Source organism: Heterocephalus glaber, unplaced genomic scaffold (genome assembly GCF_053883595.1).
Source record: "Heterocephalus glaber isolate CG9 unplaced genomic scaffold, H.glaber_assembly_v1.0 deba00000331, whole genome shotgun sequence".
NCBI lineage: Eukaryota > Metazoa > Chordata > Mammalia > Rodentia > Bathyergidae > Heterocephalus > Heterocephalus glaber.
In genome coordinates this window covers 27,342,743-27,486,921 of record NW_028258142.1, presented here as the reverse complement: position 1 = coordinate 27,486,921, position 144,179 = coordinate 27,342,743, and the positions used below count along the sequence as shown (strand labels likewise).

General features: G+C 36.5%; 4 protein-coding genes and 3 pseudogenes across 13 annotated transcripts; 4 read left to right on the top strand and 3 right to left on the bottom strand.

Annotated features, from left to right (window-relative positions):
* The first annotated feature begins 6,620 nt into the window (after window positions 1-6,620).
* On the top strand, window positions 6,621-6,787 carry LOC147830076 (U2 spliceosomal RNA; annotated as a pseudogene).
* A 30,252-nt stretch (window positions 6,788-37,039) lies between these two features.
* Window positions 37,040-72,394, top strand: Poli (DNA polymerase iota). 7 transcript variants are annotated; one of them, XM_087192439.1, is made up of 11 exons: window positions 37,040-37,179; window positions 38,607-38,732; window positions 41,244-41,408; window positions 51,173-51,325; window positions 53,883-54,119; window positions 55,950-56,128; window positions 56,967-57,058; window positions 65,374-65,501; window positions 67,154-67,359; window positions 69,342-69,393; window positions 71,177-72,394. In XM_087192439.1, the coding sequence occupies exons 1-10, from the start codon at window positions 37,140-37,142 to the stop codon at window positions 69,360-69,362; spliced, it is 1,347 nt and encodes a 448-aa protein (XP_087048565.1). In that variant the 5' UTR covers window positions 37,040-37,139; the 3' UTR covers window positions 69,363-69,393; window positions 71,177-72,394. The 7 variants fall into 7 exon arrangements, 6 of the variants coding, with proteins under 6 accessions (XP_087048565.1, XP_004855232.2, XP_087048562.1 ...); XR_015443471.1 differs by lacking the exons at window positions 69,342-69,393; window positions 71,177-72,394 and adding an exon at window positions 64,775-64,842; XM_004855175.4 differs by lacking the exon at window positions 69,342-69,393.
* On the bottom strand, window positions 64,491-82,147 carry LOC147830075 (transport and Golgi organization 2 homolog pseudogene; annotated as a pseudogene). Its single transcript, XR_015443479.1, has 2 exons — window positions 69,608-82,147; window positions 64,491-68,507 (listed from the first exon to the last, which is right to left on the bottom strand). The product of XR_015443479.1 is annotated as a transport and Golgi organization 2 homolog pseudogene (transcript).
* A 9,483-nt stretch (window positions 82,148-91,630) lies between these two features.
* Window positions 91,631-105,673, bottom strand: Stard6 (StAR related lipid transfer domain containing 6). Its single transcript, XM_087190791.1, is given in 5 exon segments — window positions 91,631-93,770; window positions 96,053-96,170; window positions 99,495-99,624; window positions 104,923-105,016; window positions 105,652-105,673. Coding segments are annotated over 5 exon segments (462 nt in total). The 3' UTR covers window positions 91,631-93,672.
* Window positions 93,905-109,221, bottom strand: LOC101708461 (uncharacterized). 2 transcript variants are annotated; one of them, XM_087192481.1, is made up of 2 exons: window positions 106,951-109,221; window positions 93,905-105,016 (listed from the first exon to the last, which is right to left on the bottom strand). In XM_087192481.1, the coding sequence occupies exon 1, from the start codon at window positions 108,678-108,680 to the stop codon at window positions 108,198-108,200; it is 483 nt and encodes a 160-aa protein (XP_087048607.1). In that variant the 5' UTR covers window positions 108,681-109,221; the 3' UTR covers window positions 93,905-105,016; window positions 106,951-108,197. The 2 variants fall into 2 exon arrangements, with proteins under 2 accessions (XP_087048607.1, XP_087048609.1); XM_087192483.1 differs by having other exon boundaries at window positions 107,622-109,221.
* Window positions 105,753-105,906, top strand: LOC147830073 (U2 spliceosomal RNA; annotated as a pseudogene).
* On the top strand, window positions 108,499-135,513 carry CUNH18orf54 (chromosome unknown C18orf54 homolog). 2 transcript variants are annotated; one of them, XM_013075914.3, is made up of 9 exons: window positions 108,499-108,657; window positions 109,232-109,324; window positions 110,998-111,311; window positions 112,423-113,190; window positions 113,496-113,646; window positions 116,813-116,915; window positions 122,383-122,514; window positions 124,345-124,415; window positions 129,549-135,513. In XM_013075914.3, exons 3-9 carry the CDS (start codon window positions 111,014-111,016, stop codon window positions 129,607-129,609), a joined length of 1,584 nt encoding a protein of 527 aa, XP_012931368.2. In that variant the 5' UTR covers window positions 108,499-108,657; window positions 109,232-109,324; window positions 110,998-111,013; the 3' UTR covers window positions 129,610-135,513. The 2 variants fall into 2 exon arrangements, with proteins under 2 accessions (XP_012931368.2, XP_021092302.2); XM_021236643.2 differs by lacking the exon at window positions 129,549-135,513 and adding an exon at window positions 126,190-129,542.
* The last annotated feature ends 8,666 nt before the right edge of the window (window positions 135,514-144,179 follow it).

Here is a 144,179-nt window from a genome sequence, read left to right as displayed (position 1 = left end):
CTAAGTCTAGATCCCAGTTTCCTGTCCCCAAGTTCAGAGCTCTGTTTGCTTGAAACTGCCCTATTTTCCCCTTGTTTCTTTATCCTCGCACTTACTGCACATAAGAGAAAAAAGCTTGTCTGTTTCTACCCCTTCCCCTACCCTAACACCTTTCCCTTTTTTTGTGTCTTTTTTTGTGATGGTCTTGCTGTATAACAGGCTGGCCTTGCACACACAATCCTTCTTCCAGTCTAGTCCTGGCATAATAGGAATGCACCGCTATACCCAGCAATTCCACCACATTTCATTGGGTGATTCCTACTTAACCCTTCCACCTCACCTCCAACCAAGGGACCTTTCCTTGCCTCCCAGTCCCCAGTATCTGCACCAACACCCCAGGAATGTGTGCCATGTTACCATTAGGTGTTTCCCCCATCCATTTATTGTGCTTTATTTTAGTTAGTTATTTATCTTTTGTCTCCTACTAGCCCACAGGGCCGGTCTTTATTGTCATCATTGCATCCCTAGTACCTGTTGCCGGACCTGTCTGGCACTTGATGAGTAGACCAAAATAGCACTTCTTGTAAAAATAGCATACTCTCCATGTAATGAGCTATACATTTTCTTCTCACTGTGACATGAATTGCATAAAATAAGAATACTGGGCCAGGGATTTGGCTCAGTGGTTCTACCTCCTGCCTTGCAAGTGCAAGGTCCTGAGTTCGATCCCCAGTACCAATAAATAAATAAATAAAAATACTAATATTGTTTCTAGTGTTAGAAAATGTGGGTAGTGTCCATGCCTCAAGAGACATTTAACAGCACATTTCACTTGATGTTAATGAAAAATGAGCCTAAAATTCATTTTATAAATGTTTATTTCACAGTTATAATCTCTTCTTTAGTCTCTTCTACATCCACTTTAACTTCAGCTATCTATCAGTGCCTCAAAAATGTTATATATATATATCTATATAGATACATAAATATCATGTGTATGTGTGTATATAATAAAAGATAGTCATAAAATAAGGTTCTAAATAACCATTCCTGAATTTAAATGTCTGCATCTGTTTCTATTCATTTGACTTTAAATAATTTGAGTGCTCCTACTGTTCTCTAAAATTATATACAAATATATATTTCAACATCATTTTGTCTGTTTTAGAATTTCTTACACATTTCTTCTCAGCATATTTTCTTTTCAGGTTAGCTAATTTCTAATTTACCCTTAATTTGTGGTACTTTTTTTAAAGTACCTCATGCTTGGCCTAATGATTCTATTCTGAAACACTTTTAGTCTTCATATTTCTTTCTGTCCCTTTCGCCTAACCCAAGGCCCCCCAACTACTGTACACTTAGACACAATTATACATAGTTGCTTTCAGGCATCTGTTGTTACTGTCACATAGTCTTCTGCACAACTTAGAAGTTTGTCCTCTGGAGTGAAAGATGGGACCAGCAATGATTCAGCAACTTCCTCTGTCATCATCTGAGGAGGACACACTGATTGGCATAAGCCAATATTCATTACTAATCTGATTCTCCCTCACCCACCTTCCCTATAAAGACTAGGAAATGGAAATACTCTCACATGCTAGTTTAGGAGAGAACAAGGCAGGTGTGAGAATGTGGGAATGTAAAAGCATTGACTTCTTCATTATATTTTTTTAAAAAACATAATTGGCAGTGCATTCTTTACTTTGTTCCAGATGGAACATGGACAAGATTTCTGAAAGCTGTGACATTCGTGGTGCAACTATGAAGCAAAGAACACAAAGGTAAAAATAGGTCAACATCCTAAAAAGAGTAGAGCCAAAAAACAAGGAATTATTACTGAACAACTAAACAGTCTCAGAACTATACCTCTCTCCCCTTCCTTTTTTTTTTTTTTTTGTATAGTCTACCACTGAGCTACCTCTCCAGTTCTTATTTTATTTTGAGACCTCCCAGCTTTTTTTTTTTTTTGTATGTTTGTTTGTTTGGTTGGTTGGTTGGTTTTTTTGTTTGTTTTTTGGTTTTTGGTTTTCGTGCTGACCCAGAACTTGCAGTGATCCTCCTGCCTCAGCCTCATGAGTACACCACTGCATCCCGATTTTTTTTCTTTTTCATTTTGGGACAAGGTCTTGCTAAATTTCGTACACTGGCCTTAAATTTGCTATCCTTCTATTTCTCCCTCCAGAATAGCGGAGATTATAGGTGTGTGCCATCATCCCCACCCAGACTTCTTGTTATTTGAGAAAACAGGCCACTTGGGGTTATATCACTGTAGGGTTAAATAGTACTTCAACAAAATAAAATGCACTTTTTGCCAAGATACAATTCCTTCTCTCAATGAGCTTTTGTGAATCTTGCTAGAATTCAGGTCATTTCCTAGCTTGAAACCCCTGTGCTAGTAAAGGAGGGAGCCAGGGAGAAATGGAAAGAGAAAGCAAGGGAGGGTGTTTCTGGTGTAAGGAAAAGCATTCCAAGAGAACAGTTCTGCTTCAGCTCTAACCCCCTTCCTTGGCACATTGAAGGACCCACGTCCGGAGAATGTGGCCCAATAAACTAACTCTGAATGTGATCATTTCACAGTAACTGTCTTCATCTCTGAATAAAAGGTATGAGGAAGAAGAGCCTTGATCATTGTTTGTACAACTGAAATACACAGATGTAATCAGTTTGCTAACATGCTACCAAGCAAGTGAGGATCAACTAACTTCAGGGCATGTTGAGTAAAAGTTTTGCAATTGCTGGTCAGAGAAAGGACATGGGAAAACTTAGTCTCCTGTAGGATACAGTGGAATTTATAGGGCAAAATCCAAACTACTCTGACTAGTGGCAGTTTGCAGTATATTGTATTCACTTTAGGGTCAATACCTGGTTCTGGTAGGGGTGGGGAGGATAATCCATAATAGAAAACTGATTTAATATAACTACTGTTTGCTTGAGAATTTTACTTGTGGTTATAAAATTGTTCACCCTTCATGATTAAATCATAAACAACGAGGTTAAAACTAGTTTTATTCTTTTACATACTTAAGTAACAACAGAATAATTGCACTCAGCCCTGGGGGAGGAGGGGTTCCCAAACATTTCTTATAAGGAATATGCATCTTTCTCAGATTTGAGGAACAGTGCCCTAATCTGCACTCTCACACTCAATCTTTTCTCCATATGCCATGAGAGTTCTTAGAAATAAAAATTTGTCTTGATGACCCTTAAATTTTGAATTTTGTTTCTCGCCTTGGCTCATGAGACATTGTAGTCTTCTGATTCTCCTTCTTTCTCTCCATTACTATCCAGGTGTCCTCAGCATTTCTTTCTGGGATAGTTCATCAGGGGGTGGTGTTCTTCTGTGCTCCATCTTCAGCGGCCGCATCATTTCCTCCCCCATGCTCGTTCTTGGCAGTGTCACCTTCTCTCCAGAAAAAGCCACTGACTCTTGTCTTCAGTTGACAGTGTGGTTTAGTCAGCATTGGGACAAGTAACTAGGAATATGAAGAAGAAAAAGCAAATCTCTTATTTAACAGCCAGAGTAAAAAAGAGACATTTCCCTCTAGCAGTATTATCATGTATTATGGATGAAAATTGTCCCTTTAAATATTATGCTACAAAGTCATATGTTAAAGGGCATATTTTGATGACAAGTTGGGAATTATTCAGATAAATTAAAACTAAATTTAAAACAACCAGGTTGTAACAGCTGAGTGATCCCATAAAATAGAAGGACAAAATACTGCCATGATATTTCAAGAAAGTAAAGCAAGTTTTGATATGCTATTGCAGGGTTGTGAGAAAATAGGGAAAGTTGGTAATGTGACTTAAAAGACATATAATTTTATTTAGGTCTAGTTTTTTCCTAACTTGGCTTTATCATGAAACAGTTGAGAAAAAGGAATAATTTCTGAATGTAATTGAAATGTGAGCCTCTTGGGATCATATGAGAATGTGGGAATTTTCTTTGCCAAATAAATGTTATTTTAGAGAATATGCTATTCAATCCTTCAACATCTAAAAAGAGCCCTTAGATGGGCAACAGGCCCAAAGAGCAAGAGTGACAAGGAGAGAGGACAGCAGGCACATCTCTAGGGAAAAAAAATCAAGACATAAAGAGGATTAGGAATCTATTCTGTTGCCTGTGCAGAAAATTATATTAAAAAGCTCTCAGAGGGTATGGGGAAGAGACAATGATTACATGGAACACTAAAAAACAAATTCTAAAAAGGCCATGGTTTACTTCAGGGAAAAAGAAAAGAAACCATAATCATGATCATAATATTGTGGTATTTTGTAATATGTAGTAATATTTGAGTAATTTAATCAAAACTTGAGAAGAAGAACCTATATTAGAGGAAGCAGCCGAAAAAGCAGAAATTTGAGCTGGGCATGGTAAAGCATGTGTGTAATCCCAGTATTGAGTCCAAAGCTAGAGGATCACAAATTTGAGTCCATCCTGCACCAAGAAACCCTGTCTCAAAGCATACACACACACGCACACACACACACGCACGCACGCACACAAAGGACAGGAATTGGTTTCCTTTACAAATGGGATGGAGGAATAGACATAGATGGTCCAGATACTGAATTTTTAAAAAACATCTCAGTGTTATTTAATTTAAAAAAACATATTCATGTATTGTTTTAATTAAAACATTACGGGCCGGGGATTTAGTTCAATGGTTCCGCTGCCTGCCTTATAAGCTCAAGGACCCGAGTTCAATCCCCGGTACCAAAAATAAATAAATAAATAAATAACATTTAAAAAATTATAATGTGACACACACCCGTAATTGCAGCTATTCAAAAGACTGAGGAAGGAGAATCTTGAGCTGGAGGACAGCCTAGGCAACTTAAACTCAAATTTAAACTCAACTTCACTCAAAAGAACAAAAAGGATTGAGAATGTAGCTCAGGGGTAGAATACTTGCCTAGCATGCATGAGGCCATGGGTTCAATTTTCAATACTGGAAAAAATATAATGTTCTTTTTAGAAACTTCACTCAAACCTTATGATATTGAGGAAAATTACCATTTTCCCCCTATATGCTGGTTACATCCAGCCCTTGTATTGGACACTTTCCATGCATTATACCTAATTATCACAATACTATACAAAGTTAATGTTATTGTCAGTTTATAGACAGGAATAGTAAGGTATTGAGGGGTTAATGGACCCCTCAGAATTTACCCAACTGGTAAATAATAAAGCTGGAATTGAGCTTAAGTCCATCTGGATTTAAAACCTGAGGTCTTTTGATTACACACTGTAGTGAAACACAGCTTTACCTTTATGTGTATGTAATTTTAACTTTTTTGGGGGGGAGTACCAGAGATCGAACTCAGAACCTTGTGCTTGCGAGGCAGGCACAGTGCCACTGTGCTAAATCCCTAGCTGAAATTTTAAGTTTTGCCTATACTAGCTAGTTATTCCTCATGGGCTTTATGTATGTTTGAGTCAGTGTTGTCTATTGAGTTGTCATTCCTTAAATTGACATTTCAACGTAAACTTTTTATTTTTCTCAGGTTCTTAGAATAAAATTTTGAAGAAGTCTTCATGGTTCTTTTTTTCCCCTCAGCTTATCTGAGTCTTAGAGATTGCTCTCAGAACTCTGAACGTGCACTGTGCGATTGTCCTGACATGTGCACAAAATTTACTCCAAGTCCAATTGCTTTGTGTATCACTTCTCGGCGCTTTGGCTAAGATCAAGTGTAGTATACAATTGCTTTATATTTATTAAAAATGTACTAGCTGAACAGTTGACTGATATCTAGAAAATCAGTTTCTGTAGACTCAATGAGTAAAGAACCAAGTATGAGAGCTGCAGACTCAGGGGAGAGAGAGTAAAGAATTTTAGTCTTGCTCTTTTAGTAAGAATTGTGCCCTGGTTGATTTCCCTTACTCCTCCATCTATTAATCAGAATAATTATTCTAATTTATGAGTTTCACGAAAATGACAATAAATGAAAAACTGTCTAAAATGTTAATGGGAAATGTTTTTTTCTTTAAAAGACATATAAAAATAACTGTTTACAAATGTTTTTGACCATGCAATTCATCTATAGTGATCTAGAGAGAGAGAGAGGGAGAGGAAATACTTTTTAGAATCCAGAGATTTTGTGCAATATCCTTCAGTTTGGGTTTATCTGATGTTTCCTCATGATTATATTCAATTTATGTGCATCATAGAAACAATAACTGTGCTCTGCTCTTTACATTCTTGCAGTTGACACAGGATTTCGTTGGTTTCCCTGTTGCTAGGACATAATACCTAACTCCCACACCTTGAAGGAGGAAAGGTTTAACATAGTTCATGATTTCGGGGGATTCAGTACGTGACTAGCAGGCTTCATAGGCAGGAACCTGGTGGCAGAAGGGCATGGCAGAGCACAGCGGCTCAGTTCATAGTGGTCAGGAAACAGAGCAGCCGGTGCCAGAGAGCAGGGGGACAGGGACCAACGCCACACCTTCATGAGCCATTTAGATACACCCCGAATTGTGCTCCACGAGTCCCTTAGGTGGATCCCAAACCAGTCAAATTGACACACCACCTGAACTGTCACTTGGGTAGTGTTAACTTCAACCTGCAAGGTGGCCTCTGCCAAGCTCCTCCACTGTAAAGTTATATTTGTTACCATTGAAATTTATTAGTATCATTGCTTCTCTGCCTTTTGGCTAAGATCAAGTGAAATTTATTAGTATTTAAATATAGTTTTTAAAACTAAAAATGATAATATCTATTTTAATATGGTGTAAAGCAGCTTTTAAGCCACTTTATGCTGTTGACTTAATTCATTTTTGCATGAAATTCAGCAAGCAATTTTCCTTAGGTTGTTCCCATATAATTTCTTTCTTTTTCCATTTTCATTTTGAGGTTCTTGACATTGAAGCCATGGTCTCATACATGCTAGGCAAGTGCTCTACCACTGAGCTATATCCTCAGTCCTCTTCTCATGTAATGTTGGATGACTCTCTATTTTTTTTTTTTTTTAGCTGATATGAATTTCAGAGTTGCTTTCAGCTGTAATTCTGACACTGAGTGATAGTCCTGGTCTATTTATGGAGTTCATTTGCCTGGGAATAAAGCATCTGTTAGTTTTCTTTTGCTGGATAACAAATTGCCACAAATTAAGCACCTTTATTATCACATAGTTTCTGTGGGTCAGGAGTGCAGTCATGGCTTAGATAGGTCCTTTGTTAATGATCTCTGCATCCTCTGCTCTTGGGTGTAGTCCAGGTATTGACAGGGACTAGGGTCTCATCTGAGGCCCAGCATCCTCTTCCAAGATTATGTATTTGTTAAACCTGGGTAGGGAGACTGCTTAGTCTTGACCCAGAAGATTTGTTTTTCTCTGTTTTGAGCTGTAGACCTCTGCTGCAAACATGCTCTGACAGATCATTGGTCAGGCCAAGAAGCATCCTAGCATAAGTTCATAACTCCTTTCCCGGGATTCTTCGTTGCCCATCTTGATTAGGGGTGCGGCTGCCTCTGCCCCTCTGACCTTTCAGAAACTCTTACTGCCCCACTGGCGCTGGGCCCAGCCTTGCTTTGCCTTGTTCTGGTTACCCCAGGTCCTTGGGCTGTGACCAGCCAGGCATTGTAGGATTTTGGCTAGCAGGTGGAAGGTGAGGGACAAATGACATTGTCAAAGATAAACGACATTGTAGCAGTTGGAACAGTGTGGTGGCCTGTGCTGTCTCGCATTTGGTTGGTCCAAGAGGGGTGGTTGTGTAGGTTAGAGTCCCCGTTTGTCATGCTGCCTTTTGAGGATCTTACATTCACTGCAGTGCACCATCAGGCCTCCTGGAATGTAAAGGTCCTTGATCTTGGCACCCTCACTTTGGCTGGACTCCTTGATATTTTGGGAATTTGATAGCACAGAAATAAATTGCATTGCCGGGAGGGGTAGCGCACACCTGTGATCCCAGCAGAGGCTGAGGCAACAGGATCACCGCGAGTTCAAGGCCAGCCTGGGCTACATAGTGAGCTCAAGGCCAGTCTGAACTACATAGTGAGACCCTGTTTCAAAAAACAACAACAAATAGAAGACAGAAATGAAAAAAAAAGATTATGTATTTGTTAGCAATGTTCGTTGCTTTGAGCCTTGTAGCTCTTTCTTAGTGATGTGTTTTTCTTCAAGATAGTCAAAAGAGTTTCTGACTTCTACAGAGCCCTTTTCATAGGGTTCTTTTGCTTAAATCAGACTCACAAAGGATGATCACCTTTTCTTTAAATCCAACTAACCAGGGACCTTAATTACATCTGACCTTTACCATCTGATATAACATACATTGAAGTCATAGCCCATCACATTTGTCTTATTCTATTGGTTAGAAGAGAGGGGATACAAAGTCTGAGAGCTCTAAGGAGTCACTTTGTAGATTCTGACTACCACAACTTTCCTGCCATCTAGATAAGTATATTTGAACTTTTTGTATTGCTTCACTGGTTATTGACACTACTCTGACTCAGCTCTTTTTCCCCTCTCAGAATTTAGATTTTTGCATGTCTAAACACATAAAGTTGTACAAGTAAAAACACCATGCCCCATTGTGAAATGTTAGGCAAAGCACAGGTATGTCTACTTTACGTTACAAATCATGAAGTAAAAGTTGTGTAATAACAAGTAAATGTGCAGTATATTGAATGGCATATTTTCAAATTAGATCATCTTAACACTTTTGTAAATTCTGTGCTTCTTGACTGTTTTGGTAAGGAATAGAATCTACATTGCTGGCATGAATGTAAACTAATACAACCACTATAGAAATCAGTATGGAAATTCCTGGAAAAACTAAAAATGAAATTCTATTTGACCCGGCTATTCTCCTTCTAGGTATCTTTCTGAAAGAGTTAAAGACATTATATTATAGTGACACTTGCATACTCATGTTTATAGCAGCACAACTCATAGAAGCTATATCTTGGAAGTAGCTTATATGTCCATTAACAAATGAATGGATAAAGAATATGTGACATTTATACACAATGGAGTAGTGATCTGCCATAAAGAAGGCTAAACTTGGATTGTTGTAAAAAAAAATGGATACATTTTAAGACTATAATGTTAAGAGAAATAAATCAGACACACAATCTTAAATATCATATGGCTTTTCTTATAAAAGAAACCCAAAAAATATATAAATATAGAGCAAAATAAAAGATAGACAATAGGAAATAGATGGTTTACAAAAGTGAAGGGGACGAGAGGAGGGAGGGGGAAGGAAAGAAGGGAAGGGAATGAAAAAAAGAATTAAGATGTTCTATGAACATGTACCATCACCCCATTATACAAGGGATGCAATCATTATGAACTGTAAAATGTGACAATAAAAATTAAAACTTTAAAAATCTAGAAATAACATTTGTTATCATTTTCTCAAGCCCCTTGGTCAGTTTATGGGAGAGCATACTCACTTTTCAATGGGCACTGATTTTTATACCTGAGTTTAACTCAGTGGTAGAATTCTTGCCTAGCACGCATGAGTTCCTGGGTTCAATTCCTCACATCTCCCAAATGCAAAACCTGCAAAATGGTACATTTGTGTGACTCTAGAATACTTGAAGACTATAATCCCAGCAAGATATAGCAATGAGTGTTTTTTTATGTTTGTTTTATTTTTATAGTGCCAGGGATTGAACCCAGGGCTTTGCATATGTTCAGCAAGTGTTATAACCAGTGAGCTACATCCGGAGCCTAGAAATGTATGTTGAAGCTGATACATCACCAATCATCCCTCACAAATCCTGTTTGGCAAATCTTATAGTAATTCTTCTTCCTCTTCATCCCTCTCCCCTCCTAGCCCTCCTCTTCCTCTTCTCCTCTCCCCCTCCCCATCCCTTCCCCTCCCTCTTCTTCTCTTTCTTTTCCTTTCTTATTCCCCACCTCCTCCTCCTCCTTCTCCTTCTCTCCCCACTCCTTCTCCCCTCCTCCTCCTTTTCCTTCTTTCTTCTTCCTCCTCTTCCTCCTCTTCTCCTCTTCTTTCTTCTTCTCCTTCTTCCTCCTCCTCCTCCTCCCCCTCCTCCTCTTCTCCTCCTCCTCTTCCTCCTCCTCCTCTTCTTCCTCCATCTACTTCATCTTCTTGCAGTGTTGGTGATGGAACCTACAGTCTCTCACATGTTAGGCTCTACCCTTGAGCCATGTCCCCTGCCTACATATTCTTCCTCTTTCTTCTTCTTCTTCTTCTCCTCCTCCTCCTCCTCCTCCTTCTTCTTCTTCTTCTTCTTCTTCTTCTTCTTCTTCTTCTTCTTCCTCTTCTTCTTCTTCTCCTTCTTCTTTCTTCTTCTTCAACAAGGTTTTGCTATGTAGCTCAGACCAACCTTGAACTGATTATGGAACCCAGTCTTGCCTTGAACTCATGGCGATCCTTCTGTCTCAGCCTCCTGAGTGTGTGCTGGGATCATAGACATGCACCACCACACCTGACTAATCTTTTTTTTTTGTTTCCCATTAACTTTATTGGTACATTTTAGGTATAAAGTACAGTTACAATCATCATTGGGATCTTGTACCATTACATGATTATCTTGGTTCTTATTTTTTTCCCCATTCCCTGCCCTCCCTTTTTGCTACTTTTTTTGTTTGTTTTGTTTTGTTTTTTGGTACCAGGGATCAAACTCGAGTCCTTGCACTTGCACAGCAGGCAGAAAAACCACTGAGCTAAATCCCTGGCCCATCTGACTAATCTTATTAATTATAGGTAGAGAAAAGTGAATTTACAGAATAAACATACTGTTATTTTATGCTTCTGTCTACAGAAGTGGTGACTGAGATGCATGTTTTGAATGAGCTTTTGCTTAATTAAATTGTCTATTGCTTGAAAATAAAGCTTGAAAGCCATGAAAGAATTTGAGCTGGATAGCTGCCTAGATCTGCAGCTAGTAAATAAGTCTAGGAAATTTGGGAGTCTCATCCAGCAATAGATAAATTCAACACTTCCTTTGTTGGAATGTTCAGAGAAGTTACACAATTTGATCATATTTCCTAAGTCTGATTACAAGACTTTTTCCTCCCTGGTGCTAGGGATCAAACTGCATGTCAGGCACATACTAGGCAAGCTCAGGTTCCACTGAGATACTACCCCCACCCCTGCCTGAATACAGGACTACTGACATCACTCTAAGATAATGAACTATTGAGGGAAAAGTTCATTTTACTGTCAGCCGTAGATTTCTTTAACTATAGACTGCATAGAATCCATGACATAATTCTCAAAATGCAGTTTCCTGGTAAGTGCCTCATAAGTAACAAAAATTCTTCTCTCAGAAGGGGACCAGGAAAGGACCTAAATCTAAAGATCTTAAGTGTAAGTCCTTTAAATATGCTTTTTTCAATTTTATTAAAGTATAATTGAAGTATATCAAATCACACACATTTAAAGAGTACATTTTGATCCACCCTTAACTTATATATTGTTGGATGTAGTGATGCACACCTGTAATCCCAGGACTCTGGAAGGCTGAGGCAGGAGAATGCCAAATTCAAGCTTAGCTTTGGGCGATTTAGCTATTTGGCAAGAACCTGTCTCAAGAAAAAAGTTAAAAAAGAAAAGCTCTAGATGTAGTTCAGTGCAAAGGCCCTGAGTTCAATCCCCAGTAGCAAAAAGTAAAGCTACAGTCAAGATAATAAACATTTTTAACCAGCCTCAAAGGTTTCCTTTGACCCTTGACCATCCCCTCCCTGTCTCCAACTCCATATCTGTTTTTAGTCAATCATAGATTTATTAATATTTTCTAGACTACTGTATAAATGGAATTATCCAGTATGCCCCTACCCTTTTGCTAGGGGGTGGGGGGAAAGCCTTGCTTCTGTCACTACAAGACTTTATGCAGGCATGTTTTCATTTCTTTTAGGTAATTAGCTAAGAATCGAATGATGTGTGGAAAGAGTATGCTGAACTTTTTTTTTTTCCTTACCGGGGATTGAACTCAGATCCTTGCACTTTCGAGGCAGGCGGCAGAGCCACTGAGCTGAATCCCTGACCCATAGGCTGAACTTTTTAAAAAAAACTGCCAAACTGCTTTCCAAAGTCACTGCCCAATTTTGCGTACCCACAAGAGTGCATGAGCATTCTAGTTGCTCCCATCTTCATTTTTAACCTGCCTGGTCTGTTTTTTTGAAAAGTTTAGCCTTTCTTATGTATGTAGTAGTAGCTCACTGTGGTTTTAAGCTACATTTCCCTGATAAGTAATGATTTTAAGCATTTTCTCATGTCCTTATTGTGTGTTTACATATCTTCTTTTGTGAATGTCTATTCAGATTTTGCCCCCCTTTTGGTATGATTTCAATGAATTTGTCTGGCAAACACTTGGTCTTCAAAAAGTCTTTTTCCTCATGTTGGAAGTTTTGGCTCAGAAAGGAGCCAACTGTTTTGATCTTGCCAACAAGGTGACTGTACAAGAATGCTTTCTGGGGCTGGGGATTTAGCTCAGTGGTTTCGCTGCCTGCTGTGCAAGTGCAAGGACCCAAGTTCGATCCCTGGTACCAAAAAAAAAAAAAAATACCCAAAACAAAACAAAACAAAACGAATGCTTTCTGTGCTGGTTGATGTGTTCAGTCACGACTTAGTGCCCTCCTTATCAGTAGACAGTAACCATACCCAGTACCTGTGGTACATACTATAGTGAAAGATATAAGCATAGAATTGGTGCAGGGGCTACCAAAAGCTTGGTTGTCAAAGAATGGAAGTTTTTGTATGTATGTTTTATTTTGATGTTAAGGATTATCTTTCTTGGGAGAGTATGTGAACTTAAATGGAATACATTTTTCTAAATGTATCAACAAATAGAACAAGCTATTTCTAGTAGAAATCTAAGGGAAACTTACCTTTGTACTCAGCATTACATAATTAAAACAACAGGTGTTAATTTAAAGATAATTAGATACTGTTCACTCTCATCTTCAGGGTATTTTTGACTCAATAGATATTGATATCTAAATCTTAAACAGCTGCCTCTAAATCTAAAACAGCTGTCTCCAAGCTGAGCTGCAAACATAATTAGAGGCTGAAACTAATATTTTTTGACAAAACAAAGTACTCATAGAGTCTCATCCAAAATACTAATGTTTATTTCTTTTCCAGCTATTGTGGGGGATGGCACCAAACTCTTGCTGCCCTACTTTCCCAGAGGCACTGCAGTGACTTTCTTTCTCTCTGTCTTTCCATCTCCTCTTTGTTCTTCCCCAAGGCAAGAAGCAATATTTACTTAACTAGAAAGGGGAAAAGAGTTTGATAATCTAAAGGCTGTGTGGGGTTAATGGCACTGTGGCTCAGTCTTTAGAATCAGTCCCATGCTGCTTCCCCCAGAGTATTGTGGTTTATTGTGCGCCCCGGTTCTAATCTGGGAACTGGCAGGTGTGTTCTGCCTCCTGCAGGCCCCAACAGGCCTCTGTTCTCTCAGAACCAGCTTCTTACCCTGCTACTGGGTGGAAAATTCATGTTGGCTGTTCACATAGGGCTATTTATATTCAATCCACGATGCATAGGGCTGTGAGGGTGGTAGGGAAGAGACCTCAGGAGAAAGCTTCTTTCCCCCTTCCAAAACCACTTTCATTGCTAATAAAGTTGAAAATCAAAACATACTCCACCTCTGCAGATCTAATTCTGAGTTAGAATCGGGAGAGGGATTTGAGCTATGGGCTTTGAGATTTAAAAAGAAAAGCTGTGACTGACTTATGCAAACACATGGATCCACTTGTTCCCTTCAAGGAAATATTGTTCACCTCAGAGAAAAACATGGTTCATGGAGGCCTGAGATTTGCTCCACACTCTCTATATCTTCAAGACTCACCTCTGTCTGCTCCCTTCAATACTTGAAAGATTAAGATACCTTGTAAAACAGGCTGTGTGGTACATAAGCCTTTGCTGAGACTTGTAAGAAGCAGAGGAAAGCATAAGTAACCACACAGTAATTTTTAAGGTAGAAAGGGCTGATTCAAAAGCATTAAATAGAGTTCTGGTCTGAAAACACGAGGCTAATGTGAAAGCCTGACTCAGCCATTTTTTCTGAATAATTGACAAATGTGATGCAGAAAAAAGTGAGCTACTGGAGGGGTATTTAATGTCAGTCAATCTGGTTTGTTTTAAAAGCAGATATCCTCTACTTTTATTTATTAAGTTAACACAGAATAGTCACACTTTTTTGTCACAACTCTAGGTATTTTGTGTGTGTGGTCCACTACTGTTTAGGAACATAACATCGATAATTATGAATGATTGTTATACTGCCTTTATATTTAGAAAAGTTATTAAGTAAAAAGAAAAAATTTAAATGTTCCAATTGAAAATCATGAGCTTTCAAATTATATTGTTTTATAAAATTTGCCTCATATCTCTACAAACAGATCCACAATGACCTAAAACCGACTTTATCCTTACATTTAAAATTTCATGATCAGTTAGTTAGCTACAGGCAAAAATTGAGATAGCTATCTGGAAGCCCCACAATGTTTTAGTTTAATTATGTGTTACCTATAAAATATCTATAAGAATAACCGTGGATCTGTCCATTCAAACCTTCACTGAAGACATTAGGATAACTGATGTGTGAGATGATGAAGGTTCTAGTTTGTTTTGTTTTGTTTTTTCCTTTTCTTTTGAGACAGGTCTTGCTATGTAACCCAGGGTGATTGTGAACTCCCTACATAGCCCAGGCTGGCCTTAACTCCTGGCAATCATCCTGTCTCAGCCTGCCAAGTGCCAGGATTACAGGTGTGTAGCACCATACTCAGCCTTTTTGTTTTTTGTTTGTTTGTTTGGTTGGTTTTTGGTGATGAAGATCTTAGAAGTGGCAGAAATTTTGGTGGCCTGTTCAATTCCACCATCCTAGGACAATTGTCCTGAACTTCGTAGACTGTAATCTTTTCTCTCATTCAAACTCAATAATACTGGCTCACATAATTCATTTGCATGAAAAGTTTAAATTAAATAGAGTACATAGTGAGGATTTTGGTATCAGAGAAATTCAAAAACCCTTTTAGATTTGTGAGTTCCACGCCCTGCCTACCATTTTGTATTATATTCTAACAGTGAGATTTGTTTGAGTATGTTCAGCCCAATGTCAGACTCACACAATAGACGAATTAATTTGTTGAATATTTCACCAGAAATACACTAATTACAAGTTTTAATTTTCAGACCAATATTGAATTGGGGTTTAAATAGGGCTATTCCACTATTAAAATGTTACATTGTTTTACATCTAATAAATCAGTTGGTAAACGATGAGTATTGGCAGTTTTTATTGGCTATTAATTGATCCTAAACTAAGGGATAATCTGTAGTTTGTTCCTGGTGATTGACAGTTTTACAAAATCTGTACTTCCATGGTTAAGAGTGATTTCCTGACATCTTTCACATATTGTCAAATATAATTCAAAGCTATCCATAATCCTTGGACATTTCCTTCACAACTGTCTAGCTCTTCCCAAACTTGTATATTTATTTGAATCCTGTACAGCTGGTTTTTGTGGTCATGTTTTTGCTTTGTTTTGTATTGTTTTGTTTTCTGGTACTGGGGATTGAACTCAGGACCTTGCACTTGCAAGGCAGGCACAGCACCACTGAACTAAATCCCTGGCCCCTGATCATGTTTTTTTTTCACACAAAATCATGATGTGCAGAGGAAAATTTAAGCAACTAAGAAATGGACTCTATCTAGGAAGACAGTTTGTTGAGGTTAAAAAACCTGTGGTTTAGGAACCAGGAAACTTGTTTCTGCAAAACAGCTCAGCAACTGTGAAGAAATTGCTTAATCTTCTGGTTTTCAGTTTCCCAGTCTGGAAAAGAACCCAGTTGGACTGGATAATCTCTATGATCCCTTTCACACTGCAGATACTTGGATATCTACTGTTTCTAAATATTTTGGCATTTCTCATAAAGCCTTTTTTGCAGATTTATAATTTTATCCTCATAAGAATCCCTGAAAGAGGCAAGGCAGGGTTTTAGAGGATAGGTAGATAAGCTGATTATCATTTTAGATGTGGCTACTAAGGTTATGGGAGATTAGGTGACTGGCAAAGATTATCTGATAAATAACAGAACTGGAACATGTGCCGCTCAGGCCTTCTGACTCCAGAAAATTTTTATAGAGGCCACAGAGAAACACACAAGAGGAAGCTTAATTGTTTGGAACAGTTACATGCATGAATTACTTATGTTACTGATGCTTCCTTTAAAAGTTACTCAAGTCACACTAAACTGAATTCAAAGTAACAGAAATAAAAGTAATGAAAGGACCACCGCTCTATTGTAATATGAGTAAAGGAGTAATTATAAGGGATTATAAGAGTTCTTTTGAGTAGATTTGAGGCCACGATGTGGAGGAAAGTTATTCAGTTATGGTCTTTCCTTACCAGAAATGTAGATATAAGGTACAGGGAGGAACGAAAGTTAAAGTTGGGAAAAATTAAAGGGAAAACTCATCAACTAAAAATATGTGAAAGGCAACAGCATACAAAAAACATATGACTATGAACTATGTTGGAAAAAATTGAGTAGATAAAAATGTTTATGGTATAATTTTTAAAAATTGTCACTAGCAGCAGGGATTTAGCTCAGTGGTTCCACCACCTGCCTCGCAAGCATAAGGACCCAAGTTTGATCCCCGGTACAAAAAAAAAAAAAGTTGTGACTATACAACTGCATGCCAAAACAAGTGACAGTATATAAGAAGTATATGCAGAAATATTAATGAGTGAAAGATAACATACAAACCTTACTCCCAAATCAGAAAAAATTAATGTGTGTGTCAAAATGTTAAAAAGTGATGAATCTTAGTAATGATAGTTCTTTCTACCATTCTTACAACTTCTTTGGAGGTCTAAATTATTTCAAAATTAAACGTTAAAAAAGAAGTAATAAGGAAACAGCCACTGAGCCAATAAACAATGTAACAGGGCCCTAAGAGAGCTGAGAGCCAGGCATGGTACATGCTTGTAATCCCATCAGTTGGGAGGCTGAGACAGGAGTATCATCCTGAGTTTGAGACCAGCCTAGGTTGCATAGGAGTTAAAGACCAACTTGAACTACATAGCAAGACCCTCTCTAAAAAAAGAGAGAGTGCAAGCGCAAGGTCCCGAGTTTGATCCCTAGTACCCTCCCCACCAAAATAAATAAAATAAAATAAAATAAAAAAAAGAGAGAGAGCACTGAGCAATATTTCACACAAATTCTAGGTACTAATGATTAGAACTTCAACATACAAATTTGGGGGTATGGTAAAATTCAACCTATAGCACAAAAATTAGTTTATTTTGTGAATTTAAATGCAGAGCTTGTTTCTTGAAGATCTAACTCTTTGATGAGCCATTAATTTTAGTGAAAGAAATTTATTTTCTCAATTTTAATAGTGTCTCATTTCTGCAGAATCTATGTTATTGAGACGGAGAAGGGGAATAGATGATCTTGCTCTTTGTAATACTGCAAAAGGTAGGCAGAAAATTCAAAAATCTAGCCATACCCAACTTTCTGTTACAGTCTTTGAATATACACATCTTTTCCCAAAAATTTAGGAATAATATGTTAAAATGCACTTTTTCCACTTTCTGCAACACCCATAAAAAATGTAGTTGGCTGCTGGCTTAGCTGCAGAATGTAGCTTTGAAGATGGGCATTCACTAATGTTGAAAGAAAACAATAAAGATTCTTATAAAGAATATATCAGTGAGAGAATACTTACAAACTCCAGATTTCAATAAGTTCAGTTGGGAAGCACAATCTGTGAGAAATACAAGGTATCAAGAAGCCTTTCTTTCTATGGATAAAATATTGATTAAACACAAGAACTAACCTTTTAATTTATTTCAAAACAAAACTAAATTTATCTATCATTTTAATAAAATCATTCCAGCTAAAATATTTATTGTAGCAGTCAGAATTTTCCATTGTTTAAATTTAAACAATGGAGTGCGCCCCTTAAGTTTAAAATATAATCTTCATTTATCATGTACTAACATGTACTGTACATTTTAATGCAAGCAATTACTGAAAATGTCTTTGATGCGGTAAGACAGGTTTTGCCTAATTTTACTCTTCTAACTCTTCAGTGTGCAATGATAAACTCTGAAGATTAAAAAACAAAATGAAACAAACAACAATAAAACAAAACCTTCTTACGAGACATCCCCCAAAGTTTTATTCAAATAGTGACTAGTATAATTATTGGCTGTAAACCTACCCTAGTAGCAATCATTCCCAAATAGTAATGAAAGTTTTGTAGTCAACTGTCAGCAAAGCACATATAAGAAGTTTCAAAATCATCCTTTAAAAAAAAGAAGCTGTAAAATGCTTCTGGCCTGCAAAAGTGTGGGGGAGCAAAGGTCTGAGAATTAACCTTTTGTAGTAGTCTTATTTCCAGCCGTTGCTTTTGTTTATTTACGAATGCTGTCCTTGGTGTAAGAGCACAAAGTGTACCTAATGGGCTTAAATCAACAGTAAGTGGTGATGATAAATACTGAGACCCAGACGAATTGAAATATTAGTATAAGGATCATGACGAGAAGGAAAGAATCCAGCATTTCCTGAACACATACTCAGTGACTAGGACAGTGCCTCTCCAACATTAATGTGTTTGTGAATCATCCAGGGAATCATTTTAGCAGGCCTATTCTGATTCAGCAGGTCTGGAAAAAAATTTAACAAATTTTCAGTGACTGCTAGCTTCTGATTTCTGACTTCTAGACCACAATTTGTGAAGCAAGAACCTAGATCCTTCATATTTAAACTTTGCAATAAATTTGAGAGATAAATAATATCATTTTTAAAAACTGAAGGAGAGTTTAAATAATTTGTTTGTGGGAAAACCTGGAGTTAGTCTAATAGCAGAGTTATTACTCTTTCCAGCATCCTAATAATGCTCCCCAGAAGTAACAGATATGTTGTTTTATTTTTAAAAATTTGGGACTACCTTGTCTCAAATATGCCTCTGTGCATTTGTCTAAAATTCAGATGCTTGGCCTGGGGATGTAGCTCAGTGTTATGGCACTTGCCTAACATGTGCAAGGCCTTACGTTTGAACCTAAGCACTGCAAACATAATTAAGTAAATAAATGAGATTCAGACCGCTGGGTACAATCTTAATCTCTTAAATCAGAATTTATAGGTGGTGCCTACTTTTTGACTGGTATCTAAGTGCATCTTATGATCAGGAACATTCAGGATATAATGATCATCTGAGTTACAAGTTAACTGTAAAAATTCAAGTAAATAATGATGATTTTGTTTGAGAGATAACTTTGAGAAAACATTGCATCACACATTATCTCAGAATCCCTTTAATGTACCTCAGCTTCAACATGAAGGGTTGCTGGGGCTCACAGAATGAAACTTGTACGTTTCATGATGTAAGGGATAGGTTTAAACCTGTATTTTATAACAAGGTTCTAAAGTACAGTATCTAATTATGTCCCTTTTAATTGTAAAGTGAAAGTAGCAATAGCCACAAAATTTTTTTCATTCTTTTAAGTAAATGATCTTGTCTGCCAGTCCAATTATGGAGCATATGTACTGTAGAGTAAAAGCTCAGCTGGAAAATATTTCCCATCTCCAGAGTCCATAATTAAATTTTTTATTAGGACCTCTAAATGAGATCAGAGAGAAGGCAATTATTTATCTTTACTTTGAAAGGGTAACATTCAGCAAAGGTGATTACCCATAAATTTTTCATTGTAGTTCTGAATAGTAAATAAAGGACCAAGGAAGTAGACTTTTAAAGTAAACATTCAGAGTTACTTCTTTAACATCAGTGATATTTTTTCTAGGTTTAAAAAACACACTGTGCTGCAATAGTATACACATTAATAAAAATCCCTCTAGACTCCTGATATTAAGTAAATGTGTTGATAAAACAAATTATTTATTAGCTTAATATATTATATTACTTATTAAGAACCTAATAATTTAATTAATAACTAGATCTTGACCTTTCTTATATAATTCTATTTATTTGACGAAAATGTAATTATATATGACTTTTGTAATGAAATATCACATTTCACATTAAAATTGAGATTTTTCAAGTACAATTAAGGACTTAAATCACTGAAATCTATGACACAATTTACCCAGGATAGAATTTGTGACAGGGTAGATCAACCACTATGAGTAGTGAAACATTTAGAGACAGTCCAATTTGAGTTTGAAGCCAAAATTTGGCCAGCTATTTAACTTTTCTGAGCTTTCATGTATAAGAAAATGGGAAATTTCTTAGCTGAGCTTTGTGTTAGACTAGAGTTAGACTGATGAGCAAGCTTGTGGTGGTAAGTTAAAACAGGGTATAATAGCTGAACTACCAAAAGTTTCCCCTTTTTAATGACTGTCATTCACAAGGTAATTTCAAAAAATGAATTTCCCATTGCTCATTTACCAAAGTTCCTATGTATTTACTTCCTTCAGTGCAGTTCAGTGAGATCAAATGGTATCTACACTTAAATTATTCACATTCAACTATATGCATTTGACAAGCAAGAAAAAAATAGGAAGAAAATCCTCCAATTTTAAAGTATCTAAGCAATTCAGCCCAATATTGCAGTCAATGAGCAAATAATCTGCACAAATATTTGCCAGACGTTCAGTAGGTCACTTAAAATCTCAGTGTACAGAGTACAATTCTAGTATATTGAAATATGTGTTTTTGTATAAAATAGTCCTAAAGCACAAGCCAACCACTGCACTTTATCTGCTACTTAACTGAAAAACAATGTTATGTTTTAAAGCTGGAGGGGAAACTGGCTGTATTGGAACTATTGAGAAATATGATGTCTCACTCTGAAGTAACGACTTCCTGAGGAATTTTCCAATGCAGTTTTCTTTTTTCTTTTTTCTTTTGAAATAATTTTAGACTTAGAGATGTTGCAAAAAAACTTACCAAAATATATCAGAAAGTTGCTATGTACTCTTTACTCAGTTTCCCCTAATGTTAAGAACTTAAAATAACCATAGTATAATTATCAAAACTAGCTGATAAGTACTGGTACATAATGAACTAAACGATAGACCTTTTTACCTCTCACCACTTTTTCTCCTAATGTCTTTTATCTAGCCCAGCACCTGATCCAGTGTTCCATTATTCATTTATTTTTTAAATTTTCTAATCTCCTCCAATTTGTGATAGTTTTTCAATCTTTCTCTGTCTTTTCACAAACTTCATGTAGATAAAGAAAATAAATAAATTCATTATGATTTTTAATGTCTTTAGTATTGATTTCCCAGGTAAATCTAAAACCTGGATATTTTCTACAGTGGACTGTCAATTTGTTACTATACACGTGAATGTAGCAGAGGGCATTATCCAGTTTAATTTAATTACCTGAGTGAGAACAAAAAGAATAAACTACTGTACTCTTATTCTCCTCTAGTTTTTACCTTTTAGAAGGAGCCATTTCAGACACTGGCAGAAGAACCTATTGGTAGCATTGGATTTCTAACACTTTGGATGAATAGTAGATTCACCAATTCTGACTACAAACACTTTTTCACTATTAATTTCTTAATAGTCTTTCTGGCTTTTATGCAAAAGGAAAATAAGCTAAAGCTTATCAACAAATGAGAATCATTTCATGTAGAAACTTTTTTATTAGTTTTGTATTGGTACATTTTAGGTATACAATTCGTTTACATTTATCATGGGGTGTTTGTACCTGTACATGATGAATCTTGGTTCTTATTTTTTTCCCCACTACCTGTGCACCCTTCATCTGCTCCACCCTTCCCTATTTACATAGATTTCATTTCCATTTTTTTTTCTTTTCTCATAGTTTTTCCTTTCCCTCTTTTCCTTCCCCCTTCCCCTCCCTTCACTCCTTCGTCTTTGGACATTTTTTCCTATTTCAAATTATCAATTATTCATTTTAATCATTTTAACCCTTGTTTACACTATCAATTTCTCACACTAGAGAAACTATTTGATATTTACACATGTCCCATTTATTTCACTTAAGAGTATGGCCTTGATATGCATCCATTTAGCTATAAATGACTCTAGTTTTTCATTCTTTATGGCTGAGTAGTACTATATTTTATTAAAAACCCCCACATTTTCTTTATCCAGTTTCCAGTTGATGGGCACTTGGGCTGCTTCCAAGCTTTAGCTATTACAAACTGTGCCTCTATGAACATGGGTACACATATATCACTGTGGTATGATTCTTTTAATTCTTCTGGGAAGATACCCAGCAGGGGAATAGCTGGGTCAAATGGGATCTCTAGTCCTAGTTCTTTGAGGTATCTCCATGCGGATTTCCACAGTGGTTGCACCAGTCTGCACTCCCACCAACAATGGAGAAGGGTTCCTTTCTCTCCACAACCCCACCAGCATTTGTTATTTGTTGATTTCTTGATGGCAGCCATTCTTTGTGGGGTGAGGTGGAATCTCAGTGTTGTTTTCATCTGCATCTCTCGAATGACGAGTGATGTTGAACATTTTTTCATATATTTGTTTGCTGGTTTTCTTTCTTTGTCTGAGAAATGTCTGTTCATTTCAGATGCCCATTTTTTAACTGGGTCTTTGAATTTGGGGGGGTCTGATTTTTTTCAGTTCTTTATATATTCTTGATAGTGGTCCTTTGTCTGAGGTACAGCTGCTAAAATTTTTTTCCCATATTGCAGGTTGTCTATTAGCTCTGTTGGTGGTTTCTTTTGCAGTGCAGAAGCTTTTTAATAAGATGAGATCCCAGTTGCTGATTCTTTCTGCTACTTCCCCTGCTGCTGAGGTTTTGTTCATGAAATCTTTTCCTATGCCAATGTCTTCAAGAGTTCTACCTAACTTATCTTCCAGGAAGTTTAGTGTTTCTGCCTTTTTTTTTTTGGTACTGGGGACCAAACTCGGGAACTTGTGCTTGTGAGGCAGGCACCAGAACCACTGAGCTAAATCCCCAGCCCATCTGTCTTAATATTTAGATCTTTAATCAACTTTGATCTTAGTTTAGCACATGGTGATAGGTATGGGTCTAGTTTTAATCTTTGGCAGGTTGAAATCCAGTTTTTCCAACACCATTTATTAAATAGGCTATCTTTCCTCCAATGAAGGTGGATGGCTCCTTTGTCAAAGATGAGGTGGCTGAGCATGTCTGGAGTTGTTTCTGCATCTTCTAATCTATTTCACTGATCCTTAGATCTGTTCCTTTGCCAGTACCATGCTGATTTTATCACAGTAGCTTTGTAATATAGTTTTAAGTTGGGGATTGTGATACCCCCAGCCATGTCTCTGTTGCTTAGAATTGCTTTAGCTATTCTAGGTCTCTTACGGTTCCAAATGAATTTTTGGATTGTTTTTTCTAGTTCTGTGAAGTATATTGTTGGAATTTCAATTGGCATTGCATTGAATCTATATAGTAGTTTTGGAAGTATGGCCATTTTCACTATATTTGCTCTTCCTACCTAGGAGCAAGGGATATCTTTCCATTTTCTTCTATCCTCTTCGATCTCTTTTTTCAGAGTGCTATAGTTTTCAGTTTTTGCTTCGTTAGGTTGATTCCTAGATATTTCATTTTTTTGCATGCTATTATAAAAGGAATGGTTTCCCTAATTTCTCTCTCAGTGAGTCTGTTATTTGTGTATAAGAAGGCTCTTGTTTTTTGAGTGTTGACCTTATATCCAGCTACTCTACTGAATCTGTCAATTAGGTCTAGAAGTCTTCTGGCAGAGTTTTTTGGGTCTTCTATGTAAAGTATCAAATTGTCAGCAAATAATGACAGTTTCACTTCTTCTTTTCCTATCTTTATTCCTTTTATTTCTTTCTCTTTTCTAATCGCTGTGGCTAATGTTTCCAGAACTATATTGAACAGGAGTGGTGATAGTGGGCATCCTTGTCTTGTTCCTGATTTTAACGTTAAAGTTTTCAGTTTTTGACCATTTAGTATGATGTTGGCTGTTGGTTTTTCATAGATAGCCTTAATCAAGTTGAGATAAAGACCTTTTATTCCAATTTTCTGCAGGGTTTTTATCATGAATGGGTGTTGGATTTTGTTGAATGCCTTTTCTGCATCTATTGAGATGATCATATGGTTTTTGTCCTTGGTTCTGTTAATATAGTGTATTACATTTATTGATTTACACATGTTGAACCACCCTTGCATCGCTGGGATAAATCTGACTTGGTCAGGGTGTCTGATCTTCTTGATGACCCTCTGTATTCTGTTTGCCAGTATCTTGTTGAGGATTTTTGCATCTATGTTCATTAGGGAGATTGGCCTGTAGTTCTCTTTTTTGGTTGGGTCCTTTCCTGGTTTTGGAATCAAAGTAACACTTGTTTCTAGGAATGAATTTGAAAGTATTGCTTCCCTTCCAATTTCCTTGATGAGTTTAAAGAGTAATGGCATTAGTTCTTCTTTAAATGTCTTGTAAAATTTAGCAGTGAAGCCATCTGGACCTGGGCTTTTCTTTGTTGGTAAATATTTTATTACATTTTCAATTTCTCTCATTGTAATTGGGGTGTTTAGAATTTCTATATCTTCTTCATTTAACTTTAGCAATTTGTATGTATCTAGGAATCTGCCCATTTCTTCTGTGTTTTCTATTTTATAGGAGTAGAGGTTCTCAGAGTAGGTATTAATGATCCTCTGGATTTCTGTTGGATCTGTTGTGACTTCACCTTTTTCATTCTTAATTGCAGGGATTTGTGCCTTTTCTTTCCTTTTTTTGATAAGGCTGGCTAAAGGTTTATGGATTTTATTTATTCTTTCAAAAAACCAATGCTTTGATTCATTGATTTTTTTGTATTGTTCTCTTAGTCTCCACTGCATTGATTTCTGCCCTGATCTTTATAATTTCCACTCTTGTATGAGCTTTGGATTCATTATGCTCTTCATTTTCTGGGAGCTTGAGGTTCTGCATTAGGTTATTTATGTGAGTTTTCTCTGTTTTCCTAATATGGGCATTCACTGCTATGAATTTCCCATGTAGAACTGCTTTCATTGTGTCCCATAGATTCCTGTATGTTATACTGGCATTTTCATTTACTTGTAGAAACTGGTTAATTTCTTCTTTAATTACTTCTGTGACTCATTGGTTGTTCAAGACGATGTTATTCAGTTTCCATGTGTTTGTTGGGGTTTTGTGGTTTCTTATGTTATTGATCTCCAATTTTATTGCACTATGGTTTGATAATATACAGGGGGTAACTTCAATTCTTTTACATTTACTTAGACATGTCCTATGAGCTAGCATGTGGTCTATTCTGGTGAATGACTCATGTGCAGCCAAAAAGAATGTGTATTCTGATTTTGTAGGGTGGAACACTCTGTAAACATCTATTAAGTCCATTTGTTCAATAGCTTGGTTCAGTTCTAGAATTTCCTTGTTAACTTTTTGTCTAGATGATCTGTCTATTTGTGATAGTGGGGTATTGAGGTCCCCCACTACAATAGTGTTAGTGTTTATTTGTTTTTTTATGTCCATTAATATTTGTTTTGTATAGTTGGGGGCATTTGTATTTGGTGCATATATATTTAGGATTGTCATCTCTTCCTCTTGGATTGTTCCCTTCACAAGGATGTAGTAACCATCTTTGTCTCTCTTAATTAGTTTTGGTTTGAAATCTACTTTGTCTGCACATAAGATTGCTACCTTTGCTTTCTTTTTGGTTCCTGTGGTGTGGAGAACTGTTTTCCATCCTTTTACTTTCAGTCTATGAGTCTCTTTTTGGGTTAGGTGTGTTTCTTGTATACAGCATATTGTTGCATTTTCCTTTTTAATCCATTCTGCCAGTCTATTTCTTTTGATTGGTGAATTGAGGCCATTAACATGGAGAGTTATAATTGATAGATATTGATTTATCCTTGTCATGATGTTTTACTTTTGTTGGCTCTTTTATTTCTTATTTTTTCTCCCTTTCCCTTTAGTGTCTTACCTTGCCTGGTGGCTTCCCTCTGTTGGGCTTCATGGAGTTGTGGTCTTCATTGCTTTTTTCTAGGATATTGTTTAGAATTGCTTGTAGTGGTGTTTGGTGTTCATGAAATTTCTCAGGTGTTCTTTGTCATGGAAGTATCTAATTTCCCCATCGATTTTGAAAGATAATTTTGCAGGATACAACAGTCTAGGTTGGAAGCTATTTTCTTTTAGGGCTTGAAATACTTCACTCCAGGCTCCCCTTGATTTGAGGGTTTGTGTTGAGAAGTCTGCTGTGATTCTGATGGGCTTTCCTTTTTAGGTGATTTGTTTCTTTTCTCTAACTGCTTGTAGGATTTTGTTTTTCTGTTGGGTTGCTGGGATCTTAACTATTATATGTCTAGATGTAGATTTTTTTTTTATCATGGCTAGTTGGAGTTCTATATGCCTCACTTATATGTATGTCCTCTTCTCTACCTCTGTCTGGGAAGTTTTCCACTATTACTTCTGTGAACAGTTTTTTTTATGTCAGTTGTGCTTTCTTCTGTTTTTTCATGGACTCCTATCAGTGTTATGCTATTCTTCTTTCCATCGTCTAGCAGTTGTTGGATTGATTTCTCATGGTCCCTTACTATTTTTAAGAAATCTCTATTTTCATGGTCTCTAACCACAATCCTGTCTTCTATATCTGATATTCTATCTTCAGATTTGCTTTACCTGGTGTGGATACTTTCAATGGAGTTTTTGATCTCCTGAATATCTGTTTGAATCTGTTTCATGGATTCCATTTCTTTCTTATGTTGGGCGATCATGGTTTCCATTTCTTTCTTATGCTGGGTATTCATGGCTTCCAGCATGTTTCTGAGCTCATCTATTTTTTTACCTATTTCTGTTCTAGATCTTCTAATCATATCTTTCACTCTGCTTACCATCTCTGTAGATATCTGGGAGATTATTTCTGCTTTGAATTTTTCTAGAGCCTCATTCATCTTTTTTTTTTTTCCTTAAATTCTTTTATTGGTACATTTTAGGTATACAACACAATTACATTTCTCATTGGGTCTTTCATCTGTTTTGTTACTTCCTGTGCTATCAGTTCAGGGCATCCAGGTGGTTGGTTATGGGACTTTTCCATCTCATTTCCTCCAGGATTTACCCTTGCTGGGGTGGAAGTCTGAGTTTGTGCCTTGCTTAAATGTCTTCTCATTTTTGTTTTTTGTACTGTCCTTGGTTTAACTCCTGGGTTGATAGTTTGAAATTGCTTATTGTAGGTATCTTTGTTGCTTGTAATTAGAGCCCTTATGGAATGATTGCTTCTCAGAGGTGTCTTCCAGATATAGCTGGTCTTTAAGTTTTGAGTCTCTAATGACTCTAAGGCTATCTCATTTCCCTTATACTAGGAAGGTTCATTGACTAGATCAATACCCACACCTTAGCCCAAGTGATATAATCAGCAACACCACTGCATCAAGTACATCTTTGAAAATGACATTTTGTGGTAGTTATTAATCTATCACCTTTAGGTGTGTGACTTAAATCAAGATCGAGGACCAACCCAACATATAGTGAATAAACTCTTCAATATAACAACTTTACCCTTTGGGATGGGGAGTTAGAAGGGGTTGGGGAGGGAAGGATAGATGGGAAGAAGGATAGGGGAAGGTTAGCAGTGTGGCCAGAGGACACAGGTGAGAAGGAAAAAGACAATACTAGGAAAATAAAGAAGAACTCCAAATGAGAACCAAAACAGGGACAAAAAGGGAAGATGAACAATGTGGGAGAGCAAGAGAGTAAGTGTAAGAGAGAGAGAAAGGAAAGAGAAAAGAAAGAAGAAAAGAAGAAAAAGGAGAGAAAAACAAATATTTGCAAAGAGTAGGAAAAAAATTAAAGATAAGAGGAGCAAAGGAAAAGAAAAGAGAAAAAAAAAACTAATAATACTAATTTTGGGAATAAAAAATAACCATGAAGATGAAGGGCCTCTTTCAGGGTATGTCTCTGGTGTCACAATAGACAACATGGGTAGCAGTGTGCAGATATAAGTCAATGATTCTCAGCAAGCTAGTCACAGACCCGTGAGATTCAGGCAGATTTCTGGCTGCCGGTCCCAAGTTGAGCTCTCTGTCCTCCGGTAGGGTTGAACTCTGCAGAGTTGTATTGCAGGCTCCAGCTGCCCTTCCCCTGAAGATAGTCCCGGCCCTGATGGGAGGTGAAGATGACTCCACCTTGCCCAGTACAGTGGTCTGGTGGTCCTGTGTCCTCTGTGTCTTTGTAGTGTGGAACCAGGTGGCTGTACAGAGAAGAGGCCAGAGGAGCGGCAGCGGGGGGGGGGGGGCGTCCAGTGGATTGCTGCGGGGGCATGGGCTGATTTGGCCATTTCCCACGCGACTCGCGACCTCGGTAGGGCATCTGCAGACCTCCCTGTCTGCAGCGGACTGATTCGGCGTATTCCACGTGACTCGCGACCTTGGTACCTAGAAACTTTTTTTAATGAATTGTGATTTCAACAGCAATAATTATCAGTTTAATGTCAGTAGGTAGAAAAATATTATTCTTCAGCTATAAACACCAAATGAGCATTAACTCTGATGACAGCATCATTTAAATATTTTAAAATATAGTGACAGAAATGAAAAAGAATAGTTGAGACGTAGGTGGTTTACAGAGTTTCCAACATAGTTCAAAAGACAGTAGTTAACTATGTGTATGTTAACTAACATAACAAGGCAGAATTTTCATTGCACTTTTGAACATCATCAGCAACACGTAAGTACTTCTCTAGAGGAATTTTAATGTTATGTTTTTATTTGGAAAGATTAAAAATTGTGGACTGCTTAGATTCTAATATGTGTTTAGCTGTTTTATAAACATAAACTTTGTTTTGGAATAAATTTATGTTTATAGAAAAGTTGCAAAGATAAGTTCTCATAAAATCCTCACCAATCTCCCCTTTTACTATCTTATAATTGTAAATGGTTTAAAACAAAGAAATCAACATTGATGTAAATTGAAGTTTTTTCTATAAACCTGAGACATTTTTCAGATTTCATCAGTTTTTCCATTAATGTTCTCTTTCTGTCCCAGAATCCAACCTAGAATGCCATATTGCATTTAGTTGTTATGTCTCCTCTACTTTCACAACCTTGACTTTTTTGATAATTTTGTAGAATACTTCTCAACTTTGATTTATCTAATATTTTCTTACTATTTGATTGAAGTTATACATTTTGAGAATTTCACAAAAGTGGTGCTGTATCCTTCAGAGTACTTCCTATCAGGGGTTTATGGTATCCACATGATCACTTGGTAAACACGGTGATTGCAGGTTTTCCCAGTGACAAGTCACTATGTCTTGACTACCAGCAAAGAATTAAGTTCTATTCATCCATGTAGGATTTACCGACATATATTGTTTAGAATTCTTCTGTAAGGGAGATTTATATAGAGAGGATCTTAAAAATCTAACATTTCAAGGTATCTAACTCTTCTATTGATGTTACCATAATACTGTTTGTTTCCTGCACACATATTTTTAGTAGATTCCAATAAAATATAAATCACACAAAGTCTCCAACTTGAAACGATTTATAGTTGAGAGATATTAAAAAGAAGTTAATAAGTAAACAAGATAATTACATATTGGGATGTGTTATAAATGAAACTTCATAAGATGTGAGAGAATGTGGTAACTCTGGGGGAAGCTCTGAGAGACCACAATTTGGAAAGGTCAGCCTGAGGTGTTGACATTTAATAGAGAATTTAAAAAATAGAACAAGCCAATTTTGTGAAATTATAGAATGGTCTGGAGACAGGAAATGGTCCCATGATAGTTAATTCATGTGTCAACTTGACAGGGTCATGAGGAACCAGCTATTTGGTTAAACATTCTGGAAATTTTTTTTTTTTGAAACTAGGGATTGAACCCAGAACCCAGAGCTTCACACATATTAGGCAAGTGCTGTATGCCCAGTACTTATGTTAATTTCTTAAAACAGTGGATGAGAAGAAAAATCATTTTTTAAGCAGAGGCACAAATAGTACTTTTAGGACTTATAGACACTTCAATGGTCTTTGAATCAATTTTAGGAAATAAGTCCTATTAATATATATAAATTCTTTTTCTTTATAGAGATTTTATATTAATCACAAGTCAGAAAAAATGAAAAAGAATGTTGATTAAAATTATTAATATTTCCAAGATGATGTTGAAAATATCTTTATTCATATTCATTTTCTTTAAACATTAAAAACAAGTAAATAGATAAAAGTTTTCCTGAGTTATTTATTCAGGCAATGCATATCACAGTGGTTTCATAGTTTGATAAAGAAATAGATACAAAAATTTATTTGTGAAATAAAACTTTTTTTTTAAATTCTGCTTTTTTGAAAGAAAAAGCATGATTATCTTTGAGCACCAAGACTGTGGATTACAGACTGTTTCCATTATTTTTCTTAACTCCTTTCTATATTTTCCAAATTCTCCCCAATAATCATGTATTATTATTATTATTATTAATTTTTTTTTGGTGCTGGGGATCGAACTCAGGTCCTTGTGCTTGCGCAGCAAGTGGCGAAACCACTGAGCTAAATCCCCAGCCCGCATGTATTATTTTTGTAATCAGAAAAAGAGGGTCTTTTTAAAAGAATAGTACATTAAAGTAAAATGTCCACAAATATAACCCAGTATATCTGGTTTGTATCAATCTGCTTGCACTTTCTATATGACATCAAGTAGTTCTCTTTCTCTCAATGACTAAACCTCACAGATTTTATTTACAAACTGAGACCAAATGATTTGTATTGTGATCACATTGGTCCCCACCTTTTTCCATCCAAAATGACAAGGCTAGGTCCCTGGAGCATATCCTGGCAGATAATATTAAAAATGTCATTATCAAAATGACTATGCAGGTTTTTCACCATACTTGGACAGAACCACAAAGAAAGGTCAAAGTAAGGAGAAGCTATAAGAAAATCTCCAGCCTCTTACACCTTCTCTTGGCCCCAAACACGGTATGCAGCAAATATCTTCGGTTTCATGAGCATGAAAACTGCATCTATAATGTTCAGGGGACAGGGGAAGAGGTTTAAAAAATAGCAACTGAAACTTTTCTGCCAAAAGCTTAAGAACTTTGGATAAAAATTAAAAGGTAAATACTGTAGAAATACACCTTGTTCAACAGCCAGTGTAGCATAATTATAGTTTGGTTCCAATCATCCAAACCCTTTCTGTGCTTTGGCTTCTTAGGTTTTAAATTATTTCTGACTCACTAGCCTTTCACCCTAGGGTCAACTCATAAACTTTACGAAAGAGCTGATCCTGCCCCCCGCCCCCACCACCAGAGATCAAACTCAGGACCTTGCGCTTGCAAGGCAGGCATGGCAACACTGAGCTAAATCCCTGGCCCCAAAGAGAGGATTTTTTTAAAAAAATGTATTTTTGGGCTGGGGGTTTAGCTCAGTGGTTCCACTGCCTGCCCTTCAAATGCAAGGACTTGAGTTCCATCCCCCTACCAAAAAAAAAAAAATCTTTTCTAGCCATGCCCTTACAAATTTGCTTTTAGCCAAAGAATTTAAGTTCCCAGAGTGAAAGCAGCTAAATAATACTGGTTTCTCACTTTATATCCTTTCTCTAAAAATGTACCATTTACAATAAAACCAAATGGAAAAGAAAATCCCACTTAAAATTTAAAAGCATATAACTGAAGGCCAATTTATTATATCTGTGGTGCCTAATCTGAAGGGGGTAGTGGGAAGCAAGATGGTAAAGACACTCACTACTAGGGTCCCAACCTTCTCCCACTTGGCACTTTGGGCTGAATAATTTTTTTTTTTCTTTTTTGGTACTGGGGATTGAACTCCGGACCTTACGCTTGTGAGGCAGGCAGAGGAACCACTGAATTAAATCCCTGGCCCCTGGGCTGAATAATTCTTTGTTGTGAGAGACTGTCCTGTTGTAGTAGAATGTTCAACAACATCTCTGGTCATTCCTAGATGCAGCAGCACAACTCCCCAGCCACACCCTCATCCCAGAGGTGATCACTAAAAATATCTAGAGACTGCCAAACACCCCTTGGGGAACAAAAATCACTCTGGAATGGGAACCACTGAACTTGACCCAAGACCTTACAAAACCAAGCCTTCAGTTTCTCTTTTCCAATTCAAATTGTTCTCCTGATTCCATGGTCAGCCTCTAGCTTGTTATCCACTCACTAACGCAGGATATAGATGCTTACAAAGGCCCTCACATGCTCCATGTCAAAGCCTTTTGAACATTGTCAGAGGTTCTCAATCATACATGGCTAATTTGCCTAGGAAGAGAAAAAGTCATTGGTACTTGTTTCCATTCTTCACTAAAATGAGTTGTCATGATTAGATTGTAATTTTTTTTTTTGTACCAGGGATTGAACTTGGGACCCTGCGCTTGTGAGGCAGGTGGCGGAACCACTGAGCTAAATTCCCAGCAGACTGTAACTTTTAATGTACTCAAATTCATAAGTCTGGTTTGGTGGCACATGCTTATCGTGTGAGGAGGACTGAGAACTGGACTGAGAATTGCAGCCTGAACTACATAGTGAAGCTGTCTCAGTCAAGTTCTTAAGTTCCTGTCTTGACTTCTAACATCCTGAAATGTCTCCTTCCTTTCTCTCTCTCTCTCTCCCTCTCTCTCTCTCTCTCTCTGTCTCTCTCGATGTGGTCTTACTAGGTTACCTAGGCTGGCCTTGAAGCTCTGGGCTCAAAGATCCTCCTGCCTTACTCTCCCAAGTATGATAAAATGACAAATGAGCACCACCACACCTGTCCCCAACTTCTTTATTCACTAGCAATGATTCCCCATAAATATTATTTCAAACATGATCTTATTTAATGTTTTGTAACTGTTTTTCTCATTTGACACTTAAATATATAATTATGATCCACACTCAAGATACTTATCCTGAAATTATCCTCAACTGGTGCTTATTAATTAAAAACGGGGAGAGATTTATAGGATTATAAAGAAAACTTTTTCTAAAATGTTCCACAATGAAGTATAACATGTTAGCGCATATAAGTTTTACTTTTATGCTTTCTAATATATATAAGGGATATTTATTTTCCTTTTCCAAGTCATCCAGTATTTGAGGCATAGAGGAAAATGGCCAGAGGGAGCTGATTTTGTCTGTGGAGAAATTTTATCAATGAATTTTTCCTTGTCAAAAACTGAACAGTGGATCTGCCATTACTAGATTCATAATCTCAAGTAAGCACCTTAGTTTCTCCAAGCTCGTTTCATCTTTGGTAAAATGAGAATAATGTTACTCTCTCTAGCTATATTAAATGAATGACCTATTTCAAGCTCTTAGCCCTGTGCCCAACATATAGGGTTATTGTTTAGTTTTGTTTCAGTTTTTTGAGACAGGGTCTCACCGTGTAGTCCAGGCTGGCCTTGAACTCATGGCAATCCTCCTGCCTTAGCCTCCAGAGTCCTGGGATTACAGGTGTGCACCACCATGTCCGGCTCATACAGGTGTTTTTTAAGTGTCATTTTCTAGGCAGCTTTCCATTTATGGTCCCAGCACTGTCTAAATAATTTGTGGGGCTCACTGCAGATTGAAAATATGGGTTCTCTCATTCAAAATCTATTAAGAATTTCAAGACAACAGCAAAATATTAAACCAAGTGTGGGGGGTTCTAAGCTTGGGGCCTAGGCTACACACTCATAAAACAAGCCCTGCTCACTCTGCTGTGGTTCCCAAGGGTCCAGTTTTCTTCCCTTCCACTAAATTATAAGTGGCTCTTGAAATCTGACAATTGATAAGGAAATAAATGCAACCGACTAAAGAAGGTGTGATTATGTGTTGTACTTTTACTGCTGGCTCACTTTTACTTAAGCAATATATGTTGAATGCTAGTAAGCCTATGACTGTTCTAAAAGGACTGGTTTTATTTGAAAGGGCATGTCAGTGGTTTGCATCATTCGCAATCTGAGAGAAGAAAGAAAAAGAAAGAAGGGATGAAGGAATAAAGGAAGGAAAAGAAAAAAAGAAAGGATGGATGGGGAGGGAGGAAATAAAGAGAGAAAGAAAGGAAGAAAGAAGGAGAAAGAAAAAAAGAGGGAGGGAGGAGAAAGGGAGGGAAGGAGAAAATCAGTTAGTTACAAATAATTGGATTCTTGATTTGTAGCCTGAGAGGCACTCAGTAGCCAAACAGGCACTCAATTCTAAAGCTCTCTACTAAACTTACCAAACAGTATTCACAAAAAAGGTAGTCTTCTAAACAGGTAAATTAGACCCTGCACGAACTTTTCAGGAGCTACTGGAAATGTCTAAGAAATAAGCAAAGAGGAAGATTTGGTCTCCAAACCACTGAGGCCCAGCTCTGCTTGTTATTTCTGTTTTTTGGATGTATCAGCATATCCTTTAAAGGGTTTCTCGAAGTTCTCATATCCTGTTTGATAAGAAACAGTATTATAGAAAATATTTTTGAATATATATATATGTACATACATTAACACACACACATACACAAATTGTTGACATAAATAAGAACTTTGATTTAAAGGAAATAAGAAAATCGTCTGAGCCAAATATGAGTGACCATGTTCCAGGAACATGGATTCAAGATACTCTGAATGACATGTTCCAAAGTGAAAGTGGTTTCTTGAACTTTCATAACCAAAGAACAAAGAAAGTCATAAATCAATACATTCAACAAATACAACCCGGTATGGTGGTTTGCACTTGTACTTCCAGCTATTCCCGAGGCTAAGGCTGGAGAATTGCAAGTTCAAGGCTGGACTTGGAAATTTAGAAAGACCTTGTCTCAAAAAAAAAAGTTAGGGATGTAGCTTAGTGGTAGAGGGTTGGCCCAGCATATTTGAGTCCCTGGGTTCAATTTCCAGTACCACAAAATAGATTGGTGGGGGTGGCAGGTAGTCTGGCTACTTTGAAGAGGTTTACCTAACAATCATCAGATACAATAAAGGTTAAAAGTAAATAGCTACTGTCCTAAAGGGCCTAAGAGAGTTCAAAATAATTTTGGCTCTTGACCTGCAGCATTCCATCTTTCCACAATAATGATGTTTTACTCAAAGTCAAGAAAGACAAATTTCCTCTGTTGAAAGAAACACGCACACACACAAACAAATATCAACACACACAGGCACAAATGGGATCCTAACAGAAGGCAAGAAGAACTAACACTGAGGGCCTCTAATGTGCCAAGTGCTTTAAACACATTGGAATATTAAAGCATATGTTAATTTTAACCCATTCATTCATTTAATCTCAAGACACTCCAGATAATTCTTTAATTTTTTAAAGAGTAGAATACATTTTTGTTATACAACCTTTTATTAAAAAAAAAAGTTTCTTTTCATAAAATACATTTTCCCATTAGCAATTCCCACAGTGGGAAAATAATTTTTAACACTTTTATATTTGTAGACAGATTATTTTAGGACAAGTAAAACACATTTGAGAATTATTTGTTTGGAATTATCTGTAATATTTTGATACATCTACAAGGGAGATCTCCTCACTAAATGGAACTTCTCTAAATTCAAGCTTTCCAAGCTTTCCCATCTAGGATTTAGAAACCTGTAATGTGAGATATCAGCATCTCCTATTTTAAAGTTTACCTAGGACATATAATAATCATCATTTACTGGTACCGACTGGACAGAAAATTCCCAAAATTAAACACTGATTTTCTGCAAAATCTTTACTCATTAACAATATTTCCTTTTGTCCATTATTCCTCAGAAAAATACAAAAGTATGATCATGTATTGATAGTAATAAAGCTGAATTCTCTAAGAGATTGATAAATTGAAAGGCAAAGCTGATATGTAATGTTTAGCTACACTCTGAGTCCTGAGCTGGGAGATAATCCCATTAAATCACCAAAATAAAAAGTTGGTCTCACAATTTTTTGGATACAATTCTTCTCAATTTTTTCCTCAAAATTAAATTCTGAAAATAGCTATATAGTAAGAAGGTTTGTTTACCAGTGGACTTATCTGTTATTTCTTATTGTGAGCTGAATGGCATGACAAAGTAGAGGCCAAGAGGCAAAGAATCAACTCTTAAAGTATTAAGTCAAAAAGGTCAGAGCTTCTACAGCACGGCAAAAGCTTTGTGTATGTCCATGTCATGATAGTTGAAATAACAAAGCCCAGCAAAGGTTAATGCCAAAGAGTGCCAAAAGACCTCCCTTGGCAGCATTCCTATGAACGGAGTAACAACTTGTCCTAGGCCTCAGTGACTACGGAGAAGGAGGTCTGCATCTAGGAAGTACTGTGCATTGCTGAGCAAAGATTCAAACATGCAGCTAGATTTGTAGTATAGGCACAGGTGCAAAACACTGACAACCCTCACTCGTCCAATAGAAAGGAGACATGCATGCTTGGAACAAGACTACAGGCTTCATGACAGGTGAACATGCTCAGCTGAGCAACACCCTGGGGCAGGTCTTGAAGAAATGCTTAGATCCTAGCAAGTGTGACCACGAGTTCGAAAAAGAGAGCTCAGCCTCTTTGAACACTTTATAGGAAACTCAGCTTCAAGAGAACTACCATCTCGCATTTTTCAAGATTATTTATTTAGTTTTTTGGTACCGGGGATCGAACTCAGGTCCTTGCGCTTGCGCAGCAGGCGGCGAAACCACTGAGCTAAATCCCCAGCCCAAGATAACTTTTTTAAAGTAGTAGAGCAACTGAGACTCAGCAATTATATAACCGGCCTAAAGTCACAGAAAAGGGCTGGGTCTGGATTAGAAATTTTATCTGACCCCCTCCCCCCCAAAGCTCAGAACTAAAATCCTAGTCAGTTTCGATTTTTTTTTTTTTTTTTTTTTGGTACCGGGGATCGAACTCGGGTCCTTGAGCTTGCGCAGCAGGCGGCGAAACCACTGAGCTAAATTCCCGGCCAATCCTAGTCAGTTTTGATGTTAAATACTCAGGTCCAATGTATCACTGCCTCTTTAAGTAAAAGAAAGAAAATACCACAAACTTTAACATACTTGCTTTTCACACCAGTTTACACGGCTGCCTTGCTTTTACCCAAAAGTGAGCGGTTAGAGTTCTCACTCCCTCACTTCCTGTACGGAGAGCGCTGCAGAGAACGCCAGCTCAAGGGCCTGTGCGATTCTCAGCTCTAGAGTCACTTGGGCACCAGGCCGGTCGGCCACTACTGCGCAGGCGTGAGGACCAGAGCGGTCTGTGGGCGGTGGGCCGTGTTTTCCCTGGAAACCGAGCGGAGGCTGCCGGAAGCCGAAGTGCTGCTGGTTGCGGCAGCGAAGAGAGGCTGGGGGCGGGGCCGGAGGAGGAAGGTGGACGCAACGAGGAAGAGGACTGGGATAAGCATCCCGCTATGGAGCCGGCGGACGCGGGGGCGGCTGGCGGCTGGCAGGGTGCGCCAGGGCTTCGAGGCATTCTCCTCTGGTGTGAATGAGAAGGTTGGGGCTGGTAGTCAGCGGCCGTTGGGACGTGACCGTCCCTCCGCCCCTGCTGGATTCCTTTCGTTTTCTAGGCCTTTTTCTTCTAGGTGTTCGCTACTAGTATCTTGGGAGGGATGGCTTCACCCAGTAAGAGTACGGCCGGCGCTTCAGCCCTGCATTTGCGAGTGGGGATGCATGTGTACCTCTCTCTTCATCCCCTTGGGAGGGGGCGGGAATCCGAGAAGCAGCCCGAGGACCCTGTGGCTCACTTCCTAGACAGTTTGAGACCTGGTCTTGGCGAGGTGGGAAGGCATAGCTCGGAACATCGCGCGTGTGCTGTGGTTGCTTCTGTGGTGACCCATTTCCAGCCTCTCCTCGTACCAACTTTGTACTGGCAAAATCCGGGGTTGGAAGGCCAAGGCACTGGTTCCCATTACTTGATTTTTTTTTTTGAATAATTTTGGATTTATGGAAAACTTGTGGCAGATATAAATTTTCCTAATGTTAATATCTTGCATCGTTTTGGTGCAAGAAATAAACGTTGATGTGCAAGGCTGTATTCAGATTTTGCTAGACTTTCTACTAATGTTTCTGTTTTCTTCCAGGATCCAAACTAATACAACATTTCATTTAGTTGGACCTATTTTTAATCATAGTTAAGAGCAGGATTTACCTCTCACACCTCCACTCATGGCACAAGCTAGGTTTTAAAATTTTATTTCTTGGTGCTGGGACTTGAACCTAGGACCTCCAACAAGCTAAGCTTGTGCTCTTCCAGCTGAACTATGCCCCCAGTCCCTAGATTTTAAAATCTCAGAATACTCTAGTTATTCAGTCTTTCAATTTAGTTAATATTTATTAATAGTCTGTTATAGTCCAAGTTCTTTTCTAGGCCCTGGGGATTTAGCACTAAAACAGTCTACTTTAATGTGGGAGCTAAGTATATTTCACAGGTTGATTTTTGGTATTTTCTATTTCGGATTTTTTTTGTTGTTTTAATGTCGGGACAGGCCACTGCGGATAATTTTCAAATTGGTTGGGAATCAACATTGTTTCAACTTTCCTGCCTCTTCTGATTTACTCTTAAAAGTGTAAACTTCTCAGTGGTAGTATTCACTTTTACATCGTCCATTACTAATCAAGACTTTTCCCCCCTCAAATTACTATTCTAAGAAAAATACAGTGTGCAAAGAGATGCTAAGTAAACAGGATTGAAGACCCTACTACAGTTGTAGTTTCATTGTTTTAAATGTTTAGATGCTTTGACATAAGAATCCAGAGAAAAAGTTGAAACCACTGTGCATTCCTTCCCAGATAAAATGTTGTAAAAAACTGTCAGCTGCTCGGAGATGATAAGGTGCCTGAATATGTTTGTATCTTTTTGTATAATGAATGTGCAGCAGTTCCTGATCAAGCAGTGCCAACACGAAACATTTCATCCAGAGTTATAGTACATGTGGATCTAGATTGCTTTTATGCACAAGTAGAAATGATCTCAAATCCAGAATTAAAGAACAAACCTTTAGGTAATTCTTCAAATTGATATTTTTGTTGTATAATGATAGAATTAGCTACTTACTGTATTCTGATTTATTAAGCATATTAAAGATTTTGGAAGCTGTTCTTGAGGTTACATAGGCAATATTTGCTTCATGATCAAGTATAAACTTTGTAAGAGTCAAAAAATGATGAATCAGACTAGTACTGTATAGCTAACTGAATTAATAGCAAAATATGTCTTCTGTGTTAAACATCTTAGTTCTCTAGGCAGATTTCTCTTTCAGAGTTTGAAATTTTACAAACCTAGTATGTCAGAAACAACCTTGTTATTTTTATGCATTTTAGTGGAAGTTTTCACCTATTTTCTCCTTTTTAAACTTAATTCTTGACTTGTAATGTCTTAACAGAATAGTTGGATTTTAAATGGAACTTTACTGACAGCAAACTTTCCATATCAACACAAATTTTTAAATAAAAGAAATTTTACATTGAGGATTTACACATTGATATTTTTCATATTTTAACATTTTTTATTATATCTTACATCGGAATATAAAGATTTCTTTCATGCATGCTAGAAGGATATTTTAGTATGAGCGTAAAGAACAATTTTGGGTTTCTTTCTGCTACATAGCTGTGCGTTTTCAGCTTCTTTGACTTTCTGTAGAACAAAGGAGTGACTAGTTTTTGGCATGCCAAGGTGAAGCTAGCTAGCATCTTTAAACTTTTCTAAGGATATCAAGGATTTTTGATTAAAAACCTATTTTGTTTTCCTTCTAAGACATTTCCATTTAGCAGCAATGTAGCACAAGATGCTCTGGAGATAATGCTTATTGAAAGATATTCTGTGATTAAGAAGTACAAATATATGATTATCATGAAGTGAGGGATGTGAGTGCTGAGAGTTTCTTGGAGAAAACATAAGTAGTTTTTCATTTACACTGAACAAATATATGACCAGCTCAGGCTGTGATATACAGTAGGGAGTCCTTATAGTATAATTCTGTATTAAAAGACTTTTTGTGAAATATTTTACCAGTTACATTTTTATATATTTCACTGATGATAAAACTGTTACCTTTGACCCAGTGATTATATTTTTGGGTATAATCTGATATAAAAAAGTTAATGTGGGCCAAGCCTTTAGCACAGTGGTGCCACCACGTGCCTTGAAAGCGCGATGTCCCAAGTTCTATACTTGGTGCCAAAAAACACACACAAGTTAATGTTTCTTTGTCTTGTTTATAATATTAAAAATTTAAAAACAATTCCCTATGATGAACCTTAGTATATATCTAAAATGTACCAATAAAATTAAAATTAAAAGCAAGCCAGGTGAGGTGGTACATGTCTGTAATCCCAGTACCCAGGAGCTGAGGCAGGACAATTGCCATGAGTTTGAGGCCAGCCTGGGCAAGATCATCTTGGACTAGATAGAAAGTCTCTGTCACAGAACAACAAAACACAAAAATTTTAAAACAAATTGTAATGAGAATGGACATAACCGTTTATGTGTTTGCATGTTACATATTTTTAGATGAATATGTTTATAGTGGCATAAAGTCAGTTTGTTTTAAAAAAGCAAATTAATTTTAGATATCTTAAGGTGCTAATAAATTAAAATTTTTGTGCAGTCTTGGGGTGATCATAGTATAATCATTTCTGATAGGGAAACCTCCCTGTTCAGTAATTAGGGTATTACTGGGGGGAGATGCCTAACAATTGCTGTAAGTTGGCGCTTGTAGCAGAACATTGCTTTTATTTACTGGCAATTTACTCAGAAGATAAATGGATTTTTTAAAGCAGCGACCAGTTTTTAATTATAGTCAGTTGTTTTCATCTGCTATGCATGACAATATAAATTAAGGGATTTTGTATTGTCTGGAAAAAATCCTAGAATGATTTTTTTCTGTTTTAGCACTGAAAATTCCGTATAAAATATTGATCTGTGGTAATTTCTGTTAAATTTGGACTCACCTGTTGTATAAGAATAATAGACCCACATTCTAATATGTAATTCCTACTACTATTATTCAATGTTGTTTGATTTCATAACTTCCTTCTTCCCCAAGTAGACAAACAACCAGAGATTAAAAGTGGGATATGGAAATCTGGGTGCAGTGGTGCATGCTTGTAATCCCAGCCCTGAGGGAGAGTAAGGCAGAAAGATTGCAAGTTGCATCCCACCTGGGCAATGTAGTAGAGACTATCTCAAAAAATAAAAATGGGCTGGCACTGTGGCTCAGTAGGACAGTACATCTGGGTTCCATCTCTAGTACCAGAGCGGGGGAAAAAAGGTAGGATGGATATGAGAAAATAATATTTTGCTACCTTATAATTCATGTAGTTAGAAGATAGCTCAAAAACCTGATGTTTTTTCTTTGGAGAGCTTTGATGAACAGAGGCTATGTTTAACCAAGACATCTTTTTATTCTTATTAAAACACATTGCATTTCAACTTATGCACCTAGGGAATAGAATTAGTGAATATTTAAAAATGTTTCTTCGATCCTCATAGAATATTTATATTTTTATAGGTGTTCAACAGAAGTCTTTCGTGATTACTTGCAATTATGAAGCCAGAAAACTTGGAGTTAAGAAATGTATGAAAGTGAAAGATGCGAAAGAAAAGTGTCCACAGTTGGTGTTAGTTAATGGAGAAGACTTGACTCGTTATAGAGAGATGTCCTATAAGGTTACAGGTACAGATTATAGGCAATATGTACTTTAGCATTAATTTTTATACAGGATCCCTGTATACTGTGCACTACAGAAATCATAAATGCTATGAATCATGTTCCTTTTTCCTAAAAGCTTTTTATTTGGGGTCCTGTCTACTTTAAAATTATATAAGGAAGTGACTTTCTGTCTTATGAATAATGTTGACAAGAAAATGTATAGTTGGAAGTAATTTGAATTTTACCATGACTAGTGTTCATATAAATAGCAGAAAAGCCAGGTGTGGTGGCGTACACCTGTAATCCCTGCACTGAGGAGGCTGAGGCAGGAGGGATTGCCACCAGTTCAAGGTCATCCTGGGCTACATCATGAGTTCAAGGCCAGCCTCAACTTATCTCAAAATATAAATAAATAACAAAAAATGTAAATCAAAGTTTCAAAGTGAGAAAATGGGAAGATACATGGTAAAGGAAGACAAATATTTAAGATTTTAAATTTAAATAAATTACAAAGAAATAAAGTTTTCTACTGTACTAATGATAGTTGGGAGAGCCTTCAGTGTTGTTTGGTTAGCATAATTAAAAACTAATTTATTAAGAACTGATAGCAAAGATAATAGGTATACATCATTAATCATTTTTAGATTTTTAAGTATATATTAATATTAAAATTAGCAAAATTCTCACATGCTGAAGTTTGAGTTTAAATTAGAGGAAAAATGAAAATGCATGGGTATATTGCAAATATATGTACTTTAAAAATGTGTAGGGTGAGCTTTATATTATCTTTTTTTTCAGTTTGAGGGGGAATTAAACCATGGGTTGTCTTTTGCATCTGAGCAAATACTTTCCCACTGCGCTACATCCCCAGGAGTTTTTTATTCTGTTTTTGAGACAAGGTCTCCCTGAGTTACCCAGGCTGGCTTCAACTTTGAGATTCTCCTGTTTTAGTCTTCAGGGTGGCTGGGATTATAGGCATGTGTCACCACACACAGCTCTGTGGCTGTATTATCTTTTTTATTATTAGTTTTGCTTTTCTTTTATTAATTGGAGCAGTTTTCATGAGAAGAATTAAATATAGATGATATATGGACAGCTCTTACAACTTAAGAAACCAAATAATGAACAAAGGACAAAGAATATAAATCAGCAGTAGACAAAGACTAGCATAACCAGTGTGTAACAACCACAATGAAAAAAATTACCCAAATTCATTGATGACTAAGGAAATTTGAATTAAGAAGGTATCACTTTATGTTTGTGATACTTTTCAAAAAGCATGTGAGAAAAAGAAGTATAAAGTGCTACAGCTATTTAAAAAAAAATCAAAAAGGCAGGGTATGGTGGCACATGCCTGTGATCCCAGCACTCCAGAGGCTGAGGCAGGAGGATCACTGTGAGTTTGAGGTCAGCCTGGGCTACATAGTGACTTCAAGGCCAGTCTGAACTTCGTAGTGAGACCCTGTCTCACAAAAACAAAAACAGGCCAGGGATTTAGCTCAGTTGTGCTGCTGCCTGCCTCGCAAGTGTAAGGACCTGAGTTTGACCCCGGTGCCAAAAAAAACCCCAAAGCAAAAAAGTAATAGAAAAAAGAAAAACATTGAAAAGAAAGATAAAGGCTAAAGGGGGAGCTCAGTGGTAGAGTTCTTGCTTAGCATGTACGAAGCTCTGGGTTCAGTCTCAGCACCCCCACAAAGGTAAATATTCTTGAACCAAGTGATATCATTGTTAGAGATTCATTAAGTAGAAATAAAATCATAAGTACTTACAGATACCTGTTCAAAATTATTTTTAGCCACAAAAACCAAAAATATTTTTAGCATGGTCTGTAATTGACAAAGAAGCCTTTAACTTTAGGAATGGGATAGTAGAGTATTTTATCCCTGTGACCTAGTAATAGAACAGTATATTTAATATTTAATGATTCACCACCTTTGTGCATGTTCTGTATTTAACTTTTCCTCCTAAACCTTGCCTTTCAAGAATGCCAGTGTGTCAGTAATGTAGATGTCAAAGAAAGGGGATGTTCTTGTATTATATCATGGAATAAGTGCTTAGTAAGATTGTATCAATCTGATCTTGAAAAGTTTATGAAAGCAAGCTTGCCTCTCACTATTTGCTGTATCTATCAGTATTTTAATAATCTTACACAAAGTCAATAGAATAGTTCTTTGAAGAGTCACTGAATCCCCCATAATTTTAAGAGAAATAAAACCATGTCTTGAAATTTATTTAAAAAATGCTTTTTTGTGTAGTATTCCTTTTTTTTCCCTTTAAATTCTTGTCTTGAAATTTTTTTAAAAAAATGCTTTTTTGTGTAGTATTCTTTTTTTTTTCCCTTAAATTCTTTTCTTGGTACATTTTAGGTACACAATACATTTACATTTATCACTGGGTACTTGTAACCTGAACATGATGTATCTTGGTTCTTATTTTTTCCCCATTCCCTGTGTGCCCTTCCCTATTTACAAAGACTTTGTTTCCATTTTTTTCTTTTCTTATAACTTTTCCTTTCCCCTTCCCCTCCCATTACCCCTACCCCTTTGGACCTTTTCTTCCTATTTCAAATTATCAATTATTCATTTTAATCATTTTAATCCTTATTTATACTTTCAGTTTCTCACACCAGAGAAACTATTTGGTATTTACACGTGTCTCCTATTTATTTCACTTAAGAGTATGGCCTCAATATCCATCCTTTTAGCTATAAATGTTAAGTTTCTCATTGTTTATGGCTGAATTAGTACTCTATTTTATAAAAAAAACACATCTTCTTTATCCAGTTTCCAGCTGATGGGTACTTGGGCTGTTTCCAAACTTTTGCTATTACAAACTGTGCTGCTGTAACATGGGTGCACATATATCATTGTATGATTCTTTTAATTCTTTTGGGAAAATACCCAGCAGGGCAATAGCTGGGTCAAATGGGACCTCTAGCCCTAGTTCTTTGAGGTGCCTCCATACTGATTTCCACAGTGGTTGCACCAGTCTGCGCTCCCACCAACAATGGAGAAGGGTTCCTTTCTCTCCACACCCCCACCAGCATTTGTTACTGGTTGATATCTTGATAGCAGCCATTCTTTGTGGGGTGAGGTGGAATCTCAGTGTTGTTTTCATCTGCATCTCTCGAGTGACCAGTGATGTTGAACATTTTTTCATATGTTTATTTGCTGCTTTTACTTCTTTGAGAAATGTCTGTTCATTTCTGATGCCCATTTTTTAATTGGGTCTTTATATTTGGGGGGTCTGATTTTTTTTCAGTTCTTTATATATTCTAGATAGTAGTCCTTTGTCTGAGGAACGGCTGGTAAAAATTTTTTCCCACATTGTAGGTTGTCTCTTAGCTCTGTTGGTAGTTTCTGTTGCAGTACAGAAGCTTTTTAATAAGATGAGATCCCAGTTGTTGATTCTTTGTGCTAGTTCCTCTGCTGTCGAGGTTTTGTTCATAAAGTCTTTTCCTGTGCCAATATCTTCAAGAGTTCAACCTAACTTATCTTCCAGCAAGTTTAGTGTTTCTGTTTTAATATTTAGATCTTTAATCCACTTTGACTTAGTTTAATGCATAGTAATTGATATGGGTCTAGTTTTAATCTTTGGCCGGTTGAAATCCAGTTTTCCCAACATCATTTGTTACAGAGGCTATCTTTCCTCCAGTGAGGGTGGTTGGCCCCTTTGTCAAAGATGAGGTGGCTGAGTATGTCTGGAGTTGTTTGTGCATCTTCTAATCTATTCCACTGATCCTCAGGTCTGTTTCTTTGCCAGTACTATGCTGTTTTTATCACAGTAGCTTTGTAGTATAGTTTCAAGTTGGGGATTGTGGTACCCCCTGCCATGTCTCTCTTGCCTAGAATTGCTTTTGCTATTCTAGATCTCTTCTGGTTCCAGATGAATTTTTGGCTTGTTTTCTCTAGTTCTGTGAAATACATTGTTCAAATTTCAATTGGTATTGCATTGAATCTGTATAGTAGTTTTGGAAGTATGGCCATTTTCACTATATTGATTCTTCCTACCCAGGAACAAGGGATATCTTTCCATTTTCTTATATCCTCTTCGATCTCTTTTTTCAGAGTGCTTTAGTTTTCAGTGTAGAGGTCTTTTGCTTCCTTTGTTAGGTTGATTCCTAGATATTTCATTTTTTTGGATGCTATTGTAAAAGGAATTGTTTCTGTAATTTCTCTCTCAGTGAGTGTTATTTGTGTACAAGAAGGCTATTGTTTTTTGAGTGTTGACCTTGTATCCAGCTACTCTACTGAATCTGTCAATTAAGTCTAGAAGTCTTTTGGCCGAGTTTTTTGGGTCTTCTATGTAAAGTGTCATATCACCAGCAAACAATGACAGTTTCACTTCTTCCTTTCCTATCTTTATTCCTTTTATTTCTTTCTCTTTTCTAATCGCTGTGGCTAATGTTTCCAGAACTATATTGAACAGGAGTGGTGATAGTGGGAATCCTTGTCTTGTTCTTGATTTTAGCATGCAAGTTTTCAGTTTTTGACCATTTAGTATGATGTTGGCTGTTGGTTTTTCATAGATAGCCTTAATCAAGTTGAGATAAAGACCTTTTATTCCAATTTTCTGCAGGGTTTTTATCATGAATGGGTGTTGGATTTTGTTGAATGCCTTTTCTGCATCTATTGAGATGATCATATGGTTTTTGTCCTTGACTCTGTTAATATAGTGTATTACATTTATTGATTTACACATGTTGAACCACCCTTCCATCCCTGGGATAAATCTGACTTGGTCAGGGTGTCTGATCTTCTTGATGACCCTCTGTATTCTGTTTGCCAGTGTCTTGTTGAGAATTTCTGCATCTATGTTCATTAGGGAGATTGGCCTGTAGTTCTCTTTTTGGGTTGGGTCTTTCCCTGATTTTGGAATCAAAGTAACACTTGCTTCCAGGAATGAATTTGGAAGAATTGCTTCCTTTCCAATTTCCTTGATGAGTTTAAAGAGTAATGGTGATAGTTCTTATCTAAATGTCATGTAGAATTCAGCAGTGAAGCCATCGGGACCTGGACCTTTCTTTGTTGGTAAATTTTTTATTACATTTTCAAATTTACTCATTGTAATTGAGGTGTTTAGAATTTCTATATCTTCTTCATTTAACTTGGACGATTAGTATGTGTCTAGGAATCTGTCCATTTCTTCTGTGTTTTCCATTTTAGTAGAGTATAGGTTCTCAGTAGGTATTGATCATCCTCTGGATTTCTGCTGAATCTGTTGTGACTTCACCTTTTTTGTTCTTAATTGCATGAATTTGAGCCTTTTCTTTCCTTTTTTTGATAAGTTTGGCTAAAGGTTTTCAATTTTATTTATTCTTTTGAAAAACCAACTCTTTGATTCATTGATTTTTTTGTATTGTTCTCTTAGTCTCCATTGCATTTATTTCTGCTCTGATCTTAATAATTTCCTGTCTTGTACAAGCTTTGGGTTTGTCATGCTTTTTTTTTTTCTAGGAGCTTGAGGTTCAGCATTAGGTTGTTTATTTGAGCTCTCTCTGTTTTCCTAATATGGGCATTCAGTGTTATGAATTTCCCTCGTAGAACTGCTTTCATTGTGTCTCATAGATTCCTGTATGTTGTACTGGCATTATCATTTACTTGTAGAAACTGTCTAATTTCGTCTTTAATTTCCTTTGTGACCCATTGGTTGTTCAGGAGAGTGTTACTCAATTTCCATGTGTTTGTGTGGATTTTGTGGTTTCTTATGCTATTGATCTCCAATTTGATTGCGCTGTGGTCTGATAATATACAGGTGGAAACTTCAATTCTTTTTTTTTCATACTGGGGATTGACGTTGGATCCTTGTGCTTGCGAGACAGGCGGCAGAACCACTGAGCTAAGTCCATGGCCCAACTTCAGTTCTTTTACATTTACTTAAACATGTCCTATGAGCTAGCATGTAGTTTATTTTGGAGAATGACCTGTGTGCAGCTAAAAAGAATGTGTATTCTGATTTTGTGGGGTGGAACACTCTGTAAACATCTGTTAAATCCATTTGTTCAATAGCTTGGTTCAGTTCTAGAATTTTGTTGTTGATTTTTTTGTCTAGATGATCTGTCTGTGATAGTGGAGTATTGACGTCCCCAGTACAATTGCATTAGTGCTTATTTGGTTTTTCATGTCCATTAGTATTTGTTTTGTATAGTTGGGGGCATTCATATTTGGTGCATATATGTTTATGATTGTCATCTCTTCCTCTTGGATTGTTCCCTTCACAAGGATGTAGTGATGACCATCTTCATCTCTCTTAATTAGTTTTGGTTTGAAATCTACTTTATCTGCAAATAAGATTGCTACCCCTGCTTTTTCCGGATTCCTGTGGCGTAGAGAACTGTTTTCCATCCTTTTACTTTCAGTCTATGAATTTCTTTTTGATGTGCTTCTTGTATATAGGATATTGTTGAATTTTGCTTCTTAATCCATTCTGCCAGTCTATTTCTTTTGATTGGTGAATTGAGGTGATTAACATTGATGGTTATAATTGATAGTTATTGACTCATCCTTGTCATGATGTTTTACTGTTGTTGGCTCTTTTATTCCTTATTTTTCCCCCTTTACCTTTAGTGCCTTACCTTGCGTGGTGTCTTCTCTCTGTTGGCCCTCATGGAGTTGTGACCTTCATTGTCTTTTTCTAGGATATTGTTCCTTTTTTTTTTGGTACCTGGGATCGAACTCGGGTCCTTCCGCTTGCAAGGCAGGCAGTGGAACCACTGAGCTAAATCCCTGGCCCTCTAGGATATTGTTTAGAATTGTTTGGAGTGCTGGTTTGGTGTTCAGGGTGTGTCTTTGCTGTCATAATAGACAATGTGGGCAGCAGTGTGCAAATATAAGTCAATGTGTCTCAGTAAGCCAGTCACAGACCTGTGAGATTCAGGCATATTTCTGGCTGCAAGTCCCAATTTGAGCTCCCTGTCCTCCTGCATGGTTGAACTCTGCAAGGCTCTACTGCAGGTTCCAGCTTCCCTTCCCCTGAAGATAATCCAGGTTCCGATGGGAGGTGATGATCCCTCCAATTTAGCAAGTACAGTGGTCTGGTGTGCCTTTATTGCAGAGATTCTCTTCACTTTTCCAGTGGGTTCAATTTTCATGAAGGGGCCTGAGAGAGGCCCTTTTTCTGTTGTTCGCTTCTGCTGTTATCTTCTGGAGCTCAGGAAATGGCTTTTATGCCCCCCTGTGCCTCTGTAGTGTGGAACCAGGTATGGTACAGCCAGGAGGCCAGAGGCAGAGGGGGCCGGCCCTGCAGACACCCAAGTGGCTAAGCGGGTTGCTGGAGGGTAGGGCTTGGGCAGGAGGGAGCCTGTGTAGTATTCGTTTGATAAATTTTTCTAGATGTTATTTTTGGATATTAGGTATGTACTTTTGAAAAATTATTGCAGTTCATTATAATTGAATACATAGTCTGTCCTCAGAGAAAGAAAAGAATCTCTGGGTAGATTGGAAGTTACTTTTGGTGTTTACCAGGTCACATTGTTATCTTTATTGTTCCTCTCTTATCAGTGTTGGCATCAATAAAACAGAAATGTATTTTTGTAAAAAAAAAAAAATCAGTGTGGAATGACCTAAACCTTTTATTTTTCAGCATTCAGAAATAAAGCCCCTATTCATTTTCATATGCTAAGTAAGAGACATACCTTTAACCCCCTGTGTCTCTGGGTTCCTTATCTGGATTCAACCAACTGAATTGAAACTATAAGAAAAATTTCATCTCTATTGGACTTATACAGACTTTTTTCTTGTTATTCCTTGGATAATACAGTGTGACAACTATTAAAACTATGTAAGATTTTGTAAGTAGAGGTGATTTAAGATATATGGGAGGAAAAAATATATGGGAAGATGTGCTTGGGATATATGCAAATACTGTTTCATTTAATATAAGAGACTTGGGCATCTGGTGGTTTTGGGATCAGGGGGTCCTGAAACTCCTGTGGATATGAAGGAACTACTATTATTCTGTCATTCAGCTGGTATCAATAAAAGGTGATTCAGGTAGAAGTGAGAAATTATTCTAAGTGATTTCATGACTTTTTCTTTTTGTTGGATTCTCCCCCTTTGCGTTTAATTTGTCACGCCCAGTGGATTCATTCTGCTGGGTTTCCTGAGGTTGTGATCCTCATTGTCTTTTCCTAGGGTATTGTCTAAAATTTTTTGGAGTGCCAGTTTGGTATTCATGAAGTTCCTGAGGTGCTCTTTGTCATGAAAGTATCTTATTTCTCCATCAATTTTGAAAGATAGTTTTGCAGGGTACATCAATCTGGGTTGGAGGCTGTTTTCCTTTAGGGCTTGAAATACATCACTCCAAGCTCTTCTTGCCTTGATGGTTTGCATTGAGAAGTCTGCTGTGATTCTGATGGGATTTCCTTTGTATGTGATTTGTTTCTTTTCTCTCACTGTTTGTAGAATTTTCTTCTTCTGTTGGATTTCTGGAATCCTAACTATTATATGCCTATGTGTAGATTTTTTTTTGATTAAGGCTAGCTGGAGTCCTATATCCCTCACTTATCTGTATGTCAAGTTCTTTTCCCTTGCTTGGGAAATTTTCTGCCATCACTTCTGTGAACAGTTTTTTTATGTCATCTGCACTCTCTCCTGTTTCTTCATTAACTCCAGTCAGTCTTATGTTATTCTTCTTTGCATTGTCTAGCAGCTGCTGGATTGATTTCTCGTGTTCCCTTACAATTTTAAAGCAATTTTTATTTTCCTGATCGCTAATTGAAATCTTATCTTCTATATGTGAAATTCTATCCTCACATTGGTTCATTCTGCTGCTCAGACTTGTGATGGAGTTTTTAATCTCTTGGAAATCTGTTTGTATCTGTTTTATGGATTCCATTTGTTTCCTATGTTGGGATTCCATCATGTTCCTCAGAGCTTCTATTTTTTTATCTGTGTCCTCTCTAGATTTATTAATCATGTCTTGTACCATGAGCAAAGTCTTTGCTGTTATCTGAGTAATTATTTCTGATTTCAAAGTTGTTATTAGTTAATTTTAATAAGTGAAAGTTGACAGTCCTTTTGAATTTATTCTTAATATTGGTGAAGTTCAGTTTAATAAACATTTGACTTTAGGATTAGGTATTATGCTAGATGCTGGGTATTTGAATGTCTGTAAGTTGTGGCTCATCTCTGCACATATTCTGGGGAATGGCTAATCAAAATACTATGTTTGGGCCAGGGATTTAGCTCAGTGGTTTTGCTGTCTGCTGCACAAGCACAAGGACCCGAGTTCAATCCCCGGTACCAAAAAATACAAAAAACAACAACAAAAAAAATGCTATGTTATAGTATATTTTGAAAGTTAAGTGACTTTTGTTTGACTCAGTAATAAGTAGAACATTTAAATGTTATTTTGTTTTGCCTATTTTAAACTCTTATGGAAAATATTACTTTTTACTTTCCTAAGCAGACTATAATTTATTTGATACACTGCTTCAAGATTATAATTAACTCTAAGCATTGATACTTAATGTACTAAAAACATAGAAATTATAGGTATAGAAGATTGAGATAAATATATTGCCATGAGTAATTGCCCTGGGAATGTCATTTTTGGACCTGTTTCGTTGGAAAATATTGCTTCTAATCAAAATGTTCTACAGGAAAAAAATTCTCAGCCAACTGAGGGTGTTATTAACCTATTAAATTATTCACATATTAAGGCTTATTAAAGATACTGTGTAGCTATATATATATAAACCTTTAAAGATATAGTTAATGTGTCTTAAACATTAGATCTATTCTAGTTATAACATCAATTACATGCATTCTAATATTATTTCAATCTAGAATTGTTGGGAGAATTTACTCCACTTGTTGAGAGACTTGGATTTGATGAAAATTTTGTGGATCTAACACAAATGGTTGAGAAGCGACTCCAGCAGCTGCAAAGTGATGAACTTGCTGCTGTGACCGTGTCGGGCCATTTATATAATAATCAGTGTGAGTAGGTTTTTATTCATTCTGCTTAGTGACTAAAAGTACATGTATTTCTTTTTTTTTTTGGTACTGGGGATCGAACTTGGGTCCTTGCACTTGCGGGGCCGGCGGTGGCACCACTGAGCATTAAATCCCAGGCCCAGTACCTGTATTTCTTAATGTTCAGTGAGTTTACTGTATTTTTCTGAAAGATTTAGGACTTGTTTTTGGAGGTACAGCCATAGTTAGTCAGTAATCTGTCTGAAATAACTAAAATTAGGCATTACTATTCCATAGTAAGGGCAAAAAAAAAAAAGATCTTAATGACATATAGCTCAGTGGTCTTTCATCTATCTGACAGAGTCTGTCTGTGCCATTTTAAGAACTGTCCCCTTTCTTAGGTCATCTGCAAGTTTCAGGAGGTGACTTGTTACTATGATTTTTAGATTATTTTTTGATTCTTTTAAAACTATCTCTAAGTGAAATTTTGAGGTAGGCTGAATTCACCATTGATGTATCTTTTATCCTCTGAGGCACTGAAAGCCTCGTGTTGTTCTCTTTCTAGGTAAGTGCTGTCCCACTGAGCCATACCCTCAGCCCCTTGTTCTCTGACTTTATAAGTTAACAGCTATGGAATCTTGTCCATGCTGTGGAATCTTTTTTTTTTTTGAAACAGGGTCTCACTGGGTAGTTCAGGCTGGCCTTGGAATCATTATGTAGCCCAGGCTGGCCTCAGCCTTGCAGAGACCCTTCTGCCTCAGCTTCCCAAGTGCTGGGATTACAGGCGGGTGCCACCCTGCCTAGCAAGGCTGTAGAATGTTGTCTGCCATGTGCTAGTATATTCTCCAATCTCCTATTTAATCATTCATATAATCATTATTAGCAAGAAAGCAGCGTGGTTCATCTTCATTCCATTATTAAGGTGTGATTGATTGATGATGTTTCCAGGGATGTTTGCATTGAAAATAAGCTTCAGTAAGTGCAGTAAAATCTAACTGGACTTGCAGACATCTTGTGACTCCTGGTGACTTGCCATATCATACCACATAGAAGACAAGCTGCTCTGGTTTTGCATAAGAATTTCCTGACCTTTTGGTTTTAGGTCTCAGCATGCGCTCCTCTTATATCCCTACTTCCAGGGCTGGTCATCATCTCCAGTATAGTTTTCCACAGAAGAAAAGCGGGTAGAGCTCCAGTTTTTAGGAGATAGAAAGCTTTTCATGTATACTTTATACCTGTACTCGTTTGTCAAAGCACTAAGTTGCAAGAAAATTCAAAACATATTTCTGTGTCATTTTTAAAGCAAGCTCAGATTTTATTGGTTTGAACATATCACTGTACAGAGCTAGATTTCATATCACAAATAGGAAATGTTTAGTTATTCATTAATTATTCTTTAACCCAAGATTAAAAAGTTCTTTTTAAAACCTATAGAAAAGTTGATAGAAACATACAGTGAACACCTATTATGGCTTTTCTTGTAGATATATCAAATATCATTTTGCCATGTTTACCTTGTTCTTTTTGTGGAAAGACTGATGAACCATTTGAAGTGCAGAAGTCATGACACTTCCCCCGTAAATCCTTCTAGTATGAGCACTGAGGATAAGGATATTTAATGCTTAATATTTCTCACCTAAGAAAATTTGTTTTTATGTAATTTCCCTACATTTTTCAGGAAAGTTCTCTTAAAGTATGTACAGGTCAGAAGTTTTTTAGCAGCACATATAAGTTTAGGTTATAGATGCTGGTAGGTATTTTTAAACAAATCAGATTTTATAATTTTTTTTTGTTTTTTTGTTTTTTTGGTACCAGGGATTGAACTCAGGACCTTCCCCTTAACCCCTGGCCCTTATTTGTTTTGTTTTTTTTTGTGGGGGGAGGGTGTCAAACTCAGGACCTTGCGCTTTTGAGGCAGGTAACAGAACCACTGAGCTAAATCCCTGACTATAATCTGTTTAGTAAGCACTTCAAGCATATATTTTTTGGAATTCATATGTGGTATTTGTTTACTTTACAGTATTCCTATGAAAAACTAAAATAAGTCAAATGAGTAACAGGGTAGTGGTAATTGGGGGTGGGAGGATTGGTTTAAAACTGAGCTCTGTACCTTTTCAAAATTCTTGTAAATGTGAGGCTGGGGATTTAGCTCAGTGGCGCAACGCCTGCCTGGAAAGCACAAGGTCCTGAGTTGGATCCCTGGTACCGCCAAAAAAAAAAATCTTGTAAAAAGGAAAACTATATCAGATGAGATCTGGTGCGTTCAGGGTGGTATGGCCGTAAAAGAGGTAGGGGTAAAGGGAGGGGAAGGGGAAAGGAAAGAATGGAAAGGAAAAATTATGAGAAAAGAAAAAAAAATGGAAATGATGTCTGTGTAAATAGGGAAGGGTGGAGGGGGTGAAGGGAGCACAGGAAATGGGGAAAAAATAAGAATCAAGATACATCATGTACAGGTACAAGCACCCAATGATAAATGTAAATGTATTGTATACCTAAAATGTACCAATAAAAGAACTTAAGAATAAAAAAAAAAGAAAACTGTAATAATTTTGTGTGACTTTTAACAACATTGTTTTTATAGCTGTAGACTTGCATGATACCATGCACGTCAGACTACTTATTGGATCCCAGATTGCAGCAGAGATGCGGAAAGCCATGTATAATCAGTTGGGACTCACTGGCTGTGCTGGAATCGCTTCTAATAAACTACTGGCAAAATTAGTTTCTGGTGTCTTTAAACCAAATCAGCAAACGGTCTTATTACCTGAAAGTTGTCAAGATCTCATTCTTGCTTTGAATCATGTAAAGGAAATACCTGGTAAGACAAATAGATTTAAAAAGCTTATATTGGCTTTATGGTGTATTTCTTTAATTTTAAAATTTATCGATACAGTGTAATTTCTACAGGCATGTACTTGGCTCTTGGAGAAAACTTAAACTAAAACCAAAACAGAAAACCCCATAATGTTTTCTGGAGAAAATCTGTGTAAGGAAGTATATGAAAAGTATATGAAATACTTTTCTACTTCTCATCATAAAAGTTATAACCTGGAAATATATGATCCTTTCTTACCGGTCCCTGTGTTCATACTGTGCATGGCATCTGTAGAGGGAAGTTCATCTTTTACTAATGCTCCTTGGGGATTATATGTAAAGTATTTGGGCTACAATGGGCCTTCCAAAGTTTCTAGGCCAGGCTTCTCATTTTAAAGATGAGGGAATGGATTTCCTTGAGGGTTCACAAGACCTATACAGGTCATGGGGCAAACTTGTATCTTTAAAGATCAAATACCTATGTTTTTATAAACCATCTGCAATGAATGTGGTAAACTTGATTACTGTAGCATTCTGGGGAATGAGATCAGTAAATCTGTGAAACATTGTAATCTTTTAGATGTCATAAATTCCCATTTTGACCCATGTTTGATTCTGAAATGTACCATATACTGTCTTACCTTCCTTAGTAGTACAGTAGTACCTCAGTTTACGAACTTAATTTGTTTTATCACTTTGGGGAAGATGGCTGCCTTTGTGTTTGTGTGGGGAAGAAGACTGTGGTCGTGTTTATCATCCACTGCAGAATTTGCAAATGAAAACAAGTTTGCTGAACATTTTTGTTCGCGAACTGAATTGTTTGCAAGCAGAAGTGTTCATGAACAGAGGTATTACTGTATAGTTCTAATTTGAAATTTTGGGTTTGCATTCTAAAGAACAGTGTCGTACTAATAAGCTGAGGACTGAATATTGGTGCAAAACATTCTAACTTACTTTGCATTTTCAGTGACCGTATCCGCATTTTTATAGGCTTTCAACTTTTTTACTCATTGCTATTGTTACTCTTCCTTTATTTCTGCTATAAAACACCTGTCAGTCAACTTTAATAATTTCCCCGCCCTTACCTGTCTCCTCTGTTTACTACATTTACTGTGCAAGGAAACCTGATAATTATAGAATTATTATTTTTTAAACGAAAGAAGTATAAAGCATTAAGTGGTCTGTTTCTCCTGTGAATGAAATGACTTACTTTTATTGCAGGAACTTTTGTTTTCTTGCTCTTAGTTGTATGCTGGATAGTAAATATTGCAAGATACAATCTGTGGATAAATGTGTAGTGCTGTGTGGAAAACAGCTAATAAACACACATTAAAATTCTTATAGTGACAATCTTTTTGTTACATTAATAATCATGATTCCTGAGTTCTTCCACAGTAATATGTAACAGGTGCTAAAAGTTTCATTTTATCAAGACAGAACTTATTGGCTGTCTGTAAATTTATTTTGCTATATTACATTGGGAGCTTCAAAGAGGTATGTGTAACTCACTCCCTGAGTGGAAGAAGGGTAACCTCATTTGTAGTGGAGTTTGATTTAGCAAAAAAGTTTTTTTTTTTTTTGAGATAGAGTCTTGCTTTGTAGTTCAGGCTGGCCATGAGCTCACTATATAGCCCAGGTTGGTCTTGAACTTGCAACAATTCTCCTGCTTCAGCATCTTGAGTGCTTGGGATTACAGGCATTTGCCACCATGCCCAGCTGATTTTCCTTATGGAAATATTACGGAATTTAAGATATGGTTCATATGTTTTTAACATTTTTATCAGCTTTAAGGAGTAAAGTTACTACAACATTTTATGCATTTCTTTTTGTTTAGGTATTGGCTATAAAACTGCCAAATGTCTTGAAGCACTAGGAATCCGTAGTGTGCATGATCTCCAAACATTTTCATCCAAAATATTAGAGAAGGAATTAGGAAATTCACTTGCTCAGCATATCCAGAAGCTCAGTTTTGGAGAAGATAATTCTTCTGTGATACCCTCAGGACAACCTCAGGTATAAGACCGTGGTATTTATCTTAATTAAGTACATTAATTGTCACATTATTTACAATAAAGATTTCTAGTATTTGTATTATTCTAGTTGGCTTTTCTAGTTTATTCTATAATAGTTTACTATTACCAAGTTTTTATTCTATTTTGATTTTCAGTTAGTAAATGATCCCTTTCCTATGAGAAGGCTAATTTATTATACTAGATTAATAAATGTTCTTAAATTGAAACTGATAACTAATATTTTAAAATCTAAAGTTAGCCACTTTGAATTGCAACTTAATTTTATTAGCTTATAATGCATATATGTGGCACAATATTTTAATCTTCAAAAAATCTTGTATTCTGAATAGGTCAGTGATTTAACAGGAAAAGGTGTAATCACCCAGTTAATACTGATTTTTCTCCTATGTGACAGACACTAAATGCTTTATATACCCCATTTAATCTTCACAACAAACTTTTGAGGTAGGCAGTACTATTGGTTTTTATTCTTTTCTTCCCCTATTTTTTAAAGATGAGGATAGTGTACTTCAGAAAGGCTAAATACTTAGTCAAGGATAAATCAGATTTGAGTTTTAGGGGATTAAGATGCTGGTTGTAGTCATACAATAAAGTTTGGGATTGGTATAAGAGCTCTATAATTTTCTTGACTTCCAATGCACTTTCTAGTGGAGGACAATAACTTGCAGATAAAATCTTAATATAAAAGTGAACTAAATGATTTAAGCATGACAAGTAAGTTAATAAAGAATGTATTAAGTATTTATTTGACATATACACTGCTAATTGGATATATTTATTTGAGTTTACATTAATTCTTGTTCATGCTTCTTTGGTAGTCCTTTAGTGAAGAAGAGTCATTTAAAAAATGTTCATCAGAAGTTGAAGCTAAAAAGAAGATTGAAGAACTGCTTTCTATCCTTTTGAATAGGTGATTTTCAATCTATTTTCCCAAGTCTTCTATTTTCTATGCAGTATATAAAAAACACTCAGTGTGGTAACTTGGATTTTGCAGATTAACTGGAGACTATAAGTAATGCTGTTCATCATAGGACATTTATCATCTATATTATAAACTATTGCAAAGACAGTAGTATGTGATCTTAACTAATTTGATCCATCTAGTCTTAATTCTAATGACATGGTAGTTATAACATGTATCTTAAGCTATAGCAACCTGAATTGTTTTTATGGACATCCCTAATGTTCCTAGACATGTTCAACTCCCTAGGTAAGGAAGTTTTAATCTTTCTTTTTAAAAAAATTTATATATTAATTGGTACATTTTAGGTATACAATACATTTACATTTATCATTGGGTGTTTGTATCTGGACATGATGTATCTTAGTTCTTATTTTTTCTCCCATTACCTGTGCGCCCTTCACCCCCACCACCCTTCCCTATTTACATAGACTTTGTTTCCATTTGTTTTTTTCTTTCTCATATTTTTCCTTTCCCTTCTTCCCTTTCCCCTTCCCCTTTGGACCTTTTCCTATTTCAAATTATCAATTATTCGTTTTAATCATTTTCATCCTTATTTACACTTTCAGTTTCTCACACTAGAGAAACTATTCAGTATTTACACATGTGTGTCCTATTTCACTTAGGAGTATGGCCTCAATATGAATCCATTTAGCTATAAATGACTCTAGTTTCTCATTCTTTATGGCTGAGTAGTACTCCATTTTATAAAAAAACCACATCTTCTTTATCCAGTTTCCAGTTAATGTGCACTTGGGCTGTTTCCAAACCTTAGTTATTACAAACTGTGCCGCTGTAAACATGGGTGCACATATATCTCTGTGGTATGATTCTTTTAATTCTTTGGGGAAGATACCCAGTAGGGGAATAGCTGGGTCAAATGGGACCTCTAGACCTAGTTCTTTGAGGTATCTCCATACGGATTTCCACAGTGGTTGCACCAGTCTGCACTGCCACCAACAATGGGGAAGGGTTCCTTTCTCTCCACAACCCCGACAGCATTTGTTATTTGTTGATTTCTTGATAGCAGCCATTCTTTGTGGGGTGAGGTGGAATCTCAGTGTTGTTTTCATCTGCATCTCTCGAATGACCAGTGATGTTGAACATTTTTTCTTATATTTATTTGCTGTTTTTACTTCTTTTAGAAGTGTCTGTTCATTTCAGATGCCCATTTTTGAATTGCATCTTTGAATTTGGGGGGGGGTCTGATTTTTTTCAATTGTTTATATATTCTCGATAGTAGACCTTTGTCCGAGGTACAGCTGCTAAAAATTTCTCCGTATTGTAGGTTGTCTGTTAGCTCTGTTGGTAGTTTCTTTTGCAGTGCAGAAGCTTTTTAATAAGATGAGATCCCAGTTGTTGATTCTTTGTGTTAGCTCCTGTGCTACTGAAGATTTGTTCATAAAGTCTTTTCCTATGCCAATGTCATTGAGAGTTCTACCTAACTTGTCTTCCAGCGAGTTTACTGTTTCTGTCTTGATATTTAGCTCTTTAATCCCCTTCGATCTTAGTTTAGTGCATGCTGATAGGTATGGGTCTAGTTTTAATCTTTGGCAGGTTGAAATCCAGTTTTTCCAACACCATTTATTGAACAGGCCATCTTTTCTCCAGTGAGGGTGGTTGGCTCCTTTGTCAAGGATGAGGTGGCTGAGTACGTCTGGAGTTGTTTCTGCATCTTTTAATCTATTCTACTGATCTTCGGGTCTATTTCTTTGCCAGTACTATGCTGTTTTTATCACAGTAGCTTTGTAGTATAGTTTCAAGTTGGGGATTGTGATACCCCCAGCCTTATCTCTGTTGCCTAGAATTGCTTTTGCTATTCTAGGTCTCTTATGGTTCCAAATGAATTTTTGGATTGTTTTCTCTAGTTCTGTGAAGTATATTGTTGGAATTTCAGTCGGTATTGCATTGAATCTGTATAGTAGTTTTGGAAGTATGGCCATTTTCACTATATTGATTCTTCCTACCCAGGAACAAGGGATATCTTTCCATTTTCTTATATCCTCTTCGATCTCTTTTTTCAGAGTGCTTTAGTTTTCAGTGTAGAGGTCTTTTGCTTCCTTTGTTAAGTTGATTCCTAGATACTTCATTTTTTTAGATGCTATTGTAAAAGGAATTATTTCTCCAATGTCTCTCTCAATGGGTCTGCTATTTGCATATAAGAAGGCTATTGTTTTTTGAGTGTTGACTTTATATCCAGCTACTCTACTGAATCTGTCAATTAGGTCTAGAAGACTTTTGACTGAGTTTTTTGGGTCTTCTATGTAAAGTATCATATCGTCAGCAAACTGACAGTTTCACTTCTTCCTTTCCTATCTTTATTCCTTTTATTTCTTTCTCTTTTCTAATCGCTGTGGCTAATGTTTCCAGAACTATATTGAACAGGAGTGGTGATAGTGGGAATCCTTGTCTTGTTCTTGATTTTAGCATGCAAGTTTTCAGTTTTTGACCATTTAGTATGATGTTGGCTGTTGGTTTTTCATAGATAGCCTTAATCAAGTTGAGATAAAGACCTTTTATTCCAATTTTCTGCAGGGTTTTTATCATGAATGAGTGTTGGATTTTGTTGAATGCCTTTTCTGCATCTATTGAGATGATCATATGGTTTTTGTCCTTGACTCTGTTAATATAGTGTATTACATTTATTGATTTATGAATGTTGAACCACCCTTGCATCCCTGGGATAAATCTGACTTGGTCAGGGTGTCTGATCTTCTTGATGACCCTCTGTATTCTGTTTGCCAGTATCTTGTTGAGAATTTCTGTATCTATGTTCATTAGGGAGATTGGTCTGTAGTTCTCTTTTGGGGTTGGGTCTTTCCCTGATTTTGGAATCAAAGTAACACTTGCTTCCAGGAAAGAATTTGGAAGCCTTGCTTCCCTTTCAATTTCCTTGATGAGTTTAAAGAGTAATGGTGATAGTTCTTCTTTAAATGTCTTGTAGAATTCAGCAGTGAAGCCATCAGGACCTGGGCTTTTCTTTGTTGGTAAATTTTTTATTACATTTTCAATTTCACTCTTTGTTATTGGGGTGTTTAGAATTTCTATATCTTCTTCATTTAACTTTGGCAATTCGTATGTATCTAGGAATCTGTCCATTTCTTCTATGTTTTCCATTTTATTAGAGTACAGATTCTCAAAGTAGGTATTGATGATCCTCTGAATTTCTGTTGGATCTGTTGTGGCTTCACCGTTTTCATTCTTAATTGCATGGATTTGAGCCTTTTCTTTCCTTTTTTTGATAAGGTTGGCTAAAGGTTTATGGATTTTATTTATTCTTTCAAAAAACCAGGTCTTCGATTCATTGATTTTTTTTATCGTTCTCTTAGTCTCCATTGCATTGATTTCTGCTCTGATCTTTATAATTCCTTTCTTGTACGAGCTTTGGGTTTTTTATGCTCTTCTTTTTCTTGGAGGTTGAGGTTCTGCATTAGGTTATTTAACTGAGTTCTCTCTGTTGTCCTAATATGGGCATTCACTGCTATGAATTTCCCATGTAGAACTGCTTTCATTGTGTCCCATAGATTCCTGTATGTTGTACTGGCATTATCGTTTACTTGTAGAAACTGTCTAATTTCTTCTTTAATTTCCTCTGTGACTCATTGGTTGTTCAGGAGGGTGTTATTCAATTTCCATGTGTTTGTAGGTGTTTTGTGGTTTCTTATGTTATTGATCTCCAATTTTATTGCACTATGGTCTGATAATATACAGGTCTGATAACTTCAATTCTTGTACATTTACTTAGATTTGCTGTATGAGCTAGCATGTGATCTATTTTGGAGAATGACCCATGTGCAGCTGAAAAGAATGTGTATTCTGATTTTGTGGGGTGGAACACTCTGTAAACATCTATTAAGTCCATTTGTTCAGTAGCTTGGTTCAGTTCTAGAATTTCATTGTTAATTTTTTTCCTAGATGATCTGTGTATTTGTGATAGAGGGGTGTTGAGGTCCCCCACTACAATTATGTTATTGTTTATTTGGTTTTTCATGTACATTAATACTTGTTTTGTATAGTTGAGGGCATTCGTATTTGGTGCATAAATATTTAGGATTGTCATCTCTTCCTCATGGATTGTTCCCTTCACAAGGATGTAGTGACCATCCTTGTCTCTCTTAATTAGTTTTGGTTTGAAATCTACTTTGTCTGCAGATAAGATTGCTACCCCTGCTCTTTTCTGGGTTCCTGTTGCATGGAGAACTGTTTTCCATCCTTTTACTTTCAGTCTATGAATTTCCTTTTGAGTTAGGTGTGTTTCTTGTATACAGCATATTGCTGGGTTTTGCTTTTTTTTTTTCACTGGGGATCGAACTTGGGTCCTTAGCTTGTGAGGCAGGCGGTGGAACCACTGAGCTAAATCTCCGGCCCTGGGTTTTGCTTCTTAATTCATTCTGTCAGTCTATTTCTTTTGATTGGTGAATTGAGGCCGTTAACATTGATAGTTATAATTGGGAGATAATGACTCATTCTTGCCATGATGTTTTACTTTTGTTGGCTCTTTTATTTCTCATTTTTCCCCCTTTCCCTTTAGTGTCTTACCTTGCATGGTGTCTTCTCTCTGTTGGCTCTCATGGAGTTGTGACCTTCATTGTCTTTTTCTAGGATATTGCATAAAATTGTTCGGAGTTCTGGTTTGGTGTTCATGAAATTTCTCAGGTATTCTTTGTCGTGAAAGTATCTAATTTCCCCATTGATTTTGAAAGATAATTTTGTAGGATACAACAGTCTAGGTTGGAAGTTATTTTCTTTTAGGGCTTGAAATACTTCAGTCCAGGCTCTCCTTGATTTGAGGGTTTGTGCTGAGAAATCTGCCGTGATTCTGATGGGCTTTCTTTTGTAGGTGGTTTGTTCCTTTTCTTTAACTGCCTGTAGAATTTTGTTCTTATGTTGGGTTTCTGGGATCTTGACTATTATGTGTCTAGGTGTAGATTTTTTTGATTGTGGCTGGGTGGAGTTCTATATGCCTCACTTATCTGTATGTCCAATTCTCCACCTCTGCCTGGGAACTTTTCTACTATTACTTCTGTGAACAGATTTTTTATGTCTATTGTACTTTCCTGTTTTTTCATGGGCTCCTATCAGTCATATGTTATTCTTCTTTGCATCATCTAGCAGCTGTTGGATTGATTTCTCATGGTCCCTTACTATCTTTAAGAAATCTCTGTTTTCATGGTCCTTAACCACGATCCTGTCTTCTATATCTGATATTCTGTCTTCAGATTCTCTTAGTCTGCTCTGCATGCTTTCAGTGGAGTTTTTAATCTCCTGAATATCTGTTTGAATCTGTTTCATGGATTCCCTTTCTTTCTTATGTTGGGCGATCATGGTTTCCATTTGTTTCTTATGCTGGGCATTCATGGCTTCTAGCATGTCTTTGATCTCATCTATTTTCTTATCTGTTTATTCTCTAGAGCCTCTAATCATGTCTTTCACTCTACTCACCATCTCTGTATTTATCTGGGAGATTATTTCTGCTTTGAATTTTTCTAGATCCTCATGCATCTGTTTTGTTAACTTCCTGTGCTATCAGTTCAGGGTGTCCAGGTGGTTGATTATCCAACTTTTCCACCTCATTTCCCCCAGAATTTCCTTTTTGTGGCGTGGAAGCCTGCGTTTGTGCCTTATTTAAATGTCTTCTCATTTTTTGTTTTTGGTACTGTCCTTGGTTTAATTCCTGGGTTGATATTTCAAACTTGCTTAATGCAGGTATCTTTGTTGCTTGTGTTTAAAACCCTTCTGGAATGATTGCTTTGCAGAGGTGTCTCCCAGATATGGCTTGTGTTTAGGTTTTGAGGCTCTAATGACTCTGAGGATATTTTATTTTCCTTATACCAGGAAGGAAAACTGATCAGATCAATCACAACATGTTAGACCAAATGATACAATCAGCAATACCATAGTATCAAGCGCAGCTTAGAAAATGACAATTTGTGGTGGTTATTAATCTATCACATTTAACTATGTTAAGTATAATCCCCTGTGCCACTGTAGTGTGGGACCAGGTAGCAGAAGAGCTGGAAGGTGGGGGCGGGGGGCAGGGGCGGGGAGTGGAACTGGGCCTTACAGCGGAGCACTGGATGGAGGCAGGGCTCCAAGCCGCTCCTGGGACCTCACCGTGGCATGGGCAGGGAACTGGGATGCAGCCGAGGAGCTTCACGCTGCTTGGCTGACCTGCGGAGAGCTTTAATCTTTCTTGATGGCAGTTGCAAAGCCTTTGCCCTTAACTTTATAGTTACTGTCTTTTCAGTTAGAGAAAAAAACAGGAATAATTCTTTCAGAATTCTAAACCCTTATATAGGAATAGTTACATAAATTTGTGACAGTTGAGGATAGGAAGTTATTAAAGCACAATGTTGGAGGAAGCAGGAGAAGCTTTTTATCTCCTTTGCCTCAGTCTGTGTAAAAGTGAAAGGAGTTGAAGGAATGGCTAAATGAAGGTATGTGTGATTTCAAGTGTGTGCAGGGATTCTCATTTCTAAGTTGGCACGAAGAGTCTACTGGGGTGATTCTGAATGTATGAACAGCGTGACCAACTGAAGTACAGATTTAGCATTTATTTCTCATATCTTCATAGAGGAGTATTAATCTCTTCTCCCGTTTCTTCCATTGTCTTTGTTATTACAAATGTCTCAAATTGGGATGTCAGAAGTCTAACACTTTAGATGTGTTGCTGTAATAATTCTAGGAGGGCTAACTGTATCTAAATAAAGTGGATTTGGGATAACTCTAATCTCAGGAAAATGATGAGGTGACATTTCCTTTAACTTTGTTGTCACACGCAGCATGCTGTCATGTCTGGAGTTTTAATCACTGTTGGCTGTATGCAACTGAGGTTGCTTGTATGACCCACTCCAGCAATGTGACTCAGGCTGTGCAGGGGAGTGCACAAGTGAAACTGGGTCATCTGCTCAGCTTCAGCTAAATACAAGACTCTGCACTTTGAAATGTCAGGCCATTGGAAACAGTTCTACACATAGAGAAACCACAAGAAGTGTATGTTTTACAGGTTTTTCTTATTTGAAGAATCAGACCAGATCACAGTGTCTATAAGATACCAGGTGTTAAACATTTATCCATAGCTCTGCTTGCTGGTCCCCTTACTCCACATCATGGGGCCTGTTTCAGTGACATATAACAGCTTCTAAGTTACTAGTAAAAAAAGTAATTATGTGTGTGTCTCTGTGTAATTACTTTTTTCTTCTGTATATGATGCTGAATTCTGTAGGTATGAAAGAAGTGTAAGATCATGTTGTTAATCCATCCTCTGGACACTAGTTTAAAATTGCTTAGGATTTAATCTTTTTCTAATGTGTCTTAATTAGCATATCATACTCTTTGAATGGTGTACTTACATAAAAAACAAGTATTTAAACTAGTCACATGTTTACAGGTATCATTTTATTATTCCAGTTGAATAACCATCAAGTTTTCTGATAAAGCAGTAAAAGAAAAAACATTATTTGGTAACAATCTCATTTTTCCAATTCAAAATCATTTTAAGTATATTTAACAATATGTATTATTTATGACCTTGATTTTTATATGTATTGCTATGCAAATAAAAAGGAAAACATTATCCTTTAATGATATTTCTACTTCTAGTAATAAAATTTTCTACTTCTTAAGTAAATTTTCCTTATTATTAAAACTTTTGTTTTAACACAGAAACCAAGACCATTTGGATGTAGTTCTTTTAAAGATATGTGCACATGTATTTATCCTAAATATAATAGGTAATTGATCTTCATAATAATTGTTCTAATGTACCATAATATTATGGTGATATTACTGGTTCTCTGGAATCTATTTGGGGAATGCCTTTTATTTTAATAAAAGTAATCTCATTTCTAAAGCAAACAGAATTTTCTTTTTGAAATCTCATTTTGTGGAACAAATTTAGAAAAACTTTTCTTTCGTAACTTTTGACTTACTGCTTCTGTCAGATTGCTAGCTTTAATATGTTGCCTGTAGTTATGTCTTGGATTTGGATTATAAAACAGCTTGTTAAGATTATGTCTTATTCCTGTTCTTATTCTGACAGCACCCAGTTTTGAGTGAGACCTATGAGGCCTTGCAGCTTTAATGCATGGACTTTGAGATATTTATTTGGATATTTTGGAAATTTTATTGCTTACTATTTAGTTATCCACTGCATTTATAATTATTACAGTTATCTAGTCCAACATCTTGAATAAATGAGATGTTATGCCATTTTAAAAATCTTTAATACTTTTTAAAATTTCTTTTTTTTTCTTTTTTTTAAGAGTATGCCAAGATGGAAGGAAGCCTCATACAGTAAGATTAGCAATCCGTCGGTCTTCATCTAAGTACTATAGTCGTGAGAGTCGCCAGTGCCCTATTCCATGCCATATAATTCAGAAGTTGGGGACAGGTATGGACAAGTTTTCTAAGAATTTAATTGACAAGATTGAATTCTTAAAGAGTAAACTTTGAATTAGAACTGTTCTCCAAAAAGGAATGTTCATGTGGAGTAAGCAAGCAATTAAGTATTTTTATTCTATCAGAAACTTACTAGAAAATTTTTTTTGTTTTTAAATGGATGAGAAAAGTAAACATGTAAGGTGCTGGGGATTTAACATCTGCCTCACAAGTGGAAGGTCCTGAGTTTGATCCCTGGTACTGGAAGAAAAAAAAAAAAAAAAGTAAACATGCAGTGAAACATCTAGATTCTAAGATTCAGTTTGCAAACTTCAGAAGGAACAGAACTATGATGATTATGTATTGAAAATTTAACAAACATTGTTGGTGGGAGTGCAGACTGGTGCAACCACTATGGAAATCATTATGGAGATACCTCAAAGAACTACGACTAGAGGTCTCATTTGACCCAGCTATTAATTACCCTGCTGGGTATCTTCCCCAAAGAATTAAAAGAATCATACCACAGAGATATATGTGCACCCATGTTTATAGCGGCACAGTTTGTAATAACTAAAGCTTGGAAACAGCCCAAGTGCCCACAACTGGAAACTGGATAAAGAAGATGTGGTTTTTTCATAAAATGGAGTACTACTCAGCCATAAAGAACAAGAAACTAGAGTCATTTATAGCTAAATGGATTCATATTGAGGCCATACTCTTAAGTGAAATAGATAGGACACACATATTTAAATACTGAATAGTTTCTCTAGTGTGAGAAACTGAAAGTGTAAATAAGGATGAAAATGATTAAAACTAATAATTGGTAATTTGAAATAGGAAAAGGTCCAAAGGTTTAGGGGTGGTGGGAGGGGAAGGTGAAAGGGAAGAAGGGAAAGGAAAAATTATGAGAAAAGAAAAAAAATGGAAACGAAATCTATGTAAATAGGGAAGGGTGGTGGGGGTGAAGGGCGCACAGGTAATGGGGGAAAAATAAGAACTAAGATACATTATGTACAGGTACAAGCACCCAATGATAAATGTAAATGTATTATATATTTAAAATGTACCAATAAAAGAATTTTTTAAAAAAAGAAAATTTAGCAAGCAGTGTCAATATGCCCAATGATATATATTTTGGATTTTAATTATTTAAAAAACATTTTTTTAGACAGGGTCTTGCTATACATAGTCTAGGCTTGCTGTGAATTCACTGTGTACCCCAGCTGGTCTTGAACTCATAATGATCCTTCTGCCTCAGTCTCCCAATTGGTGGGATTATAGGCATGTGTCACCATGCCCAGCAGATTTTAATTTCTTCTCTTTTTTTTTTTTTGTACTAGGGATCCAACCCAGGGGCACTTGACTGCTGAGCTACATCCCCAGCCCTTTTTACTTTTTATTTGGAGACAGGGTCTCACTAAGTTGTCCAGCCTGGCCTTGATTTTATAATCCTCTTGCTTTAGTCTCTCTCTCTCTTTTTTTTTTTGGTACCAGGGATTGAACTTGGGACCTTGCGCTTGTGAGGCAGGCGCCGGAGCCACTGAGCTAAATCCCTGGCCCTTGAGTAGTAATTTCTTAATCTAAGCAATAAAAATTTATCTTACCCTCTTAATTCTAATTTTATATAATGTATTTAGATATCTTCTTAAACATTTTATTTAGGAAATTGTGATGTGATGACCTCATTGGTTAATATATTAATGAAACTTTTTCGAAATATGGTAAATGTGAAGATGCCATTTCATCTTACCCTTCTAAGTGTGTGCTTCTGCAACCTTAAAGCACTAATCAGAGCTAAGAAAGGACCTATGGATTATTATTTAACACCATCATTATCAACAACTTCACACTCTGGCAAGCACAGTTTTGTAAGTACAGTCTCATTGGATTTGTGTGGTTAAATGATAAATCTAAGTTTGTTTTTAACCAATGTTACTTAAAGGTTCTTTGGGGTGCTATTGTTTGGTTGATTTGTTTACAGTATTTATCACAGTTGCTGGCTTTAAATATATACCATATTCCCACAAAAATAAGACCTGGTCTTATATTAATTTTGGCTTCAGAAGACACAGTAGGTCTTATTTTCAGGGGCTGTCTTATTTTTTCATGCACAACAATCTACATTTATTCATGTACAGAAATCTACATTTTTAAGTGAAATAAATAGGACACACATGTATAAATACCGAATAGTTTCACTAGTGTGAGAAATTGATAGTGTAAACAAGGGTTAAAATGATTAAATTGAATAATTGATAATTTGAAATAGGAAAAAAGGTCCAAAGACGAAGGGGTGAAGGGAGGGGAAGGAAAGGAAAGGAGGAAAAGGAAAAACTATGAGAAAAGAAAAAAAAAAAGGAAATTATGTCTATGTAAATAGGGAAGGGTGGAGGGGCGAAGGGCGCACAGGTAATGGGGAAAAAATAAGAACCAAGATACATCATGTACAGGTACAAACACCCAGTGATAAATGTAAATGAATTGTATACCTAAAATGTACCAATAAAAGAACTTAGAAAAAAAATCTACATTTACTCAAATACCATCATGTCATCTTCTTTTGGAACATTGTCATAACTCTCCAAACCCTGAATTCTGGCCTGAATTTCTTGAGATTCCATTTCCTGTAGATCCATTGGCCCTAATCGCTCATGTCCAGCAATAGAACTGTCCTTAAATGAGCAGTTCTTGTCCATGTAACTTGGTTGTAATGCATTTGCATCACAGCTCTCAGTGATTTTATTCTGTGAATTATTCACCCAGGTAACAACTTCTTGCAGGCGAGACTTCACAAAGTTTCCATTAAAACAAGTATTAATTGAAGATGTATGAGACAAGAATGTCAACAAAAATGATGACAGCAAGGAATGATTGTCCAAGCCAGGCGTGGTGGTGCATACTTGTAATCCCATCACTTAGGAGGCTGAGGCAGGAGGATCACCACGAGTTTGAGGCCAGCTTGGGCTATGTAGTGCGTTCAAGGCCAGTTTTAACTATATAGTGAGACCCTGTTTCACTATAAAAAAAGAAAGAAAAAGAAAAAAGATGAAAAAAAAAGAAGATGGTCCATATAAAAGTGACACAAAATTAAAATTTCAGGCACCAAAATTCAGAAAACATTTATTTCACATGAGTGCATTAAGCATGTCCATTATAACACACAACAGATTGAATTATGAAGATTCATATTAGACACAACAGCCACATTCGTTATCAGGTACACACATTATTTGTGCATTTCGTCTGTACTCCAGTCATTCAACAATTAAGTCTTGCATTCATCTCTACATAGGAGTTTACCTGTTGTCCAAAGGTACCTGGTTGGATATTTACAAATACTTAAGTATAATTTATATTATCATTTATTTTAAGTATTGATGTCAATAATATTGTTTATATTTAATTATATATTGATATAATTTTATAATTCAATATGTCCCTTGGTGGTTGCAACAGATGTCCTAAAGGCTTATGTCTGGCTGATGGTCTTAACTGGGGCTTATTTTTGGGGTAAGGTTTATATTATTATAAGCCATCCTAAAAAATCATGCTAGGGCTTATTTTCCAGTTAGGTGTTATTTTCAGGGAAATATGGTAGTGATCTAAAAAGAAAACATAAGGATCACCAGATAAGAGAAACTATTATGGAGCTTCCCTATTTTGGAAATGTTAACACATTACCTTAAGTATTTATAGGAATATAGGTTATAAATATGATATTTTCAGAAATTGGAAATAAAATTTTTTTGTCTATCAATTTATACATAAGCTACCATCACCCTTCCCACAATTTTTTTTTTTTTTTTTTGGTACCGGGGGTTGAACTCCGAACCTTGCACTTGTGAGGCAGGCGCCGGAACCACTGAGCTAAATTCCTGGCCTTCCCACAGTTTTTTATGAAGGTATTTAAAATTTTCATAGTTTTGAAATTATATTGAGTTCTGCTAGCAGTGATGATAGAATTTGCTGATTTTACAATTGTAACAATGTGGCCATAGAAGCAGAAGCCAGTCATATTTCCATATGACTAAAACACCTATATTGATGTATCTCTATTTTAGTAAATGTGGGATGCTATAACAAATAATCTCTTTCACCTCACACAGTAATGCATACCTGTAATCCAAGGTACTTAGAAAGCTGAGGCATAATGATCGCAAGTTTGCAAGTTCAAGGCTGGCCTGAGCATTTTGGTGAGACCCTGTCTCAAAATAAAAGAAGGGTTGGGGATGTAGCTCAGAGCAAGCTTCTGGCTTCCTTAGTACTGCAAAAAGTAAATAGATAAAATAAATTTTTGTATAAGTTGTTAATGCTTGTATTTAACTCATAATTTAAAATATTTTAAATCAGTCAATATAATTTTAATAGTATTTTCATCTCTACTTATAATGAAAACAGAATAGTGTTATAAAAATAGTGAATTAATGTTCTTTTCAAATTCCTTTTATTCTGTGATCTTTTTTATTCTGTTTATTAATTGAAAGTTAAAGTACTTTTTTAACATTTTATTTAATCCATATAAATAGAATTAAGGATTGTAATTTACATTAGAGATAAATATAAGTGAAAGTACCCTATATATTTGAAACATGGTATTCAATACATCTAATGGCTGGAATCTTTTCTACTTTTATATTCTTGGAGTTACTATTGTATTAATGTTTACTGAGCTATATTTGGTGGTATATACATTTTCATGATACTATGTCCATCAACAGTTGAATGGATTAAGAAAATGTGTATTCGTACATAGTGGAGTACTACTGTGCCATAAAGAAGGATAAATTTGAGTCTGTAGGAAAAGGATGCACCTTGAGACCAGAATGTTAAGTGAAATAAATCAGACATACAAGCTTAAACTCCACATGGTTTCTCATATGAGAAACCCAAAATACAAATAAAGAACAACATAAAAGATAGGTAATAGGAAGTAGGGAGGTAGATTTTGTTCAGATGGGAAGGGGATCAAGAGAGGGAGCAGGGGAGGGAGGAAAGGGATGAAAAAGGAATTCAGATATGTTATGTACGTGTACCAACTCCCCATAAGGAATGCAATTGTACAATGCAAACATGTACTAGTAAAAAATAAAAACCCAGAAAAAAACCTGGAAAGGAAATTGTAATGAAAAACTATAGAAAAATTATATAAATTAGAATTGAAAGTGTTTTTAAGTTTTTATTGTATGTAAATGTAGAAAATGATATATCTTAAAAATAACATTGGATTATTACCATAGAAATATTCTTTTTCTTTTTGTTAAACGTACTTTTAGAATTTTAATTTTGGAAAACCAGGCCTTCATGCTCTGTGTGTGTATTTATAAAACAACCAACATTTTTAACTGAATCACTTATTTTTTTCTAGGACACTGTTCTTTTATTTACAGAGATGGATGTTTAAGTACATGATGGTTGAGATCCTTTCCAGGTTTCTAAACGCATACTGAGCTCTGGCCTAGTACTATCTAGGAAGGAAACCTCTTCCTGGAATAGTGAGTTAACACTATTCCATGATAGTGTAACTGTGATAGGTCATCTCTAGTTGTTTGGAACTGGCCACAAAGGATAGAAGGTGCTGAGTAGTTTTGCAACATTTGCCAGATAATAGCTACAGGCACATTGCAGCAGCAGGGATAGTTTAAAAATATCAGATATTTGAATTTTTCTGTTATCTTTGTGTTCTAGAAAATGAAAGATACTTACATGGAAGACTTTTCCAAAGACACAGAAGCAAACTGCAATTTTCTAACAAGTGGGAGGATTGAAAGTGTAAGATCAGAGATATCTTCACTAGATACTACAAATTTTTCAAAAGAAAAGGACATTAATGAATTCCCACACCATTCACTTCCTGAGGATGTTGACCAAGAAGTCTTTAAGCAGCTTCCAGCAGATATTCAAGAAGAAATCCTTTCTGGAAAATCTAGAGAAAAATCTCAAGTGAATGAAAATTTGAGTTGTCCACTACGTGCCTCCAGAGGACTATTGTCTTTTTTCTCTACAAAACAAACACAGGATATTTCCTTAGATCCTAGAGGTAATTTGTCCAGTTGCAAGCAGGTACCCTGTGTGTCTCGCTGTGAACCAGGAACATCAGGCTTAAACAGCAGTGGCTCTTATCTGTCTAGCTCAAAGGGTTATTCATATTATATAGATAATGGATGTAGAATGAATCAGGGACCTAAAGAATCTCAAGGATTCCATTTTCCCAATACAAACCCTGTTTTCCATAATTTGCAGAGTGAGCAACTTTTCCCCAAAAACCGCACTACAGATAGCCATAAACAAAGAATAGCAACAGCCTCTCATCAAGGACTCACAGAAAGTAGAGAGCAAGATTCTTCTGAGGAGAAAATTAATTTTCCACCCGACATTGATCCTCAAGTTTTCTATGAACTACCAGAAGAGGTACAAAAAGAGCTTCTGGCTGAGTGGAAGAGAACTGGATGAGAATGCCACATTGTACATAAATAAGCGTGTTCAGAAAAAGGTCTAAAACTCCAGGAAAGTATCATCGGTCTCAGATTAACAGTTTCTTAAACTCTTCTGAGTTAAACAGTAATATTCAGTAATACAGAAATCCAATGTAAAATATTCCAGATAAAGCAAGAATGGTTACAGAAGTCAATTCCAGCACAAAGCATAAATATATGACAGAAGCAATAATGTGAAAGTATTAACTTCCTCTTATTTTTACAGGTATTTTTCTTTTTTCTTTTTTCTTTTTTTTGGAGACAGGGTTTGGCTATGTAGTCCAAGAACTTGCTAATGTAGTTCAGGCGGGCCTTGAACTCAGGGTCCTCTTGTCTCAACCTCTTGAATGCTGGGATTACAGGTGTCTATCACCATACCTGACTTAAAGCTATTTTTATTGCTTTTCAATAAAAGGAATATTTTGGTCAACACTAGTACGTTTCCCATAAATTGGGGGGGGGATGTGTGTGTGCCTGCATATAAAATACAGGATCATCACATCTTTCTGTTACAGTAGAGAACAAGGTTCTTTTTCTGGGAAATATAGACTGACTCAAGAAATTCAGCCTATTGTGAAATAGCTGTACCGACAAAATTTTTAGTCAGTTAATGCTTTTTCATCCTCTTTGAATCTACCACACTGCCCAGCGCATAATGCACAGCTCACAAAATACTGAATGAGTGAACTGTGTGGCCAACTCCAGGGCAGGGATTTGAGGGTGGGTGAACTGTGGATGTTGTAGAGGATAGTAGTAGAAGGAACTCTTCATATGAGTATATTAAGGGAAAGATGGACATCTGAAACGCAAGCTGAAGCATTCCATTGCCTTCTGGCTAGTTTGTAGGGCCTAAAAGCAGAGGATGAGATACTTACTGTGGGGCTAAGGATGTGGCATGTGGCTTTGCACTAGAGCACTTATTACCATGTGCAAGGACCTGGGTTCAATCCTCAGAACTTGGGTGTGTGTGGGGGTCTTGGATGTTCTTTAACATTCTGAATTTGTACATTTAGACATGAAATCAAAGATGTCATATAAACTAAACTGACAGCTATTCTCTCTCCTGTTAGTCTTTCCTTTTACCAGCCATATTAAAAGCTGAATATAAGATTGAGGACATTTTATAATTTATGTGACATAAAAGGTGTTTCTAGAACATACTAAAGTATCCCTCAGCATTGAATTCTCATGGTCTCAAGTTTATAAGTTTTACAGCTATAAAGATAACATTTTAAAAATACAGGGCTGGGGATTTAGCTCAGTGGTTTCGTCGCCTGCCTCACAAGCACGAGGTCCTGAGTTCGATCCCCAGTACCAAAAAAAAAGTACACAGATGTGAATAAAGAGTAGCTTAAAAATACTTTTCATCATGGCCGCTGTTTTAGATTCCTTATAATTTGAAAATTCCTTAACTACTAAGATATTTTAAAACTTCATTTGGGATTACCAAAAGCAATAATTTGGGCCAAAAAACATCAAAATTGTTGACCGTGTAAATATTCAGTACTCTGGATGAAGAAAGAGTATAATATTTTCTATATACGTTATTCTGATAAGGTAGTAAAACTCATAAAAGGAGTCTTTTAACTTTTTGTAAAAATAATTCATTTAAAAAATTCTCAATCGTTAAGTTGATTTTAGGAACTTGGCTAGCCAGAATGATTCTCAGGGAAAATAAGTGAAAAAAGTAAATGGTTTAGGCCAGTTTAAAAAGAGAAAAAAAAAAATAGCAGTTGAAAGTGCAGATTCTCAAGAATGCAAAGGATTATATCAGAGTTCTGTTTCTTTTTTGTTTTATAGCTCCAGATGAGTGTTCTCCTGAGAATCAAATTTTGGGGGTTATCTTTTATTTGTCTGCCTTTAAGATTTTTTTCCCTTTGATGCTCTGCAGATTTATTCTAATATTTGGAAATGTGAATTTCTTTTTATTTGTTAAATCCTGGCTTCCTTTCAGTTCATGTTCTATGTAATTCTGAGCCAGTAGCTCTTAAAAACTGCTTTTCCTCTATTTTAAGAGTCTTAATTGCACAAGTGGTAGTCTTACTCTAACCTTCATGTTTCCAAATTTCTTATATTTTTCATCCTGTTTCCTTTTGCCCATTTTGAGCAATTTCATCAGCTGTCTTCCTGTTCACTAATTTGATTTTTGGCCACATCTCACTTTAATACAGTGGTTTTTATATTATTTTTCATTTGTGTCTAATCTGTTCAATCATTACCTCATGTAAATCCATTTCTGATTTTTAAAAAAACTCATTTTGTATTTCACTTTTGATAACATCAGTATTTTAAGTCTTTATAAGCTTAAATTTGTGGTTATCACGTTCCATTTATAGCTCACTTCCTTTGGTATGTTGCTTAATTTAATCTGTAGAAAGACAAGGGACCTAAATTTGTGGATGCTTTCCTTTAGATAATAATTTGTATTTGCTGCTGCTTTGAGTGAGTCGGTACAAACCCCTTGGGATCACATTAGTTTCCCCTCCCGCTTTGGGCATGCTACCTGAATGTAGTCTTAATTTCAGCTCTTGGTCCTAGCCTATTGTACTTTGGTTTATAAACGTCAAGAAAGGGTACTGTCAGTGTTTGCCCTCATGGCAAACTCCACCTTTCAAGCTTGCTTCTTAGGCTAGTTCTTCGTGCTCTTTTCCTGCTTTTGTTTCAGCTCTTTTTTTTTTTTTCTCCCTGTGTTGACTGTAGAGGGATTGGGACAAATTAGCAATGAGTTTAAAAGTTTTTCTCCAGGATCTAGTGCAGTGGTGGCAAATCTATGGCATGTGTGCCACAGAGGGTGTTTATTTTTATCTTTGAAAGCTCTGAAAGGTTCGCCATCACTGATCTAGTGCTTTGTATTAGGAGAACTCTGCAGAGTACCTGTTCCACTATAGTACCAAAGTACCAACTATTTGTATTTGTTTTTGCAGACTTATTTTTGGCTTCCTTTTGCAATATTATGCTTCCCCCCTTTATCCTCTCTTGTTTTTGGACTGGTTGAGTCTTGCCATTTATTACATATTTGAAGTGTGAACATTCTATTGCAATTACTTTTTTTTTTTTTTTGGTACTGGGGATCGAACTTGGATCCTTCCGCTTGCAAGGCAGGCGGCGGAACCACTGAGCTAAATCCCCGGCCCCTATTGCAATTACTTTTGATTACCTATAAAAATTTAACATGCACAAACATGGTTTGACCTGTAGATATGGTAAATATCTTCCTTCTTTCCAAACAATAATCATATTCTAGTTATTTAATCTTCAAATTGGGGTATTATTAATATTTCCCAAATACTTATCTTGGGAGAGGGGTATATGTTTTCATCATTATTTCCTTGCATCTCAGAGATCATTTATAATTTCTTTTAGTATTTTGCTTATTTTGGGAGAAAAGGGTGTATCTTTTTATCTTTTTTATTTCCTTGCATTGCAGAGATTTTGTTTTGTTTCGTTTTGAGACAGGGTCTCACTATGTAGTTCAGGCAGGCCTTCAACTTACTGTGTAGCCCAGGCTGGCCTTGAGTTCATGGCAATTCTTCTGCTTCAGCAGGCATGCGCCACCACACCTGGCCTGAAACTGCTTAATTTTTAAAAAGTGGTTGTATTTGTTTAATAGTAACTTTGTCTCAAATTACAGCACTGGAGTGTAACAAATGTAACATCCAATTGCTTTATCTAAAACAAATGTACATGGAATACATATCAAATGAGAAAGAAAAATTTGAAGTGTTAATAGTAAAATATTTCATTTTTAGGCTTAGCTAGACTGTAGAACTATAGTTCAATATCTTTACTTCATTGATGCAACACTGTGACAGTGAAAATAATTTGGAGGCATGCACTACCAGTATGTGTATATATTTACTAAGGTGTTCACTAGTTGGTGTTCAGCCAAATAGTTATTTGATTTTAGGTGGCAAAATATTTCAGCATCATTTGTGGCATCCCATGACATTGTGCATGAAATTATTATGTGATTATATAAATTTCCATCATATCTTACTAGTTAGTATTCATGATCCCAACCTTAAAAATACGATAACACATTTAGGTTTGTTCACATGTGAAGATTCATTTCCAAATACAGATAAGCATTCTAGATGTTAATAAAATCTCATGAGCTTTCTGTTGTAATTCCTTCAAAATATATTACTGTAAATAAAAATTTTGCGGCCGGGGATTTAGCTCAGTGGTTTCACTGCCTCTGTGCAAGCTCAAGGACCAGAGTTTGATCCCTGGTACCAAAAAAAGAAAAAAGAAAAATTTAAAAAATTTTATCCCTCCCCTCCTCAAGCCCCCTCCCTCCCTATGTACAAAAGCTTTGTTTCCATTTTTTCCTTCTATTTTACTTTTTTTTCTTGTCCTTTCCTTCCTTTCTCCCTCTTCCCTTGTTTCCCTTCCCATTTGAACACTTTCTTCCTATTTCCCAACATCTAGTATACAGTTCACTCCTTATTTCCACTTTCAGTTTCTCATACCAGAGAAACAATGAAGTATTTAAACATGTGTGTCTGATTTGTTTCACTTAGGAGTATGGTCTCAAGGTCCATCTATTTAGCTATAAATAAAGCTCATCGAAGAAGAATGTTGAAGCAATCAACAATTGAGGTTTTATGTATAAAACAATTGTAACAGTTTTCAAGTTGCTGAGCAGGGAAAGATGGACAGTTACTATTAAGAATACATTAGATCACTGGGGATTTAGCTCAGTGGCTCCACCATCTGGCTCACAAGCGCAAGGTCCCGAGTTCGATCCCTGATACCAAAAAAAAAGTACATTAGATCATTGTATAATGAAGCATATTCTTTTTGAGCCACCAAAAATAATTGTGTGGTTTGTGCCATTATTTCAGAAATAGATAACTTCTGCAACATAACAAAAACAAAATATGTGATATTTAGGATTTAGGGCAGCAGGAGGTTGAGAAAACTGTTAGTAAATGTTGCAGTAATGGTGAAGAGACTGCTTAAGAAGCTTTTATGAAACAATTGGCAAAACGGTTTCCTGTGATTTCTTGGAAAACAAAATGTAATAAATGCTTGGCTTTGGACTAGGTACCAAGCAAAATGTCAAAGGCGCCACCTGGTGGCATTTAACTGTGTAAGTCAGTTGAGGGTTTTTTCCTTTTTTTTTTTTTTTTATAGCCCACTTGTTCGAAAGCAGAAGTTAAAGGTAATATAGAGATGTCAGGAAAGTAAAACTTGTCTTTTTTCAGCTTCTCTAACTTGCATGAGTCTCAAAGACATGACCAAAGGTCAAACATCAAATCAAGACTATGACTATCAGATGTTTTGTTAAGCCCTCTAGGTTAGGGTGGTACTAAGTAATCTTCCCACATGGACAAAGTTTAAGGGTGTGTTTTGACAGAATCCTGATCCAAAAAGAGCACTAAAAATCTTAGAGAAGTCACAATACCTGTGAGCATGGCTTTTGTGTATGAGTGGATCATAATCTGACACAGAAAGCTCAGAAGTTTCAAAGGGAGCAGCATAGTCAAAACAACAAGTGCTAGAACTAAAAATTCAATATATTGGGTTGGGGATTTAGCCCAGTGGCACCGCACCTGCCTTGAAAGTGCAAGGTCCTGAGTTCAATCCCCAGTACAAAAAAAAAAGTCATCTAAAAGTTCAGTTTATAAAAATGTCTGTGGGGTGTGGTGGTAATCCCAGCACTCAGGAGGCTGAGGCAGGAGGATCCCAGTGAGTTCAATACCGGCCCAAACTACATGGGGAGACCCTGTCTCCAAATAAAAAGTCTCTAGGTTCCTAACTTTCAGTAGGAAGCAGCCTCAGGAAGTTAATTAGTTGCTAAGTGGTCAGTTCTTCAGAAATAATAAAGGAGGGTGATGGAAAAAGGACATCTCAGACAGTGTAACTGAAAGCTGGGGAGAACTGTATTTCAGCTATTCCCAAAGAGCAGAACTGGGGTCTAACTGAACATTTTCCAATTGCCTGAATGGTAGGACCAGTGGAATATCAGAAATGTTATGAACTAATGATTATGCTTCCCATTCTTTACCATTTCTGATATATTGTGATTATTCTGTTCTTTATCACATACCATTGAATTTGTGCATGTTGAGGTAGAGGGGCAGGTAACCTGTTGGCATTTAATAAGGCCCTGTCTCAAAAGGAACTGTATGTCTACCTGACACATACTATGAAATCCTAAACTTGAAGACTGATGCTGTGGTTGTATGAGACCATTCAGGGTCTTAGGATAGAAAATATTTTGCATATTGAACGAAGATAATTACAGCTATCGGGTGAGATATGGTAGATCAGTTGCATTAATGGTCTCAGTTCACTTTGTACTCATACCTTTTTTACTATAATTACAATTTTACTAAAAAAGTAAATTGTTGTTTTTGTTAGTTGATAATGAATTTGGCCATGTAACTTTGCCAATATCAAACTTGAAAGGCACTTAAAATGTTTGTTTGCTCTCTTGCTCCTTTTCCTTCTTCATGAGAATATTCCCAACCTAGGCTGTTGAGGATGACAATCTCAAAGTAGAGATAGTCACCCCAATTGTTCCAGCCCACACCATTCTTTCTCAGATGATCCAGCTAATGGCCAGATGTGTGAGTGAGCCCAGCTGATCCTGCATAAATCACTGACAGACTTAAGAGATATTTGAGGTCAATTGTATGTCCAAGGCTTTTTGTCTATTGTACATCATCACTAGCAATTGATTATCAAAAATTATCATAAATTTTCATTGCATTAAAAAGATGAACATATAAAGAAAATGTTAGTGAAAAACTAATTTTGTTCTGACCAATTAAGTCCCAAAGCAACCACTAACGGTAGAATAAAATTTATTTAGAGTTTATCAAAATGATTTATTGGAAACTGCCAGTTGAAGACCAAGAATTTTTAAGATTTGCCAAGCTATAAACCCTAAATCCAAGTTCATTCTGAAAATGATATAACTGAAAAAATCATTACCCAGATTTTATGTTCAGAAAAGCTAGTAATACCATTGAGTACTATTTGAACCTGAGCATGTGTGCTTATTTATTTGTACAATACTGGGGATTGAATGGAGGGCTTGCACATGCTAGACAAGCTGCTCCACCACCATGCTACACCTCCACTCCATGAACCTGAGTGTTTTTCAGTATTGACAATATACAAAATAGCATCTATAGGTATATGTAGTTCAGTAGCTGACAGTTTTCCTTCTTTACTGATATGAAACTTTAAAATGCTAATAATTGCTGGGGATTTAGCTCAGTGGTTTCGCCGCCTGCTGCGCAAGTGCAAGGGCCCGAGTGCGATACCCGGTACCAAAAAAAAAAAAAAACCAAAACAAAATAAAATGCTAATAATAAAAATTTAAAAACAAAATCATAATACTTTTGAATAAAACCTTAGATTTATCCTTATATTCCTAGTTCATTCTGTGATGGTGGTAATAGGAGCTAGCTGGCTTTGGTTTGGGCAAATACTGATTTATATACTTAGCTATTTGGCCAAATTATGTATTTAATTCAATATACTTCTGTTTTTACTCACTTTAAAATTATACATTTGTACTGCTGTCACTGGATCATGCTAGGAAAGTTTTCAGGTGAAATTTTTTTCTTTTTTCTGTACCAGGGATCGAACTCAGGACCTTATGCTTTCGAGGAAGGTGCAGTGCCACTGAGCTAAATCCCTGGCCCCTGAAGTTCATTTTTATAATAATGAATTAATTTCTTATTTCAAAGGAATATAGTTTCTATATCTGCAGGTTTTGCACCCAGGAATTATTCAGACTTGGATTTAGAATATTTGCAAAAAGTGTATTGGACATGTCAGACCTTGAAACACCTTTGAAAAGACTTTGAGAAGAGAGCTCCAAGATGCCCTGCTCATTGTGGGCCACAGAGCAAAGTGTTTCCCTAAGTTCACCACTGGACACTCCAGGGCCACTCCACCCGGGTATAAGGGGCCAGGTTACTGCTCCAGCTGGTGGCAGGCCTTGGTGTCATCCATATGGTGCTCATTTTATAGGCATGGACAATGCAAGAGTTGTACAGTCATGGAGACTTCCACCCAGAATTCAAAAGAAGGCCTGAGAGGATGGGCAATGTATGAAGCTGTGATAGTGAAGCCAAAGGTACAGTGAATGCCCCAGGAATTTTTTTTTTTTTTTTTTTTTTTTGTCCTGGGGATTGAACTCAGGACCTTGCACTTTCTTTTTTGTGTTTCCTTCACAGACTCAAAGCTTTATTATCCATAGATCATGTAAGTTCAGACTCCTATGAAGCTCAACTCTCCAAGAAGGAGAAGGGAGACAGGCCTGCTCAGAGCCCTCAATGCAACCTGGATGAGGAAGAGCCTGAAAGTCCCCAGCACATGCTCACTTGCCCTCCCTGGCAGGAATGACCAGTGTGCATGGGACCCCTGGTGCATACAGAACCTCCCAGGATACGTGGGATACCTACACAATCCTAAAACCATCCAGTATCCATGAAACTGCCTCATGTACACAGGACCCCCTGGCACATGCAGGGTCACTGGATATCTAAGGCTGTGCTTCAGTTGTGAAAATGGGTTTTTCTTATATCTTCTTTGCGCTCCAAGTTCCAAATGTGGCCTGTCTCCTCTGCAGAAGGAGGTCTGATTGTCAGGAACTGAACTACAGTTGTACTCTGTGCTCCCAGGAAAGAAAAGGCCCATTTAAACAAAAGCTTACCCCTGCCACTTGACCAGAGCAAAGACCCACTGGCTAGAAGTGCATGTGTGGTAAGAGGTGCTCCTCTGCCTGCGTGGCACACGTGTGCATTTATGGGTGTGCACCTATCCATGTACACATGTGTGTATGCACATAAATGTGTTAATATGTGCCCTATATATGTATGTGTGTGCCTATGCACACAGGCAGGGTAGACCCAGGCACATTCTCAATGTATGGCATACCTGGGCCTCCCCAGGCCTAGCATCAGACTCTGTCACTCGCCATTGGCACAAAGGCAGGCCCTAAGCTAGGTACAGGGACATGGACAGGTAACACATAGATCAGAGGGCCCTGGGCCTGGAGGACACTGGCTGAGTCATGGGCAGTGCAGTATGGCCATGAAGATTCTAGTCCACACTGGCCTTGAGGCAGGGGCTCCCAGGAGCCCTGTTAGCTCTGTAGCATGAACTCATAGGTGTTCCTCTCCCAGCAGGAGGGATCCTTGCCCAGCATGCTGTGTTCTGTGAAGGTCACCTGGCCATTTGCATCCACAAGGATAATGGTGTTGGCTCTGGTGCCATAGTCTGGGCAGTGCACACACACAGCTGCGTACTTGTTCAGTATGGGCTCTATATACTCCTGGCCCTGGTCCTCAATGGCAGGGTCTGGCAGCTGTGCCTCCTCATTGTTCAGCATGTCCAGGAGCTGGGCAACAAAGATATCCTTAGGGAGCACCTGGCTCTGCTCCACAGCCTCCAGGAAGAGCTGCTTCCCAAAACACAGCTTCCTCCAGGGTGTCTCCAGCAGTGGGTTGCTCGGCCCATAGGTTCCTGGCATCGGGGTGATGGGCTCAGGCTCCCCCTAGTTTCTATAGTAACAAATGACATCTCCTTTTGCTGTGCTCAGGTCAGCTGCTATGAGATTGAAGCCATTGTACAGGTGGCCCTCCTGGGAGACCTTCTTCAGGTAGGACAAGCTGTCCATGTCAGTGGTCAGAAAGTTGGTTATAAGTTCACCTCTGCCAGGGGTATCTCGGTCCAGCCTCGGCTGCAGGTAGTTGGTGAGCACCCCTAGCTTCCCCCCAGTGCTGATGGCCAGCCACATGCCTCCTTCCTTGCCTTCTTCCATGTCAAGCCCACTAAGAATCTCATTGTTATTCCCCCAGAAGTTGGCTAGCTTGGATGGTCTGTGGTAGAATTCATCCCTGATGGCTGCCAAGATAAGCCTGTATGCATTTTTGGAAACAGGGCAAGGATCAAACTTAAAGATGATGCACATGGGTTGCAAGGGGTAGCTCTGCTCACAAAGGGTCATGAAGTCCGCATAGCCTTTCTCCTTGGTGTCTACTGTGTGCAGGACCCCACAGGAATGGATGGTGGCCATTGGGAACCAATCCTTTGTCCTAGGAAAGAGCTGGTGGCTGTGCAAGTGAGACAACACTGTGGTGATGAGACCATCTGCAGAAGCATAGGTTGCTAGGTGATGTGCAGTCCTTGAAGACAAGCATGCACTGTCAGGCATCCATTACCTCTCGTGGGATGGTGAGTCAAAGGGATGCCCAATTCAGAAGGGCTAGTTTGCAGAAGTTTCAGTCCGTAATCAGCAGACTCCAAGGCAGGGATGATAAACAGGCATGGCAGAGCAGAAACATCATGGTACACATAAAGCAGCAAAGGTAACAAGAGAGCAGGACCTTGCACTTTCGAGGCTGAGGATTTTTTTTTAAACAGAGTCTCATTATATAGTTCAGGCAGGCCTTGAACTCACTATGTATCCCAGCCTGGCCTTGGACTTTCTGTGAGGCTCCTGCCTGAGCCCCCATAGTGCTGGGAGTATAGGCAAGTGCAACCTTGCCCAGCTGCCCCAGGAATTTAAGTGATTCCAGGAACATGGGGTAACTGCTGAGGAAAACTGCAGGCAGTGAGTGGATCCAGCCTAAGAGAGAGGCCAAGTGCACTGCAACTGGCAAAGCCACAGTGATAAGAGTTAGGATAGGGGCAGACAGTTAGGACTCTGACCCAGGGAATGAATCCTTAAAGGGAATGGAGTGCACCAAGTAAACAAACTGCTTCCTGCATCTGGGTTCCTTTTGAGGAATTTAGGAATGCTGAGCAACTGAACTTTTGAACTCTGCATTAGGAAGAGTTGAGTATTTTAAGACACCTGTGATAAATGCCCACTAGACACTGAGCAAATTCCTACCCTTGGGAGTAGGAAGAACCCTCTAGACCCATGATAGTGAACCTTTTAGAACTTTGAATGATACAGCCTGCTGCCTTACGGGTGCCATAGGTTTGCCATCACTGCTCTAGACAAACTTCTCCCAGATTGTTCAGGCCCCCACCTGGTCAGAGGGAGCTTTTCTTTCTCAATAAACTTCCCCACTTGCAACTTATCTTGCCACCTTGCAATGCTAATTCATTCTTTGACACCAACCCAGCCTTCGGTATCTTATCTCACCTCAGTCTGCTCTGTGTGTTGCACATGGAACTACAAGATTGAAGGTTTGCTTTGCTGGTTTTTGGCCTTGCTTTAGTCTGATTCCTTTTTGCCATTTCTCTCTTTTGAAATGGGAATGCTTACCATGGGTCATTATATGTTGGAAGTATTTTAACTTTCTTTTTGAAATTTACAGAGGCTTACAGCTCAAGCTGCCTTGAGTCTCAGAGGAGACTTTGGAATTGGACTTTTCAGCAGTGTTGGAATTGTAAACATTTTGTCCTCTCTTAGGGACTAAATATATTTTGCATAATGAGGTAGATATGAGCCTTTTGGGGACTAGGGGCAGAATGTTATGGTTTAGATCTAAAATGTCTCCCAAAAGTCTCATGTTTAGAGCTGGGGCTTGGTGGAAGTGGTGGGTCACTTGGGACATGACTTAGAAGGGTGTTTTCTTGTCCCCAGCTCCTCCCTTCTTGTTCTTTGCTGCTTGACTGTCTTGGGGTAAGTAGTTGTTCTCTGCCATGCCCTTCTGTCATGCCATGTCTGCCTTGGAGACAGCCTACCGTGGACTGAATCATTTGAAAACCATGAGCCAAAACAAACGAACCTCTTTAAGTGGTTGGTGTTTGTCCCAGTGCTAGGATAATGACTTAATACAGTCCCCTATTCAATAAAATAAATCATAATATAATTGGACCTATAATAATGTCTCCTGAAAATTTATTAGAAAAGGAAAAAATAATACTCAGTGCCTACAGTTTTAGCACGATAAAAAGCATTCAAAGATTGGGGAAGAGAAAGCAGAGATTACCTTTATTTTTCAACCTCAGTGTTTGCACATACTTCCCAGTTTCTGGCATCTTCCTCACTGTGTTCTTCTCCCCTCTTACTAATTTTCTTCGCATTCTCTCCTAAAGGTGGCTAGAAGACAAACCTTTTAATCTAGAAGGTGATTATTAGAGGTATCAGAAGTGACTTTGCATTGAAAATACCTAATCTTCATTGGAATGGTATTTACATGCCTACACTTCAATTTTGAACTTTTTATAAACCATCAGATCTCTTCAAACCACATATATGTGTGCTAATTTAGATTTGTGACTTGATATTTAATATTTATAAGTAAAACCAGACTTTATTTTTGACAATCATTAGTAAGGCTTGCAAAGAGTATTGATAATGTAAACATATCAACTGTCTATTGGTAAATAATGAGTGATACGATAGGTTACTAAAATCAGATTTTAAAAATGTTTTCGGCTATGAGATATCATTCTAGTTTTATGAATCACCGTTTTCTTGGGTAGGTAGGTCTTTCTATTTTATCATGTATGTTTTTGAGACAGAGTCACTATGTTGTCTAGCCTTGTGTCAAACTTGTGGGTGCAAGTGATCTTCCTACCGAGGCCTCCCAAGTAGCTAGGACTACAAGTATGTGCCACTGCACCTGGCTTCTATTTTGTAAAAGTTATTTTGAGATAATTGTAGATTTCCATGCAGTTGTAAAAAATAATACAGAGTGAGTCGTGCTGAAAACATCGAATCAGCCTGCTGCAAACAGGCAGGTCTGCAGACGCGGCCCCGAGGTTGCCAGTCACACTGAAAACACTGAATCAGCCTGCGTCCCAGGAGCAATCCACTGGACTGCCCCCCCCCCCGCTACTTTGGCCTCTTCTCTGTACAGCCACCTGGTTTCACACTACAAAGATGCAGAGGACACTGGACCACCAGACCATTGTACTGGAGCTAATCAAGTTCTCAGCATTTAAAGAATTCCTGCCCAGAGGTAGCGGTTTCTGAGCCACCGTCCCACTGCTCCTGGTCCAGAGGAAGGGGCTGCTCGGCCACCATCCCTCCTGCTGCTCCCAGCCCAGAGGAAAGGGCTTTTGGCCTGCCATCCATCCCACCACTCCTCGCCCAATGGTAGGGGCTTCTGAGCCACCGTTCCACTGCTCCTGGTCCAGAGGAAGGGGCTTTCGGGCCACCATCCCTACCACCGCTCCTGGCCCCTGGCCCACCTCTCCCAGCTCAGAGGAGGTGAGCCGCGCGGATGCCAACAGCACCCCCCGGCACCCCTAGTCGAAATGAGAAAATATGTAAATAAGTCTCAAAATCAGACTTCCAGATCACCTACAGCAACCCCAAAGGGAAATGAGATGGAACACTCTGATACTCAACCACCTGGACCCACTGAACTGGCAACAAAAGGAGATCTGGAAAAAATGAAATGAGAAATAATTTCTCAGATAACAGGAGAAATTGTGCTCCTAGTGCAAGACATGATTAATAAATCTAGAGAGGAACAGAGGAACATGATGGAATTCCAACATAGGAAACAAATGGAATCCATAAAACAGATGCAAATAGATTTCCAGGAGATAAAAAACTCCATTGAAAGTCTACACAGCAGAATGAGCCAATGTGAGGAAAGAATTTCAGATATAGAAGATAAGATTGCAATTAATGACCAGGAAAAGAAAAATTGTTTCAAAATTATAAGGGAACACGAGAAATCAATCCAGCAGCTGCTAGACGATGCAAAGAAGAATAACATAAGACTGATCGGAGGCAATGAAAAAACAGGAGAGAGTGCAGATGACATAAAAAAAACTCTTTGCAGAAGTAATGGCAGAAAATTTCCCAAGCAAGGGAAAAGAACTTGACATACAGATTAGTGAGGCATATAGGACTCCAAAAAGCCTTGATCAAAAAAAATCTACACATAGGTATATAATTGTTAAGATTCCAGAAACTCAACAGAAGAACAAAGTTCTACAAGCAGTTAGAGAAAAGAAACAAATCACATACAAAGGAAAGCCCATCAGAATCACAGAAGACTTCTCAACACAAACCATCAAGGCAAGAAGAGCTTGGAGTGACATATTCCAAGCCCTAAAAGAAAACAGTCTCCAACTCAGATTGATGTACCCTGCAAAACTATCTTTCAAAATTGATGGAGAAATAAGATACTTTCATGACAAAGAGCACCTTAGGAACTTTGTGAATACCAAATCAGCACTCCAAACAATTTGACAAAATATCCTAGGAACAGACATTGAGGATCACAACCCCAGGAAGCAAAGCAGACTGAACCCATCTGGCACTATAAGAAATTAAATGTAAAGGGGGAGAACCCAACAAAAAGAAAAAGTCATGGCAATGATAAGTCAATACGTTTCAGTTATAACCATCAATGTTAATGGTCTCAATTCACCAATCAAAAGAAATAGAGTGGCAGAATGGGTCAAGAAGCAAAATCCAACAATATGCTGCATACAAGAAACACACTTAATTCAAAAGGAAACTCATAGACTGAAAGTTAAAGGGTGGAAAACAATACTGCATGGAACAGGAACCCCCCAAAAAGCTGGAGTAGCTATCCTCTTTGCAGATCAAGTAGATTTCAAACCAACACTGACTAAGAGAGACAAAGAAGGACACTACATCCTTGTAAAGGGAACAATCCAAGAGCAAGAGATGACAATCATAAATATCTATGCACCAAACACTAGTGCATCCAACTATATAAAACAAATATCAACAGACATGAAAAGTCTTATATGCACTAATACAATTGTAGTGGGGGACCTCAACATCCCACTGTCACAAATAGATAGATCACCGAGACAAAAAATAAGTAATGAAATACTAGAACTCAATCAAACTCTTGAACAAATGAACTTAACAGATGTTCACAGAGTCTTCCACCCCATAAAATCAGAATACACATTCTTCTCAGCTGCACATGGGTCATTCTCCAAAATAGACCACATACTCACACATAGAACATGTTTAAGTGTAAAGGAATTGAAGTTATCCCCTGTATATTATCAGACCATAGTGCAATAAAATTGGAGATCCATAGAAAAAGAAACTCGAAAAATTTCATAAATATGTGGAAATTGAACACACTTCTGAATGACCAATGGGTCACAGAGGAAATTAAAGAAGAAATCAGACAGTTCTGTCAATTAAATGACAATGACAATACAACATATCAGAATCTATGGTACACAATGAAAGCAGTCTTACGAGGGAAATTCATAGCAGTGAATACGCATATTAGGAAAACAGAATGAGCCCAATTAAACAACCTGATGCTGAACCTCAAGCTTCTAGAAAAAGAAGAGCAGGACAAACCCAGAGCTCATACAAGGGAGGAAATTAAAAGATCAGAGGAGAAATCAATGCAATGGAGACTAAGAGAACGATACAAAAAAATCAATGAAGCCAAGAGTTGGTTCTTCGAAAGAATCAACAAAATTGATACACCTTTAGTCAACCTTGTCAGAAAAAGGAAAGAAAAGGCCCAAATCCATGCAATTAGGAATGAAAAGGGTGAAACTACAACAGACCCAGCAGAAATCCAGATGATCATCAATACCTACTTCCAGAACCTATACACCAATAAGATGGACAACACAGAAGAAATGGACAGATTCCTAGATACATATGAATTACCAAAGTTGAATGAAGAAGACCTAAAAACTCTAAACAACCCAATATCAACCAATGAAATTGAAAATGTAATTAAAAACTTATCAACTAAGAAAAGCCCGGGCCCTGATGGCTTCACTGCTGAATTCTACAAGACATTTAGAGAGGAACTTCTTCCACTACTGTTTAAACTCTTCAATGAAATTGAAAGGGAAGCAATACTCCCAAATTCATTCCTGGAAGCAAGCATCACCTTGATCCCCAAAGCAGAGAAAGACCAAACAGAAAAGGAGAACTATAAGCCAATCTCACTAATGAACATAGATGCAAAAATCCTTAATAAGATACTGGTAAATAGAATGCAGAAGATCATCAAGAAGATCATACACCCTGATCAAGTGGGATTCATCACATACGCAAATCAATCAATGTAATACACTGTATCAATAGAGTCAAGGACAAAAACATTATGATTATCTCCACAGATGCAGAAAAAGCATTTGACAAAATCCAACATGCATTTATGATAAAACCCTACAAAAAATTGGAATAGATGGTCTCTACCTCAAACTGATAAAAGCCATCTATGAAAAACCAACAGCCAATATCATACTGAATGGTCAAAAACTGAAATCCTTCACACTAAAATCAGGAACAAGACAAAGATGTCCAGTACCACCACTCCTGTTCAATATAGTTTTGGAAACATTAGCCATGGCAATTAGACAAGAGAACGAAATAAAAGGAGTAAAGATAGGTAATGAAGAAGTCAAATTGTCATTATTTGCAGATGACATGATACTCTATATAGAAGACCCCAAGAACTCCACCAAAAGTCTTCTTAGACTTAATAACCAAATTCAGTCAAGTAGCTGGTTACAAGGTCAACACATAAAAATCAACAGCTTTCCTCTACACGAATGATGGACTCACTGAGAGAGAAATAGGGCAAATAATTCCTTTCACAATAGTATCCAAAAAACTAAAATACCTAGGAATCAACCTAATGAAAGAAATCAAAGACCTCTTCTCTGAAAACTATAGCACTCTGAAAAGAGAGATTGAAGATGATATCAGACAATGGAAAGACATCCCCTGCTCCTGGGTAGGAAGGATTAATATAGTGAAAATGGCCATACTTCCAAAACTGCTACATAAATTCAATGCAATTCCAATTGAGATCCCAGCAGCATACTTCACGGACCTTGAGAAAACAATCCAAAAATTCATTTGGAACAAGAAGAGGTGCAGAATAGCAAAAGCAATTCTAGGTAACAGAGACATGGCAGGGGGTATCACAATCCCCAACCTGCAACTCTACTACAAAGCTACTGTGATAAAAACAGCATGGTACTGGCAAAGAAACAGACCTCAGGGCCAGTGGAACAGATCAGAAGATGCAGAAACAACGCCAGACACACTCAGCCATCTCATCTTCAATAAAGGAGCCAAATACCCTCACTGGAGGAAAGATAGCCTCTGTAATAAACGGTGCTGGAAAAATTGGCTTTCAACTTGCCAAAGATTAAAACTAGACCTATATCTCTCACCATTCACTGAACTAAAATAGAAATGGATTAAAGATCTAAATATTAAAATAGAAACTCTGAACCAGTTGGAACAGAGGTTAGGTACAACTCTTGAAGACATCGGTGTAGGAAAAGATTTTATGAACAAAACCTCAGTTGCCCATGAACTAGCACAAACAATCAACAAGTGGGATCTCTTCTTATTAAAAAGCTTCTGCACAGCAAGAGAAACCACCAGCAGTGTGAAGAAACAACCCACAATGTGGGAAAAAATCTTCACCTGCTTTTCCTCAGACAAAGGTCTACTATCTCGAATCTATAAAGAACTTACAAAGATCAGTCCTCCCAAATTTAAAGACCCAATCCAAAAATGGGCATCTGAAATGAACAGACATTTCTCAGACAAAGAAGTAGAAATAGCAAATAAATACATGAAAAAATGTTCAACATCACTGGTCATTTGAGTGATGTAAATGAAAACAACGCTGAGATTCCACCTCACTCCAGAAAGAATGGCTGCTGTCATGAAATCAACCAATAACAAATGCTGGTGGGGCTGTGGGGAAAGAGGAACCCTGCTCCACTGCTGGTGGGAGTGTCGACTGGTGCAACCACTGTGGAAATCAGTATGGAGATACCTCAAAGAACTAGTACTGGCAGTCCCATTTGACCCTGCTATTCCACTGCTGGGGATCTTCCCCAAAGAGTTAAAAGAATCATATCTCTGATATATGTGCACCTATGTTCATAGCAGCACAGTTTGTGATAGCCAGAACTTGGAAACAGCCCAAATCCCCATCAACTGGAGACTGGAGAAAGAAAATGTGAGGTTTTTTAATAAAATGGAGTACTACTCAGCCATAAGAAATGAGAAATTAGAGACATTTATAGCTAAATGGATGCACATTGAGGTGATACTCTTCAGTGAAATAAATAGGACACACATGCATAAATACTGAATAGTTTCTCTGGTGTGAGAAACTGAAAGTGTAAATAGGGACTAAAATGTATGATAGGTAATGTGAAATAGGAAGAAAAAGGGCAAAGGAGAAGGAGGTGGGAGGGGTAGGGGAAAGGAAAGAAGGGAATGGAATTAATATGAGAAAATGGAAAAATAGGAACAAAATCTTTGTAAATAGGGAGGAATGGAGGGGTTGAAGGGAGGGCTGGGCAAGGGTGAAAGATGGGAACCAAGAGAGATTTTGTAACGGTGCAAATTAATGATGAATGTCATTATATTGTATACCTAAAATGTACCAATGATTAGAATGAATAATCGATAATGCAAAATAGGTAGAAAAGTTCCAAAGGGGTAGGGGTAGTGGGAGGAGCAGGGGAAAGGAAAGAAGGGAAAGAAAAAATGATGAGAAATGGAAAAAATGGAAATAAAGTCTTTGTAAATAGGGAAGGGTGGAGGGGGTGAAGGGAGGGCTAGGAATGGGGAAAAAGTAAGAACCAAGATACATCATGGAAAGGTGCAAGTTCTCAATGAGAAATGTAATTGTGTTGTATACCTACAATGTACCAATAAAAGAATTTAAGAAAAAAAAATAATACAGAGTGGTATGATACTCACTTTACTGTTTCCCCAGTGGTAACATTTTGGGTAACTGTAGTGCAATATCATAATTAGGAAATTGATACTGATATCATTTATTCAGATGATCACCTTTATTCAGATATCACCAGTGTTATACTCATCTCTTTCTCTCTGTGTAATTCTATGTAATTTTATCATACGTGCAGATTCATATGACCACCACAGTCAAGACACTGCACAAGTTAATCACAAGGCCTCCTCCCCTGTTACTCTTTCAAAGCCACAACCACTTTCCTTCTTGCCTCCTGCCAACCTCTGTGACTATAATTGAGTTCTTCATCTTTATTATTTTGTCATTGAAGAAAGCTGTATAATTGGTGGGACATGCCTGATATTCCAGCACTTGGGAGGTTGAGGCAGGAGGATCCCAAGTTCAAGGCCAGTCTGGGTTTTATAGCAAGGCCTATCATAGCAAGACTTGTCTTAAAAACAAAAGTTGTAGGGCCAGTTATTTGGCTCAGTGGTGCCTGCGCCTGCCTCACAAGTGCAAGGTCCTAAGTTTGATCCCCAGTACCAAAAAAAAGAAAACCAAAAACCAAAAACCAAAAAAACAAAAGTATAAATGGAAGCATACATTATTCAGTCTTCTGAGATTGGCTTTTTAAAATCAATATGATTGGGGTGGGACGTAGCTCAGTGGCACAGTGCCTGCCTGGCAAGCATGAGGCCCTGAGTTCAATTCCTGGTACCAAAAGAAAAAACAAAAGAAAAACAAAACCCAAAAATAAAAAAAATAAGTAAAATCAATATGACTCCCTTGAGACCATCCGATTCTTGTGTTTCTCCAGAGTCTGTTCTTGCTGGGTGTGGCTGTGCACGCCTGTATTCCCAGCACTCAGGAGGCTGAGCCTGAGGCAGGAGGACTGCTATAAATTCAAGGCCAGCCCGGACTGCATAGTGAACCCATGTCTCAAAAAAAAAAAAGTTTGTTCTTTAGCCCAATAATTGGATTACCACAGTATTTGCCCATTAAAGAATTTGTGGGCTGTTGTCAGGTTTTGGTTAATTAGAATAAGGCGCCTAAGGTTTTTGTGTGAACATTTTTATTTTATTTATTTATTTATTTTTTTGGTACCGGGGATCGAACTTGAGTCCTTGAGCTTGCGAGGCAGGTGGCGAAACCACTGAGCTAAATCCCTGGCCCAGCATTTTTATTATTCTAGGATAAAGAGTGCATTTGCTGAGGAGCAGTAAATATGTGTTTAGTTATATAAGACACTTAAACTTTCCCACATTGGCAGTACTACTTTTCATTTCTGTAATACATGAATGATCCAGTTTCTCTGTCCTTTCCAATACTTTAATATATATATATATATACATACACATATATATGTATATATTTAAATTTAGCCATTTTGAAAAATATATTGACACCTCATTTTGATTTTTATTGACCTAGTGGCCAATTATGTTGAATATTTTTTCATGAGCTTATTTATTATCTATGTTTCCTATTTAGTGAAATGTCTATGCCTTTGGCCCATTTTCTAACTGGATTGTTGAGCCTTAAAGGCTCTTTAATATATGTTAGATACAAACCCTTTGTGAGAATGTCTTGCAGCTATTTTCTCCGTCTCTTGCTTGGCTTTTCTTCATCTTCACAGGATCTTTCACATAGCATATGTTATGGTTTGGGTCTAGATGTCCCTCCAAAGCCTCATGTGGCCATAGGCTTGATCTAGAGTGTATGAAGCTAGAATTGATTCATGATGCAATGCTAGGCTCAAGGGCACTAGGATTAAGGGTGTGAGTGCTACCCACCCTAAGTAGTCTGAATAAGATAAAAGGGGCAGAGAGAGGCTGTTAATGCTAGTTACCTTTGCTGTCTTGTGTGTGCCATGTTGTTTCTGCACTGCCATGCCTGTTTGTTGTCCTTGTCTTGGAGTTGGCTGACTATGGACTGAAACCTCTATGAACTGTAAGCCAAATAAACCTTGTTCCCCTTTAACTTTGGGTATCTGGTATTTTGTCTCAGCAATGAGAGAAAAGTAACTAACACAGCATACATTTAAAATTTTGATGATCATCTTAAGAACCCTGCTTTTGGTGTCATGTTTAAGAATTCTGCCTAGCTGTAAGTTATGAAGATTTTCTCCTAAAAGTTTTGCGGTGGTATAGTTTGCATTTAATTCCATGTTCCATTTTGAACTAATTATTATTTTAGTATAAGGTTAGGTATCCAGGTGCTCCAACACCACTTGCTGATATACTATCTATCCTCCATTGAATTGTATTTAATTCTTTGTCAAAATCACATATGTTTAATATACTTATGAGGATAGTGTATTTTTAGCCATGCCATTCTTTCTTTTATGAAAGACCCTGCATGCCTTCTTAGCAGGCAACCTCACTGTTCAGGTAAGGGCCATGTAGTATGCATCACCACTCTGGCAAAGTAGAGCGCTGACTGAAACTCACTACAGATGAATGAGATGAGAGTTCATCTTCCTTTCTGCCCCTGCTAATACCTTCATGATGAAAGTAAACATTCATTTGTATATCCATGTTGCCTCCCAGTGGGCACATAAGCGCACTGACACCAGGGGAAGGGACAGGGAAGTGGAGTGCTAGCTAGATCCTTGTCCCACCACCTTGTTACCTTGCTTATGCCCAAGGGGAACGGAGACTAAATGTCACTGGTCAGGTATTCTAGTGGGAGTTTTTTTTCAGTGCTGGGGATGGAACCTAGGGCAAATACTCTACCACTGAGCCACACCCTCAACCCTCTAGTAGAATTCTTTTTAATTTTTATGTTCAGGTTTCCCACAACTCTCAATTTAAGCAGTAAGTAAAGGAAAAACAATTTAAAATGTATTTTAATCTTTAATTAATGTTGACCTCTGAATGTATTTGCTTTCATATGAAATGATTTGCATACACAGCATTTTCCAGGAACAAAAGCAAAAGCTAAAAGTGTATTAATAACAGTTATTTAACATCTTTATGTGGGATTAAAAATTGCACTTGGTCTTATTTTCTGTATAACTATGAGTTCTTATTTTCATAAAGTTTCTTCAGAAATTTGTAGATGACCCTTACTCTTTCAGAGGTGAACATACGTAGCCACAAGGATGGTTACAACCACGGATATAATTGGAAGATGGAAGATATCCTGGGAAATCCACGCTTTTAGCTAAATGATTTAAAAAATTAAAATGAAGATAAAAAACTATTTCTAGCAATATATTTTTTAAAATGTATGATATAACATTTAACTTATCAGCATTAACATTAGTTTATACATTTGTGTATATATTTGCACTAGTATTTCTGTTTTTTTGTACTGGGGATTGAACTCAGTACCTTGTGTTTTTGAGGCAGGCAGTGACACCACTGAGCTAAATGTGCGGCCTGCATTAGTATTTCTAAAGATGCTGTTACCCTTTTATATAAGATAAACTATTGAAAGTATCATTTCATTATTTTCTGAGATTTGAAGCAAAAGAAATCAAAGAAAAAGACTTGTCACTGTGGTTCATAGATTTTTGCCATTGCTATGGTTATTAATCTTTTTCTTTAACATATTTGAAGTGGTTAGATGTTTAAAATTCCCTCTTCTGCTAATTTCTTATAATTAGCATCAAAGTATAATTAAAAATGGTGGTGTGATATTTACATTGTGTGTAGATGGGGAGGGAGGTGATTTGATTATGCTTAAATTTATAATTATGCTCTTTCCATAAATATTTTAAATAATATATTTGCTTATTTTGTGCAACTAAATCTTGCTCTTGGCAGAGAAGATGGGTTTTTTTCTATGATTTTAACATAAGCTATCAGCTCAGGGGGGAATATATGAAATGCTAGCTTAAGAAACATGTAGTTGAGTGAATTTTCCATTTTGTATCATGATTTTTAACAGAGCCTATTATGTTGGCTTAATGGTACTATCAGAAGTAATATTAAAATATTTTTCTCTGTTTAAATTGTAGAGATTATACTTTATTTCTTTAAAAAAATCTGTTATAATTTACATACAGGTGTAGGTCTTTTGTGAGGCACATAGTGTGATAATTAGCAATTATTTTAGAACATCAGAAGAGTTTTAAATTGTTTCAATTGTTTTATAGCTTTTCAGCTTCATTTCTTCACTGCTTCATTTATGTGAATTTCAGTTTCCTCATTAGTGAAAAAGTGCAAGCAAAATATTTAACTCAAAGGAAAGTGCAAAGTAAGCTAAAAAAAACACTAAGAAAAAAACTAGTGGTATTCATCAAAAATTTGTTCAATGGAAATATCTTAAGCAAACCCAATAGTGATTAGTGTACCAAATCACTGATTACCTATACTTGTTGATTTTAACCTCTGTGGTTCTTTTTAAAGTTCCCTCTGATCACTAATAGAGAATAGTAATAGTCTGCTTTCAAAATATGGACAATAACGGATTTGTGATTCAGACAAGACAGTATTTTGTAGTGTAGGCAGTGAATATATTTTGTATGCTCTCATTTCAAAAATGAGACAAAACACATAGGAATGTTATGAATATCCGTCCTTAGTAGTCTGCTGCAAGACAGAGTGAACTGGGTTTGGGTGAATGTGATGACTCGGTCTGGGTTGTGAAACTTAGCATACAGTCATCTGAGAGTAACTGAAACCTCGTTGGGAATAGTAACAGAACATAATTGTTTCTATCCTTAAGTAGTTTACAGTAGAGGAAACTATTCAGATAGGAATGGTAAGATTAAATCAAATTATAGAGAAAAACAGGGATTTTTGTTACTCATCTGCCAAAGTTCCTTTACCATTAGTTATCTTAAATTGTCATAGTACAAAGACCCTTATGGTATGAAGTGTTTAAATTTTGTTTTTTTGGTATCAGAGATCAAACTTGGGACCTTGCACTTGTGAGGCAGGCAGTGGAACCACTGAGCCAAATCCCTGGCTCTGAAGTGTTTAAGTTTTAACTGAATAAGGCAAGTAAAGAAATGGTTTCACATCTGCATTTTACAGAGTGACACATTTGCAGAGGAATTGTTAGGGATATATCAAACCTCTAGTTCCTAAAAGATATATAAGCACATTTATGTAAAGACACACCTAGCAGATATTTTTCAATAGTTTTATCAGTTACAGTATATGCCCATTATAAGTAATTCAAGTATAAAATTATATATCCAAAATTAATTTGTTCTTAGGATTCAAAAAATGGATTCCTTGAAGTTTTAGCAAACAATCCTCTACTTATATTGAGTCCTGCAGTGTTTATGCTGTAAAAATCCAGGAGATGGTATAATCATTGATTCCTATATTGGGTAGAATAGTTGCATGACAATATGATAGGTATACTTGTGGGTCCTGAGTAAATTAAGCAAAAAAGAAAATAATTGAAAAGAGTTTCTTCCAAACTGTGAATTAAAGGGAAAGATTATTGACTCATTGATTCCAAAATGCTAGCAAAATGTTTCAATTTACAACAGATAATGGCCATATTCCCTTCATAGTACTTGATGTATACTAAATCGATAAAGTCTCAGGGGGAAACTGAGCCCATGGCAAAACTTTGTGTAATGGTATGACATATAAATGTGTCCTGAAACAAATCAAACCATAAAGATTACAAAAGATAATTTAATATTTATCATTTGTATTGTTCCTCAAAGAATTTTATTATGTAAGATTGGCCTCTATTTGGAGAGTGCAAGGCTTTGAAATTGTAAGACTATCTCCAAATAAGCTTGCCTTTTCAATGTTTTTTTTTTTTTGGTACTGGGGATCGAACTCAGGTCCTTGCGCTTGTGCAGCAGGCGGCAAAATCACTGAGCTAAATCCCCAGCCCACCTTTTCAGTGTTAAAGAAGCATTAGAGCTACAATTATGAGTGTAGAAAATTCAGGGAGGAATCTTATGATCATCTAGGCTTTCAGTTTTTAGATAGAAAAACAGAAGTTCAGCAATTAAATCACATGTATAACTAGATGTACGTGCAGAGTTATAATACAGGGCTTCTGGTTCCCAGTATAGCACTATTCTTACTACTTCACATTGGCTAGGAAATATAATATGAAAAATACATATTTTAGCACCTTGTGGTATAAGCCATAAAATTAAAGACCATCATTATGAGCTACCTTGATATCTGGCAAGACTTGGTGTGTCTTGATTGTCATTAACAGCAAGTTTCTCTCCCTACTTTTTGTGCAAATAAGATCCCCTAGCTAAACAACTCTTGTTGTCAAAGGATCAGCACAGTTATGATTTAACCCTCTTTAGTGGATTTTAGTTCCCTGATGGCCTGTGGAATTATTCAAATAATAATTCCATCATTTCTTCCTGCAGGAACTGGGGATCATTTTACCCTCTTGAAACTACAAAGCCCACCTCCCACAGCCTCTATTTATTTAATATATTCTCATGTTGTCCTGTATGATATTGTGCCCTCTTCTCTGGATCTGTGATTAATGACTAATAAATCACTGTCTCTCTCATTTTTCTGGTGTCAAGTATTATAAGTTTGGCCAGTCTCAAAAACTTAGAGCAGAAATTCTGCTCTCACTCATGGGATGAATAGGAGGCAAAACACACTCATGGAGAAGAATACTATAAATATTTAATAGAAAGGTAAAATAATTTTTCATATAGTATGATGCTATTCAGAGATACTATGGATTATCTACCTGAAAGGGCATGGAATTTGGAATCAGGAAACCAGGTACAAATCCTGATTCTATGATACATTAACTGCAGTAACCATGGGCAAATTACATAATCTCTCCTGATCTTTCAAGTTTTTTGATGCCAAGTCTAGTATTTCCATCATAACAGCTGATTTGCAGCAACACCAGAAATATCTTTGTGACTTGATTCATACAAAGATGAACAAAATATTCCAATGTTTGGATTTTTATTTGTGATGAACAATGTTTCTAAGACTGAACATTCAAATCTCAAAGAATCATGGACATGTATTTTTTATGAAATTGATTCACCTTCTTTGGCCTTCATATAATTTCCCCTTCTATATTGTAAGATCAATTTAATAAACGTAGACAAAATTATAGAGTTCTAAATAAATGTTAAAGTGATGGGCAGATACCATACACGGAGCCTTACTTTTACTTGTTTTAATGGGTTGAAGACTCAACCAAAGATTTGCAGTTTTACAAATGCAATCATTTATAACAATCATAAGAAAATTTGCTTTACTCCTTCAGTCTCATTTACTCCCTTTTCCTAATAAAGTCATCATTAGCTAAAACCACAGCACTTTTTTTGAGGTGCTGGGGATGGAAGGCAGCCATGCATATGCTAAGCAAGCACTCTACCACTAGGTTATACTCCCAATCCTGTTTGAAAGACAGTTTACTAAGGTATAATTTACAGATTATAAATTTACCCATTTTAAGTATACAGTTTGAGTTTTCTAAAGTTTATTTAATTGTGGATTCTTCACCACAATTCAGTTTACAATTCAACTTTGATCCCTTTCTCTTGCATCAGTTAATCCTCCTGACTCTGCCCACAATGCATCTTGAACCCTCTGATTTATCTTCCTCTCCTCTGCTAGCACCCTAGCATAAGCTATTATGTGTATCATTTGGATTGCTATGAGAATCTCCTAACAGTTCTTGCCAATTTCATTTACTCCCTTAAAATCCATTCTTCTTTCAGCAACTGTCTCTTAAAACCAAATCAGTCCTTCTGGATTAAAACACTCCAATGGCTTCCCACTGAACTTGGAATAAAATGTCTCTCCACAATCTATGAGACTTACAGAATCAGATCCCAGCCTAACCTCTCCAACTTCACTTCTTACCATGTTGCTTCTTGTTCTTTACATTCAGACATCACAGACTTTTTTCATTAAACATTGCCAAACTCCAAAATTCAAGTTCTTTGCATTTGCTTTCCATCTGCTGCTGTCTCTCAGATTGTTCCTTGCCTGTCTGCCTCACTTCCATATTCCAATATTCGGATTTCTACCCAAATATCTCTCAAAGACCTTTTCTGATTAAATAGCTATCAATTAGCTTCTTCTGGTCATTGCCTTTAGCCTTCATAGTATTTATTTTTATCAATCCTAGCCTTCATAATACTTTTCATTAACTGATACTATGTTTTTATTATTTACTTATGATGTCTCTTCTGACTAAAATATACTCTTTCTGAAGACAGGGACCTTTCTATGTTGTATTCCAGTACCTGAACAACAGTAAATAGTTTGTAGCTACTGCTCAAATGTATTTGCAGAATGAATTAGTCAAAGAGAATGAACATCTTTCTAGGAGGAACTGCAATAGTCAGGATTCCTTCACAAAACTGACTCATAAGAGAGAAAAAACACATGACAGAAATGGAGAATAAATTTTAATATATTACAGTAAGAAAATTATTTTCCTTTCCAGGTGCTTTTCTTTATAGCAGTCTCAATGAATGAGGCAGTTAATGCTTCTTTTCCCTTGTTCTACCTTTTTTTCTTTTTTACCATGTATCATTCTTTCCCATTTTATTCATGTTTTTCTTCTGAGTTTTTTTTCACTGTATCCTCTTCTCCTACTGATCTTTCTTCTATCCCCTTCCAAACCTTGCTTGGCTCTCACATTTCCTCTTCCTTTCTCTCACCTTTCTTCCATTTTCTATTCTGATTACCTATATTTTTATTTTGTTTTTATTTCCCCTCTTCATAGCTATTTAACTGAGATAATTTATTTGAAAGTGTTCCTAAACTGTAACATTTTACATAGTATTACAGTATTTCTGTGTGCATTACCCTTACTCTTTAATGCTAGTCATAAGTCCTTATGGTGTCTGCTTTGTTCCTGTTTTTCTTTTCTTTTTTTTTTTTTGGTACCGGGGATCGAACTCAGGTCCTTGTGCTTGCGCAGCAGGCGGCAAAACCACTGAGCTAAATCCCTGGCCCCTGAATCAATCTTGTGTACCACACTGAATGTTTTCAATGATTTGTCCCATGTAAGCCTATTCCCTGGCTGGTAGAGGAAATCAGATATTTTAGTTGATGATTCTGGAATTATTCCTTCAACATGATATCTGTAGTTAACAAAATTAAAAAAATTCAAAATTTAAGTTTAGTCTAAGCTGAAAATATACTACTATCAAAGTTAAAGGTAGGCTAACTTAGCAAATAACATTGGAGAAAATTTGAAGTATCTTAAAAGTATCCTGAAGACAAGTTGAGTATCCTTGTCTGGAATGCTCCTGCTTGTTCCACAGTGTAACTGTTAGCGCTCTGGACTCAAATTCTGGGGGCCAGAAATATTTCAGATTTGCTCAGATTTTGGAGTATTTGCATGTAAATAATGATTTATCTAGGGGATGGGACTCATGTTTAAACACAGAATTCCTTTATGTTTCATATATACCTAGTACACATATCCTTAAAGCAATTTCATACAATATTTTAAATAATTTTATACATAAATTTTCATGATGTGGAATATTCTACTTATGGAGTCATGTTAGTACTCAAAAGTTTGAGATCTTTGAGCATTTGATATTTCAGTTTTAGATTATGGATGTTCAATCTGTATGACCAATTCAATGTACAGTACTAGTATTCAACTAGAAGTAGCAGTTTATTTAAACATGCATTATAATTATTACTTCAAAATTCATTTTCTATAAAATTTTTAAATAAAGTTTCAATTGTCTTTTTAAAAGGGCTGTTTTTGTTTAGGATTAGTCTAAAATTCTTCTACTAAATTACTGTCTGTTTAATTTATTATAAGCCAACAGTAACTGATGACAAGTTTGTGTGGTTATGCAGTACAGTATCTCATGACTCCCATTTTAAAGTTAAAATTGTAATGTGGTTTAGAGCAAGGATCTGCAGACTTTTTAGCAGAGGTCCAGATGGTAAATAATTTAGGTTTTGTAGGTCACATGGTCCCTGTTGCACTTGTTGAATTCTGCTGGTATAATGGTAAAGTAACCATAGGTAATATATAATGAATGCATGTGGCTGTGCTATACTTAAACTTTATAGACCTTTTTTTCAGTGCTGAGGATCCAACCTTTGGCCTCAAACATACTACAAAGTGCTCTACCACTGTGCTACGTACCCATAGATACTTTGTGAGTGTGTGTTTGTGGTGCTGAGGACCCAGGGCCTTCACATTGATCTACATCCCCAGACTACTGTATTTGTCATTTTTATTTTTTTTATCTTTGTGTCAGGGTCAGACTAAGTTGCCCAGGCTGGGCTCGAACTTGCAATCCTCTTGCCTCAGTTACCCAGAGCACTAGGACTACAAGTCTACAGGTGTGTACCTGTACATGCAGCTTAGACACTTTTTGTTTTCTTCTGTTTTTTGAGACAGGGTCTCACTATGAAGTTGAGGCTGGCCTTGAGCTCACTATGTAGCCCAGGCTGGCCTCAAACTCAAACTGATCCTCCTGCCTCAGCCTCCTGAGTGCTGGAATTATAGGTGTGTGCCACCACGCCCGGCTGACATTGACTTTTGAATTTCATTTATTTTCACATATCAGGAAATATTTTTGTTTCATCATTTTAAAAATGGAAAAGCCATTCATAGCTTTAAGACTGTGAAGAAATAGGTAGCAGGCCAAATGTGTGTGTGTGTTTTTTCCAGTACCAGGGATTGAACTCAGGACCGTGCACTTGCCAGGCAGGCAGGCACAGTGCCACTGAGCTATATCCCCAGCCCTCCAAATGTGTTCTTATGGGCAGATGTTTGGGAATCACTGGCCTAGAGTTACTAGTATTGTTCTGAATTAGTGTAAATTTTAGCTTAAGAGAAACAGCTTGGGAAAGTCACTAACCTCTGAGTGGGGTTGGTTATCCATCAATGAAACTAAGACAGTGAGCAAACTGAGTTTGAACCCACTTATAGAAGGTTGTTAGATGAAAATGGGAGTCAGAACACCACTGGACACACACTCTCCCCATTACTCATTCTTTTCAAAGTAAGAGGACAAGTTTAAGCAAACTAAAACTTTAGAAGCTCTAAAAAACTAAGATTTTCCCTCAAAGTGAGAAGAAAACTAAATGCTATCATTCTGGAAAGTAGTCTTCATACTGTGAAAGGTTATTACTCTTATGATTTGGGGTAAACACATAAGGAACTCTTTTTTCTTTGATTATTAATTTTCCTTTAAAGCTCAGTTGTTTCCTTATTTTCTCTATGAGACATCATCAAATTCCTTAATGTAGGGTTTCTTTCCTTCATGTTAGCAAAGTTTTTAAAGAGTTTATTATTAAGTTCTGTATGAGATAGTGAGAAAACCATCTGAGTAATTCTAGGTCCTGCAAAAAGTCAGATAAGAAACAGAATTTAAGCATAAAACTGTTGTTCAAAGGTCTATATTACTGCCATGGTTTGTTTTTATTCTCTGTTTTCGCTTTCTATATTGTAAACTTTGAGTATAAGAAACTTTTAATCTTTTTGTATTTCCAACTAATGTCTAATTAGGTATCTTTCTTAAAGCAGTTATTTATATATAAATACTGATAATAACTACCCCTAGTCTTTTAATAGCATTCTTTCATTGAGTGGTGAAATATGTCTCTTTTTTTTGAGACAGGGTCTCAGAGATCCTCCTTCCTCAGCCTCCCAAGTGCTGGGATTACAGGCTTGCACCACCATGCCCTGCTGAGTGGTCAAATATTTAAATATGCTTTTTCCTCCCCCTTTTTCTTTCCTTCCTTTTTTTTTTTTTTTGGACAGGGTCTTTCCATGTAGTACAGGTTGGTCTTGAAATTACTATGTAGCTCCCCCGCCTCCAACTCAGCGGGCCTTGAGCTCATGTTCTTCCTGCTGCAGCATCCTGAGTGTTAGGACTACACGTGTGTATCGCTATGCCCAGCTAGGACATGAGATTTTCTACCCTTACATACTTCAGCCTGGTAGTCATGCAGGCAATGAAATAAAAAATTTATTGAACAGGGTGGTAAATTAAGAGCTAAAAGCACAAGAATATGAGGGTAAGAAGGGGACTGCAGCTCTTTTTAGACAATCTAGAAGACCCTTTAATAGTTATTCCTGACAGTGTTAGGGATGGACAATATTAAAGTGTTGGTGTTACTGATGATACTGATTCTCTTACTTGTGAAGTACAGAAGTGTGTGGAATGACCTAGTCTAAATCCCAGATTCTGGTTTTTTTTTGGTACCAGGGATTGAACTCAGAACCTTGCGCTTGCAAGGGAGGGGCCGGAATCACTGAGCTAAATCCCCGGCCCTCCAGATTCTGTTTTTAAAGAATCCTACAAACTCACCACTGAGTAACAAATTTTCATCCCAAAGTTCTCCATAAAGTGAGAGGGCAGCAGAGCTTAACACTTTTCACATTATCTTACTAACAATATCTGCATTATTTTGATAGTCAAGAAGAATTTCAAAACTCAAGGTTTAGAAGATACTGAGCCAGGATGAATACTGGGCTAAGTTAGTATTCTTCATTTTGGTCACAGAAAATGTATTCATTGTCGCTTTAAAAATTTCAGCCCATTTTAACTTGAATGCTTTAATTTAAAATATTTACAAAAATGTCTCATTTGTCTGCCTCAGAGAGTAGAAGAATTAAATGTAGTGGTGGTAATGGTGATTATAACAAAAAGTATGAAAATAACTAGCAGAGGAGAAAAAAGTAGTAGGTTACATAACCACTGTCTTAGTTACTTTTCTGCACTGAGACAAAAATACCCAACACCCAAAGTTAAAAGGGGAAAGGTTTATTTAGCTCAGTTTGTAGAGGCTTCAGTCTATCATCGGCTGGCTCCAAGGCAGGGTGGCACATGGCAGAGGGGCAACAGTTAGTTCGTGGCAGATCGAAGGTAGCAAAGCAACAAGGGAACCTTAACAGCATCTTTCTGCCCCTTTTATCTTATCCAGACTACCGGGATTAGGGCGATGCCAAATCAATCAGTATACTGGTTTAGTAATCACACACCCTTAATCCCAGCATCACACACTGTAGATTCAGCCATCTCTGAAAAAGCCACCTCTGACTGAATGAGGCTTGAGGGGACATTTAGACCTAAACATAACCACCATGAAATGTCTAAAGGTGGAAAAGGTACAATACTAAACTCTTCTGGATAATCTGCCTCAATTATTCCAAAGCTAGTTTGGGGGAAGTCAGCGAAAATGATGATTAAGAAAGTACATCAAGCTTCTGCAGCGAAGTCTTGGCTTTTAAAAGTTTTTGTCTCACCAGCATTTATGAGCTAGGAGACTTTGGGATAGTAATGTATTCATCTGTAAAATGACGATAATAGCAGTGCTTACATTGTGAGATACATGAGGAGTAAATTTAAAAATAAAGCAACTGTCATAATGCCTGATGTATAATGAGATTAATACATGTGAGCAGCCTCTAATATTTAGGGAAATGTATAGGCTGAACTGTGTGCTGTTAAGTTTGTATTTCATCCCTTAAGGGCAAAAAGGAAATAAATTCTTATGAAACAACTGGCTCCCTTTTCTTTTTATTTCTTTTTGGTACCGGGGATCAAACTTGGGTCCTTGCACTTGCAGGGCAGGTGGCGGAACCACTGAGCTAAATCCCCAGGCCTCCCTTTTCATGTTTATAAGTGTTCAAAGATAATCATATTTGAAATAGTAGTATCTTCAAAAATATCCTTAAAAGCAGTTTTTGGGAAAAACAGAAGCATATAGCAGGAAAATAAATGAGGGGAAAAAACCTCTACTTTTTAGTAGTTTAAGGCTATTAAATACAGTACAACTTTTAGCAAGAACATAGCAATCTGCTTGTATACTAGTTATTTCTTGAAGTGGAGATTTCCTATTTTAGTGAGTTTTTCCTTAGTAGGGGTATTTGTTTTTGTGGGACTCAAACTCAGAGCCTCATGCACGGCAGGCAAATACTCTACCACTGAACTATACTGCCAGCCAAGAAAAGTTCTTTTTGGCAGGGTAGGTGACTATTTTCAGGTTTGAAAATAAATGAATAAATAAATGATTAGATGGTACATAATCACTGTTTTATTAATATCATATTGCAGCCTAATTTCTATTTACTACCCAATAATTTGCTGTAGTTAATGAAGCAGCACTAAATTCCAGATTCAGTGGTGCCACTGAATTTAAAACAATGATTACAAATAGAAAACTGTACTCACATATTTCCGACAAATCTTTTAGAAGCCTTGATGGAAACAGTTATCTTTTTCTCAAAGGGAAATAAAAATCCACAAGTAAATTGTCACATGTAGAAAACAATGAAAGTGAAAAAACAAAAGTAAAAATATTTTTTCTGCTTGGTAAAAGAAAAATATTTTTAAGAAATGTCTTTACAATGAATTCTCATTAAAAAATAAATTCTTGAAATATGATTGTTTTCTTACTGAATTTTTAACCACTTTCCATCCAGATGTATCTTGATTGTAACCAAAAACTTCTTGGGCAGTTTGTTGGGCAACTGCCTTATAGTCCATCTATCTGTAAAGTTTTAAAAACAAATGACTAGTAAGAATGTAATCATAAAAATACTGTGTTTTCGAAACAGGGTCTTACCATGTTGCCCAAGTTATTCTTGAACTTGTGGGCTCAAGCAGTTTTCCAGCCTCAGCCTCTTGAGTAGCTGGGATTACAGGCATGTGTCATGATGCCTGGCTCCAATAAAAACTTTTACAATGCTACATTACTCATTAGTACTATTGCTACAATATGTCACCTATGAACACACAATAATTACTTGTTCACTGTATGCATGAACCTTTTCTTCTTACAGTCTTTCAAATGAAAATCTGTGGCAAAGTGGAAAAACCCAGGCTTTCGAAGCAAAGATATCTGGTAAGGAGCCTGTCTCTGTCACTTATTGTTTGCAGTATTTTACTTACAATTTGTTTTCTCATTTTCCTTTTGGTATAAAGCTGGGATAATACATGCCTTGTAGAATGTGTGTGAGGATTGAGATAATGCACATAAATATTCTACCCCAGAGACTGGCACATAATAGTCACGCAATAAATAATTATTATTTCTTATATGTTTCCTTTCCCTGTAATGTATCACAACATGCTCTCTGGACTTAATCTTTCCAAGCGTGTGTCAGAGACAGTACATGATCTGACCCGTGGCTTCCTCTTCAAACATACCTCCTACTAGGTGCCTTCTTGTCTACGTAGCTCCAATCATACTGAACTCCTGGCTGCTCCTCAACTATAACTAGGCACTTGCTTCTCGGCCTTTTGGCTAAGATCAAGTGTAGTATTTGTTCTTATCAGTTTAAAATATAACTAGGCAACTTCCTACCTCAGCATCTTTGTACTTGCTGTTTCTTCTGCTTGGAAAATTCCTGCTTAGTATGTTCACACGACTGACTCATGTGTATCTGCTTAAATGCCACCATCTCAGGATGAAGTTTAAATCAATTCAATTCAAACACATTTACTGAACTCCTACTTCAAGTTAGGTACATACTGCAATGGACTAATGTTTTTGCCCCCTGAAATTCTTGTGTTGAAATCTCAGTCTCCAATAAAATAGTATCAGAGGTGGGGCATTTGGGAGGTGATTAGGTCACAAGGGCAGAGGCCTTATGAATGGGATTAGTGTCCTTATAGAAGACTTTAGAGAGCTCATTTGCCTCTTCAGACATGTGAAGACATAGCCAGAAAGTGGCAAGTTTGCATTCTGGAAGAGGCCCTCACCAGAAACCAATTATGATGGCACCCTAATCTCAAATTCCAGCCTTTGGAACTGTGAACCCATACATTTTTACTGTTTATAAGACTGATAAGCCAGCCAGTCTAGGTAATCTGTTGTAGCGGCCCAAAAGGACTAAGAAAGGTACAGTGGCAGGTACAGCAAAAACAGTTGAGAACAATACTGCTTCTGCTGTGAATGAGTTCAGAAAGCTGTAGTCCTCTGGCGTCTCAGCCTGTTTTCAGTTAGACAAAGCTGGCAGGTATGGTGCAAAGAACATGCAAACAGACCAGGATTTAAATTCTGACTTTGCTACTAACCAACAGCTGTATTATTTTCGGTAAGATGCTTAACCTTTGAACTACAATTCCCATGTTTATAGAATGGCAATAATAATACTTATCTCATGCAATCTATAAGGATTGAGTTCAATGCTTAACACTATGAAGGGCCTTGCTATAGGTGATCCAAAAGCTTAGTTTCTTTTCTTAAAATGGGCACATTTAAAACCATCATTAAAAATTCTTCAAAGAACTGCTTTCTTAAGCACTTCAATAAACTTTAAAGTTTAATTATCAGAACATTTCTTTCTTAGGTGTCATCTAAAACTCTTTAGGTTGGATCATAATTTTCTTGTTTATTTCTCCAGCAAAGTACAACAGCTGGATGATTTTTTTTTTTATATTAGAATAACCTCTTTCCTGGTACAGTCCTTGTTTCTTTACCTTTCCTAACAAATCGAGTCCAGAATTTTAGTAACCATTGGGACCCTTCTCTAAATTCTTGTGGAAATCTCCATATGTGTTAACCTGTAAGGGAACAAAGAAGTAGAATTACTTTGATCCATGAATTGGGCCAAAATATTTGATAAATTTTTTTTTATCTTCTTACTGTGCTTCACTTACACTGTCTTTATTAGGAAACATCTGCTACAGGAAAAAGGTAGTGAAAAACTTTAAAGATACAATTTACGAAGAACCTTTAAATAATTATTTTAAAGGAGGACACTTTAAAAAAAGTATTTAGATAGAATGTGGGTTAAAAAAATCTAATTTTTTACACTGATGCCATTAACAATCCGTCTGATCCCTGACCTGGACTTGTCCTAGCACATAAAATAGTTTCTTATTTCCTATCAGCAACTTAACTTGATCTCGACTGACCTAGAAATTTTTCAGATCAGAAGTTATTACTAGCTGTAAACTCCTGTAGGGATTGTGTTTTATATTTTTCATATCCCTAACACCGACACAATGGATGTACTTAAGTGAATCACTGAACTGAATTTCATACCTTCTGAACTTTCACATTTGCTAAGAGAAATTGGAAGGTAAAGTTTAGTAGGCTACATACAGGGGGCGGGAAAAAAAGAACAAATAGAGTACAGTTCTACTACCTGGTGATGTAACATCAGATGAACTGGAACATATTCAGATGGAGCATCGGTCCAGGATATCTTCACCCATAGGGTCAGTGGAAAGTAAACATAAACCACTATTGAGATGGTATCTTTGGTTTTTTTTGACAGTCCCCTAGGTTGAAACCGGATTCTTTGCACCTCATATCCCGCCCTAGCCTTTGTAGATAGGTTCACATGTGTGGTTAAGGGATCTTTACTCCTGTTCCTATAATCGCCCTTTCTCTGGGCTGCCTAACTGGGACCCTCAATCCGTGTTAGGGCACTGTCATTCTTCCTGACCCTGGAGGAATTTCCTTCTCCAATCCTGCACCTGCTTTTGTATTTGAGGAGCTGGCTGGACGAAAGCCTTGGAGGGCCAAGGCTCCCCAGTGGGAAGGGGAAAGGGAAGGGGCTGAGGAAGAAGGAAGCTGTAGGGGAGCCGCCCTCAGGCTGAAATGTTGTCTCCTCTCGGGCGGGGATGCTCTGAGAGCAAGGAGGCTGAGAACTTCTGAAAGGACTGGGGCTGTGAGGCTGGCTCGCAGCGACCGGAACTGCAGCTGCCAGGGCCGCTAACTAAGTCTCCTTCTCTTCTGGGTACCCCCCTCCCACGGCCCCGGGGCGGCCAAAGAAAGATGAGCCAGTCCGCTGAGCCGAGTGGCCGAGAACAGCGGTGATGGGCTCGGGAGGGCGTGGGACACAGCCCAGAAGCATTCCCTCCCAACCCTGAAAGACGCCGCCGCAGAAACTGCACCTCCTAGCAGGGACCAGGCCCCAAGTCCTCGCCGGGTCGCCTCTGGTTCCACCCCAGCACCCTCGGCTCTGGGCCCTCGCGCTGAGCGCCGCGCACGCGCACCTCAAGCCGGCGCCATGTTGGGTCGGTTTGAAAGCGAGCGCGGGCGTCGAGTTCTGCTGTGACGGCGGAGGGGACTGCGAGCCGAGAGAGTCTGAGGCGGGCCAGTGTGCGGGGCGCGGATTCTCCGTCGCGTCGGCAGTCCTGTAACACACCCGGGCTTTGGCAGAGAGCTGTGGAAGTGTGCGTTTAAAATCTCTGGGCATTAGTGGGTGACTTGGGCCGGGAAGGGAGGGAGCTCTCCCGTCCTTTGACAGGTGAGGGAAAGGCTGAGGGGTGGGCGGCGAGGAGGGCGGAGCAGGGCGGCTCCCCAGGGAGGGCGACCCCTGGAAGGTCGCTCTAGGGACTGAGCTACCCGGCCAGGACCTCGGGGAGCGCGGGCTCAGGGCTTGGAGGGGCGCCAGGCACGCGGCTTGCACTTAAGGGGCTGCTGCCAAATAAAAGGTTTCAGAGAGAGAGAGAAGTAACTCCTTTCGAGGACCGTGTCTGCGTGACAGGGGCCGTGGAAGACCGAGGCGAGGGGGTTAACTAAAGCTGGTTGGGAAAGTTTGAAACTAGCTCGGCCGGGTTGGGCTTCAGCCCAGGGGCGCGGGGAGCCTTCGCTTTCCGAGAACGTCGGTCCCCTTTCTGCCGCGGAATGCGGTAGCGTTCACTTGCGAAACAGATCGCCGAGCTGCTGTTTGCAAGAATTGTTCTTAACTAACCATGCAGTGTCCTGTTGGTTATTTAACTCTGAACATTCTGTTTTTGAATCAAGGTCGTTGAAATGTCTCGCCCTGACTTTAACTTTCTTTTTGCCATGATGGATTTGCTTTTGGAGATTCGAACTGAAACTTTTGCGGAGGAAATGGTAAGATGTTTGGGATTTGCTTACAGTATATGGGGTTCAAAATAATCCCGTGGTGGAAGTGGGTGGGGTTGTGCGTAAAAAATTGAGATATGTTGATGATGGTTCCTGGAAGCATAGGAGTTTATTAAACTGTTCTACTTTTGCAGACGTTTGAAAAGTGTCAATAATAAAAGTTATATTGTGGATTTTCTTTTTGTCAGTCCTGTGAATTAAAATAGTAAAATATCACTTTAATGAGAACGTTAAAAGTTTTGCATTTGTTTTTAAAGTTTTGCAAAATAAAATCGGTAACCTATTCTGTGTCAAGTAAAGGAGGAAACTGTTCACTTATGTTTATACAAGCAAATTAACTTGAATTACACTTCTTTAGTGGTGGGAGGGCAGTAAAAAAAGGGCAAAGGTTGCTGGGGATTTAGCTCAAAGATTAATCGAGGTATTCTTCCATTGTTACAGCATTCAGGGACAAGAAACAGGTTAAATAGTCATTATCTTCTGGTGTTTCTTCCAGTAGCCACAGTCAAATCTGGGAAGGCATGCTCTGCGGCTGTGACAGGAAGATATTTTACTTCACCTCATCTTTAAAAAATTTCCATAAAGTCAAAATTGACAGTTGCTAAGATAACATTAAGAGCTATAAATTACAAATATTTCCAAAATTATAGTACAACATTAAATATATCTGACTCTACGACATCACAATATGTGTTAAGACCTAGACATTCTTTTTAATATGGAAAATTCTTCCATTTTCAATGAATTTAATATAATATACTGAGTACCTTGCCTATTCTGTTATTGAGTTTTCAAATATAAGTCCTCTTATTGAAGTACTAACATTGACAGGAGTTCTCTCAATTTTAGTAATGGAAAAAGAGCAAGATGAATACATTGTCTATTTACAAATTATTTAAGCTTCCTTTAAAGGAGAGGTGAGCTGAATCTGTTTAACAGAAGAATGGAAAATAGAGAAGGTGGTAACCAAAATGAAGGTCAGGAAGTGATCATTCAGCAATGTTATTTTAAGAGAAGGGCATAATTACTAGCTCGTTCTGAACTGAGACTTCACAGATGCATATTATAAATTAATTTGTTCTCCAGTCCTTTTTGTGGAAAGGCTACAATTTCATATTGGCGCTTACAATATTGACAGTGAATAGTCTCCAATTGTTTGTCCTTGTTTCTACTCTCAAAATCTGAGAACCAACCCCTTCTTATTTCTAAAGCTTCTTTCTAAAGCCTGGTGTCTTGAAAAAACATTATTTACCATCTTATTATCTTTAGTGTATGGTAGTAGGCACTGACGATTTGAAAAATAATGTGTGTAGGGGAATATTGGGTATTGTAGTGTCAGAATATATCGCTGTAAGAAGAAAAGACTTAACAGTAGTTTTTAGGACTTTAAAAAAAGCAAGTATTTGTTCCTTGGTTTTTCCATGTATATTCTTATATAATTTTTATATACATCAGCCACATAGTAGGTACTTAATGTTTTCTAAATCATTGATGACATAATTCACAGTAGACAATAGAAAACATACAATACCCAACTAGGACTGCCTATTATAGATATCTGATTTTACTCCTTAATGGAAAAATTTAAAAGTTTATATATATTCTTTGCATATAGACATTCCTTTTAATTGGCACTTTATCCTGTTATTTTTGTATTACAGCTGTTTTGTAAGGGAAATGCCTAAAAATTTTGAGGAAGCCATGGCAAAATCAAAACACAGAGTTTGTTCTCAAGAATCTTCAATATCTTCTCTCCTGGCAAGCTGCAGCCTAAGTAGTAGCAATTCCTCTAACTCTGGTGGCTCTTTTCACTATAAGGATAAACTGTACAATTCTGCTTCTCAGGCTCTCCAGGCCTACATTGATGATTTCGATCTAAGCCAGATGTATCCTGGTACAAGCACTGGAAAAATTAACATTGATGAGGGTGCTGCTAATCCACACTTCTCCAATTATATTTCTAAACCAAGCAATGGTATGCTTTTATTCTTTGTTTTCTTTGTGTCTGGTGATTTGAAGTATTTGAGAGATGTGCTGTAGCCTTACAAAGTTTGACTTTTCTTTTTTGCTGCTGGGGATGGAACTCAGAACCTTGTGCTTGCCAGGCAGGCAGCAGAACCACTGAGCTAAATCCCCATCCCAGTTCGACATTTTTTTGTTAAAAAATAACTTTTATGATACTGATACCTGAATATTTTTGTAAGATCTTTGTATAGTTCTCCAGTCTCCAGGAAATTTCAGCTAAGATCCTCTTTTGACCTTGGAGGGGAAGCTAATGAATGTAACTAATAAATAGGTGGTTGATTTTAAACTTGTCATTTTAATATAACATAATGGTAACAACATTGATGCAGTGGTTCTGGCTTTCATTAACTTAATGGTTTTAAACTTCAACATTTCAGAGTTTACTTGCTCAGTTTCACTTGGTGGAATAAGATTATATTTGTCTTTTTGAGCTGTATTCTGTGTGGGTCAATAATCACAAAATATTAAGAGTTTATCTTTGATAAAGCCTCCATGAAGATGAGTCTGGAAAATGCAGTTGTTGATGAACTAGTTAGCACTTTACTGAGCACTTAACAGCATGTGCCTAGAATTGAAAAAGTTTGTAATCAACTGTAGATGATATATTTCAGAAGAAAATGAGCACAGCTTTTCACTGCGTGTAACCATGCTGTTGTAGGGTGAATATGAAAGATAGCAAATTATTTTTCCACCCAGTTTGTTAGCATGTTTTTTTCTATGCTACAACCAATATTGAATGGCCAGTATTAACATGATTGTATTAGCACATCAGGTATGTCTAGATGAAAACTGTTGAAGAAATGGTGAATGAGAATACAGGACAATTCAAGTGGTTGGAGATGAACATGTAGAAATTAAATATTGAAGATATGAAAAAGAAAGGACATTCTATTTTATCAATCTGTATGTTTTAAACCTTCAAAACTTTAGTGAGATAAAAGTCTCACTAAAAGTGAAGATAAAAGAAGCAAAAAAGATTTGTAAATTCTTAATTTGCACTTACTGTTGGATATTATATTTGTATGTAATAAAGATAAGCAGAACTATGCTTTGTTTTTCAGCCTTTGAAAATCTTGATCACAAAGAGCACTCATACTTCTTATCCTATAGAAGAGAGCCTATTAATGACATAGACTCCATTAGCCTAACAACTGACGATCTGTTAAGACTTCCAGCAGATGGATCATTTTCTTTCACTTATGTTGGACAAGGTCACCGAACAAGAAAGAAAAACAAGAAATACATTAGAAAATCGGGTTCATTGGACATTGAAAAGAATCCAGATTTTCAAGAGGCTTTCACTCCCATGGGCATGGATAACTTAGTTACTCCAGTTGTGTACACAAATCGAAAACAATGTGCTAGACTGAAAAACCTAAAACTTACAAATAAGACTAATAAATGTGTTTTTGATTCATCTTTATCTTTTTCTAAAGAATCTTTCAAGGGCTATTCAGAATATGGTCTTGAAAAGAATTATCCGAGATGGCTTACTAGCCAGAAATCTGATCTTAATGTTTCAGGGATAACAAGTATTCCTGATTTTAAATACCCAATCTGGCTCCACAGTCAAGACTTGTTACCCGATGCAAATAGTCAAAGGGTTCCTAAAGAAGAACATTGTTTCCCTAGACATAGTTATCAGGCACAAAGAACTGGACTTATGAATAAAGTAGAGTGTTTGGAATGTTCTTTGGAACCTTCACATTTTTCAAATCCCTTATGTGGTGATAAACATCTTGTTAATGAATGCAAGTGTGATTCTGAACATAGCCAATGTAAATGTGAAACTCCACTTCTTCCAGGACAATCCAAAAAGCCTTTCAGTGGTAATATTTTGTTTTCAGTTTTTTTTTTAACCAAGGAAGTGCTATAAATTTGACTTAACCTTCTATGAGCGTTTGTTTTATTTTTGATATAAGTATATAGCTTTTTAGAATGCTTATGATCTTCATTTATATAACATTTTGTAACTATATTAGTGTCTGTTTTTTCCTTTATCTTTGCTTGAGGGGTCACATTTTGACATAATTTGCTGTTATAAATGTGTATATTCTAAATTATCTTACTGATTTTGAGATTTAGTTGTACTTTATTTTTTCCTTAAAGAACTAATACAATTTTTAAAAATTAGGTGACAAAATTGAATTGCTTATCCTGAAGGCCAAAAGAAATCTAGAAGAGTGTACTGAAGAATTACCAAGGTCTATGAAAAAGGATGACAGTCCATGTTCATTAGATAAACTTGAAGCAGAAAGATCATGGGAAAATAGTCCTGTTACTTTGTAAGTAAGTGGATGTATTTACTTTTTCAAATGAAAAATGTAGTATCGGATTTATTTTTAAGATAACTTAATGGAAATTAGTAATATTATGACATAATCTATACCTTTCTGTTTTGCTTGCTTTAAATTGCATTTCATATTTGTTACCACAAGATGGTGCAGTGTTTCATACCTTCATGGTGCATTATATATAACTTGCAATTTATTATGTATTTTGTTCCACTATTAAATATTGACATATATCATAATATGAGGGATTAGAACCAAAGACATTTATTTTGTTGCTGGAAGATTGTCATGAAATTTGTGTTACTCTGTTTTTTAACTTTAAGCTTCTATCCCATGTTTTCTACCATTTCATTTACATTTTACTTTATCTTTTAGTCATCATTTTCCTTAAGTAATGGTGCAGTTTTTTATATGGTCTATCATTTAGATTTTTATAATTCCTAACATTATTTTCATTTGTGTGTTTAGCCTTTCTAGGATATAGTTTCTCAGAATAATTTAAAGAATGTTCACTTAGAAACCTGGGATTGTTGAGTATGGAGTTAGAATTGGAAGCTTATGTAGGAGAGGTTTTTTTTGTTTGTTTTTTTAAGAGTAGGAAAAACTTATTGAGAGAAAGAAAGCTTCTGTCTAAGAGAGACAGAAGGGGGACCGGAAAGTGGGTTGCCCCTGGTTTTTATTTTTTCTTTCATCAATTTTATTGGTACATTTTAGGTATACAATATAATGACATTCATCATTGGAGATTTGTACCTTTACATAATATATCTTGGTTCTTATTTTTTCCCCCTTCCCCTGTCCTCCCTTTAACCCTTCCCACATCCCTATTTACAAAGACTTTCCATTTTTTCCTTTTCTCATATTAATTCCATTCCCTTCTTTCCTTTCCCCTAGCCCTCTCACTTCCCCTTCCCCTTTGCACCTTTTCTTCCTATTTCATATTATCTACTATACATCTTGATCCATATTTACACTTTCAGTTTCTCACACCAGAGAAACTATTCGGTATTTACACATGTGTGTCCTATTTATTTCACTTAAGAGTATCGCCTCAATGTGCATCGATTTAGGAGAGATTTTATTCTTAGTGATATAATTATATTTGAACTTAGCAGAAGGCTAATATTTGTAACCCCATGTCTTAGGCTCTGATAATTTATTCCCTTCTGTTTAAACTTTTATTTTGTTATATTCTTTTAATTCCTGAATTTTTTTCTTCTCAGTTGAATACCTCTGTTTTGAATTCAACACTGTCTATAATTCCAGTTTGGATTTCTGTCTTTGCTGCTTTCTTGCTGTGAGAGCCTACGCAAGTTACCTAAACTTTAGAGGTGGTGAAGTAAATAGTTTGGGGTTGTCACGAGGATTCAACTGATGAGAAATACAAGTATTTAGGACAGTTTCAGATTAAGGGTAAACTGTCTTATAAATTGTAGAATTTATAGTGATGACTGTCCAGAATATTTTATTTAGACATTTTAGCTTTGTTCAGGTTATTTCAACAATAGCCTTTTAAAAAAAACTTGTATTAATAACTAGCTCATTTAATGCTTATCTTTCTTCCTAATTTCTTATTTTTTCAGTTGGTTTGTATATTAGTAAAGTATTAGAGATGCAGTGCTTTGCTTTTTATTGGGACAAAATAAGTGACCGAGTAATATCAAAAATGTTTAAATTAAGAGTAAAGTTTTTACATTCATTTAATATGTTTTGTAATTAGATAATATAACTTCTGGCTTCAATAACTAATATTACCAATGGTTTGGCCCAGTAACCTGCATGCAGTAGTTATTTTTTGAGGATCAGTTCATGTTATGATGCGTATGCTTATAGATAAAACTAAGGATGGATTTCTGAGTAGAATGGATAGATCTCAGTTTGACATTGACAAATTATTATCAATCTGTCATCAAGTTGAAGCAAAATTGAATATGAAGCACTAAAAGTTTTCTAAAAGGTAGATTATAACTAGGATCAGTGATAGTGAACTTCTATGAACTCTGCACCCATCTTTAATAATCACATAAATGTTTTTGATAATACTGTGTGGATGGTTATCCGAACTATATTGGTTATCAGTGAGGGAAAAGACTACCTGGAGAGAGAAAGAAACTCATACTAAACTACAATCAAATGTCAATAAAGAGATTCTTCTCACTAAGAAAAACTATTAACATGGGACATTTAAATATTATAAAAACATTCTTACATATCTGAATTCTTCAGTTACAAACACTTTATAGTGGTGTATAAATAAGATAAATAGAAGATAAGATAAATAAATAGGATTTTCGTGACTAATAGAATTTGCTTTGGGAACATTCTTATTTTTGCTGGGGATGCCATTTACTACTCCTTGAGCACTAGGGAATAAATGAGTATTTATTGGGCATGTATTACATAAACCAGGTACATAGAGAATTAACTCAATTATTTTTGCAAACCTCTGTGAGATAAGTAGAACAATAAATTTAGAAACTGAAGTTCACACAGATAAATTCCCTAAGGTCATAGGATAAGTGGAACTGAGATTTGGATTTAACAATTTTAATTAAATAAAATTTTAATTTCAAAATTAATCCCTTTTCCAGTATAGTCAATCTTTTACATTAATACAAGTTCTGGAGAGTAAGTATGTCCTATTGCCTTGAAATGATACATTCCAGTAGAAACTCTTATGAGTTTGTGGGGTTTTGACTATCATTGGATACATAACTTTTTAATTTTAATTTTTAAAATTTTTGGTGATGGTGGGAATTGAACCCAAGGGCTTGCACATACTAGGTAAGCACTCTACAAGTGAGGTGCACCCCCATCCTTGACAGTGTTTAATTGGAAAAATGTACTGCAGTACTAATTTCAAATGAATTTTTAGAGCTATAGTTTAGAGTTTATCTGTTTATTTAAGGACTAATATCTTCAGTTGCTTTATAGTTTTTCCTTAAAGCTTGGAAGGAGAAATAGGGGATTAGAAAGGTGTTGGATTCTGCTATTGGTTTAGGGAGAAGATGGGGAAATTATCGTACAACATTAATCATATCCATGATGGTTATTTTTTGGTGATTACTTATATTTAATTGAAAATTCTTAAATTATATACTAATTTTTAGGATTTGAAAACTTAATTGCTGTTTCATATCCTTTAAATACTATTTAGCAAATCTCCTGTTCCTGTTAATTCTGATGATAGTCCTCAACAGACTTCAAGGGCAAAGTGTGCTAAAGAGGTTCTTGAAGACATTTTGAATAATGATAATCAGGTAAGTGAAGTTAAATCTCTTTAGCTTATTTAAAGAAGGCTTATGACTAATACATAGATAATAATTTCTAAGTTATTTAGATATTTTAAAACACCCAAATCCTCTCTCCCCAAGATTCATAAAACCATTACTCCTTCCAGAATTATTGGTTATTTTATTTTAATATTCAAAAGTAGAAGGACCAAGGTGAGAGGTGTCTGGAAAGCAAAGTGAACCATTACAGTATAGAGAAAATTACATTTTCTCATAGACTAGTTGTTTACTTGTGTTTCTAAGACACAATGATAAATCTATGATAATATAGAATAGGTAAATTACCCAGTTTTACAAAATCAGTTTTACATGTATCTTACAAGTAACCCTCAAAATATAAATGTATAAAAAATGATATAATTGGCCTTAAAAATATGAGCATGTCTGTTAAATATTGAAATAATACATTTGGGTGCTTAACTAGAAGATTTGAGGGATTAAACACTTAAAAATTAGCTAAAATATTTAGTAAAATGTATTTTTTCTTTGAGTGCAATTTTTTGGAGAAATAGAAGCTGTCAGAATATATCTGAGTTTAGCTGTAAGTTAGCTACTGTGGGGATATTGGTGAGTAAAGCTTCATTATCAAATACTTATTTAGGCAATATTTGAGTAGTAAGCACTTGTCTAGGAAATTTATTCCTAGTACTGTAGTAAATATGATAAGGGAAAGTACCTGCCCTCTTTTGTTTTATATCTTAGTTGAGGAGTTAAACAAAAAAAATTCCAAAACTAATATGTGATACATAAGGAAATACTGTAAATGTTAGGATGAAAAATTTACTGGGTTATGGAGATCAGGGTACAATTTCAGGAATGGTGAAATTTTAGCAGGAACCTGAAATGAGTGAATAAGCAAAGCACCCAAGAGGGAATAGCTTTACATGTAGTGTTAATAGAAAGTATGGAAAATCCGGGGCAGAAATGTGTTTGGCGTGTTCCAGGAATGTCAGAGTCCAGTCATTGTATTGCCATCAGAATAAACAAAGGTAAGAATGTCTAGGGGAAATTGGAGAGGTAGCTATGTGGCAGATCATGTAGGATCTTGTAAGCTATAAAGATTTTATATTTTGTTGTGAGATGGGAAGTTATTAGAGTGTAGTGGAGTACTGAAATAATGTACATTTTTACATAGAAAATTGCAGCTTTGTGGAACATATTGTAAGAGAACCCAGAAAAGGAGTGGAGAACCTAGTTTGTAGGTGTCTTAGTCACTTTCCTGTTGCCAGGACACACACAATATCTGACACCTATCATTTAAAGGGGAGATTTATTTTGATTCATAGTTTTGGTTAATGGTCAGCTGGCTCCAAGGCAGGAACAGGATGGCAAAGGTAAAGATGTTCAACTGATGGCAGCCAGGAAGCAGAGAGAGAAGGGAGGAGCCAAGGACAAGAATACATCCTCCCAGGTCATGCCTCTAATGACTTACCTCCAACCAGCCCTATCTCCTAAAGTACATTCAGCCATTAACTCATCAATGGATGAATCCACTGATTTGTATATTGATCCCATGATCCAGTCATCTTCTAAGAGCCCCACCTCTGAATTCTTGAGACTTAGAGGGGACATTTTGTATCCAAACCATAACAGGAGACTTGCAATCTTTTGGGACAGTAATTTGGGTTAGAGTAGATCCATTAGATGTGGTGAGAAATTGTTAGACTTGAGATATATTTTGAAGGTAGGTCTGATAGGATGAACATGCTGTGAGGAGATTGGTGATGGCATTTTCTTAGAAAGGTACACTGGTAGAAGAACACATTGGGAAAACTTTAAAGTTTGAGATACATGGGTATTAAATATTGACCAGATGGTACCCTCTTCCTTGTGCACACATACACAACCACATTACCAGGGTCTTTCTGTTTTTTGAGGTGTTCATTTGTTTGAGATAATTTTAGATGTAAACAGTTGCAAAAATAATGCAAAGTTACTGTGTTCTCCTTCTCCAGCTTCCTATAATATTAACATCTTACATAACCACAGTGCAGTGATTACCATTAGGTATTTAACATAGATGCAAAACTATTAATTAAACTATAGACCTTATTAAAATTTCACAAATGTCTTAATGACTTATTCCAGGTTTTACTCTAGGATGCAATATTATATTTAGTTGTCATTTCTCCTTAATCTGCTTTACCCTATGGAAGCTATTTAGTCTTTTCCTGGTACTTTTGAGAAGTACTCATTAGTTATTTTGTAAATAATTTGGGTTTGTATGAAGTTTTCTCACGATCAGAATTAGGTTGTGCATTTTTTTGAAGAACACAAAAGAAATGATTTTGTGCATCATATCAGAGGGTCATGATACTTTGATGTCATTAATATATTGATATGATAGTGCAATCAAGTAGTAAATGATTATATTAATAAGTAAGGATATTATATTTATATTCTGTTAATTCTGGTGATGTTAACTTTGAACGCTTGGTTAAGGTGGTATTTACTGGCTTTCTCTTTAGTAAAGTTACCAGTTCCCCTTGGAATTAATAAATGTCTCATGGCAGATACTTTAAGACTATATACAACTATCATTAGGCACTTTGTCTTCTATATGTATTAGTTACAGTTCTTGTGACAAGAAGAGTTATACTTTCTCCCTTGTTTTTTTATTTTTTATTTTTTTGGGACCTTGCACTTGTGAGACAGGTGGCAAAACCACTGAGCTAAATCCCTGGCCCTCTCCCCTGTTTGTTTATAAAGTTTTATTTCAGTAAGGATTCAAACATTTATTTTATTGTAGGTTCATAATACAAAATTGTTATTTGTTTTTAAATTATTGCAATTTAGACTCTTACGAATTCTTTCTGATTAACTCCTGTGTCTTTTGACATGCCTCCATTTTTTGAGTACTTTGAGGAGCTGTGGTTCTTTGTATTGGAAAAAATGATGTTTAGAAACTTGATTTAGGCAGTAGGTTTATTTATTGCTATTGGATTGTTATTCTACACTCTTGCCAGTCTGACCTAGGAAACATGTTTATCTACCCATGTATTATCACACATATCTATGTTTTTCTATCTACATAGAGTTCTGATTGATTTCTAGTTCAATTCTGATTTATTTTAGCTTTTCATTATTCTAATTTCTTTTTTCATCTACTAGAATCCTATTATCTACAGTGAATTTACTTATTTGTTCAGTGTTAGTATGTACATAGTTTCAGAATTGCTGACCCATATACATAAGAACCAGATTTACCAAATAGATTATTTATTTATACATAGGTTTTTTTTGTCATTAGCCTAATGATATCCAGTCAACATACTGTTTTCCAAAGTTATCTATGTTATTTTCTCATTTTTAAGTACATTTGCATTATTTATAATACTGTTGGATGATTTGTTATTATATGTATTGGACTATCCTCATGTTCTATTTGGTTTAAATTGTTTGTTTTTTTTTTTGGTATCAGAGATTGAACTTGGGTCTTCGCGCTTGTGCAGCAGGTGGTAAAACCACGGAGCTAAATCCCCGGCCCTGTTTGTTTTTTGAATATGTGAAACCCTCTGGTTCTAAGAGAGGTAAAAACAAAAAAGATGTACCTGGATAGGGCTGAGGATTTAGCTCAGTGGCGCTGCACCTGCCTTGAAAGTACAAGGTCCTGAGTTCGATCCCTGGTACCAAAAAAAAAGATGTACCTGGACACATTCACTTCCAGGTTTTAATGGAAAATCTCCAAACAAATTGTGGCTCATATTAGTATTTATTGAGCTTAGCTGAATCCTTTATATGTAGTTTCTTTCTAAAAATTTTACTGTAGCAAAATACATATAACATAAAATTTGCCAGTTTTACCATTTTTAAGCTTACCGTTCTGTGGCATTCAGCACCTTCACATTGTGTGTAGTTACTATGATCCATCTCCAGAACTTTTTCATGTTCTCCAACTGAAACTGTGTACCCATTAAGCATTAACTCCTCATTCTCTGGTAAGAGCAGCATTGTACTTTCTGTCACTATAAATTTCCTACTCTAAGAACCATGTATAAGAAGTATCATAAAATATTTCTCCTAGTGTGTCTGGCTTATTTCATTTAGCTTAATGTCTTCAAGGTTCATTTGTGTTATATATCAAAATTTTCTTCCTTAGATTGAATAATATCTCTTTTTATGTATGTATCACATTTTGCTTATCCACATATGGATAGTTGGTTTCCTTCACCTTTTGACTATTGTGAGTATGCTAGTATCAGTATGGGTTTACAAATATTGGTTTGAGTCCTTGTTTTCTCTTCTTTTGGATATATGCCTAGAAGGCAAATTGGATGCATACCTAGAAGATTGTAGAGTAATTACTAAGTTCTGTGTGTTGAAGTTTTAAAGGAATTGCTATACTATTTTCCTCAGTGACTGTCATTTTACATCCTCATACTATTTCTTGCATCCTGCTTGTATAACTGTGGAAGTATCTTTAAAATCTTTTTTAGGGATTCTGGTTACCTTGAAATCTTATGCAAGTAAATAACTTCCTATATAATTGAAGTTTAAATAGTACCTATACTGTACTGTCTATGCTGAACTATGTTAAATTACAGATATCTTTCTTTTTGTACCGGGGATCAAACTCGGGTCCTTGCGCTTGCAAGGCAGGCAGCAGAACCACTGAGCTAAATCCCCGGCCCAAATTACAGATATCTTAAGAGGCTTATTTACCACTTTGTGAATAGCTGTCAGGACATAGCAACTCATTTGAAAGATGTAAATTAATAGTTTGTTAAAACTTTCAAAAAAGAAGTTTAAAATATTCCTTACAGATTATCTTGAAAGAATCCTGACCACCTTATGTGACTAAGTGCTGTGGGCATCTTTGGTAATAAAGTTAGTGATAATTAAGATTTGAGTATTATTTAGGTAGTTCTTTAGATGTGTGGCCCTGATGAGGCAAAAAGCCAGCACTTTCTGTATGGAAAGCATATTTTAAAATTTGCAAAGAATACTGTATTTGAAATTTTTGTCCCCACTCAACTGATAACCAGTTTCCTTTAGACTACTGAAAAGATCATGTTGGTTTACCTGCTCTCTGAAGATCTTTAAAGCTATGATAAGTGTGCTATATTAATTTTTGGAAAAATAAACATGTACTATTCAATTTTAAAGGTCAAGGTTTTAATCATAACTTTTAATCATAATTTTCTCTAACTTCATTTGGGGACTGGGTATGAGGAAGTGGTGAGTTACAATTTTGACTTTTAAAAAACAACACTCATCATTTGGATTTTTGCATTGTTTTATTTATTGATTGATTGATTGATTGATTGATACTGGGGATTGAACTCGGGTCCTTGTGCTTGCACACCAGGCGGCGAAACCACTGAGCTAAATCTCCGGCCCTGCATTGTTTTGTATTAGGGAAATAGTATAAAATAAAATTTCTTTTCTCAAGTTTGAATGGTTAAGCTCATATACTTATCTGTTTTGATTTTAGAGCTCTACCCTTTCAGGAGGCAAACATCATGGTCCTGTTGAAGCCTTAAAACAAATGTTATTTAATCTTCAAGCTGTACAAGAAAGTTTTAATCAGAATAGAACTATAGAACCAAAAGAAAAGATTAAACAGGTAAGCACAAACTTGTTGTATGAATTGAAAGCTATGAATTTGTATAAAGATTTCTTCCTACATTTTTTTCAGACCTACTTCTAGTTCTTTGTTATAAGTATGCTAGCATGCCATGTAGCCAGTGTTGTAGAGTTGTATTACTATTTTTTTAGAAAGTGTTTTATTCATACTTTGTACTATTAAGAGTTCTGGAGATTTTTTTTAACCTCAGAATATTTTTATGATTTAAATCCAACACCTTATTTAGATATGATGATGTTACATCTGCAGTATGAATTATAAAAAATGATTTTTGAATTGGCTGGGGATTTAGCTCGGTTCCACCACCTGCCTTGCAAGCGAGTGCAAGGTCCCGAGTTCGATCCCCGGTACCAAAAAAAAAAAGTGTTTTTTTGTTTTTTTTGTACCTGGGATTGAGCTTGGGACCTTGTGCTTGTGAGGCAGGTGCCGGAATAAAAAATGTTTTTTAAAGCTCTATAAAATTAATCTGTATGGCCTACATTGTAGTTATGTTTGAGGAAGCCTAAGAAATCTTTTCAATATTAGAGTTATTTATCTATCTTTCTCATCTGATGTTTACTTTTGTTACTATGTATTTATTGACTCTTTTGAATATAATTATGTAATGTTTTATTTTAGGACCATTGTGTTTTTTAAACCGTGTATCCTGGAAATTTGAAACTGTTTCTGCTTTGTGCTATTTTTTTCTATGGGGAATGAATTTTCTTCACAAAAGTATAGTGTTTAAAAACAAAGCTCTTTCAAGTCTAAATTCTAATTCTGCCATCTACTAGCAAATGGAACATTTGTACAAATAAATCAGTTATATGCTTTAGTTTATTTTTTAATTGACAAAAATTGTATATATTTTAGTGAATAATCTGTTTTGAAATATATATATATTTATAGTGTGGAATGGATAAATTGAGTTAATTGATATATATTGCCTCACATACTTATTTTTTGTGATGAGAACACATAAAATCTTTCTTAGCAAATTTCAGATATATAATACATTGTTACTAACTAGAGTCACCATATTGTATAATAGCTTTCTTGAATTTATTCCTCTTAATTGAAATTTGTTTTTTGACCAGTATCTCCCTACCATCTACCCTTCCACTGGTAATTACACTCTGCCCCTGTATGTTACATTTTTTAAAGATTCCACCTGTACATTAAATCACGCGGTGTTTTGTCTTTCTGTGCCTGGCTAATTTTTCTTAACAGTTTCCTTTTCTGAAGAAGAAGGTTATTGAGAACATACAGTACTTTGAGACAAACTATATATAATACTTGACACTTGATTAATGCTCAGTTAAGCTTTAGCTTCTTTTATTGTTAGTCTTTTGTTACTGTTATTGAGTAGAGCTTTATGAAATTCAGTTTTCATTACAAATGAGTGGATCAATTCTTAAGAACTACTATAGATTTCATTTGAATTGTGTTTAAACATTTTTCTCTGGACATTCTAGTAATCATAGAATTACATATAGAGTATAATTCATCCTTCTTTTAAATATCACTGAGACATAATCTTTTCAGTAAAGGTATAATTTCAAGCCAAGATTTAATTTTTAATGGACATATTTTTAGAAGCATATTTTAAGACAAATCAAAGGTGAACCTAAGTGATAGTTGTAGTATTTTTAAAGTAAATGAGAAATAAAATATTTAATGCTGTCTTGAAAACTGCTTGCTAGAAATAATTCTTTGGAAATACAGAAAATATTTTTTAATGTTCTTACATTTTAAATAGCCCTTAATTTTATAATTATAAAATATTAAAACTATTATTATATTTTAATTTTTTGGTGTTTTTAATAATAGGTTTCAGAAGATGATTTCTCTAAATTACAAGTGAAAGAAAGTATGATTCCAATTACTAGGTCTCTTCAAAAGTAAGTATTTACCTCTATGGATGAAAATCCACCTTGCTCTTTCCTTTGATTGAAGTCAGGGTGGAATTAAATAGTTCCAAGATTAGAAGTGTACTAGGGATACTTAAGCTTCTTGGAGCACATTATCTTTAAGAAAAAGATTACTGTCTCTTAAACCTATGCTATTCCCTATTTAAAATGTTCTGAGGACCCAATGAGATACTTTAGACTTTTAAAATATGACAGATATGAATGGTTTAGATTCTCTTTTAATTTTTAATTAATGATAACAATTTGAGATGGTATTGATGTGGATCCTCTCTAACACTAACTTGAGACAATAATATTTTCATATTATTTCTTTAGAATAAATATAATAGTCCTAAGTGTATTATTTGGCATATATTCACAGAAATCTAAAGTAGATACAATGAATGACCTAGATATAAAGATAGATAGGTCTAATTTTCTTAGTTACATTGTCTTTTTTCTTTTTTTTTTGGTACCGGGGATGGAACTCCTGACCTTGTGCTTACAAGGCAGGCACAGTGCCACTGAGCTAAATCCCTGGCCCTTCTTTTACATTTTAAAGTGGATGACTTTCCATTGCTCTTAAAAGCATTGATAGTGAACTTGTGTTGAAGACCTAAATGTGTTTTCCGAGTTACAGTACATACCTTAAGAGATGGATACTGATCCATAGGTACTTTTTTTTTTTTTTTTTTTGGTACTGGGGATTGAACTCGGGTCCTTGCGCTTGCGCAGTAGTCAGCAAAACCACTGAGCTAAATCCCTGGGCCTCATAGGTACTTTTAATATTTGCTAGAATTAAAAAAAAAAATTGTAGTAACTTTTCTCCTACTACAACCAATCAGTAGTTTTAAAGAGTAAGCTTCTTCAAAAGATACAGATTGTACTTGGGGTGTTTTATTGACCTTTTTAAGGTGAAAGTCTTATTACAATGAACCCTTGACTTACGAACTCAATTTGTTCCCGAGGGCTGGTTGTAACTTAAGTTGGTCAATTAAAGGCTCAGGCTCGTCTACATAGCCTTCAAAGTCTCTATCCTGTATACACGTAGATCTGTGTCTTTAAGAGAGACATTGGTTCAGGATTTCTCAATTAACCCCACACAGGAAAAGATGTTATAATGTTCCTTCCAGAACTCTTTAAGGGTTAAATCTGTATCTGAGACCATCTGGAAGCACAAGCGGCTGGCATTTGAATTGTAACTCAAGACTTGGTTCATAAGTTGAAACTAAAATTCTGGTCATAACCCAAGATGTTTGTATGTCAGGCTGGTCGTAACTCGAGGGGCCACTGTACGTAACTTCTCATTCTTGAACTAATAGTTTTTGTTTTTAACAGTTGCACAGCTAACCAGTTTTAAGGCATCTTAGCCTTAGGTAGCTTCAAGCTTCTGGTTTTGGTTCAGTTCTTTCTTGTAGATACTTTATGTTCTCCCACTAGAAATATTTGTTGTCTAGGAGGACTTATTACAGCTGAGGTATACAGCAAGTGATCAAAAGATAGAGTGAATGTTTAAATTAAAAAACAATTTTATTGCATTAAAAGACCCATTGCCAAAAATAATGGATGTGTTCAAAGTGAGGGCAAGTATTTGGAGGGGGATGAATAGCAATGTGTAGTTACTATAATTCATTTTTAAAATTTCAACATTCACCATATTTTTTAATCATTCCTGTTGATCAACAAGATCAGATCTTGTTGATCTTTATGGCAGTTTCTGCCAAATAAAAAGAAATTACCATGTATCCTCATTCACCTTATTCAGCAGATCTGGTACCGGCTGACCTCTGACTATTTCCCAAAGTCAAAATGATCATAAAAGGTAAATGTATTGAATTAATTTAAAATGTCAGGGCAGCCAACAGTACAACTAAACATGAAAGGACTTTTCGAGCTGCTTCAGAAAATGGCAAGAATCATGTTTAAAGCAAGAGTGAATATCTTGAGAGGGATTAATGGCAATTTGGCATTTACTGTAATTAAAAAAAAAATCATATTTTTTGGTCACATCTAGTAAATGACTGATAACAACTTAAAATGTTATTTTTTTCCAAGATTCCTCTTACAGTAGGAATCGAATTGTAATAGTTTTGTTTGTATCCCTGTAATACTTGGCCTTGTCTTATATATTCACATATTAGAAATTCATTAAAAACATATTAACTGAAACCCCTGTAAGAAGAATCTTACATCTTTAAGCAAATGAAAGAATTGTAGTTTTTGAGCAAGAGGTTTTCCTAGAATCTTTTATATCATGAAGACAACCACCTATGAAAAATCAGTAGTAATATATCTCTCATATACTCTGAAGGTCAGAAATTTCAGGCTATTGCAAAAATCATTAATCCTTCAAAATAATTTATATTTAGCTTTGGAATGTGTTTATAGATAATTTGGAAACAATTGGGAAAGAATTTGTAGTTTTCAATACTAAAGGCCATGCTATGAAGACCAAACTTAGTGATAGTTAGAAAGTTGTCCACTTTCTCGGTTCTTTTTTCCCGTTCAGTTTTCTAGTCTTCATTCCATAGTAGAAGTAGAACTACCTCTCAGACTTGGAAAACGTGATCTTATTTTCTTTATTCTAAAACGTTTGTACTTTAGCTTTTAGGGAATGGATGGCATTGAAAGACAATGAAAAACCTTTCATTCAGTTTTTGCTGGGTAGTAGGCTCAATATAGGCAAGAAAAGAGTGACAATATTAATAGGACACTGAAGTCACTGTGAATAAATTAAAATATAACTAAGCTGCCTTTATATAGTTTGTCACTGAGTTTCTGTAGTTGTATTTGCTGTAAACACTATAAATAGATGCATTAAGAGTTTCTTCAGGGTGTTTTAAAAATTAGTTTATTTGTACATAGAGTGTACATAATATTTACATTCCTTGTGGGAGGTTGGTAGACATACATAACACATCCTCATTGTGGTACTGGGGATAGAACCCACAGCCCCACACATACAAGGCAGATGCTCTACCACTGAGCCACATCCCCAGATAAAACACATCTTAATTCCTTTTTTTCATCCCTTTTCCCTTCCTTCTCTCCCTCCTCTACCCATCCACGGATCCCCTTCCTGTTACCTTTTATTTTACTCTGGGTTTCTCCTATAAGAGAAACAATGTGATATTTAAGTTTGTTTTTCAGATTTATTTCATTTACCAGTATGATCTCAAGGCGTATCCATTTTCCTACAAATGACTCAGATTTATTTTTCTTTATGGCACAGTAGTACTCCATGTATTGTGTAAATACCACATTTTCTTTATCCATTCATCTATTGATGGACATACTGGTTGCAAATGACTATTTGTTGTGGTAACATCATCCTTGATGCTTCCCTTATTAGCCATTTGTTTTTCTTGGTTGTAGAGAAGAAAATCAAGAAAAAAATATTCTCACAACTTTATTTCCACTTCTTACACATACATTTGAAGAAACAATTACTTTTTGATAGTCACTCGGGCAAGTAGATTCATTGTTGTAGTCTATGCAGGGCAGATAGACGTTAAATGAAAAGAAATGTATACTGATTATGTAGACCAAGTATGGGGACTCAGAATGTCACATTTTTATTGAATTTTTTTATTCCTTTCTACCATACCACACATTTCTCTTTTCTTTGTTTCCAGTTCTCTTTTCCTTCTTTTTCCTACCCACTGTTTTTACATGGAAATAAAATGGAAATCAATTATATTGAGTTATGTATTTGAGTATTAAAACTGTTTGATATGATAATATGTATTTCTTTAGTCATGCATTTAAAATAATGCATTCAAGATACAAGTAAGTTAAAAGTAATTTTATAAAAACCATGTATCTGTGTTAAAGGTTTTTGCATAGCTTGAATTAAAAAGAACCCTTCTTTTATATGTTATTAAATCAAGAGAGGGATTTTTGGAAAGCGTCAATGTCTGGGTCACCAGTAAGATCTCATTGTTTGGTGGTGAACAGTTAGGCATGAAATTGTTAGTTACATTGTGTGGAATTCTATACTATGGGCAAAAAACTTAGATCATAAACCAGTGGGTTTAATAAGTCTTGTAAGAGAGTATCTATTGTCATATTGAAATAGTGATGATTGTAAAAGGTATTTTGAGATACCTCCATTGGCAATTATGTGATATAAAAAGTTTTGTGACTTCTATAATATTTAAGGTTATAGATACTGGTCTGTTGCTTGCATTCATAATGGAAGGAAATGCAATACTAATTTGAGCTGAAAAACGGACAGAGAAAGTTGGAATTTAGAGGAATTTTGGAAAGTTAGGAGCTCCTCATTGGTTGTTTGTTTTGATCTTTGTTTTTTTTTTTTTTTGGTACCGGGGATCGAACTTGGAACCTTGTGCTTGTGAGGCAGGCAGCAGAACCACTGAGCTAAATCCCCGGCCCATGTTGTTTTTTGAATGACAGTTTTTTCAGTGAGACTTGATATACAATGTTGGCCTATTTTAAGCCACATTGTTAATATAATGCATTATCCAACATTTTTGGATGTCACTGGTTTTTTTTCCCCCATTCAATAAAAATGATTTTCCTCAGAACTATAACTGATCCTTAAGTGACATTTAGAAAATATTAAGCTATCCTGAGTGTAAATGTTAAGAATGAATTAGGTGCTTTATTGCCTAAGTGAGATGAACAGCATACCAAAAGAAATCATTTTTGCAGAGTTGTGGGGAAAAGTATATAAAAATACTGTTTTGTTATGTATGATACACATGACATCTATTATTAGGATATTTGGCAAATTAACTTAAAAAGATACATGTCAATACTGTAATATAATTTTAAGTAAATGTTAATACAACATTAGATAAATTATTTTAACCCTCAACTATTCAGATATCAAGGTTTTATTTGTGTTTTTGGTACCAGGGATTGAACTTGGGACCTTGTGCTTGCGAGGCAGGCACCGGAACCACTGAGCTAGATCCCCGGCCCCAGATATCAAGGTTTTATAAGGAACAGTTTTCAAAGTTTGATATTTATATTCTTTAACTTTATCTCTCATGCTAATTTTGAAATTAATAAACAATGTAATCACTGTTTCTTGCTGTCTGCATTGGCTATTCAATCCTAAATATTGATTTATAATGTGTTTTATACTTTTAAACAAAGGGCCTTGCACCATTTATCTCGCCTGAGGGACCTGGTTGATGATAACAGTGGAAAACAGTGACCAAAAATGTGAAGAGGAAAGTAAACCTGTCACCACAATAACTACAGAACAAATACGTATTTTTTTTCTTATTACTTAATTGGACAAAGTAAATACAAGCCATACATTATTCTATGATTGAACTATTTTTTTTAAAAAATGAACCTTGAAAATGTCCATAGGTTTTGTGACTTATCCTCATTTTGTGCCAAAAAATAGAATGTGAATCATAAGAGCCCACAATATATCTTGAAGTCTTACTTCATTCTTCAGGCCAGCAAATGTTTAATATTTAAAGATGAATGATTTCTGTTCTTAACACTTACCTGGACTTAACCTTCTGTGGTATCAACATTTTTTCATTTGATTCTGGAATAGTTTTCTAGTTTCTATCTATAATTTCTTTTTTTTTTCTTTTTTGTATTAAATTCTTTTATTGGTACATTGTAGGTATACAACACAATTACATTTCTCATTGGGAATTGTACCTTTATATAATGCATCTTGGTTCTTATTTTTTCCCGCATTCCTAGCCCTCCCTTCACGCCCTCCACCCTTCCCTATTTACAAAGACTTTATTTCCATTTTTTCCATTTCTCATCATTTTTTCCTTTCCCTTCTTTCCTTTCCCCTGCCCCTCCCACTACCCCTAGCCTTTGGACCTTTTCTTCCTATTTTACATTATCGATTATTCATTCTAATCATTGGTACATTTTAGGTATACAATATAATGACATTCATCATTGGAAATTTGCACCTTTACATAGTCTCTCTCTTGGTTCTTATTTTTCACCCTTGCCCAGCCCTCCAACCCCTCCAGTCCTCCCTATTTACAAAGATTTTGTTCCTATTTTTCCATTTTCTCATATTATTCCCATTCCCTTCTATCCTTTCCCCTAGCCCTCCCACTTCCTTCCCCTTTGCCCCTTTTCTTCCTATTTCACATTACCTATTATACATTTAGTCCTTATTTACACTTTCAGTTTCTCACACCAGAGAAACTATTCGGTATTTATACATGTGTGTCCTATTTATTTCACTTAAGAGTATTGCCTCAATGTGCATCCATTTAGCTATAAATGTCTCTAATTTCTCATTTTTTATGGCTCAGTAGTAATCCATTTTATTAAAAAACCACATTTTCTTTATCCAGTCTCCGGTTGATGGGCATTTGGGCTGTTTCCAAGTTTTAGCTATTACAAACTGTGCTGCTATGAACATGGGCGCACATATATCACTGTGGTATGATTCTTCTAATTCTTTGCGGAAGATCCCCAGCAGTGAAATAGTGGGGTCAAATGGGACTTCCAGTCCTAGTCCTTTGAGGTATCTCCATACTGATTTCCACAGTGCTTGCACCAGTCTACACTCCCACCAGCAGTGGAGCAGGGTTCCTCTTTCCCCACAGCCCCACCAGCATTTGTTATTGGTTGATTTCATGATAGCAGCCATTCTTTCTGGAGTGAAGTGGAATCTCAGGGTTGTTTTCATTTGCATCTCTTAAATGACCAGTGATGTTGAACATTTTTTCATGTATTTATTTGCTATTTCTACTTCTTTGTGTGAGAAATGTCTGTTCATTTCAGATGCCCATTTTTGGATTGGGTCTTTAAATTTGGGAGGTCTGATCTTTTTAAGTTCTTTATAGATTCGAGATAGTAGACCTTTGTCTGAGGAAGAGCAGGTGAAGATTTTTTCCCACATTGTGGGGTATCTCTTCACACTGCTGGTGGTTTCTCTTGCTGTGCAGAAGCCTTTTAATAAGAAGGGATCCCATTTGTTGATTGTTTGTGCTAGTTCACGGGCAACTGAGGTTTTGTTCATAAAATCTTTTCCTATACCGATGTCTTCAAGGGTTCTACCTAACCTCTGTTCCAACTGGTTCAGAGTTTCTATTTTAATATTTAGATCTTTAATCCATTTCTATTTTAGTTTAGTGCATGGTGAGAGATATAGGTCTAGTTTTAATCTTTGGCAAGTTGAAGTCCAATTTTTCCAGCACCATTTATTAAAGAGGCTATCTTTCCTCCAGTGAGGGTGTTTGGCTCCTTTGTCAAAGATGAGATGGCTGAGTGTGTCTGACGTTGTTTCTGGATCTTCTAATCTGTTCCACTGGTCCTCAGGTCTGTTTCTTTGCCAGTACCATGCTGTTTTTATCACAGTAGCTTTGTAGTAGAGTTGCAGGTTGGGGATTGTGATACCCCCTGCCATGTCTCTGTTACCTAGAATTGCTTTTGCTATTCTGGGTCTCTTCTTGCTCCAAATGAATTTTTGGATTGTTTTCTCGAGGTCTATGAAGTATGCTGCTGGGATCTCAATTGGAATTGCATTAAATCTTTATAGCAGTTTTGGAAGTATGGCCATTTTCACTATATTAATCCTTCCTACCCAGGAGCAGGGGATGTCTGTCCATTTTCTGATATCATCTTCAATCTCTCTTTTCAGAGTGCCATAGTTTTCAGAGAAGAGGGCTTTGATTTCTTTCGTTAGGATGTCTATCTATAATTTCTTTAATGGACCTTTTTAAAAAAATGAAGTTAGCGTGCAATTTTAAGCAGCTTAAAGAAATATCAAAATTTTTATAATGTATTTAATATGGAAGTCTGTTACTTTTTAAGTTTCAGAAACCAAATATTAAAAATAGGTCATATTTATAAATGACATCAATTTAACAGTGAGTGAGTGATGCAGTGCTAAAAGGAATGTTATTTAATATTGTGTTATCCAACAGAACCTCATTTAATTAATACTTTGATTTAATTAGTACTTTGGTTCTGTGAAAGGTAATATTGATAATACGTGACATTTTAAAAATCATTTTGGAGGGGAGATATTTGAGGTTTTTTTTGGTACCAGGGATCGAACTCGGGTCCTTGGGCTTGTGCAGCAGGCGGCGAACCCACTGAGCTAAATCCCCGGCCGTATTTGAGTATTTAATATTAGATTTTTTTCCAGATTTTAGTTTTGGAGTTAGCTGCAACTATTAAAAATAATGATGCAGTTGGTAAATGCTTTATGAAATTTGAATGTTAACTTAAAAGAAAATGAGTCTGGAAAACCAGAAAGCAACTCTATTTAAAGCCATGTTTTAAGAGTTGATTTTTTTTTTTAAAGCCTTCTGCGGTCTTCAGTTTGTCTCTAGCTAAACACTAGGAGAGCTCTATAATTTTGCAATTTTATAATAAATATGCTTCCAAGTTGGAAGCATATTTATCAAAACTAAAAATTAAGTAGTCAAACATAACTAATATATTTTAAAAGCCTGTCGAAATTAAAGAAAATCTATGTATTTGTATAAATACTACAAATTAGCACTTTACCCAAAAGGCACCATCTTTGCTAAGTAGATTTACGGCTAAATAGGATTTTATAGGTACATAATCAAAGAATTTATTTTTCAAATTATTGAGGCACTAATTAATATCTTTGTTACAGAATTGACATGTCAAACACTGTAGAGTGAACCCTGCCATTTTTCCCCTCTTGGTTTGAGTTTCTCACCATATTTGTCTGGCTGGTTTGAGAGGTTCTTACTGATAGGCTTTTGTTTACTCTGGAAATTTTTTTTCCCACTTACATGCTCTTTAATGATTATGATCTACTTCAAAGCAAATAGCTTACGGAGGTATTACTTTGAAGATCGAAGAAGGGCTGGCTTTTTAAAATGCAGATTTAATTTGGTGAACATAAGGTGGGTCTGGGTGGGTCATATTTCAGGCCTAGTTTTACTTCTATTAGACAAATTCTAAAGAATGCAGAGAAGATGATAATTTCTAATTACATGTTAATTATGTGTTGACAATACGTAACATATACAACATATACTGTGCCTGGAAAGTACCTCCAAAAGGATTATGCTATAATTACTCTGAATAATATTAATTTTGTTAGTGCCCCTATTTATAAGAACATATCTCCATTGCTAAACAGGAGAAGCTGTTCTAAAATTGAATGTTACAACTAATATTTTAAGTAACTTTATTTATGCTTACTAAATGAGTATTATGCTTTCCTTTCCTATAAATATGGAAAGGTTTAGTCTTTTACCTAAAAAAGGAATTTTATCAAAATTATTAATTCTAACTTCCTTGAAAGAAATATATAGGAGTCAATGAATCTCAAAATGTCTAATTGATAAATGTTCAGGAAGTTATATACAGACTTGATTTAATTATATCCTTAATTCATGTGGGTCTTTAAAATGTTTTGATTCCTAGGGGAAAAGGATACCCATATGGAAACTGCTATGTTGAGAATTTAAAGCAAATAATGAGAAAATTAGATTTTAAAGATTGCATTTTGAGTATAAAGTTTTATCTTAGTCTTTTAGGTAGATTGAAAAAATATTTAATGTTTTCAAGTTTTTAAATTAAGTATGAAAAAATATAATAAAGCTCGATTCCAAAAATTATTATTACTAATGTGTGGAGAGTCCAGGCTGAAATGTGTTTTCTGTCAATACAAATTCTACTTTTCAGGATTTTTTTTTTTTGTGTTAGTTCAACCTCATAGAGATATCTGACCAAATTGAGGGACTGTTTCTTGATTTTAATTTAGCTATGTATCTGTCTAGTTGTATTATTCCTTGTTAAAATTTATAAATGTATTTTTTTCTATTTTGTATTTAATGGTCTATGATAACATTTTGTTAAATTATATGTAGTTTTACAAAAATGTCACTTACACATAAACCATGATGATTGCTTGTTTTTTCCCTGTGTTTGAATATGTGAAATTGCTCTTAAAGATTTGAAATTCTGCTTCATTTTTTTCTGTCTCACCATTCACTCTGTATTTCAAAACCTGTTTGGTAGAAGTGCTGTGAAGAAGTGAACTAGTCCAAAGGAAAACTGACCAAAGAAGCAAAAGACTATTTCTGAACAATTGAAGTTTCTTCACATGTGCAAGACTGTGTATCTATTCTATTTATAGATTGGATGTTTCATACCTGTTTATATAGTGTATTGGATTGTCTTATGATTGGGGTAAATGTAGACCTAAACCTGAACACAATTTATATTTTTAGATATTTTTCCTAATATGTATGATACTATTCCTTTCCTTCCCTCCCTTCTCCCCTCTCTTCTTTTCTCTCATCATATTTCTCTATAATTATTTTTCTTTTTTGGACAAAACCAAAAAACCCATAGCTCTTTGTTCTCTCAGTTTATTTTCATCCTAGACCAGACTCTTCTATGCAACAGTTGTTTTCACACTATAACAACTTTTATCCATGTTTTATTACAGTGGGAGGAGTTCATTTGTTTTCTAATACCTACTTCAACCCAAATTTTGTCTTTTATACTGAAGCTAGACTGACTGGTCTTTGCAAGGCATCATCATACACTACCACTCTTAATCATAGTTGTTTATTTCAGCAATTTGCTTTGTATTCTTACCTTTATGCATATTATTTAGAATACAGGTTGAGTATCCCTTATCCAAAATGTGTGAGATCAGTGGTGTTTTAGATTTTGAAGTTTTTTTTTTTTAATCTGCATAGATTTTACCATTTGACTATCCCAAATCCAAAGAATTTGAAATCTGAACTGCTCCAAAATCTGAAACTTGGGGTATCGTGTCATTGCTTGCACTTTTAGATTAAGGTCGCTCAATTTAGTTCTCATTCTTCTGTTTATGGCTTATTCTTAATGTTTCTTTAAAGCACTGACAAGGTTTACAATTTCTTTTCAAACATCCTATCTTCTAAACTTTGGTAGGTTGCCTTCCCTTTTTCATTACCCCATCACTTATTTAGCTTTTATATTCCTCATTTTGATATTTTGGATAGGACTTATGCTACATTGTATCCTAGAGAAGAAAATATATCTCAAAAATGTTAATTGATTATATTTTATTTCCTTATGAGAGCACTTCTTACATTACTTTACACAATCAGGAGAAAATAAAATGTATTTTATGTGGTGCTCTTAAGTATTTATTGAGACGTCTGAGCCAGGTTTTCTATATATGGATGTACATTCAGGTAAAAGAGACCATATCCTTTATTTAAGTGATATTCTGAAAATGTTTTTATTTTAAAACATTTTAATAATGGTTTTTTTTATTATTAGTAAATGATTTTTAAGAGCAGTTTTTTTCAGGTTCATGGTAAAATTAAGAGTAATGTAGAAAGCCTGGAGTGGTAGTGCACACTTGCATAATCCTGCCACTCAGGAGGCGGTGACAGGAGTATTGCAAATTCAAGACCAGCCTGAGCTACATAGTGAGACTCTGTCTCAGTAAATCAGAAAAAGTAACAAAGAGATTCCCATATGCTCCTTGTTCTCATACATTCATTCTCATGTTTTCAGCATTTACCACCAGCGTGGTAGGTTTAACTGATGAACTTACCTTATCACATCATAATTGCTCAAGTCCGTAGTTTACATTAGGGTTCACCCCTGGTGTACATTCTGTGAGTGGATAAATGTATAAATGACATGTATCCACACTTGTATTATGTATCTTCACTTCCCTATTCTGTGTTCTGCCTATTCATCCCTCTCCCTCATGCAAAACCATTTAAAAATAAGGTTACACCTGTTTTGGAAGACTTTTCCTATTTGATGTTATAAAGACAAGAGGGTTATGTGACTTACAATTCTGGTGGCTGTAAGCTCCAAACAGCATGCTGCTGGCATTGTTATCATGAGGTCCCTTTGGAACAGAAAATTGGAAAGGGAACTGGACCCATGTAGAAGGGACATGCAAGAGAGAGAGTCAAGAGACCAGAGTTTGCTTTATAACGATACATTCTCAGAAGAAAAATTCAGCCTCTACAAAATTTGGGATCTAGACCCTGAAAAATAATTTGGGGAAGAAAGGTAAAAAAGTAGATCCATGGGAACTGGGAAGGAACTGGCAGGAAGATTCCAAGCTGCAGAGAAATTGAAGAGAGAACACAGTGCAGAGAAGGGAACAAAACTGGACTTTCTGGCCCCCAGCTTTTGGGAAAGGGATCCTGAATCTGCAGAAACAAAGTGAGTGCTGGGGACCCCAGTGGTTCTCAGGTAGAAATACAGCTGTGGAGCAGACTGGTGGTTTCTGTGGTCTGCAGGGACAGCATGGATGTCCTTCCACAGGTGAGTTATCCCAGTCCAGGTATCTGCCACATCCCTGGAGAGAGTGGGGACTTGGGTGCCATTCTGGGAAGGAGTTGAATCTTTGAAGCCATGACTTATAGCTGATATAGGACAGCTTCATTTCAGGGGTTCCAGTGTTTCCCTTCACAGTGATTGGGTGAGAGCCATGAGAGCTGCGATCAGGGAGAGTGCTGGAAAGAGACCCGCTTAGGGGTTTGAGATAGGCTGGAAAGGACACTGGCCCCATCCCCCTCAGCCAGAGGCCCAACAGAGCATGAGTTGCTCTGGATTTGAAAGTCTTGACATTGGGTATTTGAGCCCTACTGCTTCCTGGTGCCTGCATCCAGCACAGATCTGGGTCTGGCTTTTTTTGTCAACTGGCATGAGTGGGTACACATCTTGACTTGGATGCTCTCACAGGATGGGAAAACCAGATGGACCTCAGAAAAAACAGAATTACTAGACCTCAAATTTTGCAGATCCAGGAAGAAAAACATTTAAAATCACAAGAGAAATTTATTTTTTCTCCCTTAATCTTCTTCACTAGTTTATTGGATTTGGGGGAATTTTCCTTTGTTTTTTTTTTTTCTTGCTTTTTTTTTTCTATATCTCTTACTTTTTTGTTTTCTTTTTCGTGCTCTTCTTTTTTTCTCCTGAACATTTTTCTTATTTTCTCCATGTAATTCCTTTTTCTCTCCCTTTTTCCTTTTCTATTTCTCTTCCGTTTTTTCTGTAATCATTATGTAATTTTATAAACATCCTTCTACTCCCCAGTAGGATCCTTTTCCCACTTCTCATATCCTATAGTTTAAGGTTTCAAATTTTTCATTTTGCATTCCTCCATTCCCAAGCCCCCATATCTTTAAGAGAGCACACTTTTTTTTTTTTGTACCGGGGATTGAACTCGGGTCCTTGCGCTTGCACAGCAGACAGCGAAACTACTGAGCTAAATCCCTGGCCCCCCCATATCTTTAATAGTATTAGCCATTAAGCTTTATTACACTTAAGATTGTTATCTCCATAGTTACCATTGAATTATTTTCCACCATTAGCAGAGCTATAGCTGTCATGTTTACTACATATTAATAAGTTAACATCTAGGTTGTCTTCTTTTTTACACCATAATTGTGGACTTCTCTAGGATTAAAGGTGGTACATAATTAGTTCTTATAGTGTGTTAAAACCCAGTTTACCTTGGATGATATTACCGTACCTGATTTGCTTGATATAGATATGGTTGTATAATTGTTGCTCTTAACAGGTTTTCTCTGTAAGCCAACACCCAGATTACCTTTGTGACATTAACAACACTGGTACTTTTCCAGAGAACTCAGTGTTAGGCCAATTACACTGCATCTTCCCTTCCCTAACAGAGGTGGTTGGATCTTGGGAGAAAGGAGTATAATTAGCTGTGCCTAAAGTACATCACTGAGAAGCACACTAAAGAGATACCCTTACTAGCAACAAAGTCACTATTGTAAGCACTCACAATCCATAGCACAAAAACAAACTGAAACATCAAAAGACAAGGCCAAAAAAATTGCCTCCCGAAACTCTCAACTACCCCAAAGCCAATCCATGGGGCATTGAGGGGGAGAAAGCATTAAGCCAAAGGTCCAAATTACTCAAATGGACAATAGGAGGTTAGAAAGCAGATCAAAGAGGTGCTTGTTGGGACCATAGAATAATGTACAGATAATGGCAGTAATATAACCAAAATGATCAAGGAGTTTTCAGAAGGTAATGAAAACCTTGCTGAGCTAAGTAATATGAAACATGAATAACCAGTTTGGCAAAAGGTTTTAGTCTGAAATCCAGAAGATTAAAAATTACATTGTGCAGGTATAAGAAGCAGAAGTGACCAATGTGAGGACAGAATTTCATAACTAGAAAACGATGCTTTCAAAGACCATCTACTGAAAGACCTATAAAAGATACTATAAGAGAACATAAAAAATGGATCCAATAGCTGCTAGACAAGTAGTGCTATTAGATACAAAGATGACTAATTGGAAAATGAAAAATCAGAAGATAGCACAAATGTCATAAAAACCTGTTTACAGAAAAAAAAAAACTATAGGGAAAAGAATAAATGTAAGTGAGGCATATAGAACCCCAAATAGCCATGACCAAAGGAAAACCTCTTCAGTGTCACATCAGTTAATGTACCATAAGAACATAAGGGGGCAAAATTTTAAAAGCTGTTGAAAACAGGTCTCATATAAAGGTAAACTCAGTATTATAGCAGACTTCTCAACACAAATCTTATGGAAAAATGCATTTCCATGACAAAGAGTATCTCAAGAAATTCATGACCACCAAATCAGCATTAAAGCAATTCTCAAGGATATCCTAGAAAGAGACAAGCCAAAAATGTCAGTAAGTCAAATAGAATGAATACACTTGGCAGGATGGGCTGCTAAGCAGAAAAAAAAAAAAAGCAACAGGAAAAGAGTGCAATGACAGAAATGTCAGTACTTTTCAGTAATAACTCTCAATATGAACTCAATTCTCCAAAAGACACAGAATGGCAGAATGAATCAAGAGACAAAACCGAACAATATGCAGTACACAAGAAATGCATTCAGTTCAAAAAGAAATTCTTAGATCAAAAATCAAATGATGGAAAAACAATATTCTGTGCAATGGGAACCCGGAAAAAAGAAGTAGCTATCCTAATTTCAGATAAAGTGGATTTCAAGTCAAAACTGATTTGAGGGCCGGGGATTTAGCTCAGTGGTTTCACCACCTGCTGCGCAAGCGCAAGGACCCAAGTTCAATTCCTGGTACAAAAAAACAAAAAACAAAAAAACTGATTTGAGGAGACAAGGTCATTCCCTATTGGTTAAGGGAACAATTCAACAAGAAGAGGTAACAGTTATAAACATATATGCACCAAAATCTAGCATGCCCAACTTCATAAAGCAAACACTATTAAACATAACGTGATAAACACCAATAAATTGTAATGGGGGAACCTCAATACCCCACTGTCACAAACAGAGTTTAACCATACCTTCCAACAAATAGATTTAATAGATATCTAGATTTTTCTACCAACAACAGAATACACATTCTTTTCAGTCGCATGAGAGTTTCTTCAGAATAAGACCACATAACTAGCACATAGAATATACTTAAATAAATGCAAAAGAATTGAAATACTGTGTGTATTATCAGATCATAATGTAATGAACAATATCAGTGGCAAACCACAGAAATTATCCAAAAATGTGAAAATAGAATAGTACCCTGTTGAATAATCAAACAGGTTATAGGAGAAATCAAGGAAGAAATTAGTTCCTAGAATCAAATGATAATGCCAGTACAACATGCTGGAACCTATGGACACAATGAAAACAGTCCTAAGAGGGAAGTTAATAGTGATGGATCCCCACATCAGAAAAACTGACCTCAAATTACCTAATAATACACCTCAAGCTCCTAGAAATACAAGAACAATCCAAATCAAAAGCTAGTACTAGGGAGGAAATTACAGAGATCAGAGAAGCTAATGAAATGTACACTAAAAAGTACAATGTATCAATGAATCAGAGAGTTGGTTCTTTGAAGGAATAAATTGACAAACCCCTAGCCAATCTTAAAAAAAAAGACCCAAATCCATGTAATTATAAATGAAAAAGGCAAGATCACCATGGATTGTGCTGAAATCCAGAAGATCATTCGTAACTACTTTGAGAAGTTTTACTCTAATAAAATTTAGAATCCAAAAGAAATCAATAGTTTCCTAGATACATATGAAGTACCAAAGGTGAACCAAGAAGATATAAAAATCCTGAATAATTCAAAATAAGTCAATGAAATTGAAGTCATAAAACTACCAAGAAAAGACACACGCCTAATCACCCCGCTGCAGACAGGCAGGTCTGCCCATGCCCTACCGAGGTCCTGAGTCACACAGAACATGCTAAATCACCCAGCTGCAGACAGGCAGCCACCTGATTCCACATTACAAAGACGCAGAGGACACCAGACCACCAGACCAAGGTATTGAGTCCCACTGTTCCAGGCCCAGAGGTAGGGGCTTCTGAGCCGTCGTCCCACTGCTCCTGGTCACCATCCCTCCCGCTGCTCCCAGCCCAAAGGAAAGGGCTTTTGGGCCACCTTCTATCCCGCTGTTCCTGGCCCAGAGGAAGGGGCTTCTGAGCCACCATCCCACTGCTCCTGGTCCAGAGGAAGGAGTTTCTCAGCCACCATCCCTCTGGCTGCTCCCAGCCCACAGGAAAGGGCTTTTGGGTCACCATCCCTACCGCTGCTTGCAGCCCCTGTCCCACCTCACCCAGCTCAGAGGAGGTAATCCGTGCAGGCGATAACAGCCCCCTGCCCCAGTCAAAATGAGAAAACACGTAAATAAGTCTCAAAATCAGACTTCCAGATCACCTACAGCAACCCCAAAGGGAAATGAGATGGAACACTCTGATACTCAACCACCTGGACCCACTGAACTGGCAACAAAAGGAGATCTGGAAAAAATGAAATCAGAAATAATTTCTCAGATAACAGGAGAAATTGTGCTCCTAGTGCAAGACATGATTAATCTAGAGAGGAGCTGAGGAACATGATGGAATCCCAACATAAGAAACAAATGGAATCCATAAAACAGATGCAAATAGATTTCCAGGACATGAAAAACTCCATTGAAAGTCTACACAGCAGAATGAGCCAATGTGAGGACAGAATTTCAGATATAGAAGATAAGATTGCAATTAGTGACCAGGAAAAGAAAAATTGTTTCAAAATTATAAGAGAACATGAGAAATCAATCCAGCAGCTGCTAGATGATGCAAAAAAGAATAACATAAGACTGATTGGGCTCAATGAAGAAACAGGAGAGAGTGGAGATGACATAAAAAAACCTCTTCACAGAAATAATGGCAGAAAACTTCCCAAGCAGGGGAAAAGAGCTTGACATACAGATAAGTGAGGAATATAGGACTCCAAATAGCCTTGATCAAAAAAAATCTACACATAGTCATATAATTGTTAAGATTCCAGAAACCCAACAGAAGAACAAAGTTCTCCAAGCAGTCAGAGAAAAGAAACAAATCACATACAAAGGAAAGCCCATCAGAATCACAGCAGACTTCTCAACACAAACCATCAAGGCAAGAAGAGCTTGGAGTGAAATATTCCAAGCCCTAGAGGAAAACAGCCTCCAACCCAGATTGATGTACCCTGCAAAACTATCTTTCAAAATTGATGGAGAAATAAGATACTTTCATGACAAAGAGCACCTTAGGAACTTCGTGAATACCAAACCAGCACTCCAAAGAATCGTACAAAATATCCTAGGAACAGACATTGAGGATCACAACCCCAGGAAGCAAAATAGAATGAACCCATCTGCCATGACAAGAAATTAAATGTAAAGGGGGAGAACCCAACAAAAAGAAAAAGTCATGGCAATGACAAGTCAATACATTTCAGTTATAACCATCAACGTTAATGGTCTCAATTCACCAATCAAAAGAAATAGAGTGGCAGAATGGGTCAAGAAGCAAAATCCAACACTATGCTGCATACAAGAAACACACTTAATTCAAAAGGAAACTCATAGACTGAAAGTTAAAGGGTGGAAAACAATACTCCATGTGACAGGAACCCGAAACAAACCAGGAGTAGCTATCCTCTTTGCAGATCAAGTAGATTTCAAACCAACACTGACTAAGAGAGATGAAGAAGGACATTATATCCTTGTAAAGAGAAGAATCCAAGAGGAAGAGATGACAATCATAAATATCTATGCACCAAACACTAGTGCACCCAACTATATAAAACAAATACTAACAGACATGAAAAGTCATATATGCACTAATACAATTGTAGTGGGGGACCTCAACACCCCACTGTCACAAATAGATAGATCAACTAGACTAAAAATAAGTAATGAAATACTGGAACTCAATTGAACTCTTGAACAAATGAACATAACAGATGTTTACAGAGTCTTCCACCCCACAAAATCAGAATACACATTCTTCTCAGCTGCACATGGGTCATTCTCCAAAATAGACCACATACTCACACATAGAACATGTTGAAGTAAGTGCAAAGGAATTGAAGTTATCCCCTGTACATTATCAGACCATAGTGCGATGAAATTGGAGATCCATAGCAAAAGAAACTCAAAAAATTTCATAAACACATGGAAATTGAATAACACACTTCTGAATAACCAATGGGTCACAGAGGAAATTAAAGAAGAAATCAGACAGTTCCTTCAATTAAATGGCAATGACAATGCAACATATCGGAATCTATGGGACACAATGAAAGCAGTCTTATGAGGGAAATTCATAGCAGTGAATATGCATATTAGGAAAACAGAACGAGCCCAATTAAACAACCTGATGCTGAACCTCAAGCTTCTAGAAAGAGAAGAGCAAGACAACCCCAAAGCTCATACAAGGGAGGAAATTATAAAGATCAGAGGAGAAATCAATGCAATGGAGACTAAGAGAACGATACAAAAAATCAATGAAGCCAAGAGTTGGTTCTTTGAAAGAATCAATGAAATTGACAAACCTTTAGGCAACCTTGTCAGAAAAAGGAAAGAAAAGGCCCAAATCCATGCAATTAGGAATGAAAATGGTGAAATGACAACAGACCCAGCAGAAATCCAGAGGATCATCAATACCTACTTCCAGAACCTATACGCCAATAAGATGGACAACACAGAAGAAACGGACAGATTCCTAGATACATATGAATTACCAAAGTTGAACGAAGAAGACCTAAAAACTCTGAACACCCCAATATCAATCAATGAAATTGGAAATGTAATTAAAAACTTATCAACTAAGAAAAGCCCGGGTCCTGATGGCTTCACTGCTGAATTCTACAAGACATTTAGAGAGGAACTCCTGCCACTACTGTTTAAACTCTTCATCGAAATTGAAAGGGAAGCAATACACCCAAATTCATTCCTGGAAGCAAGCATCACCTTGATCTGCAAAGCAGAGAAAGACCCAACTGAAAAAGAGAACTATAAGCCAATCTCACTAATGAACATAGATGCAAAAATCCTTAATAAGATACTGGCAAACAGAATGCAGAAGATCATCAAGAAGATCATACACCCTGATCAAGTGGGATTCATCCCAGGGATGCAGGGATGGTTCAATATACGAAAATCAATTAATGTAATACACTATATCAATAGAGCCAAGGACAAAAACCATATGATTATCTCCATAGATGCAGAAAAAGCATTTGACAAAATCCAACATGCATTTATGATAAAAACCCTACAAAGAATTGGAATAGATGGTCTCTACCTCAAACTGATAGAAGCCATCTATGAAAAACCAACAGCCAATATCATACTAAATGGTCAAAAACTGAAATCCTTCACACTCAAATCAGGAACAAGACAAGGATGTCCACTATCACCACTCTTGTTCAATATAGTTCTGGAAACATTAACCACAGCATTTAGACAAGAGAAAGAAATAAAAGGAATAAAGATAGGAAATGAAGAAGTCA

What these genes read in the sequence shown, in the direction of transcription:
- Poli (XM_004855175.4), top strand. Translation starts at nt 37,140, where the DNA reads ATGGAGCCGGCGGACGCGGGGGCGGCTGGCGGCTGGCAGG. An exon ending in GATGTCCTATAAGGTTACAG is followed by an intron (nt 41,409 to 51,172) that starts GTACAGATTATA and finishes ATTTCAATCTAG; the next exon opens with AATTGTTGGGAGAATTTACT. An exon ending in CCATTTATATAATAATCAGT is followed by an intron (nt 51,326 to 53,882) that starts GTGAGTAGGTTT and finishes TTGTTTTTATAG; the next exon opens with CTGTAGACTTGCATGATACC.
- CUNH18orf54 (XM_013075914.3), top strand. Translation starts at nt 111,014, where the DNA reads ATGCCTAAAAATTTTGAGGAAGCCATGGCAAAATCAAAACACAGAGTT. An exon ending in TATTTCTAAACCAAGCAATG is followed by an intron (nt 111,312 to 112,422) that starts GTATGCTTTTAT and finishes TTTGTTTTTCAG; the next exon opens with CCTTTGAAAATCTTGATCAC. An exon ending in ATTACTAGGTCTCTTCAAAA is followed by an intron (nt 124,416 to 129,548) that starts GTAAGTATTTAC and finishes TTTTAAACAAAG; the next exon opens with GGCCTTGCACCATTTATCTC.
- LOC101708461 (XM_087192481.1), bottom strand. Translation starts at nt 108,680, where the DNA reads ATGCCCAGAGATTTTAAACGCACACTTCCACAGCTCTCTGCCAAAGCC.